The 144,179-nt window shown below is 39.9% G+C and overlaps 4 protein-coding genes across 16 annotated transcripts in view; all 4 read right to left on the bottom strand.

Annotated features, from left to right (window-relative positions):
* The window catches only part of hgfb (hepatocyte growth factor b), a 17,133-nt gene extending 12,260 nt beyond the window's left edge, over nt 1–4,873 (bottom strand). Inside the window, exons 1-5 of the mRNA XM_067502412.1 lie at nt 4,595–4,873; nt 3,126–3,279; nt 2,704–2,816; nt 1,992–2,106; nt 140–288 (exon numbers count right to left, since the gene is read on the bottom strand). Of these exons, the coding sequence (XP_067358513.1) occupies nt 140–288; nt 1,992–2,106; nt 2,704–2,816; nt 3,126–3,279; nt 4,595–4,643 (580 nt within the window). The 5' untranslated portion in view covers nt 4,644–4,873. The remainder of the gene's footprint in view (nt 1–139; nt 289–1,991; nt 2,107–2,703; nt 2,817–3,125; nt 3,280–4,594) is intronic.
* Nucleotides 4,874–13,772: 8,899 nt separating this feature from the next.
* LOC137125992 (voltage-dependent calcium channel subunit alpha-2/delta-1) lies at nt 13,773–64,789 on the bottom strand. Of its 2 annotated transcripts, XM_067502324.1 has the most exons (39): nt 64,424–64,789; nt 59,263–59,344; nt 58,941–59,057; nt 48,846–48,905; nt 48,116–48,151; nt 47,142–47,271; nt 42,913–43,044; nt 41,942–42,011; nt 41,407–41,457; nt 41,112–41,211; nt 37,759–37,917; nt 36,709–36,813; nt 36,278–36,356; nt 35,907–35,956; nt 35,703–35,792; nt 35,541–35,615; nt 35,366–35,446; nt 34,995–35,069; nt 31,282–31,353; nt 31,022–31,093; nt 30,370–30,431; nt 29,840–29,916; nt 27,128–27,188; nt 26,961–27,052; nt 25,840–25,921; nt 25,240–25,302; nt 24,535–24,638; nt 23,937–24,026; nt 23,763–23,830; nt 23,591–23,629; nt 23,270–23,341; nt 22,128–22,280; nt 21,791–21,843; nt 21,336–21,391; nt 21,111–21,240; nt 18,547–18,659; nt 17,941–18,023; nt 17,531–17,610; nt 13,773–15,781 (listed from the first exon to the last, which is right to left on the bottom strand). In XM_067502324.1, the coding sequence occupies exons 1-39, from the start codon at nt 64,510–64,512 to the stop codon at nt 15,745–15,747; spliced, it is 3,240 nt and encodes a 1,079-aa protein (XP_067358425.1). In that variant the 5' UTR covers nt 64,513–64,789; the 3' UTR covers nt 13,773–15,744. The 2 variants fall into 2 exon arrangements, with proteins under 2 accessions (XP_067358425.1, XP_067358426.1); XM_067502325.1 differs by lacking the exon at nt 17,531–17,610 and having other exon boundaries at nt 64,424–64,788.
* A 3,757-nt stretch (nt 64,790–68,546) lies between these two features.
* Nucleotides 68,547–125,329, bottom strand: pclob (piccolo presynaptic cytomatrix protein b). 11 transcript variants are annotated; one of them, XM_067501249.1, is made up of 37 exons: nt 125,102–125,322; nt 122,658–123,813; nt 120,640–121,491; nt 117,981–118,802; nt 116,966–117,838; nt 115,801–116,778; nt 114,723–115,601; nt 113,636–114,454; nt 112,196–113,425; nt 110,859–111,908; nt 109,490–110,515; nt 101,389–102,129; nt 94,218–101,043; nt 92,176–93,743; nt 91,798–92,063; nt 90,620–91,448; nt 89,376–90,426; nt 87,662–87,745; nt 87,320–87,346; nt 85,805–85,887; nt 85,641–85,716; nt 85,420–85,545; nt 83,798–83,906; nt 83,526–83,593; nt 83,181–83,419; nt 82,271–82,315; nt 82,044–82,174; nt 81,068–81,094; nt 80,541–80,634; nt 79,516–79,587; nt 78,877–79,177; nt 78,280–78,474; nt 75,957–76,098; nt 75,773–75,831; nt 74,823–74,960; nt 74,176–74,321; nt 68,547–71,861 (listed from the first exon to the last, which is right to left on the bottom strand). In XM_067501249.1, the coding sequence occupies exons 2-37, from the start codon at nt 123,579–123,581 to the stop codon at nt 71,718–71,720; spliced, it is 23,040 nt and encodes a 7,679-aa protein (XP_067357350.1). In that variant the 5' UTR covers nt 123,582–123,813; nt 125,102–125,322; the 3' UTR covers nt 68,547–71,717. The 11 variants fall into 11 exon arrangements, with proteins under 11 accessions (XP_067357350.1, XP_067357347.1, XP_067357351.1 ...); XM_067501246.1 differs by having other exon boundaries at nt 82,271–82,318; nt 125,102–125,321; XM_067501250.1 differs by having other exon boundaries at nt 82,271–82,318; nt 87,677–87,745; nt 125,102–125,321.
* Nucleotides 125,330–137,570: 12,241 nt separating this feature from the next.
* Nucleotides 137,571–144,179, bottom strand: part of sema3e (sema domain, immunoglobulin domain (Ig), short basic domain, secreted, (semaphorin) 3E) — an 18,838-nt gene continuing 12,229 nt past the window's right edge. The window contains exons 7-17 of one of the 2 annotated variants that reach the window (XM_067502457.1): nt 143,491–143,633; nt 143,277–143,391; nt 142,712–142,781; nt 142,488–142,632; nt 141,926–142,151; nt 141,631–141,722; nt 141,158–141,199; nt 140,761–140,927; nt 140,346–140,416; nt 139,934–140,067; nt 137,571–139,430 (exon numbers count right to left, since the gene is read on the bottom strand). In XM_067502457.1, the coding sequence (XP_067358558.1) occupies nt 138,930–139,430; nt 139,934–140,067; nt 140,346–140,416; nt 140,761–140,927; nt 141,158–141,199; nt 141,631–141,722; nt 141,926–142,151; nt 142,488–142,632; nt 142,712–142,781; nt 143,277–143,391; nt 143,491–143,633 (1,706 nt within the window). In that variant the 3' untranslated portion in view covers nt 137,571–138,929. The remainder of the gene's footprint in view (nt 139,431–139,933; nt 140,068–140,345; nt 140,417–140,760; nt 140,928–141,157; nt 141,200–141,630; nt 141,723–141,925; nt 142,152–142,487; nt 142,633–142,711; nt 142,782–143,276; nt 143,392–143,490; nt 143,634–144,179) is intronic. The other variant, XM_067502458.1, reaches the window with a different exon arrangement.

The following is a 144,179-nucleotide window of genomic DNA, read 5'->3' as shown; positions in this document are numbered from 1 at the left end:
TTAAGATGAATGACCACTCAGGTGCATACAGAAATATTTTGTTTGTGTGTGTGTGTGTGTGTGTGCGTGTGCGTGTGCGTGTGCGTGTGCGTGTGTGTGTGTGTGTGTGTGTGTGTGTGTGTGTGTGTGTGTAGCCTACCCTGTGAACACTGTGGTATGCCACACCCCTGGTGCCTGAAGTGTGGCCGGGGGTCAGTGGTAAAGCACCATGGGCCAACGGTGGAGTTGTCTGGGTTGCGGCAGTAGTTTTCCCTTAGGTCCTTCTTTCTGAACCTCTTAGACATGAATCTGCCAGAAGCAGAGCTTAAGTTACACAAACAGACATGTACCAAGTCCGGCTGCCAAAAAGTTCAGCTAGCAGACACAGCAATTTCTTTTCAAAAACACCCAAGGCCACAGTTTCTGCTGTCCCTGTTATCTCTTGACAGAATGACAAATCCTTTACAGATTTATGAGAGTGCTGCTGCCTAATTGACTGAAACCTGCCTGTAAACATGACCGGTAAATATTAACAAGTGTAAAAGTGATTGATGGCAGTGCTAAAGGATCAAATCATTCGTGACAAACTGTTGTTAATGAGAGACACACATTAATATATAAAAGCAATGTTAGTTTTCCATGAGGCAGGTTCTGAATATTCTATAAACATGCTGACGGATGACTCATATCTTCTACATCAGGCCAGCACATGGCTGTGGTCACTGGCTGCAATGATGGACAGTGTAGTTTTGAGTCACACTGTTTTTGGGTTTTTTTTTTTTACTTCATGATGAAAAGATAAAGTTCTGAAGGAGTCTCTCAGTGGGGTGGGTAATGACAGGCACAGAAATGAGAAGGCATTTACAGGGCAATCAAAATGGAGGAGGACCTTTCACTGATAAAAAGGCTATTTGCTTTGTGTGTGTGTGTGTGTGTGTGTGTGTGTGTGTGTGTGTATGTGTGCGCGTTTGCCATGCCAGTAAAATGAACACTACAATATGTCTGGGTTTAATTACCGGATCTACAGAGACATTAATAGCAGTCTGATAAGCAGGTTCACTTGAGGTACAAACGCACGCTGCCCTTCTTTGATTTGACGGCTGCAGGAACAACTTACCTTTCAGAGTTATTTAATGCCTCTGAGGAGTGGAGATGGAAGAGGGTAGCACGTGGTTCAATGAAAATAAAGCTCTATGTGTAAGGGTCTCTGATGATTATCAGTTATTATAATTAAAAGTAATTATAGAATTATTAATAATAATAAAGTCTTCCTCAGTTTTATTCTACACTATCCCAAAACTTACGCTGTAAACATAGCCACTTTAGAACACAACAAATTGGAAATTTTAACAAAGATGATGGGAAAGGAAATGATACTGTAAAATATTAATTGGTAATATAAGTTTGTACGTTAGGTTCCACATTTTCTGATGACTATAGTGCAGACAAACTAAATCTACAGTGACTGCAGGAGACTAAACACATTGTTAAGACATTTTTGGAGGCAATTACTAAAGAGGTTTCTTAATTTCACTTTAAATAAATAAATACTTTGACATGCATGTTTTGTTTTAATTTGGTTTTAATTTCTCTCTTGAACTACATGCTACACTGTATCCAAAAATTTCCCAGCATTTTGAGCAGCGATCTTCAGCTTTGGCACAGAGATGTGCCTAGAACTTAACCCAAGGTTGCATATTAGATATGATCCTAATTCTAGTAAAACGCATACACACATTGGCGCACACGAACACACACAAAGGCCTATAAACAGTTGGCCACAGCAGGAAATGATCAGTGAATCTGTAAAGTGCTACAGTGAGGTCAGTTCTGATAAATGACTGCTCCCAGGAGCCTAATCAACCCCTAATAAATTATATGCATATACACATATAGAGACTAGCCTCTAGCTACTGGCTAATTGCACCACTAACAGGCCAACACCAACATTAGGAAGCAGCTTTAGTACAATCTTGTTTGACGTTGTGGTGAAAAGCTCGTCTCATTCTTACTTGTGTTCATGGGGAAAGGGGGAGGCCCAGGCCTGGCACAGGATTCCACTCACTGTCACCGACCTTCGCCCCCTGTAGCTTTGACCGGTACCCACAATGCACTCTCTGACATAGTCTGGGAGAGACAAAGAGAGAAAATCAGGGACAAGCCAACAACTTGAGAGCAGAGCAGACACTGTGTATAGACAGTATGGGTGATGGAGAAAACAGACCGAAGAAGATGTTCTGCTATAATACTGAGCTTAACAAGGATGCAATGGTGCCAAAAGCCAAATCTGTTTTCCTAATCTTCTGCAAAACATTTGGACTCAGGAAAATAGGCTACGCAGCTTGCATGTTCACTGTTGTGGTTAGTCAGAGTCACATGTGGTGGGGTTTTCCATCATCTACATGAACACCACTTAATGACAGAAAATGAACGATAATGTGCTGTTACACCATAAACACAACAAAAGGTCCCTACCCTTCCTTGTCTTCCTCTTGAAGATTGCATCCATTATGAATCTAAAATCACTTTGGGAAAAGCAGTATTTACAGAATTTAAATTCTCTGAATCGTAAAGCTAACAGGAGTTTATAGTGTCTACTGCTTATAGGAGGTAAAACTCTGCAGATGCTTTTTATTTTCTGACTGGGTGATATGGGGGCAGCATGGCACACGACTGACTTCAGTATCAGCTGGTAGAGAGAAAAGGTGGAAGAGCTGAGAGCACCTTTCTTTTGATAGAGTTGGTAGTTGAAGTCCTGTTGGCTTTCAACTCCGTGTGAGTTATTGTCGAACGACAGCCATTGGCATTTCCTGTTTTGATGATCATAGAGGAATGCTCTGGAGAATATGGAGCACAGGATTTAGAGAGAACAAGCATGGAGTGGTCAATTTTCTTAAGCCTCTTGAAGTAAAAGCAATTAACACCGCAGTTGAGCATACAAATATGTAAAGCACTTAGCAGACCTGACCTGAGACCTGAGCTGACATACAACTGTTTATTCTATATTTCAAAAAGCACAATTAAGGAATCTGACAAACCATCACGTTACACATCAGTTTACACACTGTATTGACAGCGTTTTATACTGCAAGAGCAATTTTACCATGTTACTACACACTCTGCTAATGCTGGAAGGGCAGACATACCTGCAGGTGAATGAGAGTCTTTTGTTACGGCTGCAGGATTTGGCACACCTGGCCAAGCTCAGCTTCCTGCTTTTGGTCAGGTGGGAGGAATCAGGTGACACCAGTCGGATGCAGTCAGTCTTCTGGTAATCCTGAAGTGCATTTCGTCTGCTCTCTGAGACATAGGAACATAAAATGCCATTGAATGTTTATATTTTATTTAGTATCTACATTTACTGTAAAAATGAGATTGCAACATTCGTCAAGACAAAAACAAATCAAGCCAAACAATCCTTTATGTCTACTTTGCCATCACAAGGTTTGTATGTTTTCGATGACGGTACAGTTATTATTTTTAATAATGTTATTATTAACCATATACACAAGTCACCCATTCTCTGTAAAATTATGGGCGCTGTGCATGATCTGCTTTAAGCCCAACCAGACTTAGAACACTGGGCAACAGCATTGCATTAGTGGTTTAACTGTTATTAATCTGCAGGACCTAATAGGATGCCCAGACATTTATCACTGTCCGCACTAAAACTAAAGCTGACACACACACACACACACACACACCAGAGACAGGCCTGTGCCTGTTTGTTGCTTCGCTTGTTGGCAGGATCTCTGCCAACTCACAGTGCCAGTTTTAGAAAGAAAACTAATGCCACCTCTTACTTTCGCTTCCTCCTCCCACTCATTTTGACTGTCCACGATTTTATCAGAGCAGTTAAACCCTAACAATGCGGTCTTTCTGCTTTCTGATAGACTGCTGATTTTTGGATCACATTTTGGGTCGCATTCATTATTTTGATATGTGTGTGTGTGTGTCTGTGTGTGTGTGCGCGCGCTTGCGCACGTGTGCATGTGCATGGGTGTGCTTGTCTGTGCGCAACTTGAGGTCGCTGAGGACCAGAGACACCGTGTTTGACCGATCCTTCACTTGAGTGCCGAGGAGCAAAAATAAAAAATTAGAATTTAATACGAGTCACTTTATGGGACAAAACACTCTAATCACTTCATCCCAGAACCGCTGTACCCAGGATGCGCACGGACAACCTCTGACTGTGCGGGGTAAAATGCGCTCTGGCGCGGCGCGGTTGCAAATGACAGCAAGAGTTAAGATTGAGGAGCCCCTGCTGGATCCTCGGTACTGGCAACAGCATCGTTTTCATCTCCGTCCAAGAGCTGCCTCTTTCTTGATGGACGGCCTGGGACGGTCCTTCTTACTGTCCTCTGTCGCCAAGTATAAACTTCAACTACATTATCGTGTTAGGATTAGATGCAAAACCGACTTTAGGCTACAATGCATAATCTACGGTGGAGATATTAGGCCTAAGAAGACATTCAAGTTTTATTAGATAACAAAGCATTTTCTTCTCTCCTGTTTGATAGTTCTGCAAACCAGTGGGTTCGAGCACCAGCTGCAGCCAAATGACACACGACAGGCAGCAGTCTGAGCGGTCCTCAACAGTTTTCGCCAAACTTACCGGTACATGAAAGAAGGAAGAGTCCGCAAACGAGCGTGTAAATCCACATCGTCCCGTCAAAAAAGAACAACAGACACAAACAACAGAAACAAAGTGGAAATGCTGCTCGCTCTGCTGTCTGACTGCAACCAGGAGATGTTGCTTCCACCACTGCACAGATGATGCGTCTCCTTTCTAAAGTACTTCCTCGCCTCCCTCCCTCCCTCTCTTGCTGTGCGTAAATATGGCTTTATCTGTCTCCCTCTCTCTCTCTCCCGCTCCCCTTCTGTTATCTCCTTCTCACTCTGTTTGTGTCTCTTGCTCTTGTTGTCTTTTATTGGCCTGGATATCACACACAAAACATAAGAACGTTAAAATCAATTTCGGTAAGAGAAGGTGATCTCACTGTGAATGTGTGTGTGTGTTTCTGTGTGTGTGTGGGTATGTGTTCAGACCTCTTGGTATAATTACATATACAAATTACTTTCTGTCGTTTTGCTTGTTTAAATTTATCCCTAGTGTCCCTGTGTCTCCCCTCCTTTATGATAAAACTCCTAAATGAGCTGCTATTAAAATATAAAAAATAAATATTGTCTCCCCTTAAGAAGAAATTCAGTGCACAGTATAAAGATGTGAAAAGCATCCACACGCTCCAATCTGTGGAGTATTCATTTCTCCAGTCAAGTGACCTTCAGGCATCATAAATAAAGCTTGACTAAAAACTTAATACTTCAACTAAAGTAAAAAAAAAATAAAATTACACTGAGGCTACGATAGATACAATAATGCTCTTGTCTGACTGAGTCATACATGTACATCCCTGTGGGAAAATTAAATCAATATTAAATTATTTTTTTCATCAGATGTTGTGTCCATCCTTCTGTGCTGTCACTCAGCAGCATCCCACTCAATCATCCACCTGCGTTTTTTCACCGAGCGGCATGATGTGCTAAATGAAACAGATATTGGCAGCTACTTGTCAAGGATGGGAAACTCAGTAGGGGATGTAAAGAGAACATAGGAGGGTGTGGGGTGTCCCCCCCCCTTAGGATAAGAGATGAAGTTACTCGGTGGGTGAAGGTGGCTGAGCTGAGGACAGCATCAATCCATCTTTTGAGTGTCATCTCTATCTCCAGCGATGACAGCATGAGATAGGAGATGTGACACTTAGCTGGCCTTAGCGTTTTTCTAAACATCTCTGATGGCAGCATTCCTGTCCTCCAGTGATCTCAGCAGTTAGTGCAGATTGATCTTTACTGTGTTGTGCAGATCCCCAGTATTTTCTTAAAACTTTTACCATGTGCCCAAAACAACACAGAGCAATAGATGAATAAATACGTAGGAGGAGACTCACTCCATCTCTATCTTCTCTCTGGTTCAATGAGTAATGCTCCCGTGGCTTCCTGAGAGGACCACAGAATCATTCGCAATAATAAACAATCAGCCATGAGTCAGATACTTTCACTGGAGCAGCACACATGTCTTCTTGTTTCTATTTTTCTTTTCCTTCCTTCATCCACAAATACAGGAAACAAGAGCACATATTCCTGTCTTTTGAAGGCAAACATGTAATCAGACTGTTTTTCTTCTGCCATTTCCTCACGTACACTTTGGCGAGAACAAGCTGCAGATGACTGGATAACCTTCACCAGTATGGTCTTGTGACCAAAAGCCCCCATCGCTACAATCTCATTACTGACTCCCCTAGCAAGAATCCAGTGGGTGTTTTCACTGCGTCTGAAAGCCACAAATTCTGCTAGAAAATGGAAATTAGAGAGACCCAGTAGCCCACCGCCTTGCTCATATGAGTGCCGTCACTATCCAAGACTCCTCACATCTGTGCTTGGTTATTGCCAGAAACTCCATATCTTCCTGCAGCTGGTAATGGAGGCAGGAAGTACAGTGGGAGATGGAGATGATAGTGGGAATGAAGAAGTTGATACTCAGAGAGTGTTGATGCAAAGTGGGAAAAAAAGTGTAAAAAACTATAACAGGGAGCTACAAAACAAGGCTGCTTATTTGTGGAGTGTGTGGAGTATTATTAGACTTCCCGCAGATTTGTGCGGAAGTTTTTTTTTGCACTGTGTGACTAGTGTTGTGGGCTTTTATTTCTCTGTGAATGCATGTTCATGTACTGTATGCAAGGTTTCATCTGCTGCAAATTAGTTGGACCTCACTGTGACCTCTAATCGTTCCAGCCTCTCTTCCAGTTTCCATCCATATGACCTTATGTGCAAGACATGGTGTCAAATGGAAAATCAAAAGACAGGACAACAGGAGTAGAGAGGGGGAGGCAGTGAGATATTTTGACTGAGAAAGGACAGATAAGGAGAGTGGAAAGGAAGTGTCAAAGTACAGGCTGGAGGTATCGCAGGTGCGTAACGAGAAAAGAAAGACATTTAGTGGTTGTGTGACTGTGTGTGTTGGGGTTAGTGATGACACTGGTGGGCTTCGATGCTGTAAACACAGATACTGTGTCAAGAGATCCCCCCTTCAAACAAACACATACTTCCTGTTGTCACTGCATGTGACTGTAGTCACTGCTCGTAATTGAGATCTGCTGACAGTTACGGGTAACACTAACAAACTACGCACATGCACAATCTGTCTGTACAAACAGTTTAAAAATATGGCTTTTTCAGAAGAAAGCAGACTGTTTTTTGTTGGGTTTTTTTTGGGGGGGGGGGTTTATTTCAGCTTTGTTGTTTGCTTTAAGTCATATTTCTGTTTGAGTTTTCGGACTGCAAAAGAAAGCTGGAGAGTGGGCAGCAGACAGAAAACCAAAAGTGGAGTATTAACACATCACTTTATTATCATGCACATTAACAGACTGAGTCACCAACACATCCCCAAAAATAGCATTAAAGAGAATCAGAGGTCCAAACAGATATAAACCACTCAATACACCATTGATTTTTCTTTAAGATAATTCACTCTCTAACAGAGAACAACTGCTTTTTTCATTCTCCCTGACATACTGAAACTTTTTATCGATCCCACAAAGCAGAAAGCTAAGTTTTACTAATGACTCATCTCTGAAGTGCTGAACCCTACAAAATTCTGCAGAGTTATTATGTCTACAGATGTGTCTGATTTTTGTGCAACAGTCTTTCCTTTCAACAAAAGACAGTTTTGTGAGTAATAGTTATAAGATGCTCCGTGCAGTTGATTTCAAACACATAACCTTTGACAAGATATGGCATTATGTTTAGATTAACAACATGTTAAGACACACTAAACACAACATGTCCAGCTCAGCGTGCACAGTCCTTATTCCATTCTTTGTCTTTCCCTCCTCTTGTGTTTATGGGTGTTGATGTGAACGTTTGAGACTGAACCTTGGAACAATTCATGGACAAAATGGCTTGGTGAGTTTGTATATCTACACAAACCATAACAGTTTAAATGACACATCCTTTAGCGTGGTACACATGATTTGTGTCACACAAACCCACCAACATCCCACACGCACTCTATTGTACCAGTCCTTTGACGGTAGATGTCAGTTACAGAAAAGTGCTCAACTTTGCGAGAAACTGGAAAATACATACAAATAGGTCGTGTTTACATACATAGGCAGTATTTAAAAGGAACAAGTACTTTGTACTATTGTCCTGTTTCTGATGCAAATGTTTATTTTTGAATCAACCTTCCTGAGACCAGTGGTCTGTAGTTGTACCTATACTGTCCTCTGGGCCATGTCAATAACATCTTGAAATGTTGGACTTCTCTAAACGAAATTGGCCTCACACATTAGTAACAATAAGAACTGCACAAGTTGCAGTTTAGTCACTGGAGAGATGAGTTGTAGCAAAGTGCAGAGATCTGAAACTTAAAATTTGGCAATAAAGTAAAGCACCTTGTAAAAGTTGAAGCATCTATTGCTAAAAGTGACTAACTGCCGCATAGTCACAACATACAACCGAGATAGGGACCCAAACAGTGCCTTAAGGGAAAGTCGACAGGGGAGAGCAGGTGTTAAAGTAGTGCCTGAACCTGTGTTCCCTCATTTCTTACAAATCTGCTAACAAGTCAGCTTGTCTTGTCTGCTGCTCACTGCTCATTTACCAGCATGACTCATGGAGACACGCAGGGGGAACGAGGGAGGGCGGCGAAAATTAAACATCGGAGGAAAAGGAAAGCTGCTCTGGGGCAACAGGGATATTTCATCCCACATGTGTCTGTGTCAGGCCTCATATGCGTAATTAACGTGTTGATGGTGAACATAGTGTAGAGACAAGCAGGGCCGCCTGCAGCCTGGGTCTTGAGAGCATGCCTGAGTGATTCACCAGGCGCCTAGACTCACACTTGTAACTTGAAGCATGAACACACATGTGAAAAGATGGATGCAAACACACACACACAGACACAGATACACACACACCATATCATTTTCAGTTGTACATTACTGAATCAGTTAATAATAACCTATAACTTAGTGAGATGCCATTAGTAAGAGCACCTTTTTAGTTGTTAAGATGTCAAAGATCCTTTTGGTGCATGTGAATGTGCCTTTAACACAGTACAGCAGTTTCTTTAAAATCAACAATTGACTTAACTTGATGTATTGTTGTGCAAGAATGTAGCTCATTACTGTTGCAGACCTAATTGGGGATTATATAGTGACGATTTATGACCCTTGTTTGACTTCTAACAGGCCACCAAACTGTAATTTCCTGAAGTTAATGGGTTAGCCTAACTTTAGTCAGCTGAGGGTGGAGGTATTCTTGATGAATTTAAGTATACTTTAAAAGTTGTTGCACATTTAAACTCCTCTTTGAATAAACTGTTATTATTATTCCATGATGTTATTATCAATTATGAAGAAGTAAAGTATTACTTCCAATACTATACTGCTTACATATTATGTTTATTAAAAATCTGTACCATGACTTGCTCTTCTGTCATTGTATGATTAAATCTAATTTGAGATGTGTTCTTGCACATGTATTCTCTTGCAACACTTTGTGAGACCTTGGGTTTTAACAAATGTGTATAAACACATCAGGGATCCACTGTCAGTAGCCAACCCAGTAGTCAAAATAATGCACGGGGTACATTGAAGGCACCTTACAGTTACATTCATGAAAATGTAAGTTATAATATGAAGAGATGTAAAATAACAAAATACCCAGTACCATATCGAGAATGACACAGACTTTGTAACGTTGGTTAATGCATGTGCCCCCCACATATCTAATACCTCATGTTACCAGTTAATGTGCATTAGGCCCCATTCTAAACATAGAGAAAATCCACAAATCAAGCCCCAATCTGGACTGGAATGGAATGTATCCCATTGAGACTGTTCACCTGGACAGAGTTTTCCTGCGTTGCGCCTGCCAATCACGCTCAGCACACGCATTTAACTGTGCACACAGCACAACACTGACAAACTGAGAGAAGAAAAGAGAGAAAAACCAAGGTAGTGAGAACAGACAAGTGTGTGGTCATGTTTATGGGTTTGGAAAAGCCTGTGGCATTTCCTGATAACCCATGCCAAGCGTGTGTTTGGTGTTCTTTCCAACCCTCAGTTTGTCTAACACTGCTGTTCTCTATCTCACAATTTGGCAAGTATATTTAAAGGTTTTGTTTGGCCACATTGAGTGTGTTTATGTGTGCGTGCGTGTGTTTGTGTGAGTGTGTAGGTGTGTGTAGGTGTGCGGTGTGTGTGGTGCAAAAGCAGGTGCCAACAAGTTTGACTATGACAGGAATATATAAAATACCCATTAAGCACATTTACTATGATTTAATGCCTCTTTAATGCTATCTGTAGTTTCCCTTTGCCAACAAAACCAATTTTGTTCTATAACTGAGAAGTAAAAACATAAAGATTGATCTATAAATTCTGTGTGACACATGCCTGGGGAGAAAGAGTGTGTCTCATACAGGAAAACACAAAGTAGACAGTAGTAGTCACTGTCAGCGCACAGTAAGGGACTGATTTAAATTTATTCCAGGCTGTCAGGGCTCTAATACAGAGCCTTATTGACCCCGATGGCACTGCCCTGCTGTGCTGATGACGGAAAAACTGTGACCTCTGTGTCAGTGCTAACAGGAAGTATAGATTTTTTTTTTGATTATAACAAACAACAAAACAAATGGAGCCAATTAATAATGTTGCAGCTAATGTAAACTATTTTATAGTTACCAGATTAGGGAAGTTTACTCAGACTTGGGTTGATTGCCCTGAGGGTGTCATAACCCAGAGGTTGCAGAAAATGTCGGGGCTAAAATTAGAGTTAATGGTTGAATCGGAGTGTCACTAAATGACAACGTTGTTCCAAAAATAGCATTAACTGGAAAAAGTGTACGCAAATGGATAATATATTGTGACCAAAGCAATGTTAATGAAGTTCAGAGACATTTACTATTTGTGTGCTGATCTTGGCAGATCCAGTCATGGGTCATGTTGTTGATGCAGCATCAATCTCATGTGTCACTTCCTGCAACTAGTGGAACAAACCCAAAAAGCTGCACTCAGACTTTAACATATCAGCAATGAATCATGCAGTTCCAGCTTTAAAGATCTAGCATCGGATGAAATGTTTTGTTTTTTTTAAAGCAAAGACTACAAACATAGAAATAGGTTTATTGGATCAGCAGAATGAATGGAAGAAGCTGCAAAAATGCATCAAAAGTGTGTTTGAAAATGGGTGTTTAATAATGAATTAAAAAGAAAAACTACCTGTCACTCAAATTAAAATTCCTTTATTGTATTAGTCATTGTTTGATTTGACATCACGACAATACCTCAACAATTACATCAACATTTTGATTGAAACAAACAAAGAATGGAGTTTTCTGGATAATTGAAACAAATTCCCCCTTTAATCCAATTATCTAAATAATTTGCATGAATTAAAAAACTAATTTGGACAATCTCAAAAGTCAATCTGCATGTTCACACATTTGCTGTGTGTGAGTGTGAGCTAAAAAAAAAGGAAGAAGAACAAAATGAGCATGTGCTTGTCTTTGCTTTTTGTTTAATCAAATAAATGGTTTAAACAACAAAATGTTTTATGATTGGAGGAGGGTCCAAGACATAGCGTTATGTCATAACTGCAATCTGACCTGCAAACACCTTGCTTTCCACTTATAGCTATAGTCCCTTTTGACTCTCCACCATCTTACAGAGACATACTAGGAAGATAGAAAAATAAAGGGAAGTAGATGGACAATTAAAGCCAGGATTTTCAGATTTGTGATGCCACACGTGAGCAGTAAAACTTAGCAAGATAGTTGATGGCTACACATTAAAAAAAGATGTTCATTAAAAAACAATTTTTCATTTCATATTGCAGCTTTTACTTCAAGTGGATTTTATACACCATTGTTTTTTCTTTTTGTGGTTTTCCAAATTACAAATTGAAAAGAGCTGTAGAACGTGTCCCTGCTCTTTACTGCGTCTGTAACTTCTTAAGCCAGGCATGTTAAAGGGTATGACCTCGTCCTCATTTACAAGAGTATCCTGTTACAACCCCCTTCTAGATTAACACTATATAGCACACATATGAAGACCTCCCAGTCTGACATTTCTCCAAGAAAAACAAATGTCTTTACATGCTCCACTTGAAACTGCAGCCATATTGATTCTTAGCTCACCATCAGATAAACACCAAAACCATCCACAGAACCAGATTTGCCTTTCCACTGCTTACTTAGGTAGAAGATGCCGGTGCTGTCTGTGACCACCATAAAAACAGGATATAACTAATTAATGCATTAAGTGATTCTGGTCATTCTTCTAGGTGGATATTTCTACTGTGCACTACTATACATACAGTGCATTCAGAAAGTGTGTCTGAATACTTTCTGTATGCACTGAATGCATTGGGCCTAGTGGGCTTTTCACCGAAGTGAAAGTTTTGAAATTTAAATTGGACATAATGCAGCACAGAAAAATATTAACAATGCCACCTTCTTAAAAATTTTATATGATCACACCTTTCTGTTTCACTGACCTTCCGCACTGCATAGTAAACTAATGGATACATAACAATACAATGAGTGTCATTACATGGACTTAAGAAACCGGGTTGCAGTCAGCTTTTTAAGGAAAGCTGATTTCTTAAGTGTTATGTAAACAATTCCCTACCCCGAAATTGGGGTATGGGATTACGGAAACCTAGTTTCCCCTGGTAGACTTCTATCAGAGCATGCCGATTTCTTTGCTATTTACATGCGTAACCAGGTTTCTTATCAGCTGTCTCTAACTGTGCATGCGCATAACAAAAGGCTGCAGATAGGAAAACACAGCTGAATGAAAGGCTGAATAAAAGGAGAGTTTATTTTGTAATAAGGAGAAATATTTCCTTTTTTCCCCTTTCTCTCCCCTTTGGCTGTCACTCTCCTTCGACATGAATGCACACACCAAATAAAGCCAGAAAACAACGTTTCTTGTCTCTATACAGTTTGAATCTATGAGCCAGGCTTCCAAAATAAGTTTGAGGTGGAGGAGAAATCAGTTACTGTTTTGCTGCATATGTATATGCAGATTTTCTGTAACCAGGTGCAGTCAGTTCCAATCAATATCTTTTCAGCCCCTGAAAATCTTTGGGTCTTCCTACATCAATGTAGTGTTTGTCAGGTTGCTTCAGTATTGAACTGTGACATCACTGTTGGGTGCTACATAACACACTTTGGACCACACCTAACAGTGGTTCTGGCTGTGCCCAGACATAAAACCGTTGGATTAGTGTTAAAACTACTACATAAAACATTTGAAGCGAACAGCACCATCGGACTTAAAATCAATCCACCATGTTCCACCCAGCCCTCCCTGTCCCTGCTCCACTATGATCTGCTACACTTCACTCAGCCCGTCAATGCTGTATAGTCAATAAGAATGCAATAAATCTAAGCAGTCAAGCAAAAATAATTGCCCTTTTAAAATTGGCTGACCTCTCTACATGAAAATTTTTGAGCATATTTCTACTAATAAATATTAGAACAAAGATACTTACTCTATCACTTTAATCCTCCCTTTTTAAAATAAGTTGATGTCACTGGGCAGTAGAAAAACTTAGGGTTAATGGGGATATTTGACAAAGTAGAGCTCCTTTACACACATACAGATGCAGATGTGCTTTCCTTTTTCAGCAGCTGTCTCTCAGTTCAGGAAGGATACCATATTTGTTCTAGTCCCAGTGGAGCCAAAGCAATTGTCCAGATGTGACGGAATAAGAAGCACCTCAGGTCAACAATACAACACTTTTATTGTGAATATATTATATCTGCACAATAATCAACACCGTATTATAAACATTTTTCTTTTCTTTCCTTTTCTCTTTTATACAGTAAATAGTATTAGTGTACAAATGTATACAAAATTTATTCAGGCTAGTCAAGTTCCACAAAAGAGTAATTCATGTACAGTATTAAAGCACAATCAGATATCAGAGGGACACGCACATGCCTGCACATAGACACGGGACCCCCTTGGGTAAAACACGAGTCAACACGCGACTTTGATAAACAGGCATAACCTGAACACTCAACACCAGCAGGTCCCCATGAAGGCAAGGTGGAGAGAACTCAAACTTTAATTTAGCGTTTTCCTCTATTTTATGTGACTTTTACGTCTTATGATAAAGTAAGGCTATGCTAAATTATCACTGGTAGTACTGTATTCTCTCCAGCAGGCCCTGATGCTGACCAGGGGCATAGACAGCATTCAAACACAGAACAAGCTCATCCCATGACATGGCAGCATTTCGACAGTGAGCCTTCAGTATCTGCTTCACAGCACTTACAGAGCAACACAAAGAGGAAACAAGCATAAGGGGGAGAACAGCAAGAAGAAAATAAATAAATAAAGAACGAAACAGTCATTTTGATATGCTGATCTCATTCACAAGTCATCTTGGCTCCTGAGTCTGGTGATCCAGAAAGGGAACAGAAACAGGACTGATAAACACTAGGTGGTTGGAACAAGTCAAGTCTGGTTTAGATTTTTAACCATAGAGAAAAACGATTTTCCTCTCCCCAGATCAAAATCAGTGGTTATTCCTACTGCTGTCTGGGCCACATTACTTTAGAATAACTGAAACAGATTTGGCCCATTTCACAACATATATCTGCAAGGGAAATCCTCTCTGCTATACTGCAGCAAGCATTAGCACAGAAGCATACATGGTGAAAATACGACTCTGATGCGTTGCTTCATTCAAATAACAGACTGTTTGAGCTACTATGTAGGCACTGGGAATTTGATGCATCAAATTGGAAACAACCAAAGCTGTCAGACCAAGTAGAAACATATTTGAATTTGTAATATTCTTAATCACATGGGTAATCTCTAACCTCACTACTGGATTTCTCAGTGAGGTGTCTAAAGTATCTATCGATCAAATGTAACTTGAATACTGATATACACGCACAGCTGAGGAATAAATTCTCCGTAGTTTTTTGTATCTGTGGACCTTGGTACTGCTTGGAGCTTTGGTTTTTTTTAGTATTGGTGTTGTCTTTAGCTCTGTACTGAGCACATGCTGCTACAATACAACACCTAAGTATTCATAAAATGCTTGTTGGTTTAGAGTACAAAAAATTAAATAGATTAAGGTACAGTACATTTAAAAAACACTCAAACAAAAGGGATATTCTTCATAGTTGCACTGGTTGCTGGAATAAACAATCATTACAGCATAATGAGTCATACGTAGTAACTATAATAACAACAAACAATACTGACAACTACACAAATCAATGCTGTCAGTGAACATACAGTCTTTGAATGATATTTAGTTGGCATAGTGGGACAACTTCTCAACCTCTGTTAACTAAATCAGAGAAACAAATGAGGCAGAATTAAAGGGTTTGGTTAGCTCTTACTCTTGCACCATAGGAGAGTATTAAGGAGTAAATCATGGAAATGAGTGCAGCTGAGCACAGTTAATGTGTCTCTTTTTTTGAAAGTGATGAGCAGTAAATGAAGCACCCTTTGGCATTGGAAAATGGAAATGTTGATACTGGTCCTTATTAAAAAAAGAAAAAAGGTCTTGTTGCAAGTTTTGTGCATACATCCTGTATGGCATAACTGGAGTATCTTCTGGCCTCTTGTGAAATGAGATGATCAGTGTGTAAGTGTGTGTGGGGTCATGAGTGGAAGGATGTGATGATCCACAGAAGCAGCAATTGGAGGCCGAGCATTGGACACAGACACGGGTTTAGGCAGGTCCCTCCCCCACAGTCAGAATCATCCTCCTGTTGGAAAAATCTTCTGTCAGCAAATCAAACAATCAACTTTTAGTTGTTCTGTACAACTACAATCAAAACCACTTCTACTATTAACAATGAGCAGTTTGCACCTATGTCATATATTATATCCTATTTGAATGTATCTACATAATAATACACACGCACACAAACATATATATATATATATATATATATATGCTTTTCTTGCTGAATGTAAGTTAAAGACCTATCGCTCTCAGGAGAGCCAGGAGATGGTAATCTTAGTTTAGCTCTGCATTGGAAAAAGAGAGCTTCTAAAAGGTCCAAAAAGGTCAGAGGTCCACCTAAAAGTAGACTGTACAGGCCACAATATGAGTTTTATAAGGAATTTGTTCTAAACTATTTCGCGGCTGCATGTCTGCTTTTTTTGTATTTGATGGGAGTATTCAGGATATCCCTGCATGCCAAAGACCTAAATGAAAGAGATGGGAATCGTCTGTGCTCAAAGGGCAGGAGAGCCATGTGAAGCTTCCTCTGTTTACTCGAATCACTAAATGGACTGGCCTGGACACAAACTGTCTTCCTATGAGGAGCTGAGCCCAAAGTAATGGGACAGATGGAAAGAGGAAAAGGGACAAAGCCTACTTTAACTGTGTTCATCTGTTTCCTCAGCCACTCCTCCACCTAACCACATTATAAACATACAGCCCCATGAATTAATGGCTTGTTATGTGTGTGATCTAAGCTTGCAGAACACAATGAAAGAATAAGTTCACAAAAATATGGGAAATATTTTTTCCAAATATTTGGATGTTGTATAAACCCTTCAAAGTTGGGTGGTGATGCAGTGATCTCACACATGATTTATTCACCTTGCTCTTTTGTTTTACTCTGCTCAAATTGTACAATCCATGAACTGCTATCAGAATATTTTGAGGGAATCTACAAAAGTGCATTTACTGCTGTAAAACCTATGTTACAATGCAAACCCCGAAAGACATCGTTTGAAAGACATCGTTCAATTATATCTAAATTTGCTCCCATACATTATATAAAAGCATCAAGGAGCCCTAAATAAAATGACTGAAGATACATTTATAATTTTGTAGTCCTATTATTGAATGGTAGTGGTGTGGTGCTTTTTTATGAAAATGATTTAACTCATTTAACTGCCAAGATTCAATCTGCTCTCCATCCCTGGGGAAAAAAAGAATCCCAATTAAAGATGTAGCATTCTGTTAGGGAGATCAGCATGCAACAAGAAACAAATCTAAGCTATTTTTTGTTAAAGTATGTTATTTACTTATTGCATTGGGCCAATTCATCTCCGATTATTTTTGTGTTTATCAAAAATGAGAAAATGAAGGGGGCCTGGTGGCTCAGTGGTAGAGCATTGGGTTGAGATGCAGAATCCTGCAGGTTTAAATCCCACCCCACCCAGCTACTAAAGACGACCTTGGTGCCAGTCCTGAGCGATAGGAAGGGCCAAATCAACGTGCGGAACACGTTCCGCAGTAACGACCCCTGAAGGGAGAAGCTGAAAGGTGTTCAACATAAAATACATAAACACTTAGTGGGGTTTTAGTGGGCATAAAATTATTTAAATGTGTATTAACGGATATTAACTAGAAAAACTAAAAAAACCAAACATCAAACATGTGCCGTTTGAGTTATTACAGTGCTGCCTCAGTTTCCTTTGCTAAGCACATTGCAGTGGCTCAGGCAGAATGAAGATCAGTATGGTTAGTGTCAGATGAAGCTTTTAGAGACACCAACCCTGAACTCAGCATCAGAAAGAAGAAGAGAGGTGAGGGGCTCAGTGCAGAACCTCGGCTGATTGGGCACAAGGGCTCATCCTACCAGACAAGAGCGGCATTGGGATGCAGATTAACAAAAAAAAATGACAGATGATGAGTGAAAGAATCATATAAAGCAAAACAAATCAAAATGAAAGAGTGATTATTCCATGCAGACATAAAAAGTAATTGTAACAATAAGCAAGATTTACAACTTAAGTTGTTAAGAGTGGAAGAGCAGGCAGCCAACAGGGCTTTGAATCTGTGCAGAAAGCACAATTTTGATAAAAACCAGGCAAATATTGATACAGACCTATACTGCAAGACCTCACCAACAGAGCTGTTTCCAGATATGTTCTCTGCGCAAAAAAATGTGTGCTTATGTCTTACGTTTTCATTGTTGTCGAAACACACGTCCGGCCCTTTGCGGTATCGGGGGTTCTGAGCCAGCTCACATGGATCTGGACCTACAGCTGAATGGACATTTTCAGGAAAATGCAGTTTACCATCAACAGTGCACAATTCTAACTGCAACAGTTAAAATATGATGTGCTGAGTCTTTATTTCTGTGCCAAAATGCGGTTTTCAGTTCCAACTCATCAGCTTTGGCACGCTGATTTTTCTCCAGACATTCACTGATGTTTTAGTAACATTTAGGAGAGATTAAAAAAACCAAAACAAAAAAATCAAACAAGAACAAAAAACCCATACACTCTCTTAACCTTAATTTAACCTGATGGTAGCATGCAGTCCAGATGAATTTAAACAAAGAAAACTAACGTGGGAGTAATATGAGACTGGCTTTCATATGCTGTGCATCTGTTTTACTGGTCACCCGTGAACATTCATGGGGAACCTACTGCTAACTCCTTAGGTGTGTGTCCTTGTATTGACATCTTAAAGCTCCGCTGTCATACGGGTGATAGATGGAGGGCTGGAGAGTAACAAGAAGGTTCAATGTAGTGTTTCATTTTCACAAGCCGAGTGAAAGGATACAGGGTTGTTCAGCTTGTCGCAGTGGCCTCGGGTCACACGACAAACACGTTGCCTTGGCATCAGTGATCAGGAACACCAAGTTGGTGTTTGGCAGCTTCTCGGCACGATACATCCTATAACGCATTTGTGGCCACATACACATATGTAAACACATATACATTCTATGCAGTTTGTATTCATACTGCATACACTTTACATTTACATTAATACTGCATTTGATAGCATAATACCTTTGCATTGTATTAGTTGTGAATTATGTATTTATGTCAGTGTGCTCTTTTTTTTATAGTGTCGTGTATATTGAGTCATACAGTTCAGGTGTATAGATACCAAGCAGCTACAATTTGCATGTAATACTAAATCCCTAACAATGGATTGCATTAACATACAGTATACGGTACTCTAAGTAATGCATACTTTGTCCCTCTTATTGAGATTGGCTTTTTATGGTAGTCATGAAAGTTTCTGTCTGCAGTTGTTAACATTGGGGAGTAAAGCACCAGACACGTGGGACTCATAACACCCAGTAATTACAGCCATATTTAACCCCCTCAGACAGCCCAAATTGACACAAAACGAGGCTGGAGCAAAGTAAATGTCCAGTGGTCCGTGAATGTGTATATTAGTGAGTTTGAAGCACAGCCAGAGACTGGGGGAAGAAAAACAGATAAAAGAGCTTTTGTGCCTCCCTCTGCAATTCCGGTCAATGACAGATCAAGGTAATCTGTGTCTGATCAAAATTCATCAGCAAACAGCTGCCTGAAATCAGGCTGGAAAGCAGAAGAGGCCAGTAAATTAATACTATTCTGTACTCATCCCCACAGAGGGTTAAATGGAAAGATGTCCAGGAAGAAAATACAGTTAAGAAGTGGAAATTCTTTAATAACACAAGCCATTTAGTGTATGAATGGACCACTGAAATGGCAGCATGTACAGATTTATGTACAACCCCAATTCCAAAGAAGTTGGGAGAATGTGTTAAACATAATAAAAAACAGAATGCAATGGTGTGCAAATCTCATCAACCCATATTTTATTCACAATAGAACATAAACTACATATCAGATGTTGAAACTCAGACTTTTTACCATTTCATGGAAAATATTCTCTCTTTTTGAATAGGATGGTAGCAACACATCTCAAAAAAAGTTGGAACTGGGTGAAGTTTACCATTGTGTAGCATTTCCTCTTTTTTTAACAACTGTCTGTAAATGTCTGGGAAGTGAGGAGACCAGTTGGTGGAGATTTGGGAGAGGAATATTGTCCCATTGTTGTCTGATATGGGATTCTAGCTGCTAAACAGTCCTGGGCCTTTGTTGCCAGGTTTTTTGTATTATGATGGCCCAAATGTTTTTTTTTGTTGAAAAGTCTGGACTGCAGACCGGCCAGTTCAGCACCTGCACTCTTCTTCTGCAAAGCCATGCTGTTGTGATGGATGCTGTATTGGGTTTAGCATTGTCTTGCTGAAATATTTAAGGACTTCCCTGAAAGAGACGTTGTCTGGATGGGAGCATATGTTGCTCTAAAACCTCTATGTACCTTTCTGCATTTATGGTGCCTTTCTAGATGTGTAAGCTGCCCACACCATAGGCACTAATGCCATCCCAAACCATCAGAGATGCAGGCTTTTGAACTGTCCGCTGATAACAAGCTGGATGGTCCCTCTCCTCTTTAGTCTGCAGCAAATGGCATTCATGGTTTCCATATATAATTTCAAATTTAGATTCATCTGACCACAGAAAAGTTTTCCCTTTTCCCTCAGACCATTTGAAATGAGCTTTAGCCCAGAGAACATGTCTGCATTTGTGGATCCTGTTCACAAATGGCTTTTTTTTTTTTTTTTGCATGATCCAGCTTTAACTAACATTTGTGGATTACAGAAATTAACAAAAAAGTGTTCCTGAGCCCATGCAGTGATGTCCCACAGGGAATCAGACCTTTTAATGCAGCGCTGCCTGAGGGCCCAAAGATCACACGTTCAGACCTTCGGCCTTGTCCCTTCATGACAGAGATTCCTGCAGATTCTCTGAAACTTTTGATGATATTATGTACTGTAAATGGTGGTATCTTCAAAGTCTACCCAATTTTACATTGAGTAACATTTTTCTTTAGTTGGTTGAACTAAATATTGGTGAACTTCTGCCCATCTTTACATTCGCCTCTCTTAAATGTTCCTTTTATACCCAGTCATGTTACTGAGCTGTTGCCAATTAACCTAATTGATTGTCAAATGCTCCTCCATTTTTTTTGTCTTTTGTTGACCCTGTTACCAGATGTGTTGCTGCCATCAAATTCAAAGTGAGCTAATACTTTCCATGAATTGGTAAAATGTCTCAGGTTCAACATCTGATATGTTGTTTGTAATTGAGGTTTTACATACAAGAACAAAAATGCAAATGGGTCACTGACGTTTGAGCATAAATATAATGAAATATTAAATATATCCAAGACTACTATACAAAAGCACGCAAAAGATCTACTGGATGTCAATATACATTAGATGAACTCATAAACAGAAACTAAAGATTTATGTACTGTACACACCTGAATAAACATGCACATACCTGGAACAATTTCCACAGTCCAGGACACCTGAGTAGGATCTTTCATCATTATCAAAGAAGTACTGAGTCTGCTCTGTGATACAGCTCTCCTTAAACATGGCATCTGGTATGTCTTCATCTGCTGAGTCCACTGAAAATAAGAGATTGGGTTAATACAGAAAAAATATAAGAAAGGATTGTCAAGTGTGTAGTGAGATTATTTAACGAAGAGCTTTTATTGCTCACCTGCCTCCAGAAGATTAGGGAAGATAAGACCAAAAAAGAGCTGCTGGATTATTGACCTACACACAGAGAATGAGCAAAGGCATATGTGTGACTCAATAAACCTTCTTTAATTTATTTGAACTGAGCAACCAAGCTTGCAACCATGTTTAGTATCAGTCACACATCTTTCCAGACTAGAGTCACTGGTGAAGTAAAAGGCATAGGAAGTATCCATCATTCTATTTTAAAAGGTAGTTATACTTCAGTTGGACAGTCATACAGGCAATGATGCAGTATAATGTTGTGTAACCCATGTCCTGCAATGACCCAGCCAGCTTCATCCTTCGACAACATGCAAGCCCACTCCCATACAAACTCCTACCCTAAAGTACATATTCACTCCCACTCTAGAATGCACACAGAAACAACCAAAAGAAACAAAACATAGAAATACAAACTCACAACCTGACACTCACCAGGCAGCAGTGGAGGCCCACCAGCCAATACTGAGAACATCTGCAATGGTAGGCTAGAGAAGGAAAGGAAAAGTGGTGCAGATAAGTTTTCAAAATAATGCAGGGAGAGATAAAAAAAATGACCACAACAACAAATCAGTCATCATGATTTTTATTTTACTATTCATTGTTACTGTTACAGAAACAAATGTAATATAGAATCAGAGCATCAAATATCAAGTTAATTGCCATGTCTCTTTCCTATGCAGAATAAAGGTTATGTTACTTTAATGAATGAATATGTTCTCTATGGGAGACATACAGTATGTCTGTCAGCCTGTGTGAGTAAGTTTCTAACCACATAGAAGGAGCGGGGTCCTGCTGCGGCCTTGCTGTCTTTCTCTGGGTCACATACAGACTGGTAGTCATAGGTCTTGTTGAAGGAGTAGAGGGAGGTGTTAACCAGGTTGATCATTAGCACAGGATCCACCTCGCCAAAGAACTGACCTATCTAGAAGAGCACAAACACACACGCACGCACGCATGCACGCACGTAGACACACACACAGATATGTAAAAAAAAATAAATAGATAAACAAAACTAGTCAGCGCAGTAGCAGTTGAAAAGTTAAACCAAGAGACCAACTTAACAGTGACCATGGAGCAAAAAAGCTTATTCCAACTGGCTAAGCATATAAAGCACATGAAAGTCTTTGATAAGCTGATATGCAAATGTTTAAAGATTAATGGCTTAGTCTAAATTCCCCCCTTATTTGGGAACGTTATTAATAGAACTACAGCATTGGTTGCAACACAGAACTATTGTTCTACAAAGACCTGAAAGGTAGCCAAAATTCCCCATGATCCCAACGGACACTAAATATATCGCAAGATGTAAAAATGAGACAGGAGGGTGCTTATTCAAATGCTTCAAGGCCATTAACTGTATTCCAGACATTGTGATGGTGGAATGGGTCAACGACAGCAGATGTACTATCATGACTGACATGAAATGTTTCCAAACCCACTGTATAAAACCCACTGAAAGAGTGGAGTTAATGCAGCAGTGCTGACTTCTTGCATACACAGGGGACTGACTTCACTACAGCTTTCACGACTGGCTAAAACTCACAAGAACCTTCCCTTTGATCCTCTTCCAGTGGCTATGCTCTACTTTACCGGTGACATGGATGTAGTGGTGTCCTGCAGGAGCTTTCAAACAGCTCAGATATATCCTGCCACTCTCATAATTTAGCTGAGAGCCCTGTATTTGACCTCTTTGTGTATCTGATGAATTGTTGTGACAAACGTAGGACAGGCTAAAAGAAGAGACAAGTATGGAACGTGGATGTTGGAAAAGTCTTAGATTTCCACTTTTCTGACTATGTGACTAAAATGTATCCAAAATGGACCAAATAGTGATCACTTGGACAAAGACAATCAATAAGTTGCACATACATGGCCATTATAAGGTGGAGAAAATGGCTCATTGTAGCTCACCAGGGTGATATATTCATCCTGATTGGACATGAGAAGGAATCCTCCATCGTCCAGAATCACACAGTCCACATGCTGCAGAGTAAAGAGGTAAACAGTTTACAAATGCAATAAATCCAAGGGGTAGTAAAGTGGAAACTGAATATCATCTGTCAACAGTAAAAACGAGATAGGAAAGGTATTATCATAATGTTTTTCTATAGTAATATATAATTCCATATAAAAAAAAACATTATAGCGCAGTTGATTCACAATGACTTTAAAGCCAAGAAGTCCTCAGATTTGTTTCAATAAACACATTTTATTTCATTTTTTTCACTGTACCTTGTCATTCCTCAAACAGCCACAGATCTCATCTTTGCACTAAAAGATAAAACAAAAGTGAGTCAAGCAAGAAATTCATACTTTATGCAAACATCTAACTATGTCACAGATATGCCAAAAACAAAAAAACAAAAATAATAATAATAAAAATTTAAAAATGCACACCACTTACATTCACTTTTAGAGTAGCATTCATGAAACTGTTCATCCAGAATGAGACATTGAGTTTCACTCCCACCACTAAAGTGACAAACCACAGAACAAGCAGAGGTTCAACTTTGTTGAATACCTACTACATCTGTGCAGAGTCATAAGAAAAGATCAGTCTGGTATCAACAAGTCTGACCTGCTGGTTTAAGTGTGACATCATCGATGGTGAGCTCCACTGCTTTGCTCACCAGAATGGCTGACTCAGACACAGGCTCCCTGCCCTCTGCTAAGTTCAAAAATGGATACACAAGGGAAGGGAAACAGCAATTATAGCAATTTTACTGAAATCATGTTTAAAAGTATGTGCAGAAAATTTGAACTGCAATTTAAATTAAAATAATAGCTATCCATTTTGTGGAATTCCATGCATTTTTAGCTGTTTATAATTTATATGCATGGCGTGGAGTCAGTACATGTGTTAAACCAGTCAAGTGTAGGTGTAGCACAGCTACAATACAATGACATTTTCCTGCCCTGATGTCTGCTAAAGAGATCAGTGGAGATAACAGGAAGTACACAGGACAGGAGGGAGGTAGGGTGGGGATGAGTGCTGAAAGACACAGCGGGAAAAGGAGAAGGATAAAGAGGGAGATATCAGAGGCCTGAGAGTGTGATCTTTGCCAGTAGGGATGGGATGATGTCCAAAGGCAGACAGCAGGATGGGCTCAGTGCCAGACCACACTGAAGATCCCCTAAGTACAGAAGTGCACAGATACACATATATGCAAACTTACTGGTGAAAGATGGAGCTGTGAAGATATAAATTTCATTGTCCAGGGTCCTCTTGTAGAAGCTTGACTCATATGTCTCAGGATTCTCAATCCATTCTTCCCCAGCACTGAAAACATTAATACAGTCACGTAATATTATATATAGGCCATTACAGACATTAAACTTAGTCTTAATGTGTTTAATCTATCTGGGCAATTTAAATTTTAATCTATAGCCAAATGTTACTCATCGAACTTAGAGTCACACCCAAGGAAACTGATGTATGACTAGGGCATGATCCAGTAAAAGCAATAACTGATTGTATTTCATGTTTTATAGTAGGAGGAATGTACATTTATCTTGGGTTGGAATGTTATATTCTGACAAAGTGGAACCTCCAAATATAGTTCAGACAAACGTAGCAGTGAAGAAACTGAGGAAAATTAGCTGCATTTGGCCGCTGGATCTTTGCATTTGACCCACATCCTGTGCTGGCCTGGCAAGCTCTGGGAGTTGACAGTGTCTAACCTCCTATGCTCTATAAAACAACCCAGTGGAGCAGGTGAGCAAACCAGCCAAAGGGGCTCAACTTAAGAACATTACAGTCTGTATCCATTTTCATCTCACACATTTACACCACCAGAAATTTGGCCAAAGCTTGCTGTTGTGTTTCACAATGCCAAAGTTAACGCTGCAAGTAAAACTGAGAGAAAAAAGCAGCAAAGTACCTTCTTGGATAGACCCTTGTGATTCCTCCATCTGTGGCTACAAACCTGGCCACAATCCCATCACTGAGAACATGGAAAACAACAGCCGATCAAACATCAAAGTCAATCACACTGACAATTATTGGAAAACGTGTGCGTAAACTGTGAAATCAAGCTGCAGAAGCAAGACAGATTGTTATATGCCAAGAGTCACTTATCTCTGCACAGTATGTTATAATGTTAAACAGATACTCTGCAGTCTGTGTGTGTGTTCACATTGTTTAAGACAAGGGTGCATACGATGAAAGAATTCAGACTGATGAAATTATTTTATTTTCCTCACAAGACAGCATGTCTTGGCAGAGCTCAGTATGGTTGGGTGTGATATGCTTTTGGGCTTTGCTTTCATCAAGTTTCAATAGTTAGACATGATCAAATCAGTCAGAGTAAAAAAAAAATCTTTGGCTCAGTTAGTCAGTAAAATGCACATGATAAAAAGATATCTCTGTATAAAAAGAAATAGTTCTTTTTAAAGAGCGCAGTGAAATAATACAATTTAAAGATGGACATTACATCTTCCCATTGCTTAAAGCAGAAAAGAGCAAGAAGGTTGGCACTCACACTGTCTGCTCATCCCAAAGTTTAACCAGTTCAGCTGTCAGACCTGCATCCAGGATTAGTCGGCTCACGAGAGACACATTACCTTAAAGGGAAAATACATTTTACATAGTGCATACATTACAACAGGCAATGAGAGTCTATTGTTTGTAAATCCTGGCAGGGCCAATGAAGCTTTGGCTTGCACAAGAAATAGTGCTATTGAGCAGTGCACCTAAGCCAGTGTTTTTCCATTTACTGGCTAAGTGTAGAAATACTAGGAAGACTACTGGTTAAAAGTATAAAGATGAAACTTGGGGGCTGAGCAGGTGTTTTCAGTCACATCTTCTCCCTGGATAAATGAGGGTAAAAATGTTAATAAGTCAGTAGCTCATCCAGCAGGGAGAAATAATTGAGGAAGTCATCTCTGACTTACTATCAGACATTCACACAACAGGAAGTGATAGTTTGGCTGTTTTAGCCAAGTAATGCCAAGTTATTGAGTTTTAACCCCATTTTCCAAATAAGTACTTTTCAAAAAGGGAAAACATTTTTTTAGAGAATCATGTGGGAATATTTTCTATTCATAGAAATCCATACATATCGATACAGTTTCAACACAGCACAAGTGTCGTAAATCATGTTCATAAGTTTTTTTGAGGACTCAACAAACTGAACAAACAGCAGTGTAAGATGCAGTCATTCCTAAGTACATGACTCAACCTTGGGTTAAAATGGATCAAGGAGACCTAGATCCATTACCTGGGGATTGGTGATATACCACATAGGGGTGAGATCCATTAGATAATGACAAATCAAATATTGTGAGTCACTGTGTAGCATGACAACATCAGGCTTCTAGGAAAGTCAGACAATCGGACTGATGTCACTGTGCTTAGACCATACATCCTGAGGACCAAAGTCAAGCACTGACCTTCAGATGTTGATCATTATGAGATCAGAGTGGAAAGTTCCACCATTACTAACAGTAAAGCATATCATCTGATATATATATATATACATATATATCACTCACACACACGCACACACACACTCACAATCAATCGATTGGTGGTATTATAATATGCACATGAACACAACACTACCAAGGCAGATGTGTCGAGTAAAAGAGCTGCATGACTCACATGCAACTGGAGTATTCTTATCAATATACCGGTTGAAGTCGAGGAGAAACTGGGTGTTGTTGAGCGACAACTTCAGGCCTTTGCAGTAATCCCTGAAGCAACAGTGCTGGTCAGTTTCAGTTTGGTCCTGTGTTGTGAAACTGTACTGGACTTTTGGGGTCACTCACCTTGGAGCGATGTAGGTATAACCAAACTCATCAAACCTGTCCAGCTGTATGGTCTCCATTGCTTTTGAACATACACAGAAACACATGGTTTAGGCTCATAATTGACATGCCATCATTATCAAGGCCCCCATCCACTGGTATTTGTGACACTTTAAAATTGGTCATTTCAAAAGAAATGCTGGTCGGTGACACATGGTGGGGACAGAGTAATGTACATACCTGAGCCAAAAGGTCTTAAGCATACAATATATGCACATAACATATTGGATAGATAAGAGCTGATGGATTAAGGCATAGAGATTGGATAGATGTGCAGGGGGAACACGTGAGAGAAAAAAATGACTGGGAAATACTTGCCTTCTTGACCTGTAGTGACCCCAGCAAGAAAGAGATGAGAGGGAAGAAAATTGGAAAGACAAGGGGCGAAAAAAACACTCATTCATCAGCTGACAAATTATGTCATACTTTGGAAAATCTGCTGGAAATTGTAAATTTTTCTCACATTATGTAATGAGGTACTACTGTCTTTTACAGTCTAGACTAAACATAAAGAAAACACAGATTGCACCTCCCAGAAACATGCACTGATGAGGATGGGGCTACAGCCTGGCCATGCAATGGAACAGGTAAACATTTAGTAGTAATAAAAAAAATCCTTCCACTCTTTATCTCTCCTGGTTCTGGATTTCATTTAAAATACCGTCTGGTAATGCTTATCTCATAAATGACATGACAGGCATCAACGGCCATCATTCATTGGTCTCTTAAATGAAGACATTTTGGACATTGCCTTTAAAATTTATTGAGTCGTGTGGTGCAGTCTGCAAAAACAATTACTGAGCACTGAGTTTCCTTTGGGTCATGGAAATCTGGTGCAGGATGAAACAATGTCCTTCACATAAAACATAACAGACACATTCATTGTCCCTCTGTCTCTACAGACTGGGCAGGGTGTCTCTATGTATCTCTATTGCTTTCGACAACATGCATTCTTTTTCTTCTTTCTTTACTTCTTTGTCACTATCTCTAATTTATTCGACAAATCTGGCATTACTGCTGCATGGATAAAAAAAAATTCTCTCACACTCTTGGTTTGGGACTCTCTCTAATATATTAGAACAAGTGGCTGCAGGAACCACCTAGTACAGGAAAGTGGTGAGAATGATGGAGGTATTGGTGGTCTGGCTCCACTGTGAAATTCTATATGGCTGTAGAGAGAACTTAAGAGTCCCAAACTTCCTATTCGAGTAGTCTGTAGCAGCAAGGTATGGTGTGTTACTTTATTTAACAGGCCTGTAAATGTTTTGACAGCCTCCGTGGCATGATGACAGACTAGTTACGGCAGAGAGTGAGTGATACAGAGGCCAAAACACTCAAAATCTTATTTGTTGAAACAACTGAGTCATTAGCAGTTTATCTTTTGTGAAATCGAAACACACGTGTCAAATACTTCCAATAAAGCCAGATGGTTATGTGCTGAATCCAGTGTTTTTCTACTAATTACGTCCCCTGATCAAAGTGAACACCAGCCCTGGCTTTTATAAAGCTACCATTAGCATTCATACTGCACAGTCATGAATCCATACGTCACCTTGTCTATCAGTACCCATAAGCTAAATATGAAACCATGCAACTGTGTACAGGACATATATGTTGATGCATTGAATGAGCACTACATAGCTAAAGGAAGAATGAATGAGTACTTGCCCCAAGGAGAAGCTGTAAAATTCCAGAGTAGAAGCAAGACAGGAGATAAGTTGCATCAGAATCAAAGCAAAGACCTGCACAAAGATGTAGAGTGTGTATGCGCTAATACTGTATGTGTGTATATGCATGAGGTTTGCCCTGGTTAGTTAAAATTCTATATCTTAAGAAGGGCCTGGTGGATCAGTGGTAAACATTGGGTTGGGATGCAGAAGGCCATGAGTTGGAAACCCACCCCACCAGCTGTGGCCCTGCCCAGCCACCAAGGGCAACCATGGTGTAAAAAGTCATGCCAAATCAACGTGCAGAACATGTTCCGCTGTGGCGACCCCTGAAGGGAACAGCTGAAAGCCGTTGATTTAGTTAACAGCTATATTTTGTGATATTAGGAGAGAGGTTATTATAGAGGAAGACAGGCTTGAGAGCATGAACAGAGCTAAAACAAATTTGAGGGATATTAGCAGGAATAAAGAGAAGTAGGTGATGACAAATTGAATGAATAAGCAGAAAAAAAACAGAAAGAGAAATAAAGAAAATCCAGAGTAAAGTGAGTCTTCATTGTCTGAAAAATGTGAGGTACAGCAGAATTTGTACTGAAAAGGTAAAAGAAATGCAAAAGAAGAAAATGTGGTAGGAGAGGCAATAATGAGTAGGGAGAAATGGTAATCAAGGGAGGTTTCTTCTACTCCTAAGCCAGAAGGAGGACCAGACAAGGGGAGTAAATAAAGGGGGAACAGCAAAATGTAGACAACATCAAAAGAGCCAGAGATTTGGGCTGGGTCTGGGAGAGGGAACGCATGGTCATGAGTGTGTGTGGGAGTACAGGACGACTGACCGGTGGGTTACACTACAAACAAAACAAAAAAAAATAGCACAGTGGGGATCTGCTAGTCTGAGAAGAAAATACAAAGGAGTGGCTGTGGTTCCAGCGAATACTGTAAAAATATAATGAAGTCTGACTGATTTGTTTATGCATTGCTTATCATGTGTGTGTTACTGTATACTCACACATAGCTTGTTTCATGTCATCTCCCAGTTTAGCTTGAATGAAGTGTTCACTGTATTTAGGCAGAACAAGAGCCAAGCTGCAGAAAAGACAATTACAGTCAGAGTGATGATTGAATTTTGCAGTTGGAGGTCATTTGAGTGAATGATTTGTTTTGGAAAACTACAACTTATCCAAGTTGCATTTCATTTAGTATTTTCCAAAATGTTCTGTGAAGTTCTTTCCAGAGATTTGCATTCAGTTTTTGGGATGGCCATCAATCAAAATACCCAGCTAATTCATTCAATATGTGTTTTCCAGGAAGGCATGCTCTTTCTGCATGCTCAGCAAAATGAAAAAATGATCTGTTAAAAGTATTCCCCATTATCCAAGCAGAGCCAGGTGTTACAAACAAGAGAGTGACCCCTGTTGGCTTGAGTGGTGTCCTCCATCAACTGGAGTGCTTTCAGTAGTTAGTGCCAGCGAAAATCTACTCAAGTGACATACTGGGAGAGACAGCTTCCATTCAAAATTGCTAAGATGGTTCACTCACCTGTAATCTGTACCATTGACTGGTGCCCATGTGTACGTCCGGCATCCTCTGTCTATGTACCTCTGCCAAAATGATACACACAGCAACTGACATTCAGAATTCTTGTAATGTCGTTTTAAGCAGTTCTCGTTCATTGTTTACTATCCAAAATAGTTTTAAATGTTAAATATATGTGAATATCAGGAGCTCATTTGTGTTTTATGTTAAGTATTTCTCTTCACTTTGCATTAATAGACAGATACTCAAAAGTTATTCTCACTGCAGGAGAACCCTAAATACTGAGCAGTAAACTGTATATTCTCATAGCAGGGAACTTTGAATGTGAAGAATGTTATTCTTAGTAAGGTCTGTTGGGAAATAAGGCAAAGCACTTTATGAGGCAAATGTATGATAAAAAAATTATATGATAAACGATTGGTTATATGATATTATTATAGTGACAACACTTTATTGATATTGCAGAAATACTGCTTTGGCCTTCATACACTGCGTATAAAGGGGCAGTGAAAATGTAGCAGTAAAGACATAGTTTATAGCATTTGAGAAAGTCTCGGCAGAAGCATTTTAAGGATCTAAACAAATATAAACCTTTGTGCAGTTCCCTAACTTACTCGGATGTAATATGTGAAGCCCCTTCCGCACTTTCTCTTACCTCATCCTGAGTTTTCACCAGAGTGTCAATGGTACGTTCCCCTGTCTCACCATCAATCATCATTTTCCTGATCTAAAGAAAGATGCCAAAACATGTCAGTTTCAGTTCTGAGTGGACCCAATTAACACTATATCAGCTAATTTGGAAATATTCTACAGCATTATGTCATAGCGATAAATCTCTCACAGATACTGGCCATTTTGGCTTTATGAGGAGACAACTGAGACATGTTGTCTCATGTGCATGTGAACATAGTCTACCTCCACTTTGATGTCATTCTCTAGCTCAGCATCCAGAAAGTCAAGGGTGACAGGTTCCTGGAATTTAGGATTCTGTGGAAAGGATGACATTTCAGACTGAAGTGAAATACAACACTCAAACAAAAGCTAATGACACATAACATGATCTATGTGAGCAAACCATTTTTCCTGCATGAGCCTGAAAACTATTTTTACTATATAATAACTTGAATAAATACCACTTTTTTCTAAAGCCTGTTGAGTTGATAGAGTGAAATGATATAAAATGCAATAGACAATGTTACAGTTATTATTCAGAGATGGTTTCTTATCATGGCATTCAGCCATAGAGATAGATATCCTTCTGCATATTCATATAATTGTTGCTTCAAATAACATACACCAGATGTTATGTGTTTAAGCTACAGTGTCATTTTGTGTTTCATTCAGGAGGATGCTCATCATTTGCCTTGTTACACAAACTAAAATACAGAACGTAAAAAATATAAAAGATTTGACAACATATCTGTGACATCAGACAGCTGAATCAGATTTGATACAAAGTGACACTGGACCCTATTAATGTCCTCTCTTAAAAACCTTATACGTCTGAATGCTTTTATGGAGGCATAAAATGGTAGCAATAATCTAGTGCTTCTCTATAAAAAAGCAGCACATGGAATCTGATACCAGTTTGACCCCCATGGCATTTTAAAAATGAGGGAGTGGGGTGCAGTGAGATAGTTACATAATTTTTTTTTGTTTTTATGTTGCATATGCAAAGCTAAATCTGAAATTTTTTAAAAGAAGAAACAGAATGTGAAATAGCTTCTATAACACTGAAGCTCAGATTTAAAAAAATCAAATAAATTATTTTGGCTATGATCACTGCATAGACAAAACAGCAAAAAATAAAATAATTACATGGACTTGAGTTCCTTACATTTGATGGTAAGTGAAATGAAATGGAGCAGCAAAGAAAGATGATGAAGATGAAGCATCTCAACATGTAAATGAGAAGAGAAAGAATAAAAGATCAAGAGATACAAAGCTGCACAATACAGAATGAAACATCAAACATACAGTAAATGGGAAAGATGGGAGAACATATGAAAAAAACAGTGAGCAATGTGAGCAATAAAGAGAATAAGAACAAATAAAAAGTGAGAAATGACAAGAACAAAATGACGAACAAAAAAAAAAAGACAAAAAAAAAAATACAATGAGAGGGTGTGAGAGAGAAAAACGTACTTCAGCAAAAGGTCTGTTGACGTGGGCTGATATGCCAGATCAAAACATAAACACTACTGCAACAGGGGAGACTTGTGTGATGAATGTGAAATATGTGCAAGAACAATTAAATACTAAGAAATGCACTGCTGGGAGAAAGACAGAGAAAGAGAGAAAGAGTGAGAGACAAGGGAAATGTTCAGAGGGCCCAAGGTCTCCATCAGTATTCACACCATCTCCCATTAGGCTGATTCAATGAGACAATGAGTGACAGACAGACCCCAAGCCACATGCACAAATACACACACACACACACACACATACACATTCACATACATACACACACATATTACATACACTCTCTGTGCTGAGAGGAAAATATTGTTAATAATAACAGTGTTGTCTTGCTTGAATGCTACATTGGATTGAAAGAAAGAAGAATTTGGTCAAAGCCTTTGTGCATGTGTATAACACTGAGGCTGCTCCAAGCTGACCCTGCTTGGTTGTACTAATTCGGAGTAACATTGTCCTTAATGTTAACTACAAAGTATATTCTTATAACAATGACATTATTACCAAAAAGTTCAAACAAGAACTTTTCTCTAATAAGCACTTTTAATATTTGTAAATTCTTATTTTAATCATTTAATGCAGCAATCATTTATTGTCATGCCTTTAAACGTGCCAACAACAGTTGTCAAAGTTCTCCAACTGCTGCTTACGACCTAATATACCGTTTGGGGCGGATTAGAGGTGAATTTGTCTTTTATTTTCTTCCAGTATCAACCCTGTTGCAAATGCAAGTGCACAGTAAGAAAGAAATACTCACACAATTATAAAAAGTGCCATGACCTAAGCAATCATTACAAGCAACACAACAAGGGAATTTAGACAAACGGCACTGTTGCAGATCCCACAATCCATATCGCCCTACAAAAAGTCACAGTACAATTACTGCTACTACAGCTGGTGAAGATTATATCTATGGGACTACAATACAGAAAACTATGCGGGCACCTTTAGGAGCTACTTCTTCAATCTACAGTACTGTCCTTCTACTTGGTCTCACCTCATGAAAAGTGACAGCATATTTATTATTGAGCCTGAGCTTCCTGGAATGAATCCTTTTCTAGGAAAGTTATAAAAACATGCAGAGTGATACATTTGATTTGATCCATGGTATTGATTCCAGCTGTAGCCCTAAACTCAATTGAAAGTGTGTCTCTATACAAAGACACACACACAGAAGTGTTCCAGTCTGGGCTAAGATTGGGGAGGGGACAAAAAAAATCCCCTTCAATCCAAGAAAAATGACAGGAAGTAACAATGTAAGGTACTACTCTACATTATTATCTTGTACAACTTATCTTCAGTATTCAATATCAATATTCAATATATATCAATATTGTACAACTGCATTGAAAGGACAAACCAGAAAGATTTATATGCCTCATTGTCACCACATCATTATCTGTGCAAATAACACCGCTTTCCACGTTATTTACAGGAGTCTAACTAAGTGAAGCATATTAAACTAAGAATTACAATCATTAGTGTGTTTGTTTGAATGCTTTAGACAGTGGAGGCCTCTGGACTGATAGATGGCACGTGAGTGTGTGTCTCCAGGGCTGCAGTAGTTGGGACCCAAGGATGTGCCACTCTTAATGTTCTACTCCTAAGCACCAGACACAGAAGTCAGTCCTGGGCAGCACATGGCCATAAGTAACCTGTCAGAGCCTGCTTGCCTCAGGATGAAGGTAGAGAGCAGTGCAGTTTACTAAAAGGTGGGCAGGAACCTGCTGTGGTGTCAGGTCTAATTTTTACTGAGGCCCATCTCAATAAGTGCCAGTTGTTAGAAGTCCTGCTGAATTTGTCTGAGGATTTAAAGACTACTCAGGGGTTTTTGGCAGGTAAAACCAGGCGGAACAAATTTGGTACGATAAGTTGCATGTTACCACACCAGCTTGTGGTGGAGCTCTCATATTTCAACTTTAAGCCTTGTAAACACACTTAATACTAAGAATAAAACAAACAGTGAAAAGGATCTAAAAGGAAACACTAAGAACATAGTACTTGTTACATCTTAGAACACATAGTGTATGATATAATATATTGTCGTGGTGTAACAAATTAAATAATGTTCGGGATTGCAGTTTTTTCAACTTGAACTTTATATGCCACTTTTTATCCTTCATTCTTAAACACATATGCCAGTTTGCTGATGGGTTATGGCATGATAATGAGTGACCTTCCAGATGACATCTGATGACTGATGTCACCTCATAATCTATCTGAGAAATGGATTCTCTTTATGAAGACTGATAATGGCAATTTTAATGGAAACATTTAAAAAGAGGCTGGGCCATCTGCTAGCCTGTGTATACTATTCGCTGAGTGCACACAGTTATTGTGTAGCTATGTGGAACAGTCAAGATATAATAAAATGCTTTAACACATGGACCTGCTGAACCACACAAAGTGATGCATGGAGCCAGATGTTCTACCTTTGGCTGGAGGTTGGGGTGCAGCAGGACATATCCATTGGGATCAATGGCAAAGTAGTATCCATTAGGACCAATCTGATAAATAAGATGAACAGATGTGAAGGACTTTTTGTGCCCAGAACATCATACAGTAAATATTACGCTACAGAATAATGACAAGACAACTTGTTAAACATGCGTGTCTGAAGAACTCAGTTGTTCCAAAAACACCGAAGTGTACTGGAAGACAGGGAATTTCTTTTATCAAGATGATATATATAGATATATTATAAAAGAATAACACACGCAAGTGAGAAGATCACAAGACTTGGACTGACAAAGGTATTTGTGTTCATGCATTTGATCACATACTGTATGAGTGTTAAACTCACTGTGAAGCGTGGTGTGAGCTTCTTGATGTCATCCAGAGACACGTCGATCGCCATTACGCCAAGAATCAACTGATTCTGGTGCTGAGAGAAAGTATGATAATAAATGGAAAAAAAATACTAAGGTTCGGCTGCTGACTCCAACTGTGACGTCTACAAGCATTTTTTGTTAAAGTACCTCGCCATTCCTGTCATCTTTGGTCTTAGTTTTATTGAAGACAGGTAGTGTCCCAGTGATGACCAGGCCCAATTCCTGATAAGAGACATAACAAGATACATTCCTCAACTTAACAACAAGTAAAATATGCGTAGAAAAAAACAATAAAAACAAATGTCATACCAGAGCATCAAGGTACACATTAGTCCATTGGACTTGTTTGGCTCGCTTGTCTGCCAGAACCATGGGTCTCCCCAGGACATCCAGGTACTCCTGATTTAAAAAAAACATGACACTGTCTCTGTTCCTCATTTGTTTCCACGCAGATGGAAACGTGTCATACTGCTTGATGAATGTTGAAAGTAATAAATCATGCTCTAAAATCACCTGCGTGTTTATTCTGATAGCTCCGATGGAAGGAATCTCATAGAAGTAACCTGCATACAATATCAGTCACAAAGCTTTCAGGAGTCATTAGATAACTATACATAAACATACACAAAAGTTACGGGATTTACTAGAATTACTATAATTCTAATCTCTATTCACGTGTCAGTTGAGTTGTTAAACGTGTGCATGTGTGATGGGATTTGCTACTAATTTCCCTTTGAAAATTATCTTTGCCTTTACATAGTCATCACAGTTCGAGCTGTTAAAGTTTCCAACATTTGACTGAGGACATTTAGCAGGGCAGTAGACAAAGATTTATTTTATTTTTTATTGTCCAGTATATGTGTGTTACATGATCTGAGGTGTACCTTTGTTGGAGCAAGCCATCCACTGAATGGGTCCTTTATCGTAGTTGTGTTGTCCTACTGAGAAGGTGAAGATCCTCACCTGGAAGAGAAGGTTAAATTTAACAGTTTAATCATTTTTTTTGTAACATAACCTCTGACAAGAAAAATAACGCTTTCTTTTTAAACAATTGTGATAACTCAGTGTGTGTCTGTTTGTATGAGTGTACATGTGTCTTATTGAAGGAGGAGCAATTTGTGTGTATGTCACACAATTCTCAGAAAACCTCTTCTGCCCTCTGCAAAAACTGTTTATATGTAAGAGGATATACACAAGGAAGCTTCAACCCAAAGGGGGCTCCAAAAAGCTGAGACTAATAAAAGCTACAACATCCACATAGATGAAAGCAATACCTGTGTTTGTGTGTGTGTGTGTTTGTGTTTGATCTACGTACCTTTTTGTCAGCATTATATTTCTCCAGTATGGCCTGAGCTCTTTCCTCTCCTCCATCAGTAAACAGCATGATGATCTTGTTGCAGTTTGCTCTGCTCACGTTAAGCTAGCAAAGGAGAACACACAGATTTATGATTACTGTGTTATTTATTTTTTAACCAGGAAACTGTGCAGCCTGAGGAAAACACTACAAATCAATCAGCCTTTTGTGCCTCATAAAATTTTGGGCCAGACAAAGGGATCTGTTCATACTGCCATAAACTCTGACTTTCCTACTGTCTGATTCAGCACCATCATCACATGATAACTGTCTTTCATAAACAGCCTATATCAAGGAGTCTCCAAAATGAATGGTTCAAAACAATATTCAGTGCTGGTTTGCTTAAAATAAACCGATCAGCCACAACATTAAAACTGGTGGTCTTCAGAAAAAGATGGAGAACGAGGGTCCACATGGCCATGGCCACCAGCACACACAGCGAAATGCACTCTGTGCAGAGGTTGCAGAACATCACTGTTGGGAAAGGTGGAGCTGATTTGACCAGTTTATGTGGTTTATTAGTTGTTAATATTTTAATAAAGACATTTCATATTGTTATATCATAACCACTAGATTGGTTTAAACTTGTGGTCGATAGTCATAAGTGCTTATCCATGCTACTGACTAGGTCCAGAGTTAATCACACATGTAACTTTAGGCCATTTTGCCATCTTAGCATGGACATATTAATCTTAATACTTCTGCCATTCCCTGGAAAGTTTGAGTTGAGGTAAGACAGTGAACCAGCAGATGGCAGCACAACACAATACTCTTCTATTGATAAAAAACATGGAGGCATGAAAGATAACATCCTTTCACAACTTTTTGGGAATGGGAGCAGAAGAAAAAAATAATAATAATAAAATAATAAATAAAATGATAGTACACTTTATCTATCAAGAATAAATCACATTGTCACAATAATTTCATGAGAAGAGGTAAAAATATGTTGTTCTAACTTTATGGGCAAAAGTGAATATTTAAAAAAAACTAGACCCTAGAAAAACTTACCTCAGAGAGCTGCTCAAAAGCAAACTCAAAGCCTTTTGTGTAGTTTGTAATTCCTTTGGCTGTGATGTTCTGTACAGCATCCTTCAACAGCTTCTTGTTCCTCACATTGGCTTGAACCAGGTGGTCAAAACATGCCGTCTTCTTCACCCTGGTGTTAAACTTAGAAATAGAAGCAAGGAGATATGACCTACAAATTGTTCATACATTACAACGTGTGTGCGTATGTGTCAAATGATACAAACGCAGTGCACACATGCTCACACTAACACTCCCACCTGGCCTTGGCTGTTAACAGGCAGTGGTAAACAGACACATTCATCAAGCTCCACTAATTGCTTCACATCCTTGGAGCTCAAAAATGTGGTACCCATGGAAACAAGATTCTGCTATATACATGTAAGAACAAGGTTAGGCAGCAACACCATGTTTTTGTAAAGGTAAGATCTCCTCTTTTTCACCCCACAGCACATGTGCACACAGACTCCATGCACAGAATTACAAACTCAAATCTATGGTTTACGTTTTTTTATGTTTGATACCTGAACTGAACCTCTTGTATTGGCTTAGAGGGAACATAAAGGGCATTTTCAATGTATAAATCAAAGTATAAATGACTGAATAAATTATATAATAGAAAGGTATAAATATTAATATTCTATGAAGGACATGGGACAACAGAGTAGTTAACCAGCATATTGTGTTGCAGAACTCTTCTAAAACAATACTGCACCCCATCGATCTGATCTAATCAATGTGACTGTGTGAGATGGCCAACAGGGAGGCTGAAAACACTGATCTGCACAGACAAGCAGGGAGGCAAAAAGAGCCCTGATGGTATGTGTGCGTGGGTGTGGATGTGTGTTTCCTGTGGATGTGTGTTTCCAATGAGCCCTGACAGCCTTGAAGTTCCCTTTGGTTGACAGCATCACATATACACATCTCTACTGGACTGAAAGGCAATATCAGGAAAGCTGAATTAAAGCAGCAGAACATTTACACATGAGCAAACACAAGTAAATTCACAAAATTGCCCATGTACAGCATACATGGCTCTATTATCACATAATCTATTAAAAGCAGGAGTGAGGAAGGTGAGACGAGAATGTGGGATGGTGAGGAGCAGAGAGTGAGAGGAAGAGGACAAAAAAGAAGTGTGTGAATACAGAATCTAAAAGCAGGAGAGTGAGAAGGTGTAGCATGTGATATGTGACAAGACAATCATAAACACATTAGAAAGATCATGTTTTGATAGAAAGTAAATCCAAACATGTTGTACAATTACTCAAAAAAAAAAACTTTCTTGCTTTGTGAGGTAGTATTGCTGGCCTTGTACACAGATGCAAAGTACTACAAATTCCAATGTTCCCTTGTGATCCTATTACAACAGCTCTTTTATCTGTTTGTGAGAGATAGGCCAGACTTTGGCAATGGATTAGTGATGACACAAGAGAGAAGGCTAATCTTCAAGCCTTAATCCCCAATGGCCTCACTGCTACTCTGGTTTGGTACTCTGCCTTGTCCACAAGACTGACGCTGGCAAACAACACTGACACCAACTAACACAGCTGAACAGGCTGGATAAAAGTAGTGGAGACTCAGCGTGGTGGGAGGGTGGAGGAAATTGAGAAAGTGAGGAAAAAAACAGACAAGGAAAGAACGAGCAGAAGGAAAAAAGCCTCTAGCATCTTTTTGACCTATAGCAGCTGTTGAGGAAGTGTGTGAGCATCTTCCATGACCAAATGCCAACGCAGTCCCAGGGCTACTGTTAATGAGGAGGGATTTATCGGTAATATCAGAGATTAATGATTTAGTGTCAGGTTACAACACCCTGAGGGCCAGACATTGGGTGCTGTGTGTGGTGGAGTGCGTATGAGTGAGAGAGTCAATGACAGAAGGAAACAGACAAAGACAATGGTGGAAGAGAGAAAGAATAATGAGTCTGGTGCAGTAGGAACAAAATGATCACTACTGACTTACAGTTAACTGATTGATATATTATTGATTGAAATATTAAGTGACACAATAATAATCAAGGAAATATTATAGTAAGCAATAGAAAGAAGGGTTAAAGCTGCAAATATCACCCCCGAATTGTAGTAAACTGAAAAACTTGTTTTAGCTCTTAACACATCCAGTGATGCTGCACATCCTTTTCACACTGCATGACACCCACACTGTTGTTTTAGAATATACCAGAAAATCAATTCAAACAAAGCAAAGTAAAAAAAAGTCCAAACTGAGTTGGGCTTCACTCTTTGAACTAATCAGAACAGTTGTTCTGTCTTGCATTCTTAGACACACATAGACAAAAACACACACGGAGCTCCCTCACAGATTCAAATAATTGTACATCTTTGCAGAATCACAAGTCCACCGTGAAACTGAATAAACTGTGTCCAAGACAAAGGGTCCCTGGGGAAAGGTAACATAATCCGAATGGCTGCCTTTGTGCAAGGACAACGAAGACAGCTTCAATCTCTTTAAAGACCCATCTCAATAAACACCTCCACAGGCATCCATCCACGCATCAAACAGTCTCTTGATTGGCTCTTCCTGAGTGCAATCACAAGTGTGGAAGGCCTGGAATAGATGGTCCAAGAATGAAAAGGTACAGAGTAAGAGCCGTGGAAGTGATTAGTGAGAAAAGCTCAAATGAAGGGAAAGAAAGGCGAAGCAGTGAAATACAGTGGTATTGTGGACAGAAGAGGACAGGGATACAGTGTACAGAGAGATCACTCATTCATTGACACACAAATGAATGGAGGTATATGCTGAGATGCTGAGAGAAATTTCATGACTCAATTGCTAAACTACAAGGGTGATGGAGAGATCAGAAGGGTGATGAATGGGTGTTACATAGGGTTCACTCCAGCGAGAGGTGCAGCTTTAATTCCTTTAGGAGCAGTGGGAATGCACACACACACACACACACACACACACACACATACACACACAGGTAAGGGGGTTGTTTGGGGGCATGTAGTGCAGGGTTTTAATCCTGTACTCCAAATAGAGCAGTGGATATTTCATTAACAGGTCTGTTTCAGGGTGGTCAGGCCTGACAGAAATCCATATTTCATTACTTGTCATCCATCTTTCTGTCTCTCTTGTGTGTATATGAGTGTGCGGGTATGTATTGTGTATGTGTAGGCATGTGTGTAGCGGCTTCAAGTGTGCTTCTTCTTTTTAATTATATGCGTGAACGGGCGTTTGAATGCACAAGCCCATTCATGAGCACGTAACCGAATATTTTACCCTGTACCTCTTTTCTCCACATGCATCACTCCCGCACCGTTGCCTCGCATAAACAGACCACCCAGCGCTCAGCAAGTTGAAGTTTTAGTAATACTCACATAAACCACATTGACATAGTCATCATCAGACAGAGTCTCTAGCATCTCACTGACAGAGGTCCTGATCAGTTTGAGAGTCAAGCCAGACACACTCCCGCTCCTGGAAATAAAAGGAAAAAATAAACTCTTCTGAGTTCTTGTCCCGTGACATTTTGCTGAATGTAATTAGAAAAGACTCTTCCATGGGAAATAAATGACATGATGAGGCAAATCTGAGAGAACATGCTTTATAATCAGGGGAAATCATAACTGATGTAAGAAGGTTATGGATGGATGAGGTTATAATGCAACTCACGCGTCTACAAGGATTAGCATATCTTTGGGCGAAGCAGCTCCTTGAATATACCTGGAAGTACAAAAAGACAAGCTGGACACACTTTGAAAAATCACTGAAAATATTTTACGTAATAATTAACTTCCAGATAACACATTATTGCTTCCTGAATACACTTTGAATTATATTTGTGTGTTTCACATATACAGGAATGAGCAATAGTGATAATGCTATAATAACACATATTTTTTATTATTATACAAATATGAATATATCTTATGAAATGGCAAATGTGAGCAAGAAGGCAAAACAAATATGAGCAATACAATAGTTAATGATCCATAGTTGAATGACAAAAAGTTAAATGACAAAAATAACTCTTAAAGAACAATTTAGTAGAAGAAAACTTAAAGTGTACTTTAGCATATTCTAGTCATAATCAACTGCATCTAAACAACCTCACAAGCAACTAAATAAACAATCACACATAGTAGTAGGCTTGAATTCTGACCAACACTATCACCTGTTTAATGCCTTAATGTGTTTGTTTCCTTACCATGGCCTCCTGCGGACATCATACAGGTCAATTTTACTGGGGGTCTTACGAGCATCCATCCAGGGAGAAGCTTTTACAAGAGATCAAAGTTGTTTTGATTATAATTTAATTAAAAATCACTTATTCCCATTTTGGCCTGATTCCTGACATATCTGACTGTCAGGCAGATCTGCAAATACATGGCAATATGCAGTTTAATGCTGAATACAACAGTGTGGAGGAACTGGCTATTCAAGAAAGGACAAAATTTGAAATGGGAAAAAACGCTTATGTTTGTTTCTTATTGACAGTTGACTTGTTGGAAATAATCCTGCATTTCTTCCACCATCTAAGTGATAACATGTTTTATGCTCACTAAAATTATACATGAAGAGGTAAACAGCAGGGAAACGGGATAAAATATTCATCTGAGATGCAAAGCACAGACTGGGGTATTCTCTTGTTTTGACAATGATGAGTTGCCTTCTATCTGTATACTATTAGTGAGGGGCACCATGAAAACAAACCAGGATGAGAGTGTGTGTGAGTGCCTATGCAAAAGAACAAAGTGGAATAAATTCTTGCCCAATGAAAATTCATGAATATTAGACATAAACTTTTCCTATAAAGCTACATAGAGTCAATGATGACAGGGAATCTCATGAATAGAAATGGCTTGGCAGCAAAAACTCTCTAATGTAGCTCTGTGGAGAGCTACATTAGGCAAATGCAGTTAAAGATAGTGTGACACTATCTATGGCACCACATAGAAAATCGGTGCAGGTTGAGCAATAGAGATTATTTATTGAGCTTATTAGCCCAGCGAAGTGTGGACAAAGCAAACTCATGAATATATTACCTGGCTGTTTGTACTTATGATTAAAAGCTGCATCCTGTATCTTTGGTCGACCAGATCATATTCAACTGATGAGCACAGCTCTCATTTGGCAAGGTTCACATCACTGAACAGTCACATTTTTTTTTTTTTTTACCTGGGTAGTAGCGAGCCAGGCCTGTAGCACTTCCAAACACCTGCCAGAGAAGCGTGGGATCATCCTCTCTGTTCTTTCTGAACACATCCTCCAGTGCCTCTGTCCAGTTCAGCTCATTCAGCACAATGGTGGCTGGAAAGTTTAAAAGACAGCATATATTGTAAAGACAGATCTGTCCAGGACTGTTTAGTCCAAATTTGGTTCAACTCTGCAAATCTGTATGTCTGTATGTTTTTCTTTCGTATCAATTGAAGGGAAATGCATTGTAGGCTGTCAAGAAGCACAGACATCCAATATTACCATGTGCACCCAGTGTCGTGCCGCCCTACCAGTGGGACACATGAGCAAATTTTAGGCAAGCAGCCCCTACAAGTACCAGTATTTAGCCACACATAATTCACACATGATACTCACAGAAAACATTTTACTGTTTTTAATTTTACCTGAACCTGTGTGTGTGTGTGTACATGTGTGTGATTTATAGCATGTGTTGTGCAAGGCAACTCACATTATGGATGTAATGACACAGCACCCAGACAGCTCAGAGCCACTAAACACTCACTATGATGGATGAACACACAGCATATGCTTCCCCAGCTATGTGTTTGCTCTGTATGTCTTTCTATTGCTATGCTTTTTCACCCCTTTTCATTTCCTTGCCTATCTTAATAGTAAAGTAGTACCATATACATGTGTGTGTGTACAGGTCCGCATGCATTTGTAAATGTGCATGTGTGAGATAGATTGGTATCCTGTATTGAGTGAGCCATGGCTCATTGATGTGCAAAGCAAACACTGTTCATTTGCATGCATGCCTCTAGAGGGGCGAGTTAATGAAGGCTCAGTTGCCAGGAGTCCATGTTTTTTATTATAGAAAGAGGGAGAGAGAACATACAACGTGTGAGCACAGCACAATAATGTATTTTCCTCATTATGTGTTGAGCTTTAGATGAAAATGCAACCACAGTCCCCATTAGATAATTAGACAATTTCAATTGAGTGAGGAGTGATGAAAGCAGACAGGTATGTAGATTCTGTACGCACAGACCTACTAATATTTAACTATTTGGTAGTAAAATGTCGCTTGATGTTGCCAGTGCATTTAGGTTCTTCTGGGGTAGTTGTGATATTTGATAAGCTAAAGTCCAATGTTTCTTCACAGGACAACCAGTACCGTCTAGTTGCCCATATTGCCACTGACACTAATGAATTCCCTGGATGCACTCAGCATGGCTTTGATGGCACATTGAATCTACACCCAGTAATAACTTCATCTCAGTGGGAAGTCAGGGGTGCAGTATAATTCACAAACAACATGAATTGGATTTACTTAAACTTTAGAGAGGATCTGATTCCCTCTCCTATGAAATAAGGGTAAATAGTATTTCCTAATATTTCCTATACAGAAAAATAATGATGATGTAGTTTGTGTTTTTAAAATAAACTTAGCTCCACTGAAAACTTACAATGGGAAAACTCACATGTATTTCTGCTATGTAGCTCATCAGCTTATGTACCTTAGCACTGATCAGGAAACAGGGGAAAGCCTGGCCAACCTGCCTGCATTCAAAGGTCACAAAATCTGACCACCAGAACTGTTTTCCCTACTACCAGCACTTATTGCGCTCAAATCTAATATAGTTAGCCTAGTCTAGAGGTTTGAGGCTGTCAGTAGTGGGGGAAGCAGTCTGCAAAAGTTTATTTATTATTTTAACAATGAAAACTTTACGGGGAAAGTTATACTGTATCAGTCTGAACAAAGTACAATTACATGTGTTTTTTATGCAATGTACTTTTTCCTACATTAAAAGACAGAACAGATCCTTCTGCTTTACCACTCTGTCGAATTTTCTTTTTCTCACTCTGTCTGTTGTTGTCTCGGAGTGTTACTGCTTTTGGTGTTGATTTTTTGTTATTTTCTGCTGCAAGAGAGAAGCTGCTTACTAGCATGGCATCCTGAAGATGTACAGTACACTCTTTATGCATTTTTATAAGTGTGTCAAGCCCTGGCGTGTTAAATATACTGTACACATACATTTTTTAGCTTCTATATTTAAAAGCAGGAAACCTCTGGAATGAACCCTTCTCTTCTGTCCTTCACTGAACATATATGTTTGTCTTTTATGCTGATCTTTGTATCATGTGAATGTCTTGTTTCCTATTCTGATTTCATCTGACACATGTGATGTGCTGCTGCCTATACAAGGTGATTTCATAAACTTGCCTCCCACTTTACCCAGAAAATCCAATTTTCTCCAGCTGAGCAAAGGCTATTCCTGGAACATTTATAGTGTGGAGATCAAATTGGAGAGTTGAAACCTCAATAAAGTAAGAATCCTCTGTCTCTGTCTTTTTCTAGGAATATGAATGCTGCATGTGTGTCCATATCTGAAAAAGTTCCTTGCTATTCATTTCGGTAACACCTTAACTGTTTATTAGCAATAAATGTCCCTAAATTTAGCCTGAGTAACCTTAACCTAAATTCTAAAACCTTGTGTTAAACTTGAAATACATTTGCGGGGGCTGGCTTTTTTGTATCTGTTACAGAGATTGTTCCCCAAAACTCGAGTGTACTGGCAGCTTTGCGTTCTCACACACATACACACACTTGTAGTTTCTTTCATCTTGTTCAGATCAGACTTCAGCTTTGGATAGCTCCCAGCAGCTCTGCGATTTCTATGCATACTCATTACAGGCTACCAATAAACAGCATCCTTGAAAGAAAGCAAGTGGGAGAAGTCACAGGACCCAGCAAAGATTATGGTCAGAGAGGTGTCTCAGGGTAAAAAAAGACAAACTCACATTGCATTAAAGGCTTCCTGATAAAACAGGCTAACAATTCTGCTGACTCTGACAACAGTACGGTAAACATTCATCCTCATTTGTGCACCTGTCTCTGGGGTCAACAGTAAAGTGCATGACCTTGGGTCCAGACGGTTCCACAGCAGGCTGAGGAGCACGCTGAGGAACTCATTCCATTCAGCTGTCCCTCCAAGTCACTGCTGACGCACCACACCCCACTGAACGCTAATTACTAAATACTTAAAAAAAGACACACTGAAAGTCAACATCACATAAAATACAAAAGCAAAAGCCAAGCAGCAACAGTACAACCTGGTGGTCCAAGAAACTCACCTGCAAATGGACTCATGTTACTGTAAAACTCAGTAAGAGCCATGTGTCCTGGTGAAGTTTCCTATATTACTCTCTAATCATAAGTCAGACCAGTATATGAACATCACCCAAAAGCTTGAAATGTAAAAATAGAATAAAAGCAAGCAGTTCAAATATAATACATAATTCAGAACACAGTTAAGATATTCAACAGACCATCCTTAAGTCATTGACATTCAACTTGAGCTGTGCTAATGTCAGAGGGAGTCTAGAGAATCAAATTATTCTGAACCACTCAAGGTAAATGTCACCATATGATGATGAAATGATCAGAAATGTACTTTTTTATATAAAAAGGGGGGAGGAGGCGCTCTGTGGCAGATGAGCATATGTGTCATTATAATCTTATGGTTTTTGATTTGGACTACAGTGCCAGACACACGCAAGTGAAAACATATAATTATAACAATACCATAAAACATGTGCCGATACATATAAAAATGGAGCATATTGATTTATTTTAGTAGTTGAAAATTCTGTAGTAGGGATGTAGTGTGAGGAAAATGATGAAGTGTACATTCACCTTGTCTGATTTCACAGTGTACGTAGTAAACGCTGTATATCTAAGTAGTAGAAAAAACTATGATATAGGGTTAGGTTTAGCACACACAGTATTACGTGATATAGCTGTAACTGACATCAATGAGGATGTTTACTTAAATCTGTATTATGTTTCAAGTCATTAATTGTTAGCCTCAGACAACTGGTTAAACTGGTTAAAACAGGGTATCAACGCCTTTCCTAAACAAAAATAGGGTTTGCTCATGTTTGAAGGTTTGCTCCGAGGCCAAAAGCAAACATCAGTTCATTTCTATCACTGGACAAAAGCCTCTGTTCCCTTACATCCCAGTGACATGGGCTTGGACACAAGAGTCCAGGAGCCCTCTGTTCCTGTCAGAAGAAGAAGATCCTACTGTGCTGTATCACTTTTTAAAAGCCCTTTAACCATGAGTAAATTTGGTAAGTATCTGTAAAAAACATTTTATAATGGGTTGGTGTATCAGGTGTATCCATGGTTACCACTGGGGTTTGTATGTGTGCAAACATGTACTTACAGCCATCGTAGATGTCAGTGGGGATGTGGACAGCCGTGTGGTTGTAGTCAGTCAAACGTTTAAATGACGGGTCCTCTTTGAAATCTGGTCGAATCCTGTATTTTCTTCCCTCTGTCTCATTTGCATCCAACTGTGGTTAAAATAATTCAGACAGTAATGCTAACTGTAAGTTTATGACATCACACACATATATTTGCTGAGGCATCACACCAGTTTGTGGGTTTATTTAAGGCTGAGGACAGTCTGACACACAGTAAATCCTTATCAACTCCTGTCTGGCCTGGTAATGTCATCACTGCACTTTTCACACCCTCTGAAGTAGTTTAAGAAATACACCATCATCGACTGTAGGCTTGATAATATATTTTTTCCCTCTTTTTTATCATCTCCATTTGGGAGAAATAGCAGGAGACAGTCAGATTGTCTATGTCCCCTGTGGAGATTTATGGCTCCTACTGTGCATTCACCAATTTACTTCAATGAGAGTAGCACAGGCAAGGAGATATATGAAGAAAAGTGTGATGAGTTATAGAGGAAAGGATGCAGAGTAGGTACAGTGATGACGTGAGATGGGACACAGAGAGAGAGAAAGCAAGGGGGGAGGGAGAGAGTGTGTGAACAATTGCTTCCTAATAAAGCAACAGTGTAGCCAGCTCATACATCTCATCTGTCAATTAGAGGAAAAACATGGCAGAAGCCTCTTCACCTGAGAGCGGGTGGGGGGGAGGGATGATGCTACACAGGAAGCCTGGAGAAGAGGCAAAAGAGGGGAGCGACTGCAGTAAAAGGCTGAGGCAATGATAGAAACAGTGAAAAAATAAACTATGAGTGTGGTGGAGGAAGGACGATAGAGAAAGGGGAGATGAAGGGGGTGAAAAGGAAGAGAGAGGGAGGTGTGCAGCAAAGCCATGTGCTTGTATGTGCTTAAATGGAAGGAGAGCAAATGGGCAGGAGAAAAAAAAATGCACACTCACATTGTCCTTTGCATTGTAGTAGGCAATTTCATCATCCTGTAAAGAAGACACACAGACAAATAGATGATTCTTTCATCTTTCATAATAATGAAAGAACTTATTTTTAAACACTTAATTTCTTTTAGAAGGCAACTCCATTTGTTAATTCTCCAGTTTTATGTTAATAATGATGATGTTGCTACCATACTGTATGAGTGAAGCTAAGTGTGCAGAGTTTTCCTCTTTTTACATCTGTGTCTGTGTGCCTACAGCCATTTGCAATGCTCCAGGGAGGCATTTTACTGCCATAGAAAAAACAATATGGTAATTCACATCTTAGACATATATACAGTGCAGTAAAACTGTTTCTAGCACACATATTTTTTTTCTGACCACTGCTTTACTCTTCGTTTTAATTGTCTGCCACTGTGATTCTTAGAAAGCAGAGTCTCTGTCGCCCAAAATGAGATGCATAATGAGTCATAACATAGTGTATAATGTGCAATAAACCTATTTACTAATGCAGCTGTAATCACTGCTAATGACACAGGCGCAAACAGATTAAACCTATTGGGTAAATAAAGTCAATTTAGATCCACAAAATCCAGCACGACCAATAATGTTTATGTGTCTCCTTATTTTTTCCACATATAGTATATAATACATTTACGTACAATTCATTGATATTTTACACAATACACTTTTGCCGGTATTTCTGCACGCGGTCTGTACTTTTGTGGCCCTCTGTTACCTCAAACTCATCTTTCCACTGATGCTCCATCTGGAAGTTCTCAGCAGCTGTGGCCAGTTTCTGGAGAGTGAAATATGACAGGGATTTAGATTGGAAACTGCACAATGCCTCCTTCACAGCATCAGTCTAATTATAGAAAACCTGAGCAAAAGAGAATAGGTTAAAAGCACAATGGAGACAATCACAGAGGCAGAGAAATGATTATGATCTCACTCACAGAGCTCAAACCACAGAGCTATCATGGTCATACAGCACTGTCTGCTAAAGGCCAAACCACAGAGTGTCATAATAGCAGAATGAAAAGGCTGTACTGTAGGAGAGTATATCTATGTGTGAGTGAGAGAAGAGTGAGGGGGAGAAAAACGGGGTTCAACTGTGTAAGAACTGGCAGATCACTGAATAAAGTCAAGAGCAAATGGATTACCAACTGAGAGGCTGTCCATCAAAGAGGCTACTAGTAAAAAACACATCAATGCACATTTAAACACACTCATACCAGGAAGCAACGGAGAAAAAGAGCAGCACACACTACAGGCAACAAAAAGACAAGCACGGATTAAACTGCACATGATCACCATCTGGGAATAAATGATGGACAAACACAAATACAATTATGAAACTATAATGGTACAAGTAACTGGTATTTTACAGCTAGCGTATGAAGTAAAGTAACCACTGTTGCGTACATTTTAAACATACTGCTCAGAATCATACAACCTAATACAGCGAGATGGAAAAATAAGGGGGTTACAATAAAGGAACAAGGAAAAGACTGCAGGCAGGGAAGCAAACAGGAACTTTGCGTACATGTTAATCTCTGCTAAACAGCAGAGATCAAACGTTAGGCTGGCCCTGGCCTGCTCAGACTCTTCAGTGTAATGACAACCCACATGTCCAGCATACAAACGTTCTTTGGAAAAGCAAGGTTACAATATTCTCATACAAATGCCACTCATTTAATTACTGCAACCAATTACAAATGATGTCCAAAAATGATATCTGTGGTATATGCCTCTTGCCATATCCATATGTTTATTTGTTCAAGAAGGAAAGTATATGATCAGCGATGGTTGATCAGTGCTGGACCATTCACTGGGAGATGCTGAAATGCTTATAGAATATTTCATGATGGGATTTTACATGAATGTTTGTGTGTATCTATGACCATGCATCTGCTGTCGGCAATGGTTCCATTCTTAACCAACAGTCCCATCCCTTTGGCCTCTAGTCCTGGGCTCTGCTCCAGAAGTGTCCCCACCTCCTCTGCACTAGCTGTCAGCAACTAATTATGCACCCGATTCCAGCCATAGGAACACACACACACACACACACACGGAAGTGGTGATCATGAAGTTATCAAGCACCGTGTTAACAATGCACAAAAATAGCAACTTCTGTCATTGCATTAAGTACTGAGTCATATGTTTTCCATTTATAAATTGAGTCTGTCCAATGTTTCATGCTGATGCTTGCTTTAACCAGGCACTGATTGTGTTAAATATATTTAAGTGATTCACATCTTAAGCAGTTACTAAAATCATAGTAAGTGCTCTTAAATGAGGCCCGTTTGGTGGACACAAAATGCTAAGAGATAGTCGGTGCCTTGTTATCAATAAGAGTCCAACCCAGGTACAACTGGGTTATGATATAATTTTTTTTATGTGTCACCTAATTTGCAAATACACTCAACATTTAAAAGATTTGTCGACAAACTCCTGGTTCTTTATAGTTTCATTTGATAAATGTTTTATAAAACAAAAGAAAAGAGACGGTTGAAGCCTCTAATAATGGACCTCTTGAGGATACGTGGATCCAGTGGTTCATGATGAAAAGGCCAAGAGCAAGAGGCCTTGTCATCAGCCTAATGTCGAATGTCAGGTAATGTCAGAGAAACATCACATCATGTTAACATCATGCCACTGAGTTAGCTGAGCTTTCAGATCATCTCCCAACATGCGTTCACTTTGCTAAATTTGAATATTTACTGTACTGTAAAAGTATGCAGAAACACATATTTACAGCTGTGTGTGAACATATGGATATTAATTACAGATCTCTCCTTTGGTCCTGGATTATGGTATAAGGATTATAGTTTATATAAGATGTTCACTACTTGATAGGTCATAATCTAGCAACATTAATGGAGAATATAGGTTTCTTTTTGGGTCAAAATACTCTCCCATGCTTACTGTATACGAACATACAAACACAAACACACACAGACACACACATACACACACACAAAAAAAAAAAACACACACACACACCTCCTAAGAGAGCAGACCGGCAGGGTTGTTAAAAATTCATGACAGTGCTTTGACAAGGCTCCTTTCCCCTCTGGGAGATATGAAGGGGGGTGAGGGGGGTTTGTGAGGAAAGATATCTAATTACCCTTCTCTTTTCCTCTGTATCCCCCTCGATCTCTCTCTTTGCCCAACACATACATCATACATACACAGAAGTTATCAGACTACCCAAAGAAAGTGATGGCACAATCAAATTCACTCTAGACTACACAGCCTTGATTTGATGAGACCATTCCCTGAGTGACAGCTAACCTCTCTAAACTGGCATAACAGTTCATTACAGAGCTACTGCAAGTTGCAATCTCTGCCAGCTGATGAGAAGCCAGCCTCGCTCTGTTGAAACACACACATTTAACACCACAACAGTTTACTTAATGGTAGTGCATAACACTCTCCCTGTAGCCTGCTTGATCTAACTGCTCATTAGTCTCCCTCTCACTTATTGTAGTATAGATACTCTGGCTCCACAACATAATGAGTCCACTCTGTCACTGGATGACCACTGGAGATCAGAGGGGTGCCACCGCTCCCCTGCAGTCGTAATGGGGAAGGAGGGCTGAATAGACTGGGAATTGACTCTCTTAAGGAATGAGTTGCTTCAGTGAGAAAAGAGGGCAAAAAAGAGAAGAAATTACCAACACAGAGTAAAATCTAGTACAAGAGGGCAAAAAGATTCAATACTATCTGCAGGCAGTACTGCTGATACGTGCTGGTTGACTACATCCTTATTCCAGTTGAACATAAAAGCACTCAAATGATAACTGCAGCAACTATTGTGCCTATCCATTTCCAATATAACATAATAACATAATATGATCTTTCTCATTTAATTCACCTCGTGCTGTTCATGCCCACTGATGTATGAGGTCATTACCCTGCAGCCACTGACAGCACAGAAATGTGTGGAGCTGGCCTGAGGGTTGGATAGCACTGGAGCCCTACCTGCATGCCCCACAGAGAGATATTTCTGCCTGTTCTCACCAGTCTTAGTTGTCATTCCACCAGGGCAACCCAGCAGTCCACCATGCATTTAGTGAGAAAGCAGAGCACAGCTTAAAGGATAGACAGGGAAGATGAGACAGGCTCTACTAAGCCTCCCAGACTCCCTGTGTGCGTGCATGCTGGTGTTTGTGTGAATGTGTATCTAAAGGCTCCACACGTCTGAAATCAATGGCCCATTCAGCACATACAGCACAGTCAGACTCGTAACGGCCGAAAAAGATCATTAACACCAACAGACAGTGTTTCTTTCCCGTCCTTATTTCTGACAATGTGTCCACATTCATGAACACTGGTTATCTATTCGCCATAATGAGTCCCCACTCAAAGGGATCCCAGGAAAGAAAAAATAGGGGAGGTGTGAAAGGTCAGTAAAATAAGCAGAAAATAGAGTCTAAAAAGAGAAGATGAAAAGCTATAAATTATGAGCAGATGGATTAAAAGAAAGGACAGTCTAACGAGAGAAAAGTAATACTCTGATTCAGCATGTTCACAGTGTTCGCAGCTCTCATTAAAGCATTGCTTATGAGAATGAACAGGATGATTAAGAGAGAGGTAGATTCAAGGGTGGTTGGGGGTTGTTAGTAAAGAATGATGGAGGTTTTATCTGGCAGTGCATAGTTAGGACAAATGCACCCTCCTGTGTACATGTCTAATGGGTACATTGCGATTGTGTGTGAAATAACAGAATAAATGGAGGGAAAAAAAGACAAGAAACAGGATTGCAGAATAAAGGAGGTGTTGAAACCAAAGAATACACAGAGACAAGATGAAGTGTAGATGAGGAGCAATGCAAAAAAGCACAGAAGATTAAAAAAGAGAGTTGCAAACAGAAGACAGACAGATTTATTAGGAGAAAGGAACAGGCAGGAAAGGGGAGAGAGTCAGAGGTCAGAAGACATAAAAAGGTTGGTTTCAAATTCACATTTGACAGAGAATTATGGCAAAAAGCCAAACACAGGAAGGAGACAATAGGTTAACAGAAAGAAAGGGATGATCTGTAAAGTGAGAAAAAGAATATCCGGTAGAGAGTATCTGCAGCTGTGGGAGTGATGAGAAAAGCTCCACATGGCTTCTCACAGAGGCCAAACTCTCCAATGGGAACTGCAAATCTACAGCTGCTCCCTGTCTCATCCCTGCTCTTTCGCTGTTGTGCCATGATGCATTTTATATATTTTTAGAGATGTGTGTTTCTCCTACTGTCCACACAGTGTTGGACAGATGTCACCTGATCAAATTTCACATTATTCAAAACATTATTCAGTCAATAACTAGCATTTCACAAGTCAGTTATAATAGATTTTGAGTTGCATTTCCATAGAAAATCCTACAGGTTGGTGTTATTTTAATAATAAGGCAGTGATAAATTTAGTCATCCATTAATACCTGCTGATTGGTTTCTCAGTTTTTAATTACATATCAAGTCTGCAGCAAACCAAAGAATTATCTTTAAACATGCATGTTATCACATTTCACGATGACATACTGTGTGGGGCAGCAGTGGCCTAATGTTTAGTGACGCTAGTTTGGTTCAGCCACCCCTGGACTGGCAGAATTAAATCTCGGGAAAAGTAAAAAGGCAGCACTTCCTGGTAAGGCCCCTAAATCCCACCTGCTCTAGTGGAGCTGCTCAGTGGCCATCTTCCAGGTGTGAAAATGTATAGTTGTGTGAATGTGATCAGGGCTGCAAAAGAGAGGAAACCTGTCAGTGTAACTATGCCGAGGAAAGATTAAGATGTGACAATCAATCAATATAAATGTTGCTAATTAAGTATTTATAGGTGTAAGTTTAAGTTTCACTCTTTTAGCTTTTAGCATTTACCTTATTTTTGGCTGGATGAAAATAAATATGTATGAGAAAGTGTAGCAACAAGGTTCACGTGGACTGTGTTTGAGAAACACTGCATCAAACTGTTGTCAGAGAGAAGCCGCTAATTATCTCGTCACATCTCGATTACAGTAATTGCATCGCAATCACAATATTGACTCTGAAAAATGCTACATGTCACATTTAATTTATGTTTATTATTATTATTATGTATGGAAACTGCATCTGTTGTCAAAGGTTGTAACTGTCTCCAAAAGTTCTGATCGCTCAACACATTTCTTCTTGATGAACACTTTAGACACTAGTTCCTGCCTAACCATACGTCTAGTTAATATTCCTGATCTGCACTGCTCCCTCCCACACACTCTCTCTTTCTCTCTCGCTCTGTCTGTCACACACACCTAAACATGAAAGCAAGCACACACCGAGAGGCACATGCAGACCGCTCTGCATACTCAACATATTATTCGGGGATAATAGTTGTCCATTGGCCAGATGTTACATTACCCATCAAATTATCATAATCAACTTTTACATAATACTTTATGCCATTTTACACACTCATACACATACATATGCTCTCACACATACACACACAAACATCATAATGTCAGATTATTATAACATTGTGACAGCAGGCAACAGATTGATGAAAATATGGTCCAACACCTGGGGAACAGAATAAATTAAACACATATGCAAACACATTCAACACTTCACATACACCTGTAAATGAAGGGAACTCAATGAACGTTACAATTACAGTATGATGATACTATAAAGCATATACTATTAGAGCATAGTGGTTACTATTTCTTACTTCTATAGGAAAAGACCTACAGTTTCTTTGTAATTTGGGAGAGTATTCTGAAAGCTGGCTGTCAAGCTTAACTCTGCCTAAATTTAGAGAATCCAACTACTCTTTACGGCTTATTGTGTAGTTTACATGTTACCATTATAAACATTGGTTACATGTAAACGTTAATACATCTTCTGAAAGCAATTTATCAGTAAAACTTTAGTCCTAATTTTACGACAGAAAGATTTGTCTGGTCACGTTATGTAATAGTACTACATTTTTGGAAAAATACATAGTGTTTCGTTTGTTGTTGAGCTTTCTGCGACACACACACAAACAAAGGAAAATCCTGTAAACTGGAACTCAAAATGTTTAACAAATTAGAGTAAATAGTTAATGAAGGTTGAATAAACTATAAAGGAGATGAACTTGAATGCGATATTTTCTGTAACAGTGGGGAATTTAATGGACTAACTTTTATTGACTCCTTTGAGCATAATGACAAAAAACTGTATGACGTAATGAGACATTTCAGTGCAGACATTGCTAACAATAAATATTTTTTGGAAGATATTTAAGGAATGTTATGAGGATCAAGACACTACCTTTTCCAGTTCTAATTTTACATGCTGTAAATTAGTAAAGCCTTTGAAAAGTTTGATATGGAATGTTAAAACGTATAGATTAACATTCCCAGGACACCAGTTCACGTACACAGTCATGTGTACATAGTACACAAGCACACACACACACACACACACACACACACACTCATGCGGATTTTTTAAAAGACAAATAACTTCCGTAGCAGATTTGGGGCTGCTGGATATTATTAAGCAAGAGATATGAAAAGGGTGGCTTATCGACAATACCTCGATGTGTGAGCTTGCCTATGTACTGTATGTCTGTCTTCAGTGTTTTATCAGCCTGCCTTTTGCTTCAACAGTTCTGCAGCATCAATAATTAAGATTTTAATTACAGTGTACGCCGACAGCAAGACAAAGAGAGAGCATGCAGGGGGTGGGGAATGGAGAGATGCATTGAAGTAATTGGATCTAGCCTCAGGCACATCAAACACTTTCACTATGTGGTCAACTTTTGACAAACATTCTCAGCCTCTTGCTTTCTCTTGCCTAAAGTGGTAGTAGTAAATATTATCTTTAATAACTCACTCGCTGCGTAGATGCATGCTTCTGTAGGACAAGCAAATAAGTGCAGTGGTAATGTGCACTGCGCTGTCTTCTGCCATTGCCTACACATGTAAAATATTTCTTTATAAAAGATTGCAACTTCATGTATTCCAGTAAAACTATAATATATGTTAGGAGGCTATAGAAATTGACAGCGAGTGGTCTGAGTTGAAAGATATAAGTGTGACTGACAGGAAAATTCTATGTGAATGTTTGGGCAAATGGTATTATTAAAGGACAAACATGTAGACATGCACATAAGCCATTTTAACTCTTTTACCATATTTAAATGTTTGAGCACAACTTATCAAACCTACAATAATAAGCATCAGTTAGGTGGTAATTATTTATGGACTCAGGACGGGCACTTCCCAGTCATTACCCACATACAGCCGTTATGCACATCCCCAGGCACATTAGTATATTTGTGTGCTAATGTAAGTGTGTGTATGTGTGTGTCTGTGTGTGTGCTCCCTGTTGAGATCAAGCCCTGGTGTACATTGTAAAACCTCTGATAAAGCGATCTCTCCTACTGTAACAGTGTGCAGCCAAGTACTCATTAATAATGCATCTTACACTCTGCCACACACTTATTTATGGAAGCATAAGTAGACACACAGACACACACTTGTTTCACACACCTGTGGCTAGATAAACTGTGGCCTTTCAAAGGTCACTCATCATGTGGAGTTAGAAATCAGAGATGGAGGAAGCGAGCGGTAAATGACTGGAAGAAAAACGGGGGATGAAAGTTTGAAAGCAATTGACAACTAAAGGACACTGGCTCAAATGACTTTTGGTACTGGCAATAAAAATACATTTAACATCGCTCTCAAATTCATATCAAAGGCATAGAATAAGAAAGGAATTCTGACTTGCAATGAAGTTCATCTTGTCTGCATAAATCCAAAGCCAAACCCCTTTATTTAACTTGACTGGTCAGAAAAAATCACCTCAAAGCAAAACTACACTGTGTACTGGGACAGTGTATGCATGTATGTATCAAGTTCTGACTTGAGTTTGCTGGTGTTTGTGTCAGTGTGGTTTAACCTGGAAGACTTGGAAAGACAGGAGGTAACTCTCAAAGTGGAAATCTCTTCAAAGCAGAGCTCAAAGCCTTATTTAGTTTTTACTCAGTTCTTCTCATGGTTCCATCTTTCTTTGCTCTTTTTCATGCATTGTGGTCGACTTACAAATCATCCATTCATCTATTTATCATGTATTCATTGTTACTTCTCAGGACAGAAAATCCAATCAGCGTGTGCCTCGAGGTTACCCAGTGCATGAGACAGTAAGACAAAATATAGCCAAATGTGATTGATGCCTAGACGTTAGATGGACTGTCAGCATGAGGACAGCTGACCTCCCACCCACCGCCTGCCTTATACACAGGCATACACACACCAACAAAACTCAGCCTCACAACAATCCCTCTCTTATATCACTTACAAAATGCACTGAAGCCAATTTCTCCTTGCTGCTTACGCATCTTATGGCACCAGTGCTCGGAAAAATGATAAGAACACCAGGGTGTTTACTTAACATACACAAGACAGACACTTGGCAGGACATGTGTTTATGAACATTCATACTGCTTCTCCATTACTAATAAGAAAGCAATGGTGAGACCTTAAAAAGGCAGAGTAAAGGGTGCTGTGAACTCTCTCTAAATATATAAAAACTGTTCAATCTCCTGATACAGATGAGCAACTTTGACCCACTTCTGACAAAAAAAAGAAAGAAAAAACCTCCTGAGGGTCAAAGCTCTCATTATCAGACTAAATCCTGCAGATGAAATATCTCAGTCCCCATGTTCTACTCTTGTGTGTGCACGCTTCACCCACCGTGACTGTTGTCCATGCAAGCTATAACTATTATGCATAACATTACAAAAATACGTAAGTATCTATTCTTTACATATCAACTCACCACTGAAATATTAGTTTGCCATTACAAATTGACCTCAACGTCCTTAATTAAGCAAGTAATAATTAAAAGCAAGTAGCTTGTTACAGTGTACAGGCCTCCAGAAGGTTGTTGACAGATTTCCACTATTTCCTAAAATTTGTTTCCTTCAGAGGACTCTTTTGGTATGAAAAAAGGACCATAGAACCTTTGCCAAAAATAATTTTAAAATTATTTGAGTATGACCTTGTTAATTTAAAGAATAATTTCAGCCAAACCAAGATGAAAATACATTTTGAAAACTACTGGGAAACATCAGTCAGTCAGAGAGTTATACGAATATTTAATATTCAGATAGTGGTGTAACTGTAACATGATATTTAATGATATTTAATCTCATTCCATTATATGTTATCATTATGTAACAATTTCTTTTTACATAATGTCAAAACTGGTCTATAGGGAATCATATGTAATTTATATTATAGTTGATAATATTTTCCTTTATTAGGACTGTCAGCACAAGATCTAAGAAAACATAAATGACAAAGATACACTGTGTTTTAATAATTTTAGTAGAATTATAGTACATCTCCCATTAAATATTCTCACCAGACCAGTAGTGTGGGTTAGGTCAAACTCTCCTTTTTTGGAATCAATTACTGCAAAGAACAGCACTTTTTCCAGTTTGAACACCCAAATGTGTATTCTTGGGCATGATCCCATATGGGCCTATTTGGTAACATCTGTCCACGGTGCAAAATCCAGTAGTTTATTAATGCTTATTCATTTCAACAAAGAAGTTGCCATGGTCAATTAGTTTCTTCAAACAGAAATCCGGATTCAGACTTGATGCAACTACCACCTTTATTAAATGTGCATTACTAAATGTCACATACTGCATACAATTTGGTTAATGAATAAAAATATTAAAGTCTAAAAGAAGAGCAGACAGAAAACTCCTCTCGACCACAGAGGCTTGTTAATAAAGATCTCATCCTGTACAGCTATTCACCAGCAGAAAAGAACAAACTGACATTTGGTTACTATTAGTTGGATGACTTTTACCTCCAAGGCGGCAGACCTCTTCCGCAGCAGCTGTTCAATGTTTCTGGCTGCTCTGGCCACCAGCTCCTCTGCGTCATTTTGCTCCACAGTGTACAGGTGATAGTTTCTCTGAAAAATCTGGACAGATGCAGAGCACAAAGACTGTTTTACATATATACATGTAACTGCTCATTTAATACATCCTGATGTGTTAGATGTGTATTTGTTTTAGGTAAAATTTAGAATGAATCCGTGATTCAAACAATGAGCTCCCTAATGCCTTGATATATGTGTGGGCATTATACTGTCTCTTTATGTGTTTGTAGCATTTGGGTTGTTATACCTGAGTGAGGCTCTTCCCATCTGTGGCTGAGTCTGCCAGGGTGACAAGCTCTTTCTGCATCTGGTCAACCCATTCTTTAATCCTAAGGGACAAAGCAATGCACACAATCAATCTTGTAACATCTTGTAACTCAGATGTACCCATTTTAGAAGTGTTCTCACAGACATTTCACAATTGCAATTAAACTGTCAATCAAGTTATCTTACATGTATCATCAAACAAGACCCTCCAGTCACAAAATGCCAAAACCAGCAAGGCCGAAGAGAATCACTCAAATAGGTCAAACAAAATGCCAAACAATCAAACGTGAACCACTGGGAACAAATACAATGCCATCAATCAAAAATGCGTCACCCCGTGTCAACCAATAACATTACTTTCTGCAGGTTCAAACAGGAAGTCAGCCAATCAGATAAGTGTCAGCCGTTGTTGGGAGATAGTGGGTGACTTGTGACAGTTATCCAGGTGGACAGGTGAGGGCTGGGAGGCGCAGGACCAATGTGCATCAAAGAGCTCTGTAGACATCAGGTCCAGCCTCAATAGATTATACCTTCCTCTCATCTTCCTCCAATCATCTTGTCAAGCTCAATAAGCTCACAGCGTGCATCAAGATATGCTGACATACGGCAGTATACCATGCCGTGCCTTCAGAACACAGTGGCATTGGATACAAATACTTGAGGGGAGAAAAAGACCTAAGACATTATGCATTAAGTGACACTTTATCTTGTTAGAAAAATGTGACTCAACTAGAGACACGCCGCGTGCAAGAGGCTTCCAAGGGTAAAATACCATAAATGCTTCAGTGCATGCACACAAACACAGACAATGAGACAAAAACATTAATATTGCATGAGAATGAACTTCTGTTGGCACTGAACACGGATGATCTCATGCCTATGCATTCACTGTCACACAGACTGTTATCCTCCAAAATGGTGCAAAGACATATTATATTCACATATGAACACCAGAATAGACGCAGAAAAACAGATATGCATATGCAGAAAATATTCTCAAAATCAATGGTGGTTTAATGAAAGTTATAATAAGTTAGAATATGTGTGCAAAAACATCTACCCAAACGCACAACACAGCTGAGGGAGGTGGTAAGATGGAACTCAAAGGAGGCACAGAAGATCAAGAAGGCAGTAAAGAAAGGGGAAAATGCTTTCTAGACAAAATCTCCATAGTGATTAAGAAAATTCACAGCAAGGATGTGGAGAAAGATGAGAACGTGTGCGAGAGAGAGACAGAAAATGAGAAGGAAATGCACAGTGTGAAACTGTTAAAGAGAAGAGAGAGTAGGTGGAGATATTAGAGCAGGGTCAGCCATAATTCAACTGCTATCCCTTAATTCCCCAAGACAGATGGTTTAGGGGTTGTGGACAACACTGCACACTGAGGCTTGGCAGAGCCTTATGGTTATGTGATAGAAAACTAACATAGATCTCCAGCCACTGTATGCTATGGTGCTTTAGCACCTTTTTGCTAAACAGTGAAACCAATGAAATGTGACAAGTAGTGCTGGATTCCTGGAGCTGCCATCTCGGTGACTTATTAAATAAATATGAGACACCTAACTTTGTAGTTTTGAATGGAAATAGCTGTAATAGAATGATACTGACAGTTGAAAAACCTTCAGTGCTACTTGATGGGAAAACCATGTAAAGGCAACGCTATTCTACATCAGCCAGTAATATCAATGAAGTTTCCAAGTCTCCATTAACACCTGTTCATGGCAACACTACAGTTTTTGAAGACACTCTGAGATAAAATTATGGGAAGTCTAAGGCTGATTTGGAGCTTAGGCCAAACAAAGAGTCAGTAGGCTATCACCTCCTGTGCTGGTCACATTGTGACCATTCTTTTTTCTTGAAAGGCCTTTGCTTTAGGGAACTGTAATACTAAATAACCGGAGTAGTCTTTTACAATGGTAGCGGCCAGTGCTGACTTAAAGCGAGCTTGTTTTTTGCAAAGTCTATTTGCAGGTGAAGATTATGTGATATGATCAAGAGCTCTAGCAAAGTGTTATACCACGCACACACATAACTTTATTTTTGTGAGACTTTTTTGACACAGTTTACTGACCTTATGCTTAGTAAACGTACAGTTTTCTATGATATACAGTATGTGTGCCTACAGAGTACTGAGGGGGGATTTGGGAGCAGCAACCAGTCAGATTACTTATAAGGAAACATACAGAAAAATATGTTGTTTATGATTCTTTGTACATGGCATGGTGGGGTGTTGACAAACTGACCCTCTACTCTTTCACACTTGTGTCTTCTTCTCCTAGGTTTTTGTCTCTTGACCCCCTCCACTGCCCCACCCTTGCTTGTCCCCAAACCTGCTAACAAAAAACTGATTGAGGGATCTTGAAGGATCTTGGACCCCTAAGCTGCCAAAGCCTGATGCATTGACAAGTCATTTGTAAGTTAAAGTTTATATGCGTGTGCAGGTGTGTGTTTGTGTGTGTGCGTGTGTTTATGTGTGTGCTTCCAAGCATTTGACATTCAGAGAAGCAGATGGCCATCTCTCCAGAGTTCCGTTTCTGTGAAATCTACTGCTAGCAGCGTAAATCTGTATAAAACACTCTCAGGTGCTGAGAAATGGATGAGACTTCCCAGGCTATGGTGTAGTGTGATTGTGTGTGTTCTGCTGCATGTCCATGTATGGATGCCGCAGACTGACTGTATATGAATGTGGGCAACATAGTGACTTTCTGTGCATTTATTTTCCAAAATCTATTTAACATTGTGTTAGGGCTCCATTAAAGTGTCTCATCCACCGTGTACTGTAAATGCCAAATAATATAATGTGCAGGCTTAGTGTAAAGTGCTCATACACTAAAGACCATAAAATAGAAAGTTATGCAACTCCCCAAAGCTGTAAGCCTGTTGCTTTTTAGGAATATCTGCAGTAAAACGTGCTTATTAAATATGTGTTAAATGACCAGATGTATTATACATAAGAATGGAAAAATTCAGCACATTTCAACTTTCAATAGCCTTCAACTCATTATGGTGGATCTGTGTGAACTCAGATCACCCCTGCAAACGAGCCTAGCATATCTTATTTTAGATCTTTTCATACAGTTACAGTTATTATTATAGTGTCGTGTGTCCCATCACACCAGTGGCTACAATAACGTGACGACTCAGAGATGCCTACACAATCATAAAGTCATGGTTGTTGAGCTGAGGTAGCAAAATCTTTCTGCTCTGGTTGCTGGGCTTTGATTAGAGCAGTCTCTGGTACAACACTGGATAATTAAACACACAAATACACACACACACACATACACACGAACAAACATGCACATACTAATGGCAACTGGGTCAGACACTGCCCTACATTGTTTTTTCAGACACAGGAAGAGCAAATGAGTGCAAACAGAAAGAGAGTCACAGAGACAATAGAAGAAGGAGAGAGAGAGAGAGACAGATGTTGTGGTGCCATCATTCTGGAACAAGAGAGAGTAATGAACTGGCACATAGTGTGTATCTCAGTGGGCGGCTGTGTTAAACTACAGTCTAATTACACATCATTACAGAAGCAAAGACAGAAACAGTCCAGTCCAAAAGGCAAAGCCGAATGAAGCATGGAAACACTAACAATAATACACCAAAACAACGTGTGATGCTCTGCTTGCGCTCTGTAGCACATACACTTGGGAACACCCAAGTGGCCAATTAAGTCCTTGTTAAGTTTGGCCCAGATAGAAAAAGTGGCTTAATATAAAGTGGAGGGTTTTTGATGATGTCCTGGCTTTGCTTGTATCTTCTGTCTTTCTTAAAACAAGTAACAGTTTGGACTTGAACACCTGAGCTTAGAATTACCAACAGTGGTATTTAGGTTCAAACTGAGAAAGAAAACTGTTTGTAAAATTACATTTTCATAATTGGTTTTGATCCAGTTTTAATAATTTCTGTAGGTACTTTTGTCTATCTTCAAACACTTGTCTCTGTGCATCATCACAAACATATTTTGCCCTGCTTGGGACTGAAAAGAAGAGCCCTTTGTAACCCCCTCTACTTCTAACAGAAATGAAATCCAGAAGAGAGGATATGAAAACATAAAGATGGTGATGGTCACCATAGCAAATTCAAAACAGACTGCCAGCTGCTGGTGTAGGATAATGTGCCATTAGGAAATGATACTGAAGTCTGCTCATTTGTAGGCATTTAATCATTTATGCAAATAAATTAAAGGCTTCATGCCACAACCCATAGAAAAAAACAACACCGGATCAATGTAGGTAAAAGTACAGTAAAAATATGTCTTGAACCAATTTTACTTGCAAGATTTTGGAAGCAGTTTGTAAATCTAAGCTGACAGGCCTGACTTTGAAACACTGTTATAGAGCATCCAGCAGATATAGCAGAAGCAGCTGTTAGCTGTCGAGCAACTTTGTTTTTAAAGAAAGCTGCACAGTTGGGAGTCTTTCGCAGTCAATGGTGAGTAACCTGATACATTTTTTATTATTGTGGTTTGATGGTGACCAAAATTGCAAGACAATTTAAGACAACTTAAAGGGTATCTAAGAGATGTACTAGTTAGATTTAATAGTAAATATTCATTTTTGCTCACCTGCATTAATTTGAACACACAGCAATTAAACCTGCTATTCCCAAAATGGACGGTTTCTTTTTCTCACACTCAGCATGATGATCTGTGACTTTCAAATGTAAATTCAAATGTACATGCACACAAAATTACCACTTGAATTAGGTGTTCAGGTGAAAAATGCAACTTTTGCCATTTTAAATGCAGGAACTGGACCAGGGGAAGCCACTGTAACTCCTCAACAACTTCACAGAGGAGCTGTCACGGCGCCGGTGGCCACAGTCATTCGCTGGCGACAAAGTGCTGATTATGGTAACCAACATTAATCATCGCCTGGAGGCGAGCAGACGTGGGGAGGGGAGATGAGGGGGGGTGGGGGATATTCTCTGCTCTCAAACATATCTTCATCAGGATGACCACCGGTGCATGAATGAAACGAGCTGCCCACCCTGTTACACCCACAAGCGCGCACGTACTGTCCAGTGGCTCGTTAAACGTAACACTTGCCTTTTAAAACGACGAGCACTTGAGACAAGGTTCAGCAAGCCAAACCATTTATTGCTCCAAATGGGATTAGAAGGGTGATACTTACATGAGCTGTGACGGAAACTGCGACGCTAAATACCCGTCCTGCCATAACAGGACTAGAAACACCCAGCCTCGTACCCTGCAGGTATCCATTGTAAAAAAAAAAAAAAAAAGAAAAAAAGAAAAGAAAAAAGAAAAAAGGGGGGTGGGGGGAATTCCCCGACGCGCGTCAACACCAAATATGCGCCGCTCCCCTTCGCCGCCGATGAATGGGAGCGGTGTGCGGCAGCAGGTTGAGTGGCACTTTGTCGCTCCCTCACAAACGAACGAACCCTGACACCTCTAATCTGATCACCCGGTCATCCAGCGCTCTAACAGGTACAGGAGCTGGGTATTTCAGTCTCTCCTTCCCTCCCCGCCTCTCTCCCTCTCTCCCTCTGTCTCTCTGTCTCTCTCTCTCCCTCGCCCCCCACCCTCACCCTAGAGGAAAACGCACAATTACGCACATATGCTCTTCAGAACTTGGCATGAGGACTTCTGCGTGATTTTATTTGCGCCCTTATGGACTAAGTGCAATTTAGATCCTTTTTCTAGATTACAAGCTTCAGTGTTACAGAATAAAACGTTAAAATAATCTCCGATATTTGTGGTCCAAAAAACATCAAAACCTTTTCTCCTGTGCCTCGAGGTGTAATGAATACTTTATTAAAAGCAACATTTTTTTTTTACCTCCCTTTTAAAATACATTTGCTAAAAGGAAGATCTGACTGCGGGTAGGCTATGGCACAGTGAATACTTATAGTTTGCTCTTTTCAATCACTACAACCTTTCAGTGCCTACAAGCAGAAGAGATGGGATGATTTACTGGCATTGATAGCACTGTCCTTCTCAACAGTCCTAGCGGATATGAAACAGTAAGCTGTCCCACACAGTTCTGTCATTTTCAGGCTAGTATTGTAAAATCTTAGTCCAACGAAAACCTAATAAATAAGAGTTCCATCAGTCACATTTTTTTTTAAATACTGAATTTGTGGCTATGTGTAACTCACAATAACATTAATATATGATTTATAGAATATATAGGTCCACACCACAGCTGTATACGTATAGAAACTGTTTCTGTTACTATTTTAATTTAAAAAAGCTTCAATAATTTGATTGAATACATTATAACATTAACCTGCTCTGTGTGTGTGTGTGTGTGTGTGTGTGTGTGTGTGTGTGTGTGTGTGTGTGTGTGTGTGTGTGTGTGTGTGTGTATGTGAGATAAAGACAGAGATTCGGTCCTGGAGGGAGGGCAGGGCTGCACAAGCAGGATGCTTGGGGATTTGGTTATCAATTGTTGCTTGGCAACCACACACCATCTCTTGTGTCCTCTCGCCCACCCTCCCCCTTTTCTTTGTCTCCTCCATCCCCACTTTTCCCAATGCTCTCACTATATTGCATTGCTGCTCTTCCCCCCTTCTGTTTCTCTTGTATCCCCATCTCTTCGCTCCCTGTCACATCACCTCATCCACATTGTTTCTCACTTCACCTCTCTGACACTCATTTTGTCCAGCAGACGACCAGATACACCTGCTGATGGGGTGGAGAAAAGTAAGTGAATTGTGAGAACTGGAGAGGTGGCATGGAGTGAGAGAATATAATAGGAAAGAGCAGCGTGGAGAGGGTGTAGCAATGGGGGCCTCGGCTGTAGACATCCCGTTTCAATACTTTTTTATTAATTGGTAACATCTCACATTACATCTGGAAAAGGAAGAGGTGTCAGACTAGTGTCTGTGCTGCATTACCTTTCCACACATAATAGAGGATATGGATATTAGTAAAAGAGCAGAATAAAAACGAATCCCATCTGTTAGACATCTCTTGACAGACAGGATGTCAAGCCTGAGACATTTGGCAACTTCAATATTTTCCATGCTGTACATATCTAAAGTTAATTTGTTCTATATTCTGCAGTTTTTAATACACACAAGTGTTAGCTCTTATGAACATGTTTTTATGAACTGTTTTTATACATGTTAAAAGACACAAAACCATAGAATTCCCTTTTTAAATATGAGCCTAATAGACTAATCCTGCCGACTGATGACAGAACTGCCTGTAGACATGAACATCATTGGAAACTATTTTAATGAAATAATGTGAAAAGTATGACAGGTTAAAGATCAGTCATACTACAGAGTTAGAGGATACCGCCATCTGGAGGCAATGCATAAAAACAACAAGAGCCTGCGACTGTGAAAGAACAATGACATTACTGTAAATTAGTTGCACTATTATTGTAAATTCGGAAGTTTGTCTCACCTCGTTTACTTCACAATCTTTGATTTGTCCAATGGAAATTATGATATACAGTGCCTGGAAAGCAGCAAGGGCCTTTCTATAAAACCTTACCCACACTTCCCCTTTTGGCCCGACCTACTATTAATACTATTTCTGTTTTTATATAAAATACTAGGATCAAATTGATGAATAGAACTTAGTTTGGAAGAATTGAAACTACAAGACTTCTTGTCTATTTATGGAAAACCAATGTTTATGAATAGCACTAAAAGTGGAAAATTTCGATTTAAGAACTGCCAAATGCCTGCTTGTGTATTTATCTGTATTTATGTAATATTAATTAGAGCATGTAACATTGAAGGAAAAAGAAAGCTATAATTTTATCGACAGCAGAACACCAGGCCACCTTGATTTCTGTCATAAGATTAGAAGATGATATACAGAGAGCAAACGTAGAACGGGAAGGGACATCATCCTTACCAATAGACACAAGCGCACAATGAAACCATGTTTTTGATGAATGTAAGTTGTCAAACTGGGCAGTTTCACAAACGTAAAATTACGTTTTTTGAAGGTTGCCCTATAAGATTTAAAATGAATGGAATCAAAGTCAGATCTATCTGGTCAGTTTGGTTTTGCAGTGCAAAATGTCAGCGGGACACACTGCTATAGTCAAACACCTCTGTTCTGTCTTTATAGCTGTATTTGTTTATGCATTCCTTGCATTTAGCTCTTTCTTTGCAAAAATTTAGGAGATCTGTACATATATGTAGATTAACCTGCACAACTGAATAGCCTAACTTGTGAATTCAAAGCACATGAACACAGCATCTTGAATTTTTACTTTTTCTCATAGTCTTGTTTAGACATGTTTAAAACAGGGGAGAGGTCCAGCTCTGTGGACAGTCTTTTGATCAACATGGTTTTTGGAACAACAATGTAATTGCTCAGACTGTCAGGATGTTTTGTCTCAAGGCAGCCGCTAAGGATTCAAAAGGGACTCAACTAGACATTTATTTTTACATTATTGCCCATATCAGGTCCTGGATTTACTTTGAAAAAAATGTTTCGATGGCTTCTCCACTGAAAAAATGTTTAGTTATAAGGCCATTCTTGGATTATTACAATGATATTTACAGGTATATGAGATAACGTCATTAGTATCTATGACAAGTGCCAATGTTTAGGGTTAGGTCATACATTTAGAGCTTCCCTGCCGTTCCCTGATTTCCCACACTATCATTGTTCCTGAAGCACAAATTGCAAACACCACCATATTTGACCAGCTGTTTTCCATCCAGGGGGCATTCATACCCTTCTAGCATGCAATCCTGAATGTATTTGATCATATTTAAGTAATGTCTGCAAATACTAATGCTAGAATTTGTACCACCCACTTCCCAGAACCAGGAAGCTCAGCCTTTACATTTTAGATTGAGTCAATTCTGCCTCAGAGTGGCCATGTCTTGAAATTGCAGTTAAATAAAAGGCATGTAGCATTAAAAAAAAACATACTTATGACATTCTACTTATGTGTTCTGTTAAACTGTTAAAGGCAGAATAAGTTTTGTCTTGATGCTAGGGTAATGAAAATAAACGAGCTCTCTTCCACTCTCTAAGCAACTTTTTTTCATGCATGAATGTTTTCATGTCCCACAGTGCATTTTTATTAGCGTTGGCACTTAATTGTCAATTTGCGCATACTTAATGTGAGTGGCTATTTGCTGACAAGGACGCTGGGATTAGAAGATCAAAAATGAAATGCACTTGCCTTGGAGCATGCCTAATTAATAATGACGATTAAACTACTTGAACTGAGCAGGGGCTGCATGCTATGACGAGTCACAATGGCCTCTCCCACTGAAAAAGCAGCAAAAACAAAACAAGTTCAAGTCGTCATCTCTAATAGAGCTCTTCTTAATATTTATTCTTTAGACTCAAGGGAAACAGCTGATTTTTTACAGCACAATTTGCATAATATCTCAACACATCCTGTGTACAACCACAAAACCATAACATTGGAATCTTTGTTTTTACACTGAGTGAAAAACAAGACAATTTTACAAGCATATTTCTTTACAGTCAGCATACAGATAAATCTATACATATTCTGTCTCTTTTTAAACATAATCTGTAGGCAAAATATACTGACAAACCATCAACAGAACATGCAACATCCAAAACATAAAGTCTCTGACAACTATTGAAGTTGAATAGGTTTTTTTCCCCTTTGTGTTCTTTCAGCCATTTACGGGACGTGGTTGCACAGATAGTCATTGGTTGACAGCACATGTTTTGATTACACAGTCACAGTCCCCTTATACAACTATAGACACTCATTGCTGTACAATTGTAAGTCTTTTGTCATTTTTTTTCCAACACTCACATGCTCAAACTTTGGACAATATAAACATTCAATCTTTGTAGAAAATAAACACTTTATGTACACATGTCGAAGGACTTTTACATTCACACCCCTCACAACAACAACAAATGGATGGTTTCACAATAACAGGCAACAGCTGATCTGAACAAACAGTATTTAGCTTGAGAGAAGTATGATTAAACGCGAGAGGCTAAACAGTCATGACTGAGCATTGAGGGAGTTTTTTTTTTACTGTACTTTGAACACAGAGTGTTCAGTAGAATATGAGCATAATGTATAGAGACTGTGCATTGTTTTTAGGAACCCCAACATGTTTTTCTTTAGGCACATAAATACAAAATGTACGCCACAATATTTTCGGCCACCACATACACCATGATTCAGTTCATTTCAGCGCAGAAACACAAAACACATCATGTCAATATGTTAAAATGAGACAAGAAAATAAAGCATGTAATAATAAAGTGCACAAGCTCCATGTAGATGCCAAGAGCTGTTAACATTAATATATATTAAAATCAGTAAAAAAATCAATATATATTTAATTTTTCCATGATGTACAAATTAAAGTTTTTCTGCAAGACATATTTTAAAACCATATGTTCACAGACAAAACATTTAATTCCCAAAACAAATGCATTCAAACACATCTGTGTTGCATAGAATTACTTCAAATGAACAAACGGGTCTGGAATTAAAAATAAATAAATAAAACAAACATTACGGTTGGCACCACTAAAATATTATCTGAAAAATCAACCACACTCCCTTCCTTAATATATCTTCTCTGTTTTTCTTTGCTGCAAGATTTAAGTGACATCTGTTTTTAATTGTATTGTATTGTTCTTTCCTCTGTTGTACTTAATAAAAAAAAAAAAAATGCATCAGCCCTGTGATATGCCTCAATACACAAACAGTAGTTATGAGGGTTAGCTGATTTTTTTTCCCATTCTGTAGATTTGGTGGCAAAACATGACAAGATGAATCCATGGGCTCACACACTAGTACTGAGACATGGTTTTTCCACATGTACTTCTGACCTAAATATGACTGAACCCCAGTGGGCCTGAGTGAGCGTCTGAGTCACGGGCAGTGAAAGAGGCTGGTTCACTGTGTTGAAACGGGAGTCACTGACACAAAACAGCACAGTGAGTTTTACAGCACAGCCAGACACACAGAGGAACTTTGACATTTGACTGGTGAGAACATTTTTTCTTAATTTTACTTATTTTATTTTTTGTAAAACTTAGACCAGGGTGATTTACTAATACACAGAAAGCAGAGCTTTCACACAGATGTAATGACAGATTTTTCAGTTTTGACACAACTCATGTCCATTCCAACAGAGACATTACATGATGGGCTACACAGAAGGAAATATTAGCATATTCTGAGCAACTACTAAAAGGCTAAAGTAAAATGTTGAACACGTGACACCGATGTGATAACTTCATGCCATCCATCAGTTGGCTTGTAACATTCAACACAGCATGTGCTTTGGCTTCAGAGCACAAGATGCTGTTCATTTTATTGTAATTCTCACTTGTCCTCCACAAAAACATACTGTACCAGTGAAATAGCGACACGTCACTGGACGTTTACCTTGGCCCTTAGAATGTTAATCTCTCACAGCCCTGTTAATTATCTCACGGTGCAGCAGTGTGATCGCAGGACCAAATGAGCACATTTTCATGAACACCCTTGAGCTCACATAGGTCCACATTCACGTAACAGTTCTTAAGACTGCCTACACCTTAGGCTAAAGTAGCCTACTGGATTGTCAGTGCGCCACCCACAGCCTCAGTTCAATAGAGATTATATGTGTATATCTTTTCATATATAATCTAGTGACAAGAGAACAACTTTTTTACTGTATATTGTATTTAGATATATTCAGAATATCTTTGTATATTATATAAATATCACACTGTACAATGTGATTCTCTGATATGCTCTGTAATCTGGATATGTGATATCTACAATCTGCAGTGCTATACATTTTATCTTGATCACATAGCAAAAGTCAACTATCTGACTCGGATCTACATGAAGGCTTTGCCATTTTTATCTTTTTTACATGAAACTGACATACAAAAAAAAACCCAACAACATACATTAGGCATTCCTCTATCCTTGATTATTTCAACACCACATCACCTCATCACACATTACAACCATGTGAGCATCACACCCATGACTCTCATATGAGGGAAAACACACTATTTCGGTTCATAATTTTGTGATCTTTTATTTATCTTTCCCTTTGATATTCCCTATTTACCTATGACAGATATGTTACCTCACTTGCACAGCACCAAAACAACAATATCTCATGAGGATCCTGATGGAATTAACAGTGTGTTAAGAAAGACATCACATCACCCTGACATCACTGAGTCGTTTTTTTCAATGCCGGCTGTGGCGTTTGAATTTTTGCATCCTACAAAGTCCACAGCCAGCAGAGACTCAGCGTGGCAAGAGGTGGAGAAATGTGGTGGCAGTGTTGGAGTGATACAGCTGATGGTAATTAGCACACAATTCCCGTCTTCTTAGAATATAAACTGAGGAAAAAATATTTTAATTTCTTCTATTTCTATTCATTGTTCTATCTGAATTGAATCTCTGAACTACTACGTGCTCGCTTCACCTTTTATTGATCTCTTGCGACTTCTGATTAGTGGGGTGTTCAGGGGTTGGTCTGAGTAGAGCTGACAAACAGCTTGTGCCAGCTGACCACTCGTTTCCTCATGTCCACCTTGTCCAACCAAATGTAGGCTTCTCCTATCAGGGTCTTCTTCAAGAACTTCCCTCCATTTGACACCAAGAAAAGCTAGAAAAACATTAAAGAGAGAAACAGATTTGTCACACCTCAATGCATCGTTGCGTTGTCGGTTATTGTGAAAGTGCACAGCTAATGCAGTCTGATCTATTTATAAATGTACACCAATATAAAAGAAATTAAATGGATTCTGCATTTTATTCAGAATAAATTCTGGATATATTGGAATAATCGTGCAAATAAGATCATAGATACATGTATCTATATACTTGATATACAGTATATGTCCATTTACTTTTCATTTAACTTTGGCTGAAAAAGGAGTCAGTACATGAGATTATAGGATTTAAGTCTCTGTTCAACTTAGAATAATCTTTTTTAGGCATTATGGAATACGTATATATCTTCATATCCTGCAGCCCACCAGGAAGTGGTTTAATCTCCCAGCTGTCACATGAATCAGCAGATCAGTGTATAGAATTTTTTAATAAGTTAAGACATAAGGATCCATATTTATTTGTGTATTCATAACGTTTTCTGCTGCTTCAAAATAATTTTTAAGGGTACTTTGACTTGTAATAGGGCGAAAGGCATCTCTGTCACTGTGACAACAGGCCCGAATCCACACATATTAGTCTGGAAAACTTTGGAATTCTGGCATTCTTCCCATGGCCAAAAATCACAAATCCACCACAAGAAAAGTGAAATTTGCGCAAACAAGGAGGAGAAAAATGAGAGCAGAGAGTACATATTAGTCTTTTACTTGCTGGTGAGAGCTAAAAGGAATAAAAGGATACAATACAAAAGCAGAGCTGTTGTTGTCATGGTTGCACCATGAAGAAATATCTTCTTAACTGCTAAATGTGTTATGTTGTTGTGCTTGCCTTATATGTGGTTGTGTTAGTGGAGTTTGGTTTTTGATCATCCACACATCCTGACAGAGATTTAGAAAATGTAGAACACTAACTATTTTGAACATTGCACAAACTGGACATTGGAAGATTGTTGGTTGTTTAGTTTTTCATCCATGTTGGACTTTTTGTCAAAGTAATCCACGCTTTGTAGAATCATTTTTGTTGTATAGCTGTTGTGTTTCTGGTCTGGAAACTTTAACTGGTGCATGGGGAGAAAATCCTCAGGGCATTTCACAATGCAACTTTTAGTAACACTGCTGACTTTGTCTGTAGATTGCACACACATTATATTAAACAATATCATGGGACCTGGGATTACATCATAGTGTCATCATTGTGCTGCTGTTATTGTTATGTTTAAATATAGTAATAATGCAAAGTCATTAAAGCCTTGTAATATTACTGTAACAGCATCATTGTTTGGCGTCCAATTGCACCAAAGTACCAAATCCTGCTCCGAGCGCGGGAGTGAGGATTGAGGCAGTGCTTAACTGAGCCTTTGGCTCTGACGTCTGATAGGCTGCCATAATCATGTGTCACAGAAAACCATCAAAAATACGCCCTGCTGGTTTTCACAGGAACATGATTCGCTGTGGCGACCCCTCTAAGGGAACAGCCGAAAGGAAAGGAAGAATTTGTGGAGGCGATCTTACTCGAATCTGGTGAAACTCAAGTTCCAGCAAATACTTCACTCCAGAGATCGTTGTTTGACCATTTATTGTATTTGCTTCTCAACTTAATTGTATTAACTGTCAATGTATATACAAGTTTAAGTACAGTAATCTCACTAGCACATTCGCAAGCCATTAAACAAGTTTCTTAAAGTATGGCTGAACTCAAAGAACTCGGTAGGAAACCGTGTGCCTCAGTGAACCTTTTTCTTCTCCCCTTTTGCAGTCACCAACACCTTGTGGTCAGTTCCTCTGCTCCAGCCATGTCACGACTGCACCCTTCAGTAGCTGAGCTGAACCTTTTTCTTGTAACAAAATCATTGCTATCCGTTGTTATCTTAACAAGTGGACATAAAACTTAAAATGTAAACTACGAAGGCAACCACCAAAGGCAACTGTCAGAAGCTATATGATGTCACTAATGACATCATCAGTACGCACATACATAACACAACACACAATACAGTACAGTTCACAATACATACTACATAAAATCAAAACTAAAACTGAGGAAGCCCTTGGTTGACTCATACACATTTAATGCCTAAAACTCTCAGAAGTTAAAACAGATTGCACATTTTGTATGTTTTGTGGTATCTGGATATTTAAAAAAGTATCGACTCCAAAGTATCACTCGGTATCTAAGTATCGTTACCTGAAGATTGATATGCCCGTCCCTGAATTAAATGCATTCAGTGTTATAGAATTTGAGCAGAATTGTGTGAGACATAATGTTTGATAGAGCCAGATCCATCATCTGTGTGACATTTCCCTTTGTACCTGTATGGAGTGTCCAGTTGGGTTGAGAGGGAACCTGAAGGTCTCATTGAAAGAAGGCTCCCTGTCATGTCGGCAAACTCTGGTTTTCTTCTTGATAATCCTCTTCTGAGTGGCCACGTTCACCACATAAAGCTTCACATACAGGTCTGTGGGCAAATCATAAATATACTTTATTTAAAAAACAAATTATTTAAAGTTAAAGCTAAAAAATGCAACTTCTCATGCTGACTCAAAGTAAATTCACTCTGCTCAACCCAGTCCTTCCTCTCTCTGCACTGGTACCAACTGCTACCCTCTGCTGCACTTTGCACAGCCCCTCAGATATTAGCCATCATCAAACTTTGATAAAAAAGTGCCACAGGAACTTACTAATCAAGCAGAAACTGTGGAAATTATCTGATTGGTAAGAAGAGTGAGTCTCACTCAAAAATTCTTAAAAGCAAATATCTCCGTCAGTGCCATGATTCTGACTTGATGGGAGGCAACAAGAGCACCTCTCCACAGAGACTTTTTGGAAAATATTTCTACTGAATAAACAAGCAAACAAAGTTATATACTGTAGGTTTAATAAACACATGCACACACGCACACACACGCACGCACAGAGAAAACACTTGTGTGGTCACAAATTTACACTACGTTCAGACCTGGAAGGTGGTCCGGGCTTTTGAACTTATAAGTGATGTTTCTGCATTGCAGGATTTCCAAGACCAGTTGGTCACCTTCTGTCTTCACCTCCTTCTTCAAAGCAACTTTGATCTCCCCCATTACTTGTGTTTTACCACCTAAAAGCAGCAATTTAAGAGCGATGTAGATGAGCATAAAGATAATAACTTTCAGGATTTCTATATTTCTTTGCTTGTGTTTTCCAAACTGAACCCTGACAAAGTACCTGCAGGCAGATTCCTACAGTTGCAAAAAAACACATGTAGTGCTGGTGCCACCAATGCTAAATTATTGAATTATTATGCATTACTTAACCTGGCCTCACAGCAGAATGAAACCAGGTCAGGGAATATCTTTGCATATGTTTCATATGGGTGTTATCAAGCGCTATGAATCTCTCAGGCCAAAGTTATTTTTTTTACTTGTTATTTAAACAGGCTAAAGGAAAGTGTGTTACTGAGTCATCAGTCACCGTGGAAATTACCTTGTGACCGTCATCTGTGTAACAGCTGCCAGGCTACAGCTTTAAATGACCTTGGGCTCTTTGTTACAAATTGAAACTAGAGATGGAAGTTAGGCATCATGACACCTGAGCTACATGAAACACAGATATATAGTTATGATAGGGAGTAGGATTGTGTAACAAGCACTTCTCTTTCACTATATCAGCCATGCATGAAGTCATTACACTGACAAAATACTATTAATTAGCAGTAAACACTAAAATCAGCATTTGACTACACAATTGAATAATGTCATTATCAAAAGGGCTATCAGAGATGGTTACATAACAGGCTGGGTAGATTAATTAAAAAACAGTGCCATTATACCAAATACCCAGCAGGTGGAGACGAACAGCCAAGTAACAAGATCTGTTTTCTGTTATAGCGTCAAGATTTAACTGTAAACACAGAACAATCCTGGAACTTGCCTTCGTTTTCTGGGGTCCCTAGTTCATTTTTGTCTGTGCCGTTAGGAATAGTCTTACCGCTGTGGGAAAAAACAAACATATGAGGGTTGACTATTAGAAAAGGTGACATTACAGACACTACAACAAGAAGCTTTCAGCTTTACTGCATGCATATCATACTAAAATGCTCCATAAATGGACTTACATGCGGGGGACTTGAAAAATAGCACTGTCCACTCCCGTGCCTGCCCCATCTTCCCCATCCAGACCTCCATAGGCGTCTCCCACAAGACTTGGTGCAGACAACACTACTGATCCTGAGACATCAGCCAGCCGGTGTCCGGGTCCTAAAAACAAGAAAGAGCAAGTGTGAGGAAATATTTACATGTCCATAGAAGTGAGTAGATGTGAGACCAGTACACTTTTCATTATGTAGGCTGGCCCACTCTTAATGAGCTGCTCCATTTCTTGCAAGTTTGGATACTTTCTCCTAACTGTGAAGGTTGGATTGAGATCAGGACTCATAGCAGGCCACTATAGAATGATCTTTCTCATTCATTCCTGATGCTTTTAGATGTACATTCAAGCTTAAAAACCTATTTGAAGACCTATGACCTGTGACTGGAGTGGACACTGGGCAACTCCAGAATGCTTTAATCTTCGGATTTCATTATACAGATGCAGTAAAGAACTCTATAACATAACCACGCCTCATCCTCAGTTCTTTGACAAATTTAGTTTTCCCTTTGCGGACACTGACCCATCATTTGTACATGAACACAGAACATCACCAACACAGTACTGACCGCACATGCATGTACAGGTATGTACAACAGAAACAGAAACTAAAATACTTATCACTTAGTGACAGCGGCTCTGGCTGTCATACACACAGTAATTTTGTGTGAGCATTACATGACACAGCATATCAAAGGAGGAACAGATCAGCACAGATGATGTCCTTGAATTAAGCAGTACAGTGAAAGCTTTTTTAACACACAGCAAATTCTGCAATAGAAATAAGCAAAACAATTCTACGTTCAAGTCACACATTGAAACAAATTTAGTGTAAGACAATATTGGTGTTCTTTTAGAGACAATACTTATTTATTTATGGTTGCTTTTCAGGTATGTAGTACAGTACAGTAGTACTATAAATAGTATGAAATAGTATTAACAAAGGTGGTAAATAAATTGAATATCTTTGTCCAAGGGTGGAAACCTTATTTGCCCTCATGTCTATATTTGAATTAAAAGATTAACTAATATTAGTTTGGTCAGGCTTGAAATGCAAACTGTGACCCGGCATGAAAGCATTCACTTATTATATTAATAACAAAAGAGACATAAATTGCACAGATACACCTGCAAAATGTCAAACATTCATACACTTATAGGTTATATGACTGTCCTAGTTTTGTTTTTATGACTATTTTAGTCTTATGATTATTCAGGCAGAATCAATATCTATCTTTTCCTATGTTATGCCTCACCTTCCCTTGACACTCCTGCTCCTCTCATGACCCCTTTACCCTCATTGGCCGGTGAGTGCCGAGTGAGCCTCCTGTTGAATTTTGAACCACTTGGTGTTTCTGTGTTTCTTGGTTTGACCGGTTCAGTTTCATGTGTCCCCTTTGTTTTAGGTGGTATGGGAAGTGGGAAGGACTGGATAGGGAGGGAAGTCTGCGTGCCATATCTCTGTGTGTCTGTGTTTTGTGTCATTTCTAGGTTTTCATTCATATGCCACAGGCATGCACAGACACAGCATTTCAGCAAGTCTTCAGTGGCCAGGGAACAGTAGCCAGGCAAGCTGCAACAGCATGCTGTAATAGATCTGGACTAGCTTATTCCAAAAAGGGATGACAACATAATTGATCATTTTTCAATTATCAGTACATCACATTAAGAATTATGCGTTAACATGAGCGGATGTCATTTAAATCATCTGAGGGATTGCCATCCCAGCTTGGTTTCTATAATGGTTTGGCGATCTCCACACTGGGATTCTGTAGAAACCATATGCTTTGGATTGGCACATGCACACTCCATGTGGAAAAAGAGGGGTTGGAAACTCTATTTTTAAGAGTTAATTATACAGAAAACATATATATATATATATATATATTGATTAGTTTTAGTATAAGTTGTTAAACTATTCTGCTGTGTTAATAACGCGCAATAATTTATCAACTTTATGTCTTTCTCAAGATACTGAAATAAGCAGCAAAAATGTTAAACAGAGGGATAATGTCAAATACTTCCGTAAAATATTTAGTTCACTGAATATGAAGAGTTATTATTATTATTATTATTATTATTATTATTATTATTATTATTATTATTATTATTATTATTATTATTATTATCAAATACAAATATTTTGTACTCAGGAAAACAAAGTAAGCAAAGGTAAAATATTAAGGAGGTTAACACACAGCAGATCAGGTCAGTCTCAACAAAGCTTACATGCAAAGGAAAAAAAGGAAGCATGTCACAGGCAGTGCATTATGGGTAGGGACAGGATTTACTTGGTTGCAGGCGGGACTGTTGCACAGCAGCCTCTGCGGCAGCAATGGCTATCCCAGCATCTTCAAGGTGGGCCTGAGTGACGCTGCTCTTGCTTTGGCTTCGAGAGGGGCCATGGGAGCGCAGTTGGCCATCAGAGGAAGACTTGGAGCTGCCTGGACTGCTGTGTGACTTTTCAAGAGGCAACATCTGCATGTCTGTAGAAAGATACAATGCAAGGTTTTTACTACAAAGGAGGCAAGGGAAATAAAAAATAAATACATAACATTAATGCTCTCTTTCTCTCTCTCTTTCCCTTTCTCCTTCTCTCTCTCTCTCTCTCTATCTATAGATATACTTTGTGTTAGTCCTGGTTGGGCTGAACACTAAAGCAATTGACATGCACATGAGGTGTACAGCTGTCATTTTTGTTGCTATGGTAACACCCTCGATCTCTATGACAACTGTATGACCACCTTATAAATTATAGTTTTTGTCTTGAATGGAAACCTGCCAGGAATATTATTATCAGTGTCATACAGAATAAACTTTTTTTATTATGAAAACTGAAAATATGTATAAAGCTGCTGTAAAAATATATATATATTTATATATTTTACCTTTGGCTGGATCAGGGAAAATTCCATGGCTTCTGCTTTTGATTACAGAGTTTTTAGGTGAATCATGAATTCCATCTCCTTGTCCTGGTCCTTGACCTTGTCCCATACCATGACCAGGCCCCATCCCAGGACCTGACAAATGACCCTGGCTTTGGCCATGACCTTGACCAGAGCCAGACCCTGGTGGGCCTTGGGCAGCCTGTTGTGCTCTGCTGTGCTCAATGCACTCACTTTGTTCTTTCAGAGGCAGCCATCGAGGAGTGTTGTCCAGTTGGGCAGTGTTCGACAAGTCAATTAACACCTGGTACACAATTAACATACACACACAGACAATGGCATTAGAAAGGGAAAGAAATTGTACATATGAGACACTGAAATGTGAAAAGTGCAACAATCAGGCAGAAATAATAGCAGGAATAGCAGAAAAAAATAAAATTGCTCACTATACAGATTTACAGTCACAAAGCTCAGCCTGACTTCAGAGTTTGTGAGAAGAGGAAAGATAAGGCTAATATTATTAGGTCGTTTCAAGAAAAGCTGGTGCATTAAAAAAATAAAGCAGTAGAAACCCTTTGTATGAGTAAATACTAAATGTATTTGGCATTTTCAACACATGATTCTGTTTCCAAAAGCACTCACTTCTCCGAGGAAGTCGTTGGAGGAGGATTTGTCATAGTCCCACACTGTCACCTCCAGCGTTTTTTTCTTCAACTGGATAGAAAAATAAATGAAGGCAGAAAGGGGCACAGATTATGATGAGGGCTATTGTGGGCACATGCACTGCATGTGTGAGGGAGGGAAATGTGTGAATGTGTCTGTGTTCGTGAATGTGTGGGTGGAAGAAGTAAGTGATAAAACAGCTCATGCATGCTGTAGATGCAGTGCATGAATGAATTTAACGTGCAGGGATATTCTACAGCAACTAGAAAGCAATACTTCATTAGATGTGGTTTGTTTACACTATGTACATGCATGTGTGCATATCCTCTACCTATGCATGTGTATGTGTGTACAGGAATGTGTGGGAGCAAATGGAAGCACATCTCAGAGGGAGGAGTGGGTGAATGAGCAATGCAGCAGCAGTTTTAAGGCTGCTCCTGCCGGCAGTGAAACGCAATTAACAGAACACAGCCCCAGAGGAGTCAGTGAATCCACTGCTTTCACAGTAGGCCTCTTTTCTCTGACCACTAAAGCTACCGCATCTGGACTCATGCCTCACAGCTGTAATTACCATCTGGGTAGTGTGTGTTAGAAACAACGCATACTCATTGCAAAAATAAACACAGGCATCCATACTTGCAGAGTGACAGAAGACCACATAAGCAAATTGTTATCGAGTTCCCATCACTCTTTTTTGTAAGAATGTCACACAGTTAGGCTTGCTTTGTAGAGACCGTTTAGGAACAAAAATGATTGTTGTTAACTTGACATTTGGGAGTTGCTAATAAGAGGTTGCACAGGGATACTGAGAACAACCCTGGGGAAGGAATCCTAATAGGACATCCACTTCACCCAAAGTGGCCCACAGCAAATACAGTAACTACACAAGCAAGAGAGAGTCATGTTTGTATGTTTGTGTGTGTGTGTGTGTTTGTGTGTGTGTGTGTGTGTGTGTGTGTGTGTGTGTGTGTGTGTGTGTGTGTGTGTGGTAGTCTTCACAGTACCTGCTCCAAATGAATGTTCTTGTAGATGACAGTCTGGTTCCATTCTGGGTTCATGGTTTTCTGGGCATACTTGGTCCTTCTCTTGTTATCAGCACTGATAGTCATAATATTCAGAGTGATTGGTTATCAGTAATACATTAAAATGCATCTTCCCTGTCTGACGCCATAGAAAGCATTCACAATTCAACTACAATGTACTCAATAAATATGGACTGAAGAGATGTTTGTAAAATGGTCAATCTCTTGTTGTGGAGATAGAAAGAAATTCAAATGTAAATGTTTTTGGAACTATCTGTTTGACTAAAATCCTTTTAAAAAATTACAAATTACTTCTGAGATTGAAGCTGTGAGACACACAGAGAAAAAGCAATGATAGGAGTGTTCTTAAAAACCATGGAATAGAGCAGATAATTGGACAAATAACACAGGCCACAACAAAAGGATGGAAAACCACTTTGGATACATAACATACAGAAAGAAGAAAAAAACATAAGACCAACTAAAAGCAAAGATCAGCACCACACTACCTGGCATTCTGGACAACCATGACTTGGCTGAGGGAGTCCAGAAGAGGAAGAGGAGGGCAGATATCACAAACAAGAAAAGCAAAAACACAAAAAACAGTCAGAGAAGCCCGGCGAGCTCAAAAAGGAAAAAAAAGCCAGTAAAGAATAGAGAGCTGAGGCAATCAATATTCTCTTCAGGGTGTATGACTGTGTTTTTGCACCCAAGCAATGTATGTGACGCAAGACCAAAAAACCTCCCAGTGATTAGAAATGGTTCATGGGTGAATATGTGAATTAATAATTTACTATTCTCAACTGTTGCAGATATATCGTAAATGTGCACTTTACTGATAATGTCAGGCAAACATGTGACAAAATGCACTTCACGTGAAATGTGAGGAGAAAAACATGCTCTACTACAGAGCATTCACTTCCCACCTATGCAACATGTGCAGAGAGGGCTTCTAATCTTATAAACAGGTCTGATGGAGTCATTATCTAAGAGCAGATACTGTTACAGGGCAGATAAAGGCTGTATCGATCTTTTCTCTTGCTATTCACAGGCTCTTGTAAAGATGCTGGAGCAGACAGGGAAGAGAGGATGAAGCAATATTACTAGGGGACAAAACTAAAGTCAAAGTGGGCAGAGTAAGAAGAGCTCATGACTTCAGCACAGACTATAAATGCACACATATAGACTGTCTATGTTTAGGACATTTGACAGTATAGTTACTGTCTCAGTGTTGTATAGCATAAAAAACACCCATTGATTTATAGAGATTGAACCACATTTGATCAAATTACGCTACAAAGGACTGACTCATATCAGCACGTCCTGTCTCACTCTCTTAGACCAACTTAAGAATTAGTTCCATACAGCAAAATCGATACAAAGTCATAACTGAACAGGGGGGTAGAGAAAACAAGACAGACACAGGAGCAGAAAGGCAGACACAGACAAGACATTAGTGAACGCTTGAACACACTCAGAGCTCACCCTCTCCCAGGTAAGAGGTAGACCTTCACAAAAGGGTCAGAGTAGCCGTCGTTGTCTCTTGGGGCCAAGTTCCTAGCCTGCAAGACGTGGACGATCAGGTTTCCGAGGTTCCTGTCATAGTTGATCTGGAGCTGAAAGAAAAGCGTGGGTAGGCTTTGTGAAAAAGACTGCTGACTAGTTGCAATTTTATTTTTTATGTGGTTAAAAATTTGGAAATGTCCTTATACCTGAATTTCACCAGTGATGGGATGAGGCATCTTCATCACCTCCGCCTGCTAAAACATTAAAATAAATGGTGGCATTCAATGCAGTAACTTATTATTTGAAATGACAATACTGACAGTCCTGACTTTACCAACAATCCAAACTGCTGTAAAATTTGTATTATTAGTTAACAAATTAATATGTTGTTCTTAAAGGGAAGACGACAAATAAAGATTTCTCAGAGAAGTTATGAGCCTCAGGAGAAATGTAAACATCTGAACAAAGTATTTGACTGGAAAGGTCCTCCAGTAAAGTTTGTGAAGGTTAACCATTTATCTGAGGGATTTAGACATCAATACATCCAAATGTCTATTTCAGTTTAGACAATTTCCAAAGGACGAATGTATTTCTACTGTCTATTTCATATTTTATACTGGGTATTCCTCAATATCTGTTTTATACAAAGTGTCCTCTTTTTTCTTTCAATGTGGCATTTAAAGAATCAAGCTTTTAAACATTTTATCAAAGTGAAGCACGTCCACTTACCGTGCTGCCGGTGTGTGGGTAAAAGACATTCACAGCCAGGGTCATGCACTGCACAACTCTCATTTCTTGTTCTATTATAATTGGCCTGTCACTCCCCGTTAAACACAGTCACGCCACTGACCTTCACATGCAACCGTCCCTTTGTAGTGTTGTGCGATGAAATAATACTGGAATCACAGCAGCCAAGGTGCATGATGGTCTACATGTATTTGCACAAACTATAGACTGCTTAAAACACGCCGATAAAATTAATAACTGAGGCTAGGTCCACCCTATGGGTCCACCTCAGACATGCGAAGCAGCTGGGGTGGTACTAGTCATCACATTGTAAACTGACCTTTTCACAAGTGGGGTGTATGTCTGAGATCACTAAGTCAAATCCATTACCTTGTGTCTCTGTTTCTTGCTTATGGCAGGTGATGCAGGCTGGCCAGGGCTAGGCACCCCACTGGAGGCAGCTGACCCAGTACCCGAGTGAAGTAGGGCAGAGCGCTCCAGAGCAGAGAGGACGCCCAAACCCCCAGCTCCAACACCTGTCCCAGTCAATCCAGGAGCCTGTTGCTGGGACACCTTCTGCAATTCTGCAGCCAGCTGTTTAGGATCCACACCAGGGGAACGTTGTCCACCTATTGAATCAAATGAGTGTAGTATTGCACATTGTGTTCATGTAAAAGAGGTGCACAGATACATGCATGTGTTTATGCAGACATATCAACAAACCCTTGCACATACCAGACTTAAGCCATACATGGTGCTCCAGGGCTTGTGGGTGCTCAGGGTCAGACAGCATATTAAGGTCTCTGGATCCATACAGGAAATTTACAATGGAACATCAAACAGTTAATCTCAGAAAATCATTCACTGAGTCAGATGAAGGTGAATGGGATCATTTAAAGGGAAAGGAGAGAGGAAAAGTGTTCATGGATGCAGAGTCACCATATTGCGGCTAAACATGCAGGAGTTTCAGTGGGAGATTGAAATAAATGATGACAGATGTTACTTACAGTCTCACACAGAGCTCCACCTCTGCACATGGCTGGCCCATGATGGACTGCACTTCTTCATAAGTCTTTCCCATCAGAGGTACTCCATTCCACTCCAACACCTGCATTCCTGGGGTGAGATAATGGTAAAGAGACTCAGAAACCAAAATGATGTTATAATTTCCCAGTGTATATACTGTATTATAGCCTGTGGGCAAATGCTTTTCTCCCCATGTCTAAATTTGTAACACGATGCAGTTCGGATAGTGCAGCCCACACGCTCACACAGCAAGAAACACACTGACACGCAACATTATTTTAGTACACCCAGTGGAAAACTTTTATAATATCATTTCAATTTCATACAGGACATCAACCTGAAAATAGAGTTTTATCCAACAAAAAGATATGAGCCTGTCACTGACCTGAGAGGTAGGAGAAGTTAGGCGAAACATCACATCTCAAATTTTAATAACAACATTTTTGTATTAATCATATTAAGAAACAAATCAGTGCACAGCAAACTTCCACCCCAAGTCTGAGCTGTACGAAGCCTCACTTACACAGATGAAATCTGGTCTTCAGCTTAGACTTCTGCTTATGAAGCAACTCACCAGCTGCTGTGACAATAAGGGCCAGAGTTAATCTCTTTGGTGCTCATTTAGATTTTTCCCTCTGCTATGTTGATATAACTCATCATCATTTCTCTCTGCACCTTAAAGAATGGTCTGCTGCCATTCTTGCAGGGAAAAATAAACATTGCATTTGCAAAGTTATACTTTTGCATGTGTTGAAAGGTAAACATTGCCAGTCTGACTGCTGTTCTTATTTGTTTATTATAGCAAATGAGGCATGAAAAAGGACCCCAGTCCAAGTCTTTCTATTTTGGTCTTTCATAACAAAAAAGGAATAAAATAACTGATACTAAGAAAAAAAGTAGATACATTGGCAGATTTACCCCTCACTCTCTCCCCAGTGGTAAGTAATGATATATTTCCTTGGGTGGAATTGTCACTGAAGAATTCAACTAAAGCCAGTTCTGTCCTAGAAATATCAGACTGTAACAAGTAGTTTAATTAGTTTATAACCAGGTTTTTATCTCTCCAAACAATACACATGAGAATATCACTTGAAAAATCCAATAACTTAAAGAACAGATTGAATAAAGAGTTCTAAACCTAATTATTGTGTGTGTATGTGTGTGTGTGTGTGTGTGTGTGTGTGTATTGTATGTTTCTGTGTATACAATGATGCTAAATATAGCCTAATGACTTTGAAGGATAAATTGACAGGATTATTTTGTGTTAGGATGTGTGACAGATCACAACATAGAGAGCATCACCTGGACCTCAAATCACCATCTGGAATTCAGTGATTCAGGCAGGAATTTTTACTGAAAGCTTAGACTGCAATAAAATAAATAATATTTTTTAAAAATTAGCTTTTACATTGTTAATCGCTTAGGATTCAGACAGGTGTTTTCTTACTAAGGACAATATCTTACCAAAAGTCAAGTCAATGTGTCTCCAATATTTTAATTTGAACAGCTTATGATTTGCTGTGGAACTTTTATTTTTCATTTAAAATAATAATAGCAATGTTAATATGGATAACTTCAATACTACTTTGCCCATTAAACATACCTTCTACAACTTTTTCTGTTTGTTCTGCCACACCTGCGGGGATAACCTTGGCAATGTAGGCTCCAATCTCTCCTCGGCTCCCTGGAATCTGCTTCCCACCTACCACACGGATTCCAAGTCCATTCCCTGTGAGAAAAATAAACATACAAAACTTTAATAGCAAAACAATGATAGCCATTATTGTGAGCGTAGACAGAGAATAATATGTGTGTTTGCTATACCTGACACACTGGTGTCCTTCAGATCTCTCTTAAGCTTGATGCGAGCGTGAGGAAAGGCATAAGGAACCAGTTTCATCTGAGAAAACCATTAAAGAATTGATTGCAAACATTTCCGGCAAGAAAACAGCATGGTGTGAAATTGAATGTTTTAGCTTGGAGCTCACCTGTCTCCTGTCTGATGCACTCTGCGGATGCCCTTCTCTTGGCTTATCGAACCAATCTGTGTCCTCTCTCCTCAGGTGGTAGGCTAGGCAGGGAGAGGTAGTGGTTAAAAGCCATATACATAATAACACGCTGTAAAACCCACTGTAGCTTAACAAATTTCTGCCTTTAAATAAGCTTATAAATCCTTGGGCAGAGATCAGTCATTTTTTAAGTTTTTCATGCATCCACCCCCGCTTTCTCAAATGCATAAAGATCTATCAGCCTTATCTTTAAAGTCTCTCCCACCCTATCCATACCATCTGTGACATCGAATAATTACTGCATAAATATGAATAAATGTCAAGAGCATTTTAAGCTTTTATGCTTGTTACAGCATGCAGTGCTCTCTGTGAGTGTGAGGGCCCTTTATTATTGCTGCTGTACATAAACCATAATTGCTAAAATATGACTGATTTATGTATCGTGATATTTAATAATCTAAACTAAAACTTTGAGGGTTGATCCATTGTCCCATGCTTTTATTATGATAGTCATTATAAGAGGTCTAGTTTTGATGTGGGGTTCTTACCTTCCAATGCAGCTTAATAACTTGCATCAGAAACCATAAAGCTGTGAACTACATGTCTATAACATTGCGATATTTATTATGTTAAGAGTGTTGTGAAACCTCCCAAAGCTCATCAGATATCTTGTGTCACATTTTACCATCATTAGTGCAAAACTCAGAAAATGTCCAATATCTCTAAGGAAAAAAAAAATTCTAAAGCCATGGCAACATGTCATGATGTTAGAGAATGTTCTACATTAGTAATGGGAGACACCAATTTAGTATTCATTGCAATATTTTGTCACTAAAGGTAAAAAGTGAAGTAGTCTGTCAAATGTCTCCTTACATATCCTAACATCAGTGACAGAATTTCATCAGTGTGATGAGTAGAATGTCCCTGCTTGTGCTGGTGGCAAACAGTGTTTTGCCTGTTTCCTACATTTCTTGAATTGCGTAGAACAGCTCTTGTCAGTATTACATATTTCCGATTTTGAATCAGTAGCGACTTTAGAATAAAAAATACAGAAAATGCCTTATCTCACAGTATATGCACCGAATAACTTCAGCATTTATATTTATGTATAATCACACATCATACACGTGGTTGTTTTTTTGGGGTTTTTTTGCAAAAGCACATGAACATGAATACTAGAAATGGGTCTTACAGAACCACTGATGTACAGCCATTCCAGAATGACGTATAAGTGAAGTCACCACAAGATATGACACATAAAACATATCTAGTGCTATTAAGATGGAGTTCATTCCAGAATGGATCCGACATGTAAACTACTAGAGATCTGCTAAAATGACATGTTTCTTATGCTACTGAGATGTGAATCATTCCAGAATGAGTCTGGTATGTTTACAAAATCAACAAGAAAAGTGGGTCATTCAGAATCATGATGCGCGGCATGGAGGCATACAGTCTCTATGTAACTATATGGGAAGTGGGATGCTGTCTCACCTTCTATATTCCAGTTTGGGCCTCCAGCTGGGGTACAAAGTTATAAGTTTTTTTTTCAGAAATGTGTCAACATATATGTTCATTAATCTAACAAACTACAAACTAAAGGAACTCTGCTGTCTAGATTCGTATGTGAGTATTCTTTAGCACATGCACTGTAAACAGTAGTCATGCATGCTTGAAATTACTGCAGCTCTGCAATTCTATATCAGACAGTTTAAGCAGAAGCACTGTGAAATGCATTTTAATTATATTTTAGGGGAAGCTATTTACTGTATGAATTAATGTAAGATTGAGCTATAGTAATACTATGATAGCAAGGATTATCAGTTACTGTAGTACCATAAGATACTCTACCGTGTCTGATACTTTCATGAAAGATTCTGGCATCATCTCTGTTCAAAGCCAGCATGGACTCACTTAGTGCTGTAATCAAGGCAGATCAAGGCAGACTTTTATGCACGGTCAGGACAAATATCACCTTCTCATCATGAACTGAACTGATCCTTCACAAACTGCTGAGAAACTAAGCTAAAGTTGCTAAACATGATTTGTTACCATCATATAATAAAGCCTGGATGACATTTAACCCTATAAACCAGAAAGTAGAAGCAGTTCTGTTTGCAGTATATAGGTATACTTGTTTCTACAAAATAAATACCACAATGTGTCTATTCAATTTTTTTAAAGACCTATCGAGTTTTATGGTATATTGATTGCTAAATAAATTGAGTTAACCAGATTAATGAATCACTACCAATCCCAGATGTCTGTCTGCCTCAATGCTGTCAATCACAAGGGGACATCTCACATAGAAATGAGACATCCACAGCAACAACAAACCAGCAGAAAACATTTACTTTATTAGTTGTAAGTTCAAAACATGGATTTCACAACATGCAAGGATGCAAAATCAGATACAGATAGAAAAGTAAAAGCCATACAGTTAACGGCACACAAATGAGACAGAAGAATATGAGCCTGTTTTGGAAATGTAACAGTACACATTACTGCACAGTACTTTTTGAGAGAATAATAATGCATTGTTGTATAGGTTATCTACAAAAATTCCCGCAAATTGGGTTACTTTTACATTGGTGGGCATGCTAGTGACATCACAGGAGTTAGTAAATACACAAAGTGAATGTCTTGACTGCACCTGTGAAAGACTTTAACACAGACAGCATGATTCAGCAGCCTTATTTTAAACTTATTGCTGCTATGACCAATGTGTATGACCTACTTCTTACAATCACCCTATTTTGTGCTGCAGATTTGTGGGGGAGGGTTGGGAAAAAGAAAAAGAATCCCTAGACTAGACACTCCATGTGTTTATGTACAGATTTCTGCAGCTACGCTAGCACATCTTCCGGATTGTAAATGCTATCAACCAAGCATTTCGAATCACGTATAGGTCATTTATACATTACGATGATTTGTGTTAATGAGGCACTTTGCATATGGCAAGTAGATTAAATATAACATTCTATATTAAAACAGGTATGCTTTTTAGTAACTTATACAACTTACTAAAATACTAAAGAGCTTACTAAAATATCAAAGGTTTTGCTTGGGATCTCACATAAAAAGCTTTAAATATTCTCTGCCATTTTATTTTTGCCAGTAATACAGTATGCACAAATAAGCTCATTTTGTTAGCACTGAGTTTTAAGGTTAATGATGACAATTTGTGTGAAGGAAAAAACATTGCAAAATAAGAAGACAAATCATGCAAATGAAATCACAAAAAAACAACAACACATGAAACCGATTAGTAATATACATAACCTCACGACAAGAGCATTATGGGACATAATTAATGTAAACTCATAAGTGAATTTACATTAAAAAGAAAGGAAATATCATGCAAACATCTATTGTGACATATAACATGAGAGAGGAAAATGTAACAATTATCTAAAGTTATAAATTGAAGTATAAATGATTGAGAAAGAACAATTTATTGCACAAAATTAGTAAGACCACTCAGCATTAGCATGCATGACAAGCAAGTCCAAACAGTCAAGTTGCTGCAACAGTCTCAGTTTCCATTTACCTTCGCTGTCAGACATGGCACCCTGCATGTCATCCATGATGAATGCAATGTCTCGATCATAGCCGCGTGTCCGAGATTCCTCTCTCATATGTTGCTGTACCTCTGGCAGGGAATGGCTAGACCCAAATTGGTCCCTGGAGTCAGCAGAGATGGGAGGGAGCGGCCCAGCTGAGGCTCTAGCCATACCCATAGGCTGCCCCACTGGGCTCAGAGGACTCTCCTCCTCAGAGTTCTGAGCCACAATGGGGATACGGCCCCGGCTTTGGCTTATAGGTAAACTGGTAGGTTTTGCTCTGGTTACTCCAGGGGCAAATGCAGCATCCAGGACCTCTCCTTCTGTTTTAAGTCTGAGTGAGGAGCTAGACAAGTCCCGTTTGATAGACAAATCCAAGCCATAGACAGAAGAAGGACGAGAGGAAGGGCGCGATGATGGCCGAGAACGGGTGCCACTTGGGTAGGTGCCATCATCATGGGGAGTGGCCCTGATAGTGGATCCCAGCCCCAGGGACTGCCCAAGATTAAGAGAACCAGCTAGGTTAGCCCCCAGAGAGGAGCCCAAATATTTTTGCTGCTCAGACAAGTTCTTTCTTAGCCCAAATGTAATCTCATCCTGAAGCAGCCTTGCCCTAGCAGCCAGATTTGTCACAGAGGATGCCCCAGTTCCCATGTAGCTGCCAAAGTCAGGCTCCAGGTCCCTACTCTCTTGGATTGGTGAGAATTTAGTTATGGCTTTAGGATCTATTAGAGCCTTTTTGTTCTTCATTTGTTTCTGATAAAGCACAGCTGCTGGTAGCTGCTTTGCTGCCTGTTTTTCAAGGGTGAGTCTGCTGATGCTATATTTCTCACCTTTAGGGAAGTGGCGAAAACTGCTATCACTGGGGAGATACTGGGGCAGGCCAAGGCCTGTTAAGTGTTCTAGTCCTTCAGTTCCTCGCCTGAACTCCTGCTTGATCTGCTGCTTCAGCAGCTTAAGCTCATATGGCTCCTCCATAGTGTCATCTTCTCCTTTACTATAACCCTGAAGCCGAGATGAGCCAAGAAAATCTGCCACCTAAAAGGAAAAAATATGTCCTTATATAATAAAATATGACCTCATGAAACAATAGCAGTATTTAAGGTTTACATTTTGTAAACTCAGTGAATTAGTGTAACCATATCTTAAAGACCAAGCTACAAATATTGTTATATACACGAGGAGATGAGGAAGGTAAACATAAAGCATAATGTACCACTAAAATAATTACCTCTGCTGTGCGCCTAACTTCTGCTGCCCTGAGTAGCCTGTCTGCCTTGGACAACTCCTTATCAGGAAGGTTGAATCCAGAACCCAACCCAGAGTTGCTCAACCCTCCTGAGGCCTTGGTGAGCTCCCCTATGTCCTCAATCAACACATAGTTCCTGGCATTATGGTGGTCAATATCAGCGTAGAAAGAATCAGCAGAAATGCTAGACATGGGACTGGAGGCCATGCTCCTCTCCTCTAGTCCTAACCTCAAGTCCAAGCTGCCGTACTTGCCTCCCAGGTGAGCCACACCATATCCACTTTCTGTGGAGGTTGGCACGATAAGCAGAGGCTGGTTGCGTATCACTTCGTAGTTGGTGGTGATTTTAGGCTCTAAGTCAGACAAGTTGGTTTGACGCTGTTTTCCCTGCTGCAAGAGCAGAGCATGTTGATAGCTGCTAGGCTGAGTCTGGCCATGGGAAAGAGATAGGGTTGGATAAGGAGAAACCTGTTGGTGGTAAAGGGACTGCTGCTGATATAAGTTCTGTTGGGTATAGTGGCTGGTAGTTTGGGTCTGGGAACCAAACTGAGCATAGTGGGAGTATGGACTAGTTAATGTGTTGTACTGGGAATCAGCTTCTGTCTGTGGGGGGATGAATTGGTCAAACTCTGACTGGGGAGCTGTCCGTGGTCTCTCCAGTCCATCACCCCTAGCCTCTCTGATGTTGCTAACCTCACTGTCTGACATGTAGTCTCTTTCCTCTGCTACCCCTTGGAGATATGCCCTCTCTCTCTTCTCTCTCTCTTTCAGCAAGGCCTCCTTACGCCGGTTGATACCCATCTCCAGGTACCTATGGTAATAGGAAATATTTTTACTTAAATAAAGCACTGACAGATCTATCAACAGACACAGAGGCAAATAATGCTCTGGGTTCTCACACATTAGTACCTGTAACTATGTGTGAGTGTAGAGAGGTCTCACTGAGTGATGTCAAGGCAGCCTTTTAGCCCATAAGCTATTAAGGTAAGAGGGAATCGTGCAGATGAATTAAAATGAATTAATAGTGAATAAATGAGAGGGATGAATGCAAATTAATGACATGTTAATTGGTGTGTTTTATTACTGTAAATTAATTTACGTCCCATAGTCTGTCATCCTATATCCTAAAGTAGGTTAATATCAAATCTGTAGCATCTCACCGTAGCTTAGCATCAATCTCCTTTTCCTCTTCATCAAGCTCAGCCTGTTTTTTGCGGAGCTTAGAAGATTCTCTCTCCACCAAATCAAGCTCCTTGTCAATGTCCTGGAGGATCTTTGCCCGGGCCATTGTTGTGCTTCGGGCAAGACGACGACGAGCAGAGTTGGTGCTATATCCTGAGTGTCCTGCCAGAGAGTCATCTTCGGGTGGGGGGTCTGGTAGGGTACGTTTTACCTTCTTACCTGTACTAGAGGGAGAGCCTCGGCTCTAAAATATAAAAACAAATTGCGCCACTGTCATTCAGTTTAGAGTTAGCCAGCACAGTAAATTATGACATGACAGCTCTTTTACATTTAATTTATATTTTGCTATAACTCACAGAATAGCTGTCTGCATAGTATCCACCCATCCTGTCTTCTGTGGTAGGACTAAGGGATTTAGGATCAGATAAAGACTTCTGACCGGCCTTTAATATCCGAGGGCCAGAAGAAAATCTGTTTGGATCAGCAGTCAGCATTCTCTGGCCTCCAGGTGACTTTTCAGGGGACAGTGGGGAGACTTGGGTGTAGAAGAGATTAGACTTAGAAGGGACATCTGCTGTTAAGTGTGTACTGTAACCCACCTCAATGGGTGTGTGCCTTTTTTCTGAGTCTGTCTGACAACTTAAACTACCACCTCTCTGAGAGTTCTCTGGAGCTGAGATATGCTTTATAATTTCCACCTTTGTGTCCATCTGGACATTGGGTCGTTTTATAGTTCCAGAATGGTCAGTTTGTACAGAAATCTCTGCCACTGTCTGTATTGCAATGCTAGAGACTTTAGAGCCATGTTTTCCATCACTGCTATGCTTTCGAGAACGTCTTCGAGCTTTTGTGGGAGCATCCCATTCATCTTGGTCCTCATCATCAGTTTGAGCTGAGGTGTCAACGATTCTCTTATTTTTCTTTCTCCGTCCTATGTGCTGCTTCTCAGCCGAGTCTTCATCATCTGTTTGCACTCCACTATCAAGGATTTTTTTCCCTATGTCCTGGTCTCCCTGAAGCTTTTTTAATAAACGAAGCTGGTCCTGACTTTCTTCTAACTGTGTCCCAGCAGATTTAGTTGTCGACTCATCTTTGACGGGCCAGTACTGTCCACTGTCCCCTACCCCTGCATATTTAGCATCTAGGAGGTTTCCTGTGGTACCCGAGGTACTATAATGCTCATCCAGCTGCCGCTGAAGTTGCAGTTGAAGTTGTTGGATTTGCTGCAGCTGCTCCTTCTGCTGGGCATAGGTCTCCTGCTGGGCCACCATATGTGCATGGTGCTCTTCCTCTTGTTGCAGGAGAAGCTGCTGTTTCAGAGTCTGAAGCTCCTCAAGCTCTCTTTGGACCATAAGTTGCTCCTGTTCACGATAACGTTGAATCTCTTGCCTCTCCCACTCTAGCTCCTCAGCAAGACAAAGCTGTTTAAGCTTTTCTAGCTCTAGAAACTCCCTCTCCATTTGATATTGGGCCATCTTAGTGTTGTCTAACCCAGGGAATATTGGGGAAGAAGCTAAAGCATCCAGAGAGGCAGCAATTGCTTCCAGGGTAGTGTCTGAGTACATATCCGGATATCCGGTTATGATATCAGCCAAAGCTGTGGGAAGAAGCTCCTTAGGTAGCCCTGTGTCAAAGGGAATGATCTGTCCTGGATCTGTATTGTGAATGAAGCCATATGGATGCAGCAGTGACTGTTTCTGTGCAGTTGAAGTAGGTGTTAAGGTAGTGCTAAAGATGGAGCCTGGCTGAGTTGTAATTGCATATGTAGATGGAACTGGGGCAGCAACAGATGAGTAAACTATTCCATCTGAGGTTCTTAGAGCACTATTTACACCAAACCCAGGGGCGGTGTTTATGGAGAATGGAGCAGTAGTCATCCCTGGGTAGCCTCCTGTAGCTTTGCTAGTGTAGTCTAGAGCTTTACCTGCCATAATAAGTCCAAAGATATAGATTTTACTTGCTATAAAAACAATTTTAATGTATATAAGTTTAGAGTCATGTGATTTGAATTTAAAAAGACTCCCACTGAACATGCATATCTGCAATCAGTTTCTCTAGCAAGATGCAAAACCAAAATACTGAGGAAGCACACGCAGGCACACACATGCATCTGTATAAAGACAAAAAACAAAAAAACAAGCAGGCCATATTAGGTATATTTAATGAAAACATGCATATTAAACAGCAAAGCAAATTAAGTTGAGGACAGCGTGAATGGATAAAATGGCAAACAATCACATATGTTATTTAAAAGGAGTAAAGTCTATATATTTAAATATGTTAAAGAGTAAAGGCAATTTGTAAATAAAACATTCAAAATCTATGAAATAAAATAAAACCGCAGGCCATAAAGCAAATTCAGAAAAAAGTAATAATAATAAACACAACTCATACTCACCAGCAGAAAGTTTGGCAGCAGTTAGATCTATGGCACCATCAGATGATCCACTGAGATAATCAAAGTCATTCTTGGGATCATAGGAAAACAGTGCAGCCTCTGTCAGGTTGGTTTCAGACATTGATGCTTTTATGCCATTCATGCCTTTGATACCATAAATTACAGCATTATCATACTGGTAGTGATCATCTCTGTAGCCAAAACGGTTGTCTGGCTGGGTTGTTACTGGGGGTTGTGTTCTGCAGCTTCCTGTAAATGGTAGCTTGTAAATCACATCACAGCATACACTCCTCCTACCAGCTGTGAGGTCAACTGGAGTCCCATCATCCTCTATAACAGTGGTGACAACTCCGGGGCTTGTGCTGTACAAAGCTACCATAGCTTTCACTGGTTTGTAGTTTGACAGGTCCATGGCCCCCGTGGCCTCTAGTGATAAAACAGGACCTCCGTTGCTGATAACTGCTGGTGTTGAAGTCATTGGCTGTTTGACAACTGATGAGACAAGAGCTCCAAAGGAAAGATTAACGGGTATGTCTTGATCTGTATGTGGTACGGTGCTGACTTTGGGCTGAGCATTTACAGGTCTGTAGACAATCTGTGCTAATGGTTCAAATGGTTTGTATGTGGTGAGAGGCACAGGTGATGATGTATCAGGGCCCTGCAAATCAAGTGGCTTCTCCGCTGGAGTGTTTTTATATGATGCAATAGTAGCTGTGCATGTGACTATTGTTATGCTGTCAGTGACAACGGACAATGTGGTTGTAGGGGTGATCTCTGCACTAAGATTTACTATCTCAGGCTGCACGGCTGTGATTTGACGCCCACTGGAGTCATGTGAAAAAGACTGTCGACATGACTCAGGTGGTGTCAGGTCCATGCCTTGTTCAGTCATCTTTAAGCCCACCTTCATAGTTCGTAAATCAATTACATCTCCAGGATAGATTATCTTTCCATTCGGTTTCGGCAGAGGTTGGACTTTTGCTATGTCTGGTTGTATAGTGATTGCTACACTGGGTGGAGGGGGCTGTTGAAGTCGTTCATGAACAACAGAAACAGTGGTCCTCTGGACCTCAGTGGTAACCACCTGAGTGACCATACTAGGTACGCTTTCAGGAGGCTGAGCTGAGGTTGATATTGAAGAGTACATGTGACTCATACTGGAGACCACTTTTTCTGGCCCCCGAATTTCTTGGCTCTCAACAGACTCTTGCTGAATTTTAGTTATTGTAACTGGAGCCACAGATACCGTCTGTGAAATGTCTCGTGCACTGGGTATTGGCATTCTCCTGGCGTATGTCTCAGTGGTAATTGTCTCCAAAGGCTTATCGTATTCTGATGAATACGTTAAGGTTTGTGGTTGTTGTTCTGCTAAAGGAATAGATGCTCTCCTGTAGGGGACTTGGACACCATAACCATGAAGAGAAAGATCTTTTTCAGCTGGCATGGTTACTATGTGTGGCAGTGGTAATGGTTGCTGCAAATTTATGGATTCTCTCCTGGTGGCAGCAAAGGCCTCAGTTGTAATCACCTGTGTGGGTGATTCATAATCTGTGGGATAGGTAAATATTTCACTTATGGTATATGCTGGCTGCTCTATGGACGATATAGATGTTCTCCTCCTACTTCTGGTTTCCTCAGTGGTAATAACTCCAACTGGCATCCCAATTACTGTTTGAGGATGTGTCACTGAGCATGATATTGTAGCACTTCTTACATCACCATCATTTGTTATAATCTCTGTAGGTATATCATGTTCAGGGTGCAATGCTACAACCTCCAGTGGCGGTGTTGAATGTGACATGACTGAAGATGTACATGTTTCATTGACCTGTGGTATGTATGCTACAGGAGTTACTTCTGCCTGTACAGCTATTCGTTGGACTTCCATCATAATAGGAGTATGTCTTACTTCAACTGCAACTTGAGGAGTTATCATCTTAGCAGCTGTGGTCTGTTGCATTGCAATTGGTACTTCAGGTGTCAGGGTAACATCAGCTGCCACAGGTAGAGGATGGGGCACTGGGGATGTGGTTCCTACTTCTGTAGAAATAGTGTCAGTTATAATAACCTTTGCAGGTAATTCAATCTTTGTAGGGAGGGTCATCACTTCAGAAACAAAATGTGGCTGTGTAGAACATATTCGTTCAGTCACTATAGGCAGAGCATCTAAAGGCTGAACTGTTTGTGGGAGTTCAGCAGTGGTGTGAGTATCTTCAAGAAATTCTTGTTCTGTAAAGTGACACTTCGATTCAACTACTGTAAGCTGCTTTTGAACAGGAATTTGGGGACTCATGTCTGGTGCAGGTGATCTTTGATCTTCCTCAGTAACAATGACATCTGTAAGCATATACTCTTCTTTTTGTAGCATTTCTACTTCAGGTACAGTTTGTGGATAGAAAACAGTTGAGACTGGGACTGCAGCTGGTCTATCCTGTGGAACTAATGCATCTAAAGGTTGCTCAGGCTGCAGTGGTACAGGAACAACCTTTGTCACTGTCTGTTGGTGTACAGGTACAGTTGGTATTGAGGCCTCAGGAACTACTCCATCGACTGAAACATCTGGTAAAACTATGTTTGGATGCTGAGCAACAGATGGTATAGACCATCCTTGCACTTGGACTGTTAGTGGTTGAAAGGGAACCTTTGGCTCTGGGGGTATTGTGGAAACCTCAGACAGTGTTTGAGGTGGTGGCAGTGGCACATATGCTTTCTTAATTGGAGGAGGTACACTATGTACTTGAATAGATGTATCCTGACCCAAGGACACTGTTATGACATCAGCCACAGATGCTGGAGGGTGCACTACAGAGGGCATTGAGTCTCTCCTGGCTTCCACTTTAGCAGACAATGCCTCAGAGGGCATTACTTGGTCTACTGCCACAGCTAATGGCATGTGTGTTGGAGATGGATACCTTACACTGGGAACAGAGGCTCTCCTAACTGTAGTCTGTGCCAAGAGTTCCTCATTGGGTGTCTTCTGTTCTGAAGGTGTGGCTTGTACTTCTGGCACTTTTGTAGACGGGATGGACATATGTCTTACAGGTGCCTGGACTGTTATACTCTCTGTTGGTGAGCCAGGCTCAGAGGGAAGGGTTATAACCACATAGGTTTGCAAACATTTGGCATGTCTAGGGGACACCGGTGACTTAGGAGATGTTGCACCCAACTTTGTCTCTACAGGTCGTGTTAGGCTAAGTGACAGAGCATTTGGAGGTTCTTTGGTCCTGGGCAGTGTTGCAGCTTTAGGGGCCACAGAAGGAGGAGGCTTGACACTCTCTCCTGGCTTATGGCTAAAAACCAGTCCAGCTGGAATAGATACAGGTTTAGGTGGTATAGGTGGAGGAGGTTTGATGGTCTGACTAAGAGCAGTTGTTGTAACAGTACCTTGTGCTATTGTTGTTGTAGCAACTGCCACTGTAGTTGGAACTGGTGATTTTGGATAAGCAGTTCGCTTAGGTGATATAGTTGGAGGTTGTGCTACTGGTGTTTGTACTGTGTCTATGACATGTGTCCCTGTTATAGGCTTAAGCTGAAGTGGTGGAGCTGAAGATTCTGACACTGCAGACACTTTATTTGACTTCAAAGCTGTATCGGCAGAGGATATATCTGAAGCTTGATGTGTGGTTGTTGGACTTCTTTGTGACAAGGAATCAGTGGAAACTAATGACCCTGTGCTAGCTGTGTCATGAGTCTGTCCAAGCAGAGATATGTTTTCCACACTAGGCACTATGATGACCACATGTCCTTGTCTGGTTGGGGTCACTATTTGAGGTACAGCCACACTATCCGGTGGTATGTCCTCCATTCTTGGCTGTATATCCACAACTACAGACTGCATTGGCTGGCCAGCTACTGTGGTCCCCATAGCTGTGGTAGTGGTCATAGTGGTGGTGACATGCTGAACAGTCTTTATAAGCAGGTGCTCTGTGTTAGACTCAGGTAATGATACTGATGTAGACCGAGGGGGCGGAGGGGGGGGGACCTTTTTTTTGACAATAGTTGTTGATGGTAAAATAGAAGATGGTACATGGGGTGTTTGAGGAAGACCTGGGACTACCACTGGGCTCACTGAAGGCATGGCTGGTTGTACAGGGACTGAGTGCACCACTTTGGCTTGGGCTTGAGCTGGGGTAGTTACTGATACTGGTAGTGCTGATACTGGTAGTGGAATTTGTGCAGAGATTGGAGTTGTAGTTGATACAAGGTCAGGCATCTGCACAATCACTGGCCCAGGGCTCGAGACCAGAGTGACAGAAGCAGTACCAACACGAGCTGAAGCTGTAGTGGAGACTGCATCAGGTGTAGCTGTAACAATGACTCTAGGTTGAGTTGAGACAACAACAGGTGCTGGAGTTGGTGCTGTGACCTGTACAACAGCTGGCATCTCAATAGGCACCTGAGATGGAGATGAAACCAAGTCTGGCATTTGGACCACAACAGGTTTTGAAGTAGATATATCCACTAGGCCTTGAGTTGGATGTTCAGTCGTAGTAGCCTTAATTTGAGCAACTGTGGTCGTTTGAGCTTTCGATGGATCATACACCACGTCTGGTATTTGAACTATAACTGTCGTTGGAGTTGGACAAGAGACACCAGTAGATGGTATTTTTGAAATTGTAGTGGACGATGGTGGTGAGATCCCTAAAGGTGGAGGTGTTGGTGTAGACATTGGAACAGAATCTGATGAAACGGGTGTTTGAGCCTGCACTGAGGATGAAGATGTTGCGTTAGAAGCCAAACTGGAATCTGGAGTGGCTGGTGAAGTTGGAGGTGACACTGGTGATATGGGCGAAGGTGTGCTGGTTAATTCTGGTGCTGAGATTGGTGCTGGAATAGGTTTAGGTTCTGGAATTTCACCGATCACACTGATAGGCTCCATCTCAGCTGTATCAGACAAAGTTGGGCTCTTGAATGGATCTTTAGTGTCAGAGTCATCACTGGGTGTAATGTCAGAGGAAATACCAACACCATACTCATCAGCAAGACTGTCATCCTCTTCCTCCCCAGATGAACACTGGGTAATCTTGAGATCTGGTATGGGGAACAATGCTTTTGTGAGTGCAGGATCTTGAGGGACCATAGGCCTGACAAAACCTATAGATCCACTTGGAGTACTGGGACCAGCAGTAATCTCAGAGCGTTTAGGAGGTTCAGTGGGGCGTGGTGGAGCTGGTCGTTTCTTCTTTCTCAATTGCATCTCGACAGACGTTTCAGTGCCTAGGAGAGGTACATCAGTTTGCCCAGTGGGGGGTGTCTCTTCAAAAGATATGGTCACCACACAGGTTTCAACAACTGAGGCCACTGATGAGGAAGATTCTATGGCAGTCTGAGCCTGTTGAAACTCTTGCTCTATCATCATCAGCTCTCTCTTTTTCTGCATCATCTCCTCATAAACCTCCTCTGGAGACCTGAGTTTTTTGTGAGAGTCATAGCTAGTTTCTTTCATGGGTTCCTGTTTTAATGTTTCACTCGACTTAACTTCAGGTTCCTCAACTAAGGATTCATAAAGATAATCTTCTATTGCCATTCCTCCATAGAGTGGTTCAATATCAGGAGGACTTTCCCCTGGAATGGATTTTGTCTTTCGAATTAATTCCTCATATGCTTCTTCGGCGCTTTTCAATGATTTTGTCACAGCATCATCTTTAAATTGATCAGAAGGACTGTATGGTATCACTGTTGGTGATGGCTTACATCCTCTCTGTACAGCTCGCCTAACATCTGGTTCTGATTCAATACTGGCAGAGTACTCAGAGCCAGAAGTTTTACTGGTTGCGTCCATGTTGACCTCTCTTAGATCCTCTGTGGAAGAAGCATCTTCGGTTGGAGACAGTGGCTCGACATAGCCCCTAAATTCTTCCTTTTCATTCCTAGACCTCTCCTTCTTCTTTACCTTGTCCTCCTCAGAGGAGTCTTCAATGGTAGGCAGAGCCTGGGTCTGTTTCCTGTGCTTACCTTTGCGATGCTGTTTGTCTCCACTAACTTTCCTGTGACTGGGGCTACTATCACTGTCCTCCTCCAGAGACGAAGCTGATGTAGGTGAAGATCCTGGAGTAAAGCTAGACACCTGAACACTAGATGATCCCTTTGACAGAGATTCTGAGATGCTCTCTACTTCTTCATCAGTGCTCTGTCTTTGCCTTATGGCTGGAATAGCTTTCTTGAAAGTAGTGCCGGGCCTTGTTTCGGGAACATTTTGTGTAGTTTCACTGCCTGTTTGTGGGAGGGCCATTTTTCTTGCTAGGCTGTCTTCATTATCTGTGCTACCTTTTCTTGACAGCGATTTGCCTGTCACTGAGACATTATCAAGCTCAGCCTTTTTGATAGCTTCATCATTTCCCAAATGCTTTTCTTTCTCATCTTCTGAAAGAGACATTCCTTCTTCATCACCCATACCCATTATCTGTTTGCGAATGAACTCTTCATCTTCAATAGAATCAGCACTTTCAGTTTTAATGTCCTCACTACTGGATGAAATATTTGTGATTTTCAGTCTCCTCCTCCGAACTTGAGGTGAAGGTGAGGGTGTGAGCTCACTTTCACTGCTCTCATCCAATGCTTGGAAACTTAAGCGCCTTCTCCCAGCTTTAACATCCTCCTTTGCTGACATGGATTTAGGGTGTACATCATCTTTGCTCGTATCAATAACCATCTTCCCATCATTTGATTCCTGTGGTATGGGTAAAATCTGGGGTTGATCTTCATCATCTCCCTCAGCTTTGGACTGTAGTTTAGCTGTCACTGTCACTGAGAAAAGAGTGTTGTCCAAGTTATCCTCCTCAGTAGTTTGGGGTTTCACTGGCTCTGTTTTTGTTTCAGCTTGTTCCTAAAAATGTAAAAAATAGTTAACAGGGAAAACATTTACTTGATAAAAAAAAGACATTGCCTAATATTTTATTTTGTTTTTACTTGGTACTGTTGCACTAATTCTGAAAATGGACTTATGCTGTGAGAAGGAGCATCGTTCACAAAAATCTGCAGATAGTTTATCACTTTTGTAGCATTTCATTATTTAACATTAACATAACATTATATCCCCCCACATTTTACAGGCAATACTAGCATTTAATCTTAAAGTTAATTTTATTCAATATAGAAAAGCAAAATGGTTTCCCATAATACAGAATATTAATAATTAATAATTACTTTCATGAAGATGGCTTATTCTTACTTTTATGATGTTATTGTTTGTTGATACTTGTGCCTCTGATGATGAGGTGATGTCAATACTCTTTTCAACCAGCTTATCAGCCACTTCCTTGATGTCTGCTTCAGTCACTTGTTCCACTACTGGTTGTGGTTCTTGTGACTTTGGTTGCACCACAACTTGCTGTAAAGATTGTGTTGGCTCAGTTGGTTTGATTTCTGACTTTGTTTCTGCTCCTGGAACGACATTAGCCACAGCAACTTCTGCAGATATACAGGAGGTGGGTACAACTGTAGCCTCAGGCACTGAGAAAGAGGAAGTTGTAAAAACATCTTCCTTAAGTTTGGGTTTTGAAAGGTCAGGCTTAGACTCTTCATCTTTGGGAAATTCTGTTGCAGTAAGCTCCAATTTTATTGCCTTTTTGTTATTTTCCACTGTTACAGTAGTTACAGCCTCTTGGTTTGGCCCGTCAGGCTTAGGTGTTGATGCTGTGGAAGCTTCTGTCCTGACAGGTTCCATCTTTGCTTCTGGGGTGGGAACTGCTGATACTTCTTTGATGGGAGAAGAGGTTGGCTGGGATTTTGTGGTTGCACTTGGGAGGTCTGCCTTTGTAAGGGCAGTTTTGGACTCTGCCTTTTTGATTGCAAGTGTGGCCTGAGTCTCTTGCTTGGCAGACACAGGTGAAGGCTGGGGAATTTTTTCTGAGTCTCCCAGCTGTCCCAGCAAAGCTCGTTGAGTCTGACAGTTCAGACACAGCCATTCCTTCTGTAAACATACAAACACAAGAAATAATTAGAATAAATTTAGAATAAAGAAATAACGTGTCACAATTGACTGGGCAGTGACAACTTTTAATTACAAATTCAGCTGAAGCTAAATAAAGACTCAATGCTCATAACAGAGCAAAACAGGTGTGATAATCAAAGACATGGGAGTCAGAACAGAGGAGCAGGCACGGCTGAATGAGCTGGACTGTGTGTGTGTGTGTGTGGGGGGGGGGGTTTGTGAGAGAAGGAGAGAGAGAGAAAGAAAGAGAGCCAGACTGAGAGTAGTACATGTATGAACCTCTAACCCAATGGCAGAGAAGGCCAGAAATCAATACATAAATAAATTCCAAGCAGTGGAATATGACGGGAACACCTGATTTAAGTGAGTCTAGCCTACCAACAGTATAAAGATTAAGCAAATTCAAAAACAATTCTATATCTAATGTGATCAGACTTTTTACAGCATAAATTAAAATACCGTACATTATTTACCCAGCAGAGCACCGAAGTCATGCTTGCATTTGTTGATACACTCATGCTGCTCTTAACCACTACGAACTCCTCATTATATGCTAGATTTTTGAAATTGTTGACTAGAATGTTCTGTTTTGTGTATGTTATGGGTTGATTGATTTCTCTTTCAGATGTCATGTTTAAAGTTTGGTTCTTTTAGAATTCCATCACAAAACAACCCATTCTAATATATACAACACTAAAGTGCATTTGCCATAAAAACACTAAACAAACCGAAACTATAAAAAGCATGCAAACATGCTGCTTTCTGTAGTCGTAAAATCCTCTAAATAGTGCAATATATTTCTACATTCTATAATATAACTGGTACGCTGTATATTGTGCAGTGCAATTATACTGTTTATGCAGTGAAGTTATATTAATGCAGGGCTACAGTTTAATATGGTAATAGAAGTAAGGAAAAGAAGCTACAGATTTTGAATCTGAATTTTTTAACTCTAAGCAATGTTTCTGTGTTATAAACAAAAATTTACAGACAAAAACAAACATACAACACATCATAGTCTCTTATGCTGGGTAATAGCCCTGAGCTCAAAGTAATATAAATTCCATCTTAACGACTACTATTGCAAAATAATCCCAACATCTAAAGCATTTAATCATAAAGATTGACCAAAAATAACATTTTCATTAGAAGATTTTGGTCACATACTAACATGCTGGCTATTAATACACCAAAACTTACAACACTTGTTAGACAACAATAAATTATGCTTACCTTGCAAAAAAGCTAATCACATTTTACAAGCAATGCTTTTATTTAACACATATCCTCTGAAAACACATTTCTTCTTTCAGCTAAGCTCCATTAATGGACAGTTAAGGAGGAGAGGAAGGCATAAGCTGTCACTGGATAAAGCAGCTCGTCTGTTGCAACCTAGCAGACCAAAACACAGCAATGCGCTTGTCTCTGCAGAGCCAGGGAGAGCAGTTCTTATATACAGAGCAGAGGAGGAGATAACATCACACACATACACTTTGTCCATGTGTTAAGTTACTAGAACCCTAACTTACTGTATTTAATCCATCTTTTGAACCACAATGGCCACATGCACACATGATGTTTATGTACTTTATATGAATTAAAATACATTACTCAACTCTTCTCCAATGCTCTACATTTTATGTACCAAACATTTTCTGCTATCATGGCTCATCGGGTTGGGGCACCTTGAAGTTGTATTTAGTTTTCATAAATACTGATCATCATATCATCATGAATTCAGTATATTCAAAGCATCTGTTAAAAAACATGCTCTAACAAAGAGCATATGTGTCTCTAAACATACAAATTGTGTCCAACATTGTCTTTAAAATTAGCATGATGAATTAATGCTCTGACTTAAGCTTTGTATGCGATGTAATGTTTCTTGTGTCTCATTCTGGATTAGGCCTGTTCCTACAATCCAGCTATAATGGACATTTTATCTTTGGCCCAAAAAAACTATTACATTGCTAAGACCTGTAGTGTTGGGGTCATATTTCTATACAAAAGGGTTAAGGAAACAGTAATACAAGATCTTCATGTGTATATAGGTATTTGTGCAACTAAGAATAATTTATTTTAGTTGTTGCTTTAAACTTCCCATTGCAAGTTATTTAAATACAAAAATTACTTAGAGCTAAAAGGATATTAGGTAGAAATTACTGCATATGGGCTGAAAAAGTAATTGCTTATGTCTTATTCTGACTTGGGCAACAGCAACCTTGCAACAAAATCATGATTTGCATGCAATTGTTTTTCACTGAGTGAAAAATCATCACACCAAACAGAATAACAGCTAGTGAGAGCATAAAAACATATTGTGTAGTGTTAAATTCTAAAAGTAAGGAGAACTGACTGTATTCGATTTAATGTAATTCTTTTATTCAGTTCAGGAATATGATAATCCTGTTTGTTCCTAACAGTAACCAACAAAGCCTCATCAGCATAGTGCATGATGTGGATGCAGATTGCTGTAAACCAATAAATCATTTAAACCTTACTTTCATGTAATCCTAAAACAAGCTCAACCTCACAAGATTTTTACCATTAAAGTTACCTAATCATATGGGTTTACATAAAAGCCAAAGCTTTTTTCATTGCAGAATCAGTAGTTGTTAAAGACACTGAGATGAAAAAAATTCAGCAGAAGGATCTTTTTTATTTTATTTTATTTTTGTTAAATAGCAAATCTGTAATTCTCAGAAGTCTGCCTTAAACATCTGTCAGTGATATAATTAAAACACATTGTGTCCTTCTATGTAAGGCTTGCAGGATATAATAACAAGCTAACAAGGAAAGTTATCCTGTCACATATGGTAATCAGCAAAATCATGTAATTTCTGAAACCACAGAAATGATACAAACTCCAGCTCTCTGATCATCTTATATTATCTTATATTTTAAATATAATATATGTAATGAATAGATAAATATAAAAAGGTAAACATTGATTAGCTCCTTGTTTTATTCTAAGTACACAAATCTTAATGCAAATCTAATTAACTTACATTCAATTTCAGCCATAGCTGCACATGAGATAAACACAAGTTGACAATAATTTCATGCTTGCCTCTAACAGGATAACCTTGAAAGGGCCTATGAGGAAAGGCTGATGGAGAAAGATCAAACAGCACTCTTCACAGATGGCTGAGCCACCGCCATTAATTTCTGAATCTTTCTGATGGTCTATTGTATTCTCCCCCTGCTGCAGTCTATCACCTTTCTCCTCACACATCTCTAGATGCTGGCATTGCACAAGCCCATATCTCAGTATGACATTTTTTCTTTGCTCTAGTAAATGACAGATGGACAGAGTAGTTATGATGTGAGGTAAAAGGTGCATCTTTTCATTTTCTTTTATAGGCTAAAAAAACCAACAAATCAACACATCCCAGTAATCAAAGGGACCATGATCCCATAACATTCCTCTCAAGCACTGCACAGCCACACAGTCTCACAGCTATGGATCAAATCAGAGCACAAGGTTGGAAAGTCGCCATCATCCTTTTGTTTAATTAAATCTGTTTTACGAGTAAAGAGCAGCAGCCCCAAGCAGAGAGCTGTGGGAGAGGCTGCTCCCCACAACTAGCCTATGAACAGGTTTACCAGACCATTACAGTGACAGTAGTTTGCAACTGATGCTTCTGACACACAGGTGTGCTGCAAAAGGCTAGATCTGCTGTATAATATAAATTCTTTATATTATACGGCAGTATAATATAAAGAATTTATAAAGAATTTCTCAGTACAGCAAAAAAGATGCTGCATTTATTCAACACCTCAGAAAACAACACATTATTCACATATTAGTGTATTGTTCACATTTTCACTCAAATCATACTGTATTCTACTGAGTTTGTAATATTTGTATAGACACATGTTTTCACCAGTCAGTGTGTTTCCAGATGGTCCTAAATTTTTTATTTCATGGTAGTTAGATTGAGGGAATGACCTTTGAGCTGTGGACTTCATCACTATTTTTCAGCTTCTCTTCAGTGGTTTCCTGCTGTTAATACTGGAGCTGGTAAGTTTAGTATTGATTTTCTGGCAGATTCCTTTGGCACAAGCTGTAGCTGGCTAATATACTTGGCTTTGAAAAGGCCTCACGGAGCAGAACTCCTCATGCATCAAGCCCTCCGATAATAGAGAACATTGGCCCACTAATCTGCAATAAGCAGAGTGCAGAGTTGCAGTGCAGTGCAGTTCCCTTTAATGACAGGATACAATGGGGTCAAGATTGGGGTGGAAGATGGAGGGAGCGGGTGTGGCATAAACAGAAGGCAGATACAGTAGAGACACATGAAGGAATGTAAACAAATCTTCATATCTGACAGAAAGCCATGGTATGTTTTGAAATCGTGATATGGAATTCAGGGAATTTATTCAGGTTGAGGAGTAAGTGCCTCAGCAGAGATGTCAATCCTCTATCCTATTCAAAAAATGTAGTCATTTCAACCTAACAGAAAATCCTGAGCAGTGAGCTTAGTTATGAATCCATTGTAGACTCTGACGCAGAGCTGGTAAATCCCCCACATTGCCACACCTAACACCTAATTGTTAGCAAAGATGACTGTATTTGAGTATGTGTCAGTACTGGCTAATACTGGATTGGGATCAGTCTATGCTGAGTAATTAGTCAGCCTCTTCTCTACTGATGAACCAAACCAGAGCACCTACATAAAATAACAATACTATTAATATTTTTATCAGTTGTATACGACCCATGCAACTGGATCCCCTAGATTTCCTTTATATTTTTGTAATTGTAATATATTTTGTTAGTATGGCTTGTCTTGTTTTAAAATTATTATATGTTCCCATTATACTTGTCTGGACTGGTCTCCACTGCTGGAAATCTTGAGTTGTATTGTGCGCATGTGCACATTAACGCTTGTTCATGTGCAACATGATTACATTTTTTGATCTACAGTTTATTAACACAAAATGTGCATTGGCATTTGTTAAACATAATAAATATTTCTGTTTAAGTCCAGCTTTTGACAGGCAGGAAGTTGCACAAGCACAAAACACACACAGTCCAAGAGATTCACTGACCACTGACTGTAACGTTAGCTCACGTGACCACGACAGACAAGAGTGCACTGCACGTTATTGTTGGTCTTAGCTGCTGATATTAAACCTGGAGGAGGAGAGCACACGTTTACCCATTTGTTCTTCCAGCAATGAACTATTAGAACTAAAGAATGGAACTACCAACTTTTTTCACTGATAGCCCAATAATAGCTTCCAAGCAAGTCTGCTAAAACAATGCAGTAAGAGAGCATGGTCTCTCCTCACAGTGTTTGTTGTAACACTGTTACTATATGCCCCAAGGGTTGTCTCTCCCTTTTCCTGGGGGTAACTGTCTAGAGTTTCCTGGTCTACAGCAGAACACATACTACACTCAGACCTGGTGTGTGTAATGAAACTAAAAAAAACCTTTTGGGCAAATTAAAATACTTCAAAAGTGTTATGATGCATATGTAAGGGTCCTCTCTGTGAGGCCTGTATGCCAGAGATAATGTATCTTGCCATGAATGTTTGTAATAGAGCCTTTGCAAAATGTTAGCTTTTATCCTTCATTATAGGCACAATTTTACTATTTTTTAATGAGCTAATATCTTGTGACAAAATATACGATGAAGACTAACGGACGTATCTGAAGAACTATCAATCACTTAATCTCCTGTGGCACAAAAAGCTTTAAGTGGCAGAGGATGACACATGTGCGTCCTACTTATCAGACAACATTCACTACCAGGCTTTTAATGGAATCAGGTGAAGCAGAAGATGCAAAAGGAAAAAAAGGGAAGACTTGCTGTTAGGCCTCACATTAACTAAAGTGGCCTATTTTGCTTTTGAACTATACAAGTCCTTTTTATATTTTAAAAGCAGTCCTTTCTGCTCCTCTACTGAAAAGCGACACATGCTGTAGTCATGATAAACAACTGGTAGGCACAGCCCCTTTAGTTAAAGTAGGACAGCAATACATATGGTGGCTCATCCCATCCATTTGTGTTAACGCTAAACTATTTCTGTTTTCCTCAGCTAGTAGGGGGAATAAATCTGCGTAGTACGCACAGCAACAATGATCCTTGCTTCTCCCTTCCACCATCAATCCTCTAACCTGAGGCTCTTTTCCCTCTCGGGTATCCACACAAAATGTTAAAGTGTCAAATGCATAAAAGCCACATCTCTTTCATTCTTATTTCTCCTCAATAATGCACCGGTTTGAGCATGTCAGTCAAACAATGGTCACATTCATGCAGCCACTATGGAAATTAGCTCATGTTTGGAACTCATGCATCGAGAGTATAAGAACAAGTATCAGTAAAATAACTTAACCCCTTATAGCTTGCAGCCTAGTGCTATATCATAAATAAATAGAAGTAAAAAAAGCCCTAAGTGTTTTCAGATTATTCTAGACGGGCCTGATAAAACATAACATGTTATTTAAGACATTAAGTTTTTGCAAGACTGGAAATGTGAGATATTCAGCCAAAAAAAAGTGATTTAAAAAGCATTAGAGCATAAGATATTAGGAATGCTGTTGAATTACATAGAGCAACTGATCAGCAGACGGCCTAAAACAAAATGTCTGATGCTCTAATATACTGCACTGTGTTGTGTTCGAATGAATCAGTTTCACCTCTGCTTATTGGCATATCACAGGGCTTTGCCATCTCACATCTCTCATGGAGGCTGTAGATTCCCTGGTTCCTGGTCTGCTATGGCAACAGATCCCATTCCACTAATGCTGTTGCACAACAGTCAATCACTTTAATACATTTTCAGTGCCGCCGGTCTGCTGAAGTACTCCTCCCATGAGCCGTTATGTAATCACTCGAGCCACTCCAGTGGAGGGACAGCGACAACAGCCAGCTCACATATAGCTTGAATTTAAATTTTCTGTTGGATCTCTCTAAGTATATCAATAATTAAAATATATTATATAAATTAGGTTCATAAAGTTCACCCACACTGTTCAAGCAAGCTCCCACCACATTCTTTACATTTGTCTTAGCAAAATCATTTTGTATGTATTGTGTGCCGTCTGGCTTGTGTGACTGATTACGGTGCGATATGTTTGTTGCCGGTGATTGATTTTGATTGCCTTCTACCCAGAAGATGCAGACCCATCTATTAGACATGAGTAGCCAGAACTGGTGCCCTCACAACAGCCCAGTAACACAAATTGTTATAATAACTCCTGTCAAGTGAACATAACTCAGCTGAGAGGAGAAAACAGTCAAATTATAAGGGAACAAAATAAAGCCAAAACTACAAAAAACAAAACAAAAAACAAACTGATGTTAAATAAGGATTTTTTTGCTCTTACCACTGCTGAATGAGGCATGGGATTAAACCCACAAAGATGGCAGACTGTATTCTTGCATTCAGTGCAGGTATTGTAATTGGGAGGATCCTTGGAGCCCATGTTGAGTTCAACCTTACAGATTGGACAGGTGGACAGGCCTGCTTTAGGAGTAACTTGGGTTACTTTTAGGCCCTCTGGTGGTGTTTTCTCTACTTTGGCCGGTGCTAATGGAACAGGCTTAGTCTGTTGTGTAACTTTCTGCACAGTTGGTGGTTTCGCCTCCTTTGCAGGGGCCATCTTGGGAGAAACTGGAAGTGTAGTTTTAGGAGCGACGCCAGCTGTAGTGGACATCTTACGTGGAGTGGGTGGTGTAGTTTTAGGCTCCTCGTGAACAGCTGAGGTTATCAGTGTAGTTGCAGAGCTGAAGATAGAGGAGCCAAAACCAAACATCTTTCCAGTCACTGACTCAGCAGACTTTGCAGGAGTTTGCGTTTTAGGACTGCCAAATCCAAAGAAGTTTCCTGACTCCTGTTTTGCAGACTGAGAGGGTGTTGGTGCAGATTTGGCAGCAGGTGTTGCATGTTTGGAAGGCTGCTGTGGTGATTTTGCAACGTCTTGTTTTGCCAGAACTGCCTTGAGTTCGGATTTTGTAGTTTGAGAAAGCTGTACTTGTGGAGTTTTTCCAGCAGACTGCTGCTCACGAGCCACATCTTGGGCCTGTCCTTGTTTAGTAGCTAAAAGAACTTGTGTCTTTTGGACAGAACCTTGTTGTGATGCATCCACCATTTGGACTGTAGCTGGCAATGGGGCCTCAACTTTGGCAGTTTCTTTTTTGTGCGGAATTGCTTGTGTGATGTCTGTTTTGACTGCTGTAGACTCTTTAGGTTTCTCTTTCTGGATTATTGCCAGCATTTCATTCTGTTTAGGGGCAGACGGTATGGCAACCTTGCTTGGGGAGGACTGTGGTTTCACGACAGGATGTCCAGTGGGCTCAGATGCTCCCAAGGCTCTGTGCATCTGGCAGTTCAGACAAAGCCATTCTTTTACCTGAATTAAAAAAAAAATACCTGAATATATATCATTCTTACAAAACAAGTAACAACTCAAGTGTTTTGATAGAAAAACCAACAAGCAGCATATATACAATTTTCAACTTGAAGATTATAGCTTGGTAGGTAAGTAGGTTAGTAATACAAGTAGGATAAGATAATAGATCAACAAACTTTTCTCAAGACATATTTTTCATTGACAGACTGTGGCATTATATTAAAACTCTAGCAATTATCAACAGCAAAATCAGCATTAGCAGTGTGTTGACTGTTAAACATTATTCATTCACTTCTTCTTTAAAATAATAGCAAGTCTAATAAAAGCAGAAGTCGTTACATACCTCTGCCACATTTGGCATTGGATTAAACCCACACTGGTTGCAAACAGTAGTCCTGCATTCAGTGCAGGTGTTGTAGTTGGGAGGGTCTTTCGACCCCAAGTTGAGTTCCACCTTACATAATGGACAGATGGACTGATCTGCTTTTAAAGCTCCTTGGTTGTCTGCTGTTGCAAACAGAGTTTTATCTACTTTTGCTGGTACTGCTGAAGGAGTCTTATCTTGCTGTTTCTCTGGTCTCTTCTCCTCGGTTTTCTGTTCAGCAAGTGGCTTGGTGTCCTTAGCAGGGTGTGTTTTAGGAGGGTGAAGGGGTGTAGTGTTAGGTGAGACATGGCCCGTAGCTGACATCTTACGTGGAATTGGTGGTGTAGTTTTAGGTTCGTCCTGGACAGCTGATGTTATCAAAGTTGATGCAGAGCTTAAGAATGACGTCCCAAAACCGAACATCTTTCCTTTCACTGACTCCGCAGACTTTGCTGTTGTAGGCTGGGTTTTAGGTCCACCAAATCCAAAGAACCCTCCTGACTCCTGTTTTGCAGGCTGGGCTTCTGGTGGTGCAGATTTGGCTGGCGAAATTCCAGCTTTTGAAGGCTTTGTGAGGGGTGGGTTTGCTGCTTCTATATCTGGTGGAGCAGTGGATTTAGTAATAGCAGTCACAGGTTTTGAAGACTGTTGATTGGGTGCATCAGGTTGCCCTTTGGATGTCTCTTCGCATGGCTTCTGTGAAGCCAGGGAATCAATAATGTTTCTGATAGTGGATGAAGCTGTTTTGTCTGGCAACGTAGCAGCCGTAGAGGTAACTTTCTCTGTTGGCGAACTAGGGGCTAATGATCCAGGTTCTTTGGTTGTAGCAAAATTACCAAGCTCATGCTTGGGCATTACTGGTTTAGCGATGTCTTCCTGAACAACTGCCATTGGTGTTTCTTTCTTTTGTGTGGTGGCAGGGATATCTTTGCTTGTTGATGGTTGTGGTTTTATTAGGGGAAGACCTGGTGGTTCAGATGCTCCAAGTGCTCTCTGCATCTGGCAGTTAAGACAAAGCCACTCCTTTTCCTGAGAAACAAACACAAAACATGAATAAAATTATTTTTTATTATTTTGTTTTCAAAACACAGAAAACACTAAAAAACTATTTTCATCAGTTAGTTCAAACACATCCTTTGTTTTTGTTTATTTGATAAAAGAGATATAAATAAAATATAATTACAGTTGATCAATATTACAGTATTTTTTGAAAGATATGATTCAATATACAATATATCAGATATGAATTTATAAAATTTTCTGCTGACCGAAATGATCAGCGAAAACATTTACAGGGTGTTTGGTTATTTAATTACCTCTGCCACATTTGTCATGGGACTAAATCCACATTTGTTGCAGACAATGGCTTTGCATTCAGTGCAGGTGTTGTAGTTGGGTAGATCCTTGGAGCCCATGTTAAGTTCCATCTTACAGAGTGGGCAGGTCGGCTGACCCACTTTATGAGAAGTTTGCAAAGTTTCTGCTTTTGCAGGATCTGATGGAATTTTATCCCCTTTGGTTTGTTTTGATGGAGGAACGTGGTCCTGCTGAGTTGGGTCTGATCGCTTCTCTAGGTGTGGATTTGGAGCACCAGGCGTTTTGGCCTCCTTTGTTGAGCTCATCCTCGGAGAAACTGGGGGGCTGGACTTTGGAGACATCTTTTCAGAGAACTGTGCTGGGGCAGACATTTTGCGGGAACTTGGTGGTGTTGTTTGGGACTCATCCTGAACTGCAGATGCTATCAAGGCCGATGCTGAGCTAAAAAGAGATGAACCAAATCCTAACATCTTCCCACTCACAGCTTCAGTGGCTATTGAGGCAGCACGCTGAGATTTAGGACTTCCAAAGCTAAATAAACCATGTGATTCTTCATTTGCTGGTTGTGCTGCTTCAGTTGCAGTTGTAGTAAGTGATCTTTCAACAGTGTTGGAGTATTTGTTGAGGGCTTGTTTTGGCTGGACTTCAGCAGAGGAATCGATAAGTTGATTAATTGATTTCTGAATTATTTCAGCTGTCTCCTCATTCTTCTCTGATGCTTTTTTGATTGCAGAGGGTATTTGTGAAGAGAGATCCTTTTTTTCCTGGAGAGAAGTTTTAGTAGATGTGCTAACCTGGGGTTCTTGAGCAGGCAGTGGTTTACTTATGTCTGAAACTGCAGCTGTAATCTCTTTTGTAGGAGAGGTTGTGGAGATTGAAACATCATCGGTAGGTGGTAAACTAGTTTTCTCTTCGGTTGTTGGAGCTGAAACAGTACCTGCAGTCTCTTCTGCAGGCTGTAAAGCAGAGGTTGATGTCTGACCTATTTGAAGTAGGGATTCTTCTTTCATTAGTAGTTCACTTGGTGTTGGACTGCCCTGTTTTTTGTCTTTTGCTGTTTCTGCTGAAATAACGTCTTTCTTTTGACTGGCAGTGGTTTCTTCTAAATCAGCAGCAGATGTAGACAATTTGTTGGGTGATCCCTGGGGTTTCATCAGTGGAGGCTCAACTGATTCCATTGCCTTAAGAGCTCGTTGCATCTGACAAGTCAGACACAGCCACTCCTTCATCTGTGGGAAAACCATAGTTTGAGTAAGTGCATTACATAAAATTAAAGACTATGGCATAAAAACTATAAAATTAAAATGTATTGCTTTTAACATTTTATTTGAAATACAGAACAACATCATTTTGTTGTTCTTAAACAATATGTTTTTAGTATATAATAAATATGTAGAACAATCAATACATAGTGTACATATTCAGTGATTCCCACGTACCTCTGATTCATTTGGTGCAGGGTTAAATCCACACTTATTGCAGACAGTGTTCTTGCATTCCGTGCAGGTATTGTAGTTAGAGGGATCCTTAGATCCCATGTTGAGCTCAGTCTTACAGAGTGGACAGGAAGCTGCATCCTTTGGATGCACTGATGGACCTTTTTCCACTTTGGTCTCTACCAATGGGGTTGTCTTGGTCTGCTGTAGTTGTTCCGTTTTTTTCTGCTCTTCTTTCTTCTGCAGGGCAGGGGACTTTTTCTCTTTCACTGTTGACAATTTGGGAGAAACTGGTGGAGTGGTCTTGGGCTGATTCTGAACAGCTGAGCTAATCAAGGTGGATGCAGAACCAAAGATGGAGGAACCAAAGCCAAACATCTTTCCAGACACTGACTCTGCTGGTTTGGCAACATCAGGTTGGCTTTGACCACCACCAAAACCAAAGAATCCTCCTGACTCTTGCTGTGTCACTGGTGTTGCATTACTGAGCTTTCTTTCAGTTTGCCTTGTCTGATCTGGTACATTTTTAGGACCTGTGATTTTCTGGGGACCCTGTGGCATTTTCTGAGAATGACCTGGGCTAGCCTGTTTCTGCCCATCTGGCTTGCTACCAGCATCAGCTATAGCCGGCTGTGCTGTAAGAGATGGTTTGCTCTGAGGTATGTGTGGTACTGCTGACTCTTTCTTTTCGTGTTCAGTTGTCCTACTGATATCTTTCTTATCGGGGTCTGCAGGTATCTTGGAGGTGACAGAAGTGATTCCTGGGGGCTGTGTTCCTAGTGCACGCTGCATCTGGCATGTCAGACACAACCACTCCTTCAGCTGGAAATAAAGGCATTCATTATATACTGTTAAGTAGTCTGCTTATTATTACGTTATACATTTACAAGTGAGTGGGATTTTTCAGTTTTATTTCAGTTTTAGTTGTGACAGTGCGCGTTTTATGGCTATTAAGATCATTAAATAATTAGCAAGGACATGCAGAGTTTGAACAAAATGATGCACCTCTTTGTGACACAAAAAATAATTTTTGAATCAACATTTTTTGTTTTGTTTTATTGTAATAAAAGAAAGTTTGCTGTAGTCTTACCGTTGTTTCATTTGGCATTGGGTTGAATCCACACTGGTTACAGACAGTGTTCTTACATTTGGTGCATGTGTTGTAGTTGGGTAAATTCTTGGAACTCATATTGAGTTGAGTCTTACAGAGTGGACAGGTAGACTGGCCTTGTTTGGAAGATACTTGGGATGCTGCTACAGTTTTTGGCAGCTCGGATGGGGCTTTACCCACTCTAGCCTGTTCGGATTGAGGTGGCTTTGTCTGCTGAGGTGGCTCTGATTTCTTCTGGTGCTCCAGCTTCTGGACAACAGGGGATTTAATCTCTTTTGCAGGGGACATCTTGGGAGAAACTGGTGGAGTTGTTTTGGGCTGATCCTGAACAGCTGAGGTTATCAAAGTAGATGCAGAACTGAAGATGGAAGAACCAAAGCCAAACATCTTCCCACTCACTGTCTCTGCAGGCTTTGCAGAAGCTGAGTGAGATGTAGTACCACTGAAGCCCAAGAATCCTCCTGACTCTTGTTGTGTTGCTAGAGTGACATTACTCTGCTTACGTGTAGGTTGGCTTGCCTGATCTAATGGCTTATTCTGACCTCTCTTTTCTCTTTCCTGTGTTTTTTTATGATCAGTTGCTGGGCTGGCCTGTTTCAGTGGTATAGTAGTGGCTTTGGTTATGCCTGATGGTTTCATCTGTGGTGAAACTGGTTCCGATGTCTTTGCTGGTACAGTAGGGCCTAAATCGTCTTTCTTTTGAGGAGTAGTCAGTTTGGAAGAATCCTTTAACTGGGCTGCAGCAGGTAAAGGAAATTTACTGGGTGATGTTTTGGGCTTCACTGTGGGAGGTCCTGGAGGCTCAGATACCCCAAGAGCTCTTTTCATCTGACAGTTAAGACATAGCCACTCTTTTACCTAAAAAACAGTAGTTATATGGTTATATGTTGCTTTAGAATAACAAATGACAACAATTCATCAACTCTTTAAAACTAAAAAAGAGGTAAATGAAACAGAGGTGACAGATCAATATAAATTTAAATGTACTAAATCAAATGGAGTGTAAATGGATACAAAATATAATTAGGATGTTGAGATTGTATATTTCTTAACTTACCTCTCCTATAGGTATGGGGTTAAAACCACACTGGTTACAGACAGTGGTCTTACACTCAGTGCAGGTGTTGTAGTCCAGAGGGTCCTTGGAGCCGATGTTAAGTTCAACCTTACACAATGGACATGAGGCTTTTCCCATATTAGGAGGTATTTCTGCTTTTGGTGGCTGCGATGGGGCTGCGTCTTCTTTGCTCTGGTGGGATTCTTCTTCTTTCTTCTTCTCCTTTGGCTTTTGGGTATCTGTTTTTGGCTCTCGTGCTGGCGACATTTTGGGAGAAATTGTTGGTGTACTTTTTGGAGAAATCTTGGGCACAGCTGACAACTTGGGAGACACTTGTGCTGGAGCAGACATTTTACGCAAGCCTGGTGGTGTAGTTTGTGATTCCTCAGGAACAGCTGATGATATTAATGTGGATGCTGAACTGTAAATGGTGGAACCAAAGCCTAGCATCTTCCTTGACACTGACTCTGTTGTTTTAGAAGCATTAGGTGCTGTTTTAGGACCACCTGTGCCAAACAAACTTCCTGGCTCGTCCTGTGAGTCTTGGCTGACCTTACTCTGCTTTGCTACTGGTTTATTTGCCTGATCGGTTGGTTTCTGTGAACCTGATAGCCCAGGGAGAGCAAGAGGATTTTTCTGTCCAGGAGTTAAGTTAGCCTGTGTGTCACTTTCTGGTTCCTTAGTGTTCTTAGCTGTCTTTGTTACTACTGTAGGCTCGGTCTTCTGAGGAAAACCTGATGGGACGATCCCTTTCTGTTGCAGTGTGTCAGCCATTTGAGGCTCCATCTTTAGAGATGTGTCAGATTTCGATAAGTCTTTCTTTACAGTTTCCTCTTGATTAGTAGGTGTTATCTTTGAATGTACAACCGAAGGAGAAATCTTTTCAACTGCACCTTGTGTTTTCATTGGAGGTCCTGTGAGTTCAGAGGCACTAAGAGCTCTCTGCATTTGACAGTTCAAACATAACCATTCTTTTACCTGGAAAAGAAAGGAAAATGCTAGATTAAAATAGTAAACATTTACAACACTTGACTTTGTCAGAATATAGACCCTACAGAGTTTATGGTGTATCTCTATTCAGTTATGGGAATGTTACTTTTACCTGTCATTATTATATATTTCATTGTATTGAGAAGTTAAATTGGGGGATTTTTGCTTGTATTACCTCTGACACATTAGGCATTGGATTGAATCCACATTGGTTACAGACTGTGTTCTTGCATTCAGTGCAGTTTTTGTAGTTGGGACGTTCCTTGGAGCCAATGGTAAGTTCCACCTTACAGAGGGGACAAGTAAATTGTCCTGTCTTGGTAATATCTGGGGGAGCAGCATCCTTTGAAGAATTTGATGGAGCTTTTTCTACTTTGGCTTGTAGCAAAGGAGAGATATTTTGCTGCTTGGCTTGCTGTAATTTGTTCTCCTTCTCTTTTCTCTGAACAAGAGGCGATTTGGCAGGCATCTTGGGAGAAACTGGTGTTGCTGGTTTTGATTCATCTTGGACAGCTGAGTTTATTAAAGTGGATGCAGAACTGAAAATGGAAGAACCAAAGCCGAACATCTTTCCACCCATTGACTCAGCAGGCTTTGGAGCATCAAGTTGAGGTTTATTGTTGCCAAATCCAAAGAATCCTCCTGATTCCCCTTGTGTATTTGAGGTAGTGTTAACTCCAGTTTGACTTGTCTGTTCTGGTTGTTTCTGAGGACCTATTTTCCTGACATCTTGTGGGGATTTCTGACAAGGAGCTGGACTGACCTGTTTCTTACTCTCTGGTCCTTTCATGACTTCAGAATTTGCCAACTGATCTGTTGGTAGTTTCCTCTGAGGGGAGCCTGGTGCAGAGGTCTTGATTTTAGATTCAGTAGGTGGAATGTCTTTCTTTTGAGGTTTATCTAGTTGGAGAGTTTCCTTTTTTAGGGTTTTGGCAGGGTCAGTGCCTTTATTTGGTGAGCCTTGTAGTTTCATCAGGGGAGTTCCAGGAGGCTCAGATGCTCCTAGTGCTCTCTGCATCTGGCAGTTTAGACATAACCACTCTTTCACCTATAGTAGAGTCAATAAGTAATAATATGATTAGTGTTGTTGTTGAAAGTATTTACTTCTAACAAATTATTACATGTATTATTAACAAAAAAAATGTAGTGTAAAAATACTTTTCTAAGTAAATATTCTACAGGAATCTTACCTCTTTAACATTTGGCATTGGATTAAATCCACATTGACTACAGACTGTGATTTTGCACTCTGTACAAATGTTGTAGTTGGGAGGATCTTTAGAACCCACATTGAGTGGGAGTTTACAGAGAGGACAGGTAGACTTTCCCACTGAAGCTGATGCTTGTTTTGGTGGCTCTGCTGGAGGTTTTTCCACTTTTGGCTGTACTGATGGGGAACCCTTTGCCTGCTGTGGTTGTTCTGGCTTCTTATCCTGTTCTGATTTCTTGGCAGTGGGGGATTTGGAGTCCTTTGGTGCAGGCATTTTGGGAGAAACTGGTGGTGTAGTTTTGGATTCATCTTGAACAGCTGAGGAAATCAAAGTGGATGCAGAACTAAAAATGGAGGAACCAAAACCAAACATCTTCCCAGTAACTGACCCTGTGGGCTTTGCAGCATCGGTCTGACCTTTAGGTCCACCAAAACCAAAGAAGCCTCCAGATTCTTGCTGTGTAGCTGCCGTGGCATTTACCTGCTTTTGTGCAGGTTGGGTTGTGTGATCTGGTTGTTTTGGAGGACCTGCCTTCTGACTCTCCTGAGGGATTTTCTGACCAGGAACTGTGCTGTCTTGTGTATGACTCGCTATTCCTTTAGCAGCATCAGCCTTGGGTGGTTGTGCTGCGGGTGTAGATATCTTCCTCTGGGGAGATCCTGGTTGAGATGTCTTTTGTGATGCAGGCTGTGCTGAACTAGTCTTTTTTAACGACGAATCAACCAAATGTGTGTGTTTCTGAGGTTCAGTTTCTTTAGCAGCCCGTTTCACCTGGCAGTTTAGACAAAGCCACTCCTTTCCCTTAAAAAAACACATATTTATATTATAGATGGATATGTTTAAATAATACAAAATCACAAATGAAGAAAAATAAGAAAGACACAATTCCAGCTTAGTCCTTGTCTCACCACAGTATTTTGAAGGTGCCTGTTTGTGTGTAATTTAATAATAATAAATGTTTACAATATAATTGAATGAACACATTATGCTATCACAGCAATGTAAAAAAGAGCCTCTGAAAAATAACTAACACTATACTGCCACTAGTTTAACTTACAAATTATAAAGCAAATGACAAAGCTTCTGTGGTTTAGATTTACAACAACCACTTTCACAGAGCACTTGCAAAATGCACAGAATGATCTCTCACTCCTGATCTAGGTTCACCACTGTTTTAGCCATTGGTTTAAGGCTTATCACAAGATCAAGTAGCCTTGGAAAGTCCTTGGCAAGGCAGCCTACTAACTGTGAATTGAATTACCGAATCAAGTTTCTTGTCATTTGTGCTTCAGATAGCCTGGGAAATGCCATGTCTATTTGGCATGTCTGTGTGGTATTCCCTACAAGTTAATCCCCATCAAGTTTTTGAATTTACTTTTAAGGTAAATCTATTTCTCTAAGCTCCAACAATTTAATACAGCATATAAGCTAGAGACTTGGACCAATGTTCTTACAATTTCATCTAAAAGCAATGCCATATTTATATCACTTGTTACAGTCATTTTGTTTTTAGTTTTTAAGAGATGTAAAAGTAAACGCAAAAACATTAACACCAGACGTGTTTGTAGTTGCTTTTTTACATGGTATTAAAGCCCTTGTCTTTATACAGTCGTCTGACATTTTACCCACCCAAACAGATGCACCCTCAATGAACAATGAATGAATGGTGTGACTTATCTATTCACGAAAGTTCATCAGAGAAAAAAACAATTAATTATGCCCCTGTCATCTGTCTCAAACTCGCGGCCCGGGGGCCAATTGCGTCCGGCGATACGATATTTTGTGACCCGCAGGATGATATGAAAGTTTAATGTTAGTGCGGCCCACGAGTTTTATATGGCACTTTACCGCATTGTGTGCGGAAGGTTCCTTTTTTGTGCAAGCTGGAGCTGAACGAACCTACCAATCACAGTGGAGTATATGGCTCCCGGGGGCGGGCCATCGGCCGGGCCTGACGCAAGCAGAGAAACATTGCACAACTATGGAGGCGCCCGTGTAACATCACATAAGCGTCATAGAATTATTACTTCTTACTGTGCTTGAAATGAGGAGTGGACCTCCGATGGGGCCACTCGTCCGCTGTCCTGCTTCGGAGTGAGGCTGGAACCGCATCGGGGGCTTACCCGCCTATATATACATATATATATATATAGTCAACGGAACATCGGTGTTGGCAAGGACGTGCCACTGAATCCACGGGGTTATTATAGAAAATAAAAGCCAGTAAATAACGCCTCCATGGTTGCATCCCATTGTTTTATATAATAAATAAACAATGGTGTCCCACTGTCCCAACTGATAATGAACAGCCTGGTATCGAAAAGCCATGTTCCGAAGAACCGTTCATGTTCAGAAGAACCCATTGAAGTTAAAGAACTGTTAGTAGTGATGTTTGAGAAGATTAGTTTTTTTAACAAGGCTTTTTTTGTAGAATACCTGATGCGGCCCAGCCTCACCCAGACTCTGCCTCCTGCGGCCCCCAGGTTATTTGAGTTTGAGACCCCTGAACTAGACTATAAGTCTATAATGCAACACTATGCTATCACTTCATTTAAATGAGTGTTAACATGTCGAAACAACAAAATGAAAACTACTTAAGAGGCACTACTTGTAGCTTTCAGTCTTCTTATCATCCTACCTCTTTAACATTTGGCATGGGGTTAAATCCACACTGGTTGCAGACAGTAGATTTGCAGTCAGTGCAGGTATTGTAGTTGGGAGGATCCTTGGTGCCCGTATTGAGCATGACTTTACAGATTGGACAAGTGGATTGGCCTGCTTTGAGAGCACTTTGGGAAGCTGCGGCTGCAAATGGAGTCCCTGATGGAGTTTTATCCACTTTGGCCTGTCCTGCTGGACTTGCTCTTGGCTGATTAGGTTGCTCTTGTTTCTTGTCTTGATCTGACTTTTCGACAGAAAGTGGTTTGGTCTCCTTTCTAGACTGCATTTTGGGAGAAACTGGTGGTGTAGTTTTAAGCTCATCGTGATGGGCTGACGCCATCAAACTAGATGCAGAGCTGAAAATGGAGGAACCAAAACCAAACATCTTCTCAGACACTGACTCTTCAGGCTTTGCAGGTCCAGTTTTAGCACTGCCAAAGCCAAATAAACCTCCAGATTCTTGCTGGGGAGCTGGGGTGGCACTGGGTAGCTTGGATTCAGTGTGAATAGTCTTGTCTGGTTTTTGAGACCTTGATGCTCTCTGAGTCTCAGGTGTCAATTTTTGAACAGATGCTGGGCTGGCCTGTGTTTTACTTTCAGGTCCTTCAGCAGCTTCACCCTTGCCTGGCACTTTTGCAGATGTAAGCTGCATTTTCTGAGATGAGTCTGGTCCTGACATATCTTGTTTGACAGCTGCAACAGAGGATGATGTCTGGTGTTGAGCAGCAGAAACTTTGTGGGTCATAGGCATTTTCATGGAAGGTCCCACTGATTGAGAGGTTCCTTGTGCTCTCTGAATCTGGCAATTAAGACAAAGCCACTCATGCCCCTAAACACAAAATAAAAACATACATATATTTTATCAATGATAAGTTATTAATGCAATAAGGTGTAATAATAATATAAATATTAAAATATTGGGCATATGATTTTATAGTTGATAAGATACACAAGACTGACAATTAAAAATTTGCAGCGAATGATATGTAAATTACTATAGATTATTTAAATCGTACAGCACCTTCCAAATGTATTCATACCCCTTGAACTATTTTATGTTTTGTCACATTACAGCAAATAACGTAAATGTATTTTATTGGGATTTTATGTGATAGAGTAACACAAACTGGTTGATAATTGTAATGTGAAAGGAAAATTATAAACGGTTTTCAAAATGTATTTATTTTGCAAATAAATATCTAAAAAGTGTGGCGTGCAATTCCATTTAGCCCATTTTTGTAGAACCACTTTTCCTGAATTACAGCGGCAAGACTTTTAGGGTAAGTCTCTACCTGCTTTTCACATCTAGAAAACAAAACTTTTGCCCATTCTTCTTTCCAAAATAGCTCAAGCTTAGTCAGACTGGATGGAGAGTGTCTCCAGTGTCTGAATAGCAATTTTCAAGTCTGGCCACAGATACTGAACTGGATTTAGGTCTGGATTTTGACTGGGCCATTCTAACAAATGAATATGCTCTGATCTAAATCATTCCATTTTAGCTCTGGCTGTATGTTTAGGGTTGTTGTCCTGCTGGAAGTTGAACCTCTGCCCCTGTCTCAAGTCTTTTGCGGACTTCGGGTTTTCTTAGATTGGCTTAGGGTTTCTTCCTAGATTGCCCTGCATTTGGCTCCATCCATCTTCCCATCAATTGTGACCAGCTTCCCTGTCCCTGCCTAAGTAAAGCATCTCCAGAACATGATGCTGCCACCAGCAGGACAACAACTGACAAAAGGTGGTTCTACAAAAATGGGCTGAATGCAAATGCACCACACACTTTTTAGATATTTATTTATAAAATAAATACATTTTGAAAACCATTTATCATTTTCCTTTCACATTACAATTATAAACTAGTGTGTGTTACTATATCACAAAAATACCAATATTATACATTTACGTTTGTGGCTGTAACGTGACAACATGTGGAAAATTTCCAAGGCACATGTAGTTTTAACAAAGCATACCTATGAGATAATATTCTGAGCCAATACTTACTTCTGAGTCTGGAGGGCTGAAGCCACACAAGCTGCACACTTCAGTTTTACAGTGTGTACAGCTTTTATGGTTAGGTGGTTCCTTGGTATGCATATTAAGTTCTGTTGTCTTACACACAGGACAAAGGGACTTGGCTACTGCTTTTGAGTGAAGTCCGGCTTTGGTTTGTCCTGGTGATGAAGACCCCGGCTGGAACAGGCCAGGTGTGCTGGATCCTTTAGGGCCTTGTTGCTGAGATTGAGGCTTATCAGAGGACCGCTGCTGCGACGTAGTCCTGAGGCCTTGCTGCTGTTGTTCCACCTTAGATGAGCCCTGTTGTTGCTGGACAGATTTTAGTGACCCCTGCTCTTTTCCTGCTTTCGGTGATCCTTGCTGTAAACCAGTTTTTTGTGGCCCAATATTCGTAGACCCTTGCCCCCCAGTATTGCCAAGTTGTCGTTGTTGTGCATTAGTCTTATCAAACCCATGTTGTTGCACCTCTGTCTTAGTTTGAACCTGTTGTTGAGACGATGGCTTTGGAGACCCAGGTTGTACCTTAGTGTTAGACATAATCTGTTGTTGAGCTCCAGCATTTGGCGAGCCTTGCTGCAGTGGACCTTTAGGCTGTGTCTCAGTTTTTGGATGAGATGGCTGTCCACCAGGCTTGCTTGGGGATGCAGCCTGTCCATTCTTACAAAGCTGGGGTGATCCTTGTTTAGGAGAGGGTTGATTATTTTGCATAGGGGGGGTCTGGCCAGATTTTTTAGTTCCCTGTGGCTGCTGAGAGCCTTTGCCTGGACCTGCTGGTTGCTGTTCTGCAGATGACTTTGCAACCTGATGGGGAGGTGCTTTCTGATTTTTATCTTCCTCCCCATCATCTCCAAATAAGCCAAACTTATTGACAGCAGAGGACACAGCCCCGCTAAGGAATTTAGAAGAAAACATATTGGGGTCTTCCTCCTTTTCCTCTTCCTCCTCACAGGAGCTGGAATCTACAGGACTGTCAGAGTCAGAGCAGGGGCTGTCTCCTCTCTGTCCTGGCTCTCCTGCAGAGGCCTGGGGAGGGACTGGGGCCAGAGGTGTAGACAGGGCATCTACAGCCCCACTGCTGCTGCTACTGCTGCTACCACTGCTGCTCTCTGGGCTCTCCTCTGGCTCAACATTTATATCCGATTTCCTGAATGCGCGAGAAATAAAGGAGGAAGAGAGGGAAAGTGTGAGATTACAAGGAGCAAGATAAGAAGAAGGGATAATGAAAGAAAGTGTGAGAATTTGTAAGTGAAATTTACAGTAGTCTGAGTCAATGTGTTGTCTGGTGCACAAAATGAAAACAGCATGTGAAGTAAAGGAGATGCGTTTTACTTTAGGTAAGCTTTACATGTGGTCAACTTTTTAAAGGTTCTGTTTTTTATTATCTAATTCCACAAACTGCAATATTTTAAATCAGAGGACGTTCCACTTGAATACATTATAATTGTTTGACATAGTTCCGTGTGAATTTGCTTGAATCCCAGACGTAACGATTCCCATGGCGGTCGCCGCCTCTATACGCAGAAATTCATTAATGATTCAGCCTCCCTTTGATTTACTGTGCGCCGACTGTTGCTTTCAGGACCGCGGACAGCGGTGAGAGCCGCTCTGTTGATCACAGCGTCCAGAAACCTCGGAGGTTTCAGCCGGCAACACAATGCAGAGCAATGTGCAACACCGGAGACCGCTACCACTCTCAATAGACTCGCCTACTACAAACCCAATCACAGGAAGAATTGAACGAATTCGACTCCCACTGATGTGTTTACGCATCCATTGCCCAAAGTGCACCGAGTGAGAAATCCCATGCAGGATCTGTTTCACAGCAGCAAAACGAATAAACACGGAAAACCTGGCGTTCTCTCTGTAGAAACTGCGGGCACATCCGGGTAGGGGGCATCAAATATTACAATGGCAGCGAATTCTGACACTTTCCTTTACAAAAGCAACACTAAGAGCAGCACAGCCCCGCGATCAGCAATTCTAAATATAACAGACAGATTGGGCAAATACTACCCTCAGCTCACTAGCAGCAACGGTTCACCGGTGGCTTAATGGATGCATCCACGATGGAACCAAGGAAAAAAGCACCACTAGAAACCCGACAACATCTTAGTCCGCAGAGGGTAAGATGTAATGACAGCTTCGATCGCACGGGTGAGCAGGGATTAAAAAAAACATCATTACTTGTGTGCCCTTGACCAGGAACCTCGTAGTAAATATACATAGACACGTATTTCAAACCGGTCTGGATCAGCGACGAAACCCAACTAAATCCCTGTCATTGGTGGCATCTCCAGAAATGCCATCTGTTATCCGCTCCGTGTCCCCCCGATCATCTCCTCCCATTCTGCAGCCGAGCATCCTTCACCCTCCACGGTCACAATGTCAAACACTGAAGCGCAGTTTCACAGGGGAACATGCGGGAATTATACCTTCATCAAAGGCAGTTTTGTCCCCCCATCCTCACCAAATGTCCTCAGATATCCCTTGTCCCTGTCTATCTTATCGCCGAGGGATGGAGGGCACAGGGCAGCAGATAGAGAGCGATCAGCATCCACTCCGCCCCCCCACTCCAGTGCGCAGGCGCAGCATCTGACAGGTGGTCACAATATATATCACGCACGGAAATTGAAATTAAAGGGGACAAGGCGATTATTTCCCCGGAGCCACGTGTAATCAGCGATGAGGGCCTTAGAGGACGCCTTCACTGATTTTGAACTTGCTTTGCGTTTAGCTAGTACATGTGCTTAAATGCCATTAAACTTCCCATTGTCTTCCCCACATTAAAACATCTCTCCACTTGTTGCTCTTTCTATGGAGTTTGTAATCATTGTCAGCTTCCTTTTGCAGAGCTCCCTAAAATGACATCATCTGAACTCCTAATGATGAAAAACTCCTCCAGGTGATGTCATCCTGAGGAGAAATATTTTAATATAGGGAAGTCAAAAGAAATATTTGGATGATGGGGACACAAACATTTCCTCAGGGACTGTCACCGTTGAGATCAAGGGTACTTTTGAGGGATAATGTAATTTTTAGTCATGATTGTGCTGGGCCATAAAAGCCACACTAAGCATTGCATATTCAGTTTACCTTAATATAAATATCTGTATTTTCCATGAATCTAATTTTTTGAAAATATCACAGTCTGTTGTATTGCAATGTGGACTTGTTTCTTCTGTTTTGTATCATACAGTAGATATAAACTACCAGTGCATGTCAGGCATAGTTTTTAATTTCTACAATAGTTATTTGGATCTACTATATTAATATGTCATGTGTACTGATTCATGTTATCACAAAAAGTATTTGTTTGAAGTTGTATGCCAGGCCATCATTCATAATACTCAGCCCATATTTCCCCTGTGTGTTTGTGAAGATATTTGTTTATACAGTAGAGTGCAAAACTCTGCAGGCCCTTACTTTAAAAAGCAAGTAAAACAGATGCTTTTTTCAATATACAAAATGTTCCTTCATCATCAGAAATAACAGAAATTAGCCAAGAAATGTATAAAAAGAAAGTATTAGTATAAAAAAAAAATGATATAAAAAATTATACCATTGTAAAATTTGGCCTTCTTCATTATTAAATGTTCTCTAATACTGTGTATGTTCTCTTAGCATATCTATGCTTCTCCAGCCCGTTTGTGTGCGCTCTGAGCAGAGGTAATTTTGGCCCATTCTTCCTCACATAATTGCTCTGGGTCTACCAAATTGCTTGGTGGTCTGCCACATACTACCTTCTTTAAACCTATCTTCAGGTTTTCAAGCATATTTAAATCTGGAGACTCAGACGGCCATGGTAAAATATTAACGCTATTCTTTTTAAACCATTTTTGGAGTTGACTTTGCTTGGTACTTTGGATTATTGTCTTGTTGATTTTTGTTTTTTGAGCAGTGATAGGAGGCTTTACTTTAAAATCTTCTGATAATGGGCTGTAATAATTCTTCCTTTTAACTTTATGCAGAGGTCCATTGCCCGATGCAGACATTCACCCACAAAGCCTCACCAAACCTCCACCATGTTTGTCAGTGAGAATGCTGTTTTTCTTATTATTACCACATGTTTGTTGGGCAGTGGACACTGCTGTCCTAAAGTCCCACCACAGCACTTTAAATGGGATGAGGTCTGAACTTTCACTATAGGCCATTAGAAGACACTGGTGCTTTTATTTTTCAGGCATTCCGATCGCAAAAATTCTACTTTGGTCTCATCTGTCCATACATTGTTCCAGACGTCTTGTGGTTTGGTCTCCTGACAACTCTTCCGAACTGTAATCTCACTCTACAGCCTCATGAAATTTGATTTAATTCATTTAGAGGACTTCTGAACGCTTTTTTCCCTTTTCCCATAGTTTTTGGTGATTTTGGCAAACTGCTAAAAGAGACTTTTTTTACCGTGACTTTCTGTCTCTTTTCTCTGACTTTTCTAAACTCCTTGATCATGTTTGTTACTTCTGATGACGGAAGAAGATTTACACTAGCTGGATGTGCATTAAATATTATGTTTGTAAGAAATATTATTTGTTTTACCTGTTTTTTTGCAATTTCATGTTAAGGGGAGAAAACCTTGTTCACTCAACTTTATGTGATAAAAAAAGAAATTTTCTAATATCTGAACAGTGATGCCAGATACACCTTAAAATTACAGTATCATCAAAATTTCTGTCTTTTTGTCAGTGTAGCAAATCAATCCACATACAGAGTATGGATAGTGGAGGACATAGACTTGCCTTCAGACCTGCTACATAATATGCACTATACAGTTCATTGGATGTAATTTAAACAGCATCTAGTTTTGAACATCAGTCAATAATTATATTTAAAAAATATCTAGGCATACTCTTAACAGGCATGATATACTTTTTAGCAGTAACAAGTGCATTTTCCATTAGATGTCTTTTGTTGCAGCAATTTGCAACAATTCTTCCACTGTTCACAGACTGTCAACAATTTCCTGTTGGGCCTAAATGAAAGGTTGTTGCTATTGGTTGCACAGAATATTGAATGGAGATGTATGCAATAGGAAGTGAACACCCACAGGCACAAATCAACTCCTACGTAGGTCTCTGCAACCTCTCTCTTCCTCCTGCACAAGCTTTCTTTTTCTGGCATTTTTCCCTCGAGAGGTTTTCTTCAGAGCAGATGTGATATGAAAAGAGAGTCAGAGAAATATTACTCTGTGATGCCAGGAGAGTAATCAAACCCTGGCTTTTTTTCTGGCAGTTTTTCTTTTTGTTTTTCTTTCCTCCTTCTAAGCTAGATAAAAAGACATGCTCAGTCCAACCATGAACTGAGAGCATGATGCTTGACATGTGTCAGTATTTCTACTCTGTACTCTGTAGGATTCAAAATTCTATTAAAAAATCAAACAGTTGTATACACAATGTATACTCTGTTAAACTTAAGGTCTTCATTTCTACATGCCTTTGTAAAATTTGGGGGTTAGCAAACTTAAATAAAAAGCAGGAGGATAATGGTAATCCTCACTCTGACAGATGGATAATTCACCGCCTGCCATAAGTCATTTATCATTGTTAAAGGAGACACATGGTCCTTACACTCAGATGTACAGTAAATTTCCTCTAACAACACACAGTAGATATACTCCAATTTTGGTTTGTGGAAAGCATGAGTGAGATGTGTGGGAAGGATGGAGAGCAAGTGGTGTGTGGGTGTGTGAAGGAGTTACGTCATCTGTAATGTGTGAGCGGCAGAATCGCTATGGTCTCTCTCTGGAAGGCGCCAGATTTGGCTTGATTGGAGACACACACACAAACACACACACAAATGCACACAGACACACACACACATACACACAGGAAACATTCATCAGCACAATCTCCATCTGGGGATATGGGCTGTACAGTAACTTTGCTGTGGGCTTTGCCCGGAAATCCTTTAAGTAATCTTGGGCTGCTTATATATATCTCATAACAATCTGGTTCTTGAAAGTATTTTGGGTTAACAAAATAAATGATAATCCCCTTCCTGTTAGTGTGGAGTATTAAAATGCATCTTATGTCAAAGGTGGCTGATCTTTAAATTGTTTTATTCCTCATTTAATGTCGCTTTTATATTCTTAAGGTCTTGTTTACTATTCCAATTTGTTCTGCCTAAAGTTTGTTTTGTACATTGACTTGCCTTGATATGTACCAGAGGCAATACAAAACAACATTTACCTGATTGATTGATTGATTTTCGATGTGATGTGTATGATGTGAAATTGTTTTAATCCTGCTCCACAAGTGAGATGTGTTCGTCAGTCAACAATATTATGTAAGACTATAAAACAGCAGGAAATCACCAGATGCGATACCATCATGTTCCTCTCTTTTTATCTCCCCTCGCTTGTCACTTTAAATGCAATGTCTACTATCTCTACAGTCACCATCCTTTTTTTCTCCCATGCTCTCTCTGATATCGTCAGACCAGACTTAAATCCTACACTCACATAGCTGACAAATCACACACTTTTAACATCCTCGCACATTTTCACAGTGACAGACCCCAAAATGAATTGCATTCTTCCATGTGTGAAGAGTGAAAAATAATTCAAGCTGCTCATGAGGAACAGTTTGAAAAGCTCGAATGATAAATCAAATTTTGCCTGTGGGTTCCTTTGTCTGGCTTCACCATGTGTGGAGTGAATAAAGTCACACACAGGACAAGAGATAAAATCAAAGGAATGTTTTTTCATTTCATTTTGATTTAATCAGATTTGTTAATAAAAACATATTCCCAAAAGGAAAATCAACAGTTGATTAGCTTCCCTCACTCTGCTTCTTTATTTATGATTTGATTTAGCATTTCTAATGGTATAGAAAAGTCTGTGTTAGTAGCACCAGAGTCTTTTAAAAATGTGTTTCTGTTCACTAAAATATTGGAGGATCCCACTTGACATTCAAATCAAATAAAAATTAAACCTACTGCATACTGTGCAGCTTAAACTAAAACCATGAACTCCTAGAGAAGAAACCTGGACTCTTAGAAGTTCGGCGGTCTTAAACCTTTAGGCAGAGGTGGGCTACAGGTCTCTGGTCCACCACAAGGCCCTTAGAGAAACCTGCATTATTTTAGAAGTTTGCAGCGTGCAAAACATGCAAGTCTTTTGATTGTGGGAGGAAGCCCTCTCTCCTATTAACTCATCCCTAGTTTCCATTTTCTAAATATAAATATAAACAGAAGGGTGTCGTGTCTGACAGCTGGCCCGACGCCTCTGTGGTTCCCTGTTCTGCAGCACTGCCTTTCTGTTCATTCAGGCATAAGCCATTAGAAAGACTTCGCATTTGTAGACAATTTGTATTCGTCCCTGCACAGTCAAGCCTGATGCCGGCACTCACACACCCATCTTTCTCTCTCTTTCTCTGTTTGGCTCTCTCACACACAATCAAGCTCAATCAAACACAGTTCAGACGCAGTACTTATCTCTCCCTCATTTTAATTAAGCTGACACATGCTGCCTAGCAGCCTAGAAGTCCCTCAGCTGTAATTCTCATGGATGAGATGAGAACTTCCAACAACAACCAAGAAGCCACTTGCTATCACCTTCTTATTTTTTTAAAGATACGAGTTTGCAAAAAAACACACACCTCTGAGGTTGACCCTTGAGGAAGGCAAAACAGTTTTTCCCCGGCATGGTTTTCTCTGGAGCAGAGCCTGGGCAGTGTGGAACCGTAACCTGCATGAAGGTGTATTGCTGTTCTCTCTAGGTCTCTAGGTCTCTGTGCCTGTGTGTTTAGCAGGTTCACCATGTAATCTATACAGTAACCCGATCACACACACTTTGCCAGTGTCATTAAATTTACATATCTGCCCTGACCAGAGGGAAATTTGTCCTCACAACATTAGTCTTTAGATATAATCAGACGAATGGAATGCACTAAAATTATGAATTGAAAACCAAACGTCAGCTGAGAACTGGTATTAAATTATGGCATCCAAGTGTAATTTGTATCACGTGAGCTGTCATATTGTATTTATGATATTAATATCTACAACATATTGTCTGAGTGACTGACTCTTAAGTAAGACAGCTTTTACCATAAAAGTGCTTGTTTCTCTTGAACACATGGATATTTATGTATCATTCAAGCCACTACTTTATGACATATTATAAACTTACCAGCAATGACTGACTGATAACTTGATTGTGTGACAATGTTATCAAGCCTTTGCAGTCTGCTGTATTTCACTATGGGACACGGTTTGTGCTTGTTTTCTCCCTTCCCCACGCAGCATCATGCTAGGCCTCACTGCACAAGTCTCTAAAGCCACTCAGTCTTTTTTTTTTCCCTGACGAGTGACCGCTGCTCTCTGCTGCACTAAAAATACTTTTAAAGAAACAGCGTCCACAAGATGTGAGCATACCCACCATCACTACCTCCCCTCTTATCACAGTATATTGCTTTTCTCACCAGCCCCTCCCTTTCCTGCCATGTCATGGGAGAATTCCCAGGATAACACAGCTCAAGTCTCAGAAACCTACAAATCAGTGAGCAGGAAATCACTGTTGATCGTGATCACACTGGCAGCCAGTAGGAGAGAGCAGTTGTAGGATACGTTTAAAGCGGTGGGGCAATGATAGATGAGTAACACAAAGATAGGTCACTTCCAGATGTGAAGACTAAAATGCAGAAGCCTCTAAAATGCTCTAATTAGAAAAGATTGGTAAACACAGCAGAGCTGCAGCTGCTTTAATGCTAATGGAAGTCTTTCTTGGAAGTGGCAAATGCCTTGAGTAAGAGTTTCTCACCATTTTTATTCATCAGACAAACCTTGTTGTCGTCAATAACTTCTAATAATAAAAGGCAACAGAAAGTGTACACATATGCATTGTGTTTCAGGCAGAGCTCTTTCACTGTGTGGCACAGAACCCCTGAAATTGTATGTATCCCCCACTGAACAGTGTTTCCTTATATCAGGATGTTTGTAGAGGTGCTGTGATGAGGGCTAGACACCAGAGTGTATATAATTGAAGAGGTGTAAAAGAAGATGGGGCTTTGAACTACATTAGGTCTCGTGGCTTACCAGTGTACCATGTCAGAGGCAAACTTTGTTCACTGAACAGGCATTGTACTCATTGTGTACTCATTGTGCATATAAAATCCAAAAGCATCACGAAAGAGTGCTGTGACTAAATGTTTATTCACCATGCTGTGCAAGTTATTCAATTCACATTTATCTATTTCAGAAGTGTATTTATGAATCATTTAATGTATGCTTTCTATCATATCTTAAAATGTTCACACCTCAGAAGTCTACTTAGCATTTAGCATTAAAAAGATTACACATGCACAAGTGACATAACATTACGTGAAGCCTTTGGAATGATCTGGTCTGGGGTGTTCGGTGTGAACAGTTCTCTTTAGGGCATTCTAGAGCCTATCTGTTGGGTTGAGGTCAGGGCTACTTTTCCAGAGTGATTCTGTAGGAGACTGACTTCATTGTTTGGGTTCACAGTCCGGGTATCTGGGTATCAGCTGGCAAGACAGGCACCCTGACATTATCCAAATGGAATGCAGTCTAGGGCCAGAAGCAGCAAAGTACGGTAGCTTCTCCACAGGACAACGCAACTGGGATAATGCTTTCATGTAGGTAAGCAGTTTCCTGTTTCTATCATACATGGTGCTGAGTTTTGTTCCCCCACAATACAGCCCCAGTTTTGTCAGTCAACCTATCATTTTTCCAGTATTATTAACAATGTGCTCTTCGGCATACAGGAAAGTCATTGTTCATTTCAGAACTACAACTGAGCTGAAGTAGTAGCATTCCTCTATTGCCATTTGAAAGATGCTAGTCAAAAGAGAATGAGACCTTGCATGTGTTGGTCAGTGTGTATAGCAATTATTTCTAAGTTGGATACTATGGTGATTGAGAGAGGCATCACTTTCCAGTGTGCTTTTCATCAGGGAGTTATACTCTAATATCACCTGCACTGGCACCTGCTTGGCGTAAAACTGCAGAACAGCAGAGAAACCATACCACCTGGTGAGTCTGCATGTGCCCCTGTGTGCGACTGACTATTCACACTGCACTCAACCTGCCCAGGGAAAGGATCCATTCTCTCATCAAATATTCACCAGCAGCTACAGCCTCCCAGCTACCTGCTGCTATAATGCACACTTATTGCTTTGGTATTGGTACCTGATGTATTCACTGAAAAAAAAAAAAAAAAAAGCATAATATGTTTGAAAAGTTCACTTTGATGGTCACATTTCCGATTTATGCAGTACGGCTTCAAGTCTAAAATCAGTGCATGCACAGCTTAATGAAGCAAATCCTCAACTTTAGTGCTAGCGGGCTGGGTTGCTAAATTCTAAGCTAAAAATCTATTCTCAGGTGTAGATCAATTCAGAAATATGCAGCTTCTTGGTGCTGTTTGTATAATAGCCTGCTGTAATGCACCTGCAGTGTTTGTGTATCGTCATTCAAATAAGCTTTATCAACATTTCATGCATTTTTAATGGTTTATTTTTCAGTAACAGCCACAATGACCTGCTCAAAGAGAATCAGTAACTTTAAGCTGCAGATCAATCAGTCAGTCAAAATGGTAGTATTGATCCACACTATTCATGGACGTATGCATTTACTCCGGTCTTGCTTATACACTCACATCAATTGCACACAGTCTAGATGACTAGAGTGTTATTCATCTAGTCTAGAGTGTTATTGAAATGTAAATGAAAAACAACATGTATACATGACTTGAAACTGACTCAAATGTAAACCTATAAATTATAAATGCCCAAAACTCCATAATCAAAAGACAAACCTAGAGCTGATGTACATTGTGAGAACAAATGCAGTACACTGATATTCTCAATTACTGGATGTATACTGAAAAGAAGAAACACAAATACATTTAATTTCAAAGAAACATTAAGTCGAGTAATGGCCTTCAGTTAATTTATTTCTCTATACAAACACAGCACACACTATAGTGAATTACTATAGTAGTATAATTTTGAGACATACAAATAAATGCTTAACAGGACAAACCGTGGTACATAACTAATTTCCAAAGATAGAACTATATATGTATTACTAGGTAAGATGTATCACAAAATACAGGAGTCTATGCACTGCTGGGCAAATTGGATAAAGTACTGTTGCTTGTACATGACAGACAGCACTACCTACTAGGGGTCCATGTAGAACTAGAAAGTACAAAATATAAAGCTGAAAGTTAAAGAGGCAAATCTTATTTAATCACTTACAAAGTATTAACTTACAAGCCTCTTTGATGAATGTCGCTGGAAATGTCAAAAAGGGTGAACAATCTTCTTAATACTTTTAATTAAATCACTCATACAAATCCCTACTTTTTCTGTGGAAGGAGCTCTGTCTTTGCCATTGCAACATCTGTTGACATCTTAGAGCCTTAAGCAGTATCTCTCAATGCACCTCATCAGTAGTCTATGGCTGACTCAGGGCTGGCTAAAATGTTGTCTTGTGCTTTATTTTCCCATTCCCTGGGTGAGAAGAGAGGAAAATAATTCCATTCAAAATTCAACCTTCCATATTCAAACAATAATATTAGGACCAGTGAAGTTTATCCACAAATATTTACAGGAAGACAGATAAATAAACAATATCAATATTCATTAAAAGAGCAGCTTTGTTAAAATCTAACTCAATCCACTTAAAGCAGTAAACACGTTGGTTTCCTACAGTAAATGCTCCTTTAATGAAACACTGGAATATATGTGCATATTGCATTGGATGCATCTTCAGCTCTAAAATTATTTCAGAATCTCCAGCGAATCAGGAAGCGTAGCGGAACCTCTTTCTCCTACATTGCACGCCTGAGAGTAGAGCTTCAAATTTCGAATCCTCATATTCATAGCGATGCTGTTGTAAGTGATCCTTGAGTAAAGCCACTCTATCCTATGTGTATTGTAGCAAGGCTTTTGTGTATTGTGCTACACATTTTAATTCGTTCCCTTCCTATTTTCCCCTTGCAGAGCCACTATGTATGTGTTGCCTGACGACCCTTGCTGTTTGTTGTTTAACAGGCTCGGCCAGCTGTTGGGACTGACACGGTGCAAAGGTCAGAGTGATGTAATGAGAGAGACGCAGGGATAAAGAGATGGATTACAGGAGAGAACAGCTCCCACAGGGGCACAAATGTTGTGATTACACCCAGATTAATGACATAGCACTCACTGCATCACACACACGTGTTCATGGCCTGGGCTTTATATTCACTGAACATAATATACCTTAATGCATGCAAACACAGAGACATGTATCCAAGCAAAGTTGCACAGATGGATTTATTTGCAGAAATTCTGCTGGAAATGCATTTCAAAAATACACACTTGGTATTTTAACTCTGCTAAACAGCATGACTCATTTATACCAGTCTGGCACGCTCACTTTCACATTAGTTTGGGACATCTGTGTTTCCTGATTGTCTAAACCTGTCTCACTTCTCCTTGCAGACTCAGAGTTCAGGATGACTTGGAGTTCGACAGCACTATAATTCAAAGACCTGTTGGTCCCATAAGATGCAAAAACCCCAAGGTGAGTAATGTGCAGAACTTCACATCACACATCTCCCTGGTTACACTTTCCATGATCTCTTTTTCCTTTCCTTCTACTTTGCTCACTTCTACATCTTTCTCTCTCTCTCTCTCTCTCTCTCTCTCTCTCTCTCTCTCTCTCATTGACTCATTCCAGCTCTGCATTCCCTTGGCCATCAGTAGTAGGAAAAAGCCAGATGATCTACACCTTCCATCTTTCTCACTTCGTCGTCTGTCCTTTTTAAGCCTCTCGTGTGTTCTGAAATATGTGAGCAGCGGGAAACATCCCAGGATGATCGGAGGTAGACATCTTTTTATATACAGTGCAAACCCCTCCAAGGGATCACGGAGAGGCACACACATCTATGAATCATGCTGAATCAACTGATTGATTTTTATTGGGCTGCTTGGGTCTCACAGATGTCTTTTCAAATCATATGTGGGACAAACACAGATTGATGACTAAATAGACACATGTAGAAAATGTAATTTTGCACCGGTCAGTCAAACCTGTTCTGGTTATTTAATGTACTGAGTGCTGAGAAGGAAATGTTCCTCAATGGCAGCTGTGTCAGCAAGATAACACATACCACATGTTGGCACACTGCTTGTGTGTACAGCTTGTTGATGTCTGTGTTATTTCAGGCCCCTTTATGTACGTTGTGTATTTCTGTATTCATCTTTGTGTGTGTGTTTCTGTTTGTATGGTTTTGTGCATGTGTGCGTGTGTGTGTGTGAGATTGTTGTGTTTGCAGGTGAGAAATATACACCTTTTTTGAAAACTGATGTCCCTAAAAGCAATGCAATTTTTCATAACCTCTAAGCTTATCCTAGAATTGATATGCAGTCGGCCGCCTGTGCCACCACTGATAGTAGCTCCCCCTACTTATCTGTTTACTTATCAATGTGAAGAGATTGTTTTTGATGTTTAACCTTCACTTGTCTCACCCACGTTCTGAGAAAATCTAGAGATAAAAGTAAAGGCTTACTTGGTCTGAACATAAACACTAATTGATTTAAGTTTGCCATAGATTTGAAAAAATCTAACAAAATGAGCTTTATGGAAATATTAAAAGCACCGCAGTGAACTGTAGCAGTATCTTGACAACCTAAATGGAGGCTGAAGAGCTAAACCCACATGATGACACAGGTAAAGAAGTGAATTGCAAGTGATTGGTATTAAAGCGAGAGATATTTTGCCATGGGGTCTTGCTTAAGATGTTTTTATAAGAGAAGGACTACATAGGCATCTGTACTGGCATTTTCACAATCCAAAGTCACACAAAACATTCATGCACATACAATACAGCTTACTGTGCGCACTAGCTGCATGTGGAGTGTTAATATAAGTAGAGGCTGGTTAACTGTTTATCCTCCATGTTCAGTTTCCACTGCCTCATAAGCTCTCCTTCCCTGTCTGACATTTTCACTTGTTATAAAGCTTTCTCATTGGCTCCTGATAGAAACAACACTATGTGGGGACACGGAAGATGGCAGGAAAAGGAACAGAATGCAAAAAGAGGAAAAAGATAAAGTCTACCAGTTTGTTCATAAGCATCTTTATTATTGACCTTTTGATTCCTTTATAGATTAGTGAACAGATTTTTAGCATTTTATTATAAATAATTGGTCTAATCTGGATTCTCTAACCTCAAGCTCTCCAACCTCTAACCGATTCAAGCTCTATTTTTCTCTCTTCAAGCTCTGTCCCCAAAGCTGCTCCGAAAGCGTCCGGTTGTGGGGTCAGAATGCACCTACTACAAGGCAAATATTAGCTCACATCCATGAAGAAAAGAGAGCACTTTCGGGCTTACGTAAGAGGACCAGTCCCATACATTGAAGTGTGATATATGGGTGGCTACAGGGACTATTGTCTAGAAGAGCCCAGGGGCCACAGTGTTAAAAGTTGTCAGAGCAAGAGGAGATCGCTTTGATGAGGTGGGGCAGTGAGCTGGTTCGGAGCCTGTTGCTATGGTAGCCATGTGAAATACATCAGCAGCATGAATTCCTGTCTCAAATGCCTTCAGCACCCCACGGACTTAGGTGGACTTAGACAGAATTTGAATGAGTGCGGTGTCCCAGTGAGCTGCTCACTGTGGAAAGATAAATGTATATATGCAGTATGTACCTTTCTAGTTGACACCAAAGCCTTCTAGTTGTCTTTACTTTGTATTTAATATCTTAGGAAATATCTCACAGTGATCATTAATGTTGAACAGGTGACACTATTTTAAGTTATTAGTTTAGGACAAAGCTGCTTGTTTAGTTGTTTTAATGTTACTGTTACTTACCTAATGCAGTAAATATAGTTTCTACACATACACATTTATGCTTTGCAATTATTAATAACTAGCCATAGAGGGAACAACAGGAAAACATTGTCCATCATTTCTTTAATGGCAAGAATTTATATCTGCAGACACAACATTTTCAGTCTTAATTGAAGAATATTCCAGGAGAATGATGAGTGATGATATACAGCTTTGACTAAGCAAAAACAGACAAGAGATAAATTAAGGTCAACATGCCTCTAGACTGTATTAATAATATAGTCACTACAATGCATTTAGCTGTGAAATCGGATTGTTGGATGTTTCTGTCTTTTTCAGGATGAACTCAATATTAATGAGGCTGACTCCACAGCTTTGCTAATAGCATGCTTGGATGGTCACCCTAATATTAATTTGTCTCTATATTTTTTCTTCTTTGGGAAATGTGGTCCTCCACATTGCCGTCTGTGGTGGTAATTATAAATCGCATCTGCAGCATTGTTACAGACCATCAAAAGTGGTGTTGGATGCAAGAGAGAGTGAAGAATTAGTGAATGAGTTAGCCAGGGAGGACGAGGAAAGATGAGCAAACAGCCAGCAGTGAATAATGGCTTTGTCGAATACACAGATGTGCACAGAAATACCACCCTGAATTTTAGATAAATACAACAAACAATACATACAATACTGCGAGTACATTTGATCACAATTGCAAATGTAACAATAATATTCACTGATAGGACAACTTTTCATCTACTTTAATAGCTTTTACAAGTGCTTAAATAGTAATTGCTTTGATTAATGGCTTAATTATAGTTAAATGCTCTAAAATCTTACCATATGCTCAAAGCATTTTTCACTGTACAAAACAACAAGACTACAGTATATTTTCCAGTTAATGACATCTAAACAACGACAGAACTTTTAAGTAGAAACCAAGAAAATAAGTTATCGTACTATGAATAAAGATTAGGAAGCCATTAGTTTTAACATAGTCATTTACTTTTATAATAGATACAGTAAGAGTCATATTTAGCCCCCTAATGAGAGGTGTGTGCGTTTAGATTGACAGCGGGGTTGGGCTAGATTAGTCCACAGGAGCTGATATTTTATGTTCTGTCTCTTCAGATCAGAGGCGATGTGACTTAATCAGTCGTCCACCTCCACCCGGGGCCTCTGCTCTACTCTGACACTGGGGTTTACAGTATTTAGCCAGAGTCTGCACCACATAATCGGTTTACACCACATGACAGCACAAAAGTAGCTTTTTAAAGTCAAACAGAGTCAAACTATTGAGAGAAAAACCGAGCTACAAGAGCTTAACAGTCTGCAGCTCTGGTTTTTCTGTTATTGCATTGATGAAAGCAAAGTAAAAACCTTTTACATGGTGCAAACACTGAGCCTGACCTTTAGACGGTGTGTGCGTGTACTGTATGTGTATGTACAGTCAATGTCTGTTCTCCTCAGGTGTCTGAGGTGTGCCTGGGTGCTCTGTGGGAGTTCTCCTCTCCCCTCGCTTTAGCTTTCTTCTCGTTACCTGGTGGAACATACTTCCTTTTAGTCTTTTTACGTTTTTTATCAGAGCACCACATTCTCTCACAGTACTCTTCTACTCTCTGGGCATCCCCGTAGCCAATCAGCTGGAGAAACTCTTTGTACCAAAGCCTGGAGTGGGGGCCTGGGACTGAGGATGGCATCAGTGCTCTGGGGCTGATGCTGGGGCCTGGTGGGAGGCCTAAAGAGGAGTGGCATGGAGCTGTACCTTTCATCTCTTCCCTATCATTAGCCACATGTATCACTGACTCCACCTTCTCACCAATGAGCACATGTAGAGTGACGTGTAATAATGTGTGCACGTATCCATGTTCCACAGTCTGGCACACATATACACCAGCATCTGATCTTTTCACGCGCAAGAACAGCAGCCCGTGAGAGGTCATGATAACCCGATCATCACCTCGAACCTACATGGAAGGAAAACACAACAAAAAGCTTGATGATTTAAAGATACTTACAATATTTCTGCACATTTCTGTTTGTTGTAGTATATTCTGCATTTTAAATATAACATTTAAATCTACACATACACTAAAACAGTGTACTGCAATAAATTCAGGTCTGTTTAGGAGGGTTTTGAAATGCTGAGATGTCGCCAACCCAGTATAATAGAGGAGAAGGGAACTGTGTGGCTCAGCAATATTGAAAAATTATATTTAAATATGCAACAACATCTCTTTCCTGCAACAGTGTTCCAGTCACTCACAAGCCACAAAACTCGCTATGTAAATATAAAGACTTACTGCAGCATGAAAGATAATGAGGGACCTATTGTATGAGAGTGGGCCATGGTCATTTGGTTTTATTTGTTACCACATTATTATTTATCCCATATTTACAACCAACATTAATAACTGTCTACATGTATCTATATTTTGTTTCGTGTTTATAGTAGCTGCATTAAACTTACCTCATGTTTTTCTCCTCCTTTCTGTAAGAACCAAAGCACTTTGGCTTGGAGTGATCGAGGGACACATTCCAGTAAAGTGCTGTTGCTCTCCACACCGTACACCAGCCTCTCCTCAGCTTTGTGCCATTGTTCATCTTTGCACAAACATATGCACACAGGCAAGTCATTCAACATTTTAAAAACAGGGATGCAAGAGAGATGGCAAAGAAACTACTGTGACATTTCATTAACTAATAAACATAGAGTCTGCAAGAGTAGAAACACTACCCTCTGAAACCTCCAAATGCAATGACACATGAACAGTGAACAGCATCATTTTTTTTCTTTTATGCAATATGTATCTCACTAGTGAATGCACACTAGCATACCCATGCACACACAGACATGACACGCTTTCATTTTATACACTAACCATCAATTTGCAGTCCATTACACAGCTGGACGGCGTTGCCGTGGCGAACATCCTGCCTCCTGAATCGTCTGTTGAGACAGGAGAAAGGAAAGCAACGAGAAAGTAATTTTGAACATGTTATGAAATTGTGAGAGATGGGTGAAGAGAAGGAGAGAGAAAAATAGCAAATATTCAAAAAGAGTGAAAAAATCAGAGGAAGGGAGGTGATGAAGTGCTTACAGATAGGCATTACATAACACCCGATTCTCATGTCTCTGAGTTGCTTGTGATAATTACTTGGTAAACCAGTGTCAGAGCACAGTGACATTCACAGCAAGATGCTATGAACAGGTAAACAGGTAAAGGTGTGAACAGCTGTTATCATGCACACGTGTGAGCAGGCCTGCGTCTTTTCTCAAAATGTATGTGCTGTTACCTCTTGGTGTATATTCCGGCAGGGTAGAATCTGGAGCAGGTGAGACCATCCCAGGCACAGTAAGGGTCTCTGGCCAGGCAGCAATCAGCACATTCGGAGCCATAGAGGTCACACTGATGCAGCCTGACCTGAGCCACACCCATGTCCGAACCAACATACAGTTGTTGCTGTGGTGCCAACAACATAGAACATTAATGTCAGTCCTGTTTAACTGGAATTGCATCTAATAAAACTATGCTTTCCATTTCATCTTATCCACATGGGTTACATGGCCACAGGTAGAAACATACATTTTGGCTTTACAAAGTCATGCAAAGTGTTGCAATGTTAACATCTTGTGGCTAAAAAAGAGAATTGCAGGGAATAATAACAGCACAGAATCCAATGCTTCTCTCACCCTTTTAGGGGATATTATGATCTCTCTTATTGGTGCTGACACCTGCAAAGAAGAAAAACTTGTTAGTCTTAGTCAAAGTTAGTCAAAAACAAAGTTATTCATTGATTTAACACTTAATACAAGAATAATGTAACAAAGGCTGATATAAAGTTCTTTATCACTGGAGGTCTCTCACCACGCTTTTATCCTTCCCAAATCAGTTTTTAATTAAAATGGCAGCCACCACTTTGGGGACTAGTTTTCAAATGTAAATGATCTAAGTAAAGCAGAAATTCACAAATCATTCTAAATATCTCCCAGCAGGCTTCAGTGCCTGTCTGATGATTAAAATGAATAAATCAGCTATCAGTGTGTACAAAATGTTGCCTGACACTGTGTACGAGCAGTGGAATATGATGTTCTATGTAAGATGTCAAATGTAAAATTTGGTTGGTGACAAAAATCTACTTTGTCTTCAAATTTTGTGTGAATACCTTAAACACTTGCAATTCTTCCAGCAGCACCTCCTCCATAGAGTCTGTGTCTTTGTTGTAGATGGTGATAACTTTCAACACTACTGAGTCGTCTAATGAAAAGAAGGTATTAATCTTACACTGTTGCTTATATAAAAGCTTTACAGTTATTACACCAAAATGTCATGTACAATGTGTTTGCATGCCCAAACGTTCAGAACTACTCCTGTTCACCTCTCATTTTGTAAAATAGTAACATGCATGAATATGGATTATGAACAATAGGTTCTTATTGTTTACAGTGTGTTTGCTGTACCTGTCCCGATGTACAGAACATGGTAGTGCCCATCCTGGGCTTGAACTCTGTCTACAGCAATCTGGATCAGCTTTCTCCTGCCTGGCTCAGTCTGCAGCAGGATGGGTTTACGGTGCTGGGGAAGGACTGGACGATACATCACAGGATGGGAACGCACAAACCGCAAAACCTCATCAGGAAACTCCTTAGAGCTCGAGAAGCCACCGCCATTCACTTTACTTGCACACTGTACATGCGAGGTGAAATGGAGACATGAAAGAAAGAAGCAGAGTAAGAGGCAAAGGAGGGCCATTAATTATGGCAGGACTCTGTGTAGTGTAGAAAAAAAGCTGACATGCTGTAGCCTGGCTCAGGCTGTTCCCGTATGACCTGCTGAGGTAGCTACAACAATGCTGACATTCAACAGAGTTGTCCTACATGCCCTAAACCCCGCTCCTCCCAAAGGACCGGTGTTCAGGGTGTTTGTGACATGCACTAATGCGGAGCGTTGTGAATGCATAATGTTGGTGCAACGGGGAAAGAAATCCAATTAATGTGACTCTAATCAGACTTCAAGACTCACAGATCCAGGCCGTGGGTAAGGGACTCTGTCCTCATAAGCTGTCCAGTGATGCTCAGGTCTCTCTCTGTAGGCAAACGGACCATTAAAGGCTGCCCTAATGTCTTCCATGTGGTAGACACACACAGCATAGCCTTTAAACACAGCGCTGCAAGAGAAGGTTTAATTAATGAGCTAAATGGTGACTGGATAATAAAATGTTGATGCAATTTGCATCTGTGACTCACCTTGTGGTGCTAAAGAGGCCAAAGATTTCTGGGGTTTTCCCATCCTTATTCTTGAGCACAAACACATCCTCTGAAACACAAAATGCAACTGTTATTTTTTTTTTTTTTTAGCAACACTATAAGCGGAGGTTGACCTGTTCGTGTTTAGTGAACAATCTCAACAAATGTGACACAACCAAATGCAGTGTTACCTGTCAAAAGTGAGCATCTTAGCGTTGTTACTCTTAGTATATCACCATAGCTGGATTAATATTTAGCTGGCACTGTTGAGTCTAAGTTCACAGTGTTATTGAACAGATTTATTTTAGTCTTTATTCTTTATTCCTTAGCGTACTGCAAATGGTTAGACCATTACCAGAACAGTGGTGGGATAACTGAGCATTTGACATTCATGGGGTTTTGAAACATCTCTGTTTATTAATTTAGATGCTGCTTTAAATTTAATAACATTGATCACTGTACTGGTTGCGAGTCTTAAAGTTAACAGCCCGAGTTGAAATGTGTAACAGTAAGTCTTTAAAACCATAGACTTCCCAGAGGCAAAAAGGTGGTCTTGAAGCCATACCGAGTTCATCAAAGTGTGTATCAATGCCATTTGGTCCTGCCACCGAGCAAATAAGACGTGTTTTCAGGAAGGAGCTCCATCTGTTCACTAGCATTCTCTGTCCTCCTTGGTCATTCTAAGAGATGAAGACAGATGTAGATTGTGACCACACTGCCAGTACTTTGGTTTGACTGGATCATACCCAGAGGCATTGCTACAACATTTGCATTCTTACCGCACAGACTCGCCCAACTCGAGTATAGACAGCCTTGTTCATGCCCTCTGCATTCATCTCTCGCTCAGTAAAGAAGAAGTAAACTTTATCATCATCTCTGTCATCGTTGTCAGGAATAACTGCTGACCCAACAAATTTTGGTTCTGCAGACAAAGAAGATACCTCGAGTTAAGATTTAAAGTAAAGAATGATAGTGAAAGCAGTATGACTCTAAGGTGAAAATGTAAACAAAAATGTGTACTATTTGTATGCATTTAGGTTTCTCTTAGAAATAATATTTAGCGAATTATATCTCTGTTCCTTGTATGAATAATCCATCCATTATCTCTAAGTGCTTATGGAGCCTATCCCAGCTGTCACTGGGGGAGAGGAGGGGCACACCCTGGACAGTCCACACAGAAAGGCCACAGCCCTCCGGCGGATACAAACCCTCAGCCTTCTAGCTGTGAGGCAGCAGCGTAAACCACTCCACCACAGTGCTGCCCAAATGAATAATTTGAGTCCTCAAATAAAAAAACGTCTTGATGAGTAAAACAGTAATATTGCCCTTATGTGGAATTCATACCTACTTGTTAGCTAGAGCCACATTTTCTGTAACATTTAACAACCAACTAACTAAAACTGATTATCATTTGTCATTACTTTAATTATTGATCAAACCACTCACTTTGGGAAGGAGCACATACAAA

The sequence above is a fragment of the Channa argus genome, chromosome 4, assembly GCF_033026475.1.
Source record: "Channa argus isolate prfri chromosome 4, Channa argus male v1.0, whole genome shotgun sequence".
Lineage (NCBI taxonomy): Eukaryota > Metazoa > Chordata > Actinopteri > Anabantiformes > Channidae > Channa > Channa argus.
Note: the sequence above shows the minus strand (reverse complement) of the source record. Positions and strands in the feature narration are given on the sequence as shown.

What these genes read in the sequence shown, in the direction of transcription:
- LOC137125992 (XM_067502324.1), bottom strand. Translation starts at nt 64,512, where the DNA reads ATGGATACCTGCAGGGTACGAGGCTGGGTGTTTCTAGTCCTGTTATGG. An exon ending in AATATAATGCTGACAAAAAG is followed by an intron (nt 36,357 to 36,708) that starts GTACGTAGATCA and finishes CTTCTCTTCCAG; the next exon opens with GTGAGGATCTTCACCTTCTC. An exon ending in ACCCCAACCTCCAGCCAAAG is followed by an intron (nt 31,354 to 34,994) that starts GTAGAACATCTG and finishes TCCTTTCCACAG; the next exon opens with AATCCTAAATTCCAGGAACC.
- pclob (XM_067501246.1), bottom strand. Translation starts at nt 123,581, where the DNA reads ATGTTTTCTTCTAAATTCCTTAGCGGGGCTGTGTCCTCTGCTGTCAAT. An exon ending in ACTATGCAGACAGCTATTCT is followed by an intron (nt 92,064 to 92,175) that starts GTGAGTTATAGC and finishes TTTATATTTTAG; the next exon opens with AGCCGAGGCTCTCCCTCTAG. An exon ending in CCCAAACTGGAATATAGAAG is followed by an intron (nt 85,888 to 87,319) that starts GTGAGACAGCAT and finishes CTCCCTGCCTAG; the next exon opens with CCTACCACCTGAGGAGAGAG.